This window comes from Pongo abelii, chromosome 15 (assembly GCF_028885655.2).
Source record: "Pongo abelii isolate AG06213 chromosome 15, NHGRI_mPonAbe1-v2.0_pri, whole genome shotgun sequence".
In the NCBI taxonomy this organism is placed as follows: Eukaryota; Metazoa; Chordata; class Mammalia; order Primates; family Hominidae; genus Pongo; species Pongo abelii.
In genome coordinates this window covers 34,021,262-34,165,440 of record NC_072000.2, presented here as the reverse complement: position 1 = coordinate 34,165,440, position 144,179 = coordinate 34,021,262, and the positions used below count along the sequence as shown (strand labels likewise).

Genomic DNA, 144,179 nt, shown 5'->3' with positions numbered 1-144,179 from the left:
TCCATGCCCAGTATCCTTAGGCTTGAGAGCCACTGAAAGTCACAAAGGAACTCTCTTTCCAGGTGGATCTTAGCCTCATATTCCTTTTCTCTGCCCTTTGGAACCTATGATACATCCCTTAGTGACCTGCTGTCTACTTTCCACTTTGGTAGTGATTTGAGTTAACCCATGTTTATAGAAAGAGCTAATAAACTAGCTCTAATAGGTCATATTTGTAGCTGAAATAGTGAGAATTTCAGGGCAGTTTGATGTAATGTTTGCTATTTAATCTCTGTACATTTTTTAAAATTGTTTGGGTTTGCAAGTCTAGTATTTCCAAGTTGACTCACTTCTTAGGTATTGTACAGTAATAGATATTAAACTTTAGCCTTCCCACAGTGGTCATAATGGGGCAATGAGTCTTCCTGTAGGTGAGGTTAACTAATAAAAGGTATATGATTGGAAAAAAATAAAGGGAACTAACATTTGTTTAATACTTTCTACATTCAAAACACGGTGCTAAAACTAAATGTTGATTTACTTAATCTTGACAAAGTAGGTGATGAAACTAGGGCTTAATAAGATCAAATAATTTGTCCGAGGCCACAGTAGGCAGAACAGGTATTTTAACTATAGCTTGTTTGGTTGGACACAAAGCTTGTTCTTTTTCCATTACAATATTTCAATTCACACACCCAGAAGAGATGGGAGCAGTGATAAGAAACCTAATATTAATCTAAAACAATTAGCTAATAGCAAAGTTTTTTTTTTGTGAGAAATTTGCTTGTTCATCTATAGAACTGTAGGACGTTAGTTTGATAAAGAACCTCAGATATCACCCAGTTTTAGGTAGAGGCTTTGTTAATATTAGTACAGAAACGACTTTTTAGTACTAGACTGAAGGATGAATTAGATCAACAATTTTCAAAATGTGGTTCGTGAGGTCAAACTATTTTCAAAATAATACTAAGACCATTTGCTTTTTCACTTGTATTCTCTCACAACTGTACAATAGAGTTTTCCAGAGGCTGCATGGGGTGTGATATTGCAACAGAATGAATGCAGAAACTGATATGAAAATCCAGTGATTTTCTTTTTTTCTTCTTCTTCTCTTTTTTTTTGAGATGCAGTCTTGCTCTGCCACCCAGGCTGGAGTGCAGCGGCATGATCTGAGCTCACTGCAACCTCTACCTCCTGGGTTTGAGTGATTCTCCTGCTTCAGCCTCCCTAGTAGTTGGGACTACAGGCACCCACCACCACAACCCACTAATGTTTTTGTATTTTTAGTAGAGATGGGGTTTCACCGTGTTAGCCAGTTTGGTCTCGATCTCCTGACCTCATGATCTGCCTGCCTTGGCCTCTCAAAGTGCTGGGATTACAGGCATGAGCCACCGTGCCCAGCCAATCCAGTGATTTTATATTAAATTATCCATCAGAGAGATTTATATAAAGGTAAAACAATGCCATTCTTCTCACTAAATTATTTTTGTTTTAGAAAACACAAATATATACGTTAGCATGTAGTTTCATAATGTTATTTTAAATAACAATCCCACCCTTCAGCCCAGTGGTGGGCAGCTGTGAATATGTTTCTGAAGCAGCTTGCACACAGCTTGCAGGAACCAGAATAAGCAAAAAGGACCATGTCCTACAAAAATTGGGGATCTGTGCTGTGATCATTGATTGCTGCACCTGATCACAGAGGTATAGGAAAAGAGGCGGTGGTCATTACGGTTGCACTAACCCCCATTGCTGCAAACCCTCCCACTCCTCTGGCTAAAGTAATATCCAGGAGATTTAAAGAGGCAGAGCCTTTTCTCTCCTGTTATTTTTCTCTGTCTCCCCTTATAGAAGCCAGACATTGAAGACTAGGACATTCAAAAGCAACTGCATATGTAAGGAAAATTAGAAAGTCACCACACATGCCCAGGTGAAGGTGCAGGCTCAGCAAAGACCAGAGAAGGCCTTAAGTTTAAACCTCAGGCTGATCCTCAGCACAGACAAAACCTATAACAATAATGGCAACACAAATAATAATAAAACCCAAAACACCAGCAAAACCTAGGGAAGGGAGAGAATCTGATTTCCAAAGGTATGACATTATTAGATACAAATATACAGTTTTCAACAACAACAACAAAAATCACAAAGCATACAAAGAAACAGGAAAGTATGGTCTTTTCAAAGGGAAAAAAACAATAAACTATCTTTGAAAAAGACTGGATGGCAGATCTACTAGACAGACAAAGACTTTAAAACAACTGTCTTAAAGATGCTCAAAGAACTAAAGGAAGAAATGACAGTCAACAAAATGATGTCTGAACAAAATGGAAAAATCATTAAAGAAATAAAAAGCCTAAAAAGAAAAAAAATCGTGGAGCTGAAAATTATAGTAACTGAAATGAAAAAATTCACTAGAAGTATTCAAAGGCAGATTTGGGCAGGCAGGAGAAAGAATCAGTGAACTTGAAAATAGAATGATGAAAATTACTGAGTTCGAGAAACAGAAAGAAAAAGATTGAAGAAAACGGAACTGAGCCCAAGAGACCTATGTGACACCATAAAGCTAAACAACACAGGCATTATGGTATTCCTAGAAAAAGAAGAGAAAGAAAAAGAAAGAGAGAATATCTGAAAAAGTAGTGGCTAAAAACTTCCCAAATTTGATGGACGATATGAATATAAACATCCAAGAAGCTCAACAAGCTCAATGTATGATGAACTCAGAGACCCACACCAAGATATTATCATCAAAATGTTGGAAGACAAACACAAAGAGAATTTTGAAAGCTGCAAGAGAGAAGTGACTTGTCACAAGCGGTCATAATGAGAGGTGACAACGTGCTGGTGGCCCTCGCTCGCTCTCAGCGCCTCCTTGGACTCCGCCTCTGCTCTGGCCACACTTGAGGAACCCTTTAGCCTGCCGCTGCGCTGTGGGAGTCCCTCTCTGGGCTGGCCGAGGCTGGAGCCGGCTCCCTCTGCTTGCAGGGAGGTGTGGAGGGAGAGGTGTGGGCAGGAACCCAGGCTGCGCGCGGTGCTCGCGGACCAGTGCGAGTTCCGGGTGGGCGTGGGCTCGGCAGGCCCCACACTCAGAGCCACCGGCCGGCCGGCACTGCCCGCCCTGGGCAGTGAGGGGCTTAGCACCCAGGCCAGCAGCTGCAGACGGGGTGCCAGGTACCCCAGCACTGCTGGCCCACCCGTGCTGCACTCGAATTCTTGCTGGGTCTCAGCTGCCTCCCCGCAGGGCAGGGCTCAGACCTGCAGCCCACCATGCCTGAGCCCCCCCTACCCACACCCCACGGTGGGCTCCTGCGGAGCCCAAGCCTCCCAGACGGGCGCCATCCCTTGCTCCGCCGCACCTGGTCCCATTGACCGCCCAAGGGCTGAGGAGTGCAGGTGCGCAGTGCGGGACTGGCAGGAAGTTCTGCCTGCAGCCCTGGGGCAGGATCCACTAGGCAAGCCAGCTGGGCTCCTGAGTCCCGTGGGGACTTGGAGAACTTTTATGTCTAGCTGGAGGATTGTATATGCACCAATGGGCACTCTGTGTCTAGCACGAGGTTCGTGGATGCACCAATCAGCACTCTGTATCTAGCTAATCTGGTAGGGACTTGGAGAACCTATGTCTAGCTAAAGGATTGTAAATACACCAATCAGCACTCTGTGTCTAGCTCAAGGTTTGTAAACACACCAATCAGCACCCTGTCTCTCGCTCAATGTTTGTAAACGCACCAATCAGTGCTCTGTGTCTAGCTAGTCTAGTGGGGACTTGGAGAACCTTTATGTCTAGCTAAAGGATTGTAAATACACCAATCAGCACTCTGTGTCTAGTTCAAGGTTTGTAAATACACCAATCAGCACTCTGTGTCTAGCTCAAGGTTTGTAAACACACCAATCAGCACCCTGTGTCTAGCTCAAGGTTGTAAACTCACCAATCAGTGCTCTGTGTCAAGTTAATCTGGTGAGGACTTGGAGAACTTTTATGTCTAGTTAGAGGATTGTAAATGCACCAATCAGCACTCTGTTTCTAGCTCAGGGATTGTAAATGCACCAATCAGCACCCTGTCAAAACGGAACAATCAGCCCTCTGTAAAATGAACTAATCAGCCGTCTGTAAAATGGACCAATCAGCTCTCTGTAAAATGGACCAATCAGCAGGATGTGAGTGGGGCCAGAGAAGGGAATAAAAGCAGGCTGCCCGAGCCAGCAGCGGCACCCAGCTTGGGTGCCCTTCCACACTGTGGAAGGTTTGTTCTTTCACTCTTTGGAATAAATCTTTCTGCTGCTCACTCTTTGGGTCCACACTGCCTTTATGAGCTGTAACATTTACTGAGAAGGTCTGCAACTTCACTCCTGAGACCAGCAAGATCACGAAGACACTGGCAGGAATGAATAATTCTGGATGGGAGGAACGAACAACTCTGGATGGGAGGAACGAACGACTCCAGATGCGCCACCTTAAGAGCTGTAACACTCACTGGGAAGGTCTGCAGTATCACTCCTGAAGCCAGCGAGACCATGAACCCACCAGAAGGAAGAAACTCCGAACACGTCCGAACATCAGAAGGAACAAACTCCGGACACACCATCTGTAAGAACTGTAACCCTCACTGCGAATGTCCATGGCTTCATTCTTGAAGTCAGTGAGACCAAGAACCCACCAATTCTGGACACAATAAGATTAACAGCAGATTTATCATCAGATGCTTTGGAGGCCAGAAGACAATGCATTTATGTTTTTTAAGTACTAAAAGAAAAAAATTGTCAAATCAAAATTGCATTATAAAACCTAGTATTATAAAAATAATGTATAACTTCGTTTTTTCTAAATGATTTAAAAGACTGATACATTTAAAAATAAACAATTATTAGTCTAAAAGCTGTTATGATAATCATGGTTTGCAACTCCATGCTTTATTCTCTATGTAATTTAAGACACTAATGTGTTCAAAAGTTATTAGCTTATATTTTTGGACAGTGTATAAAAATATAATTTTATGACATTGACAATCAAAAGGGTTGGGGATAGAGCTGTTAAAGAAGCAGTGTATGTTATTGAAGTTAATCTGCTATAAATTCAAATTAGAGTGTTATAACTTTAGGGTGTTATGTAATCCCATGGTAACCACAAGAAAATAACTGAAGAATGTATACAAAATGATATGAGAAAGAAATTTAAACATTTCACTACAGAATATCAACTCAACACAAAAGACAGTAATGCAGGAAATGGACAAAAAAGCTATAAGGCATATAGAAAACAAATAGCAAAATAAAGGAATAAGTCCTTCCTTATCAATGATTATTCTAAATGTAAGTGGATTAAATTCTCCAATCAAAAGACAGAGATAGGCAGAATGGACCAAAAAAAAAAAAAAAAAAAGATCCAACTATATACTGTCTCTAAAAGACTCACTTTAGATTCAAAGACACAAATAGATTAACAGTGAAAGGATGGAAGGGGTTGTTCCATGCAAATAGTAACAAAAGGAGAATGGTAGTATCTAAACTAGTATTAGAATGACTAAAATTAAACAGACTGATGATATCAAGTGTTAGCAAGGATATAGAGGAGCTGGAATTCTCATACATTGTGTGGGAATGTAAAGTGATATGAACACTTTTGAAAACAGTTCACTAGTTTCTTAAAATGTTAAATACACATTTACCTTATAATCCTGTCATTCCAACAAAGACTTGCATACATATGTTCATAGCAACTTTGTAAATAACCAAAAATGGGAAATGTCTAACAACTGATAAATGTATAAACAATACAATACATATTATAATAAATTAAATTAACTATTGATACATAATATTATTTCAAGAATGAATCTTAAAATAATTATGCTTAGTGAAAGTCAGAAAAAATACATACTGTATAGTTTCACTTATGTAAGATTCTAGAAAATACAAACTAATTTATAATGATAGAAAGTAGATATGTGGTTGCCTGGGGATTGGGTGGGGAATGGGGAGAAATTACAAAGGAGAACAAGGAAATTTGGGGGAGTAATGTATATATTCAGTGTCTTGATTAAACTTGGTAATGGTGTCATAGGTATTTACATATGTCAAAACTTATCAAATTGTACTATTAAATATATATGACTTATTTTAAGTCAATTATACAATAACATTGCTAGAAAAAATAGAGTAGAAGATTTTTAGGTAACTAGCTACATTTGTCTCTTATTAGTTACAAACTTGATAGCTTATAACACCACACATTTATTTTCTTAGTCTGGAGGCTAGAAGGCAATCAATTTCTTTGTTTCTTTTTTTTGTTTGTTTGAGACGGAGTCTCAGTCTGTTGCCCAGGTTGGAGTGTAGGGGGCACGATCTCAGCTCACTGCAACCTACACCTCCCAGGTTCAAGTGGTTCTCCTGCCTCAGCCTCCCAAGTAGCTGGGACTACAGGCGGGTGCCATCACGCCCAGCTAATTTTTGTATTTTTAGTAGAGACAGGGTTTCACCATGTTGGCCAGGCTGGTCTCCAAATCCTGACCTCAGGTGATCCACCCACCTCGGCTTCCCAAAGTGCTGAGATTACAGGCATGAACCACCAGGCCCGGCCAGCCCCAGTCAGTTTCCCTAGGCTCAAGTCAAAGTATTGGCAGGGCTTGTTCCTCCTGGAAGCTTTAAGGGAGAATCAGTTTCCTTGCCTTCTCCAGCTTCTAGAGTTGCATTCCTTGGTTTATGGTCCTTTCTTTCATCTTTAAAGCCAGCAGCATTATCACCTTCGAAATTCTGTTTCCATTATCACATGGAATTTTCCTCTTCTGTTTCAATTCTTCCTCTGTCTTCCTCTTAAGAAAGATATTTTTGAATGTTAATTCTTTTTGGAATTAAGCCTTCCTCAAACCAGTAAAAAAAAAAAAAAAAAAAAAGCAGACCATTGGGTCTTTGGGATTCTGTTTCATTTTTGCCCTTAAATCACCTCTCAACTGAATAATTTTGTTCATGTCAAATTGCATCAAATGGCCACCCTAATTCTAAATTATACTCGGTGAAATTATGCCATATAGATAATTTAGCACACAAATTTGTTATAGCATAAATATATGTAAAAACCAAGAGCCAACCCAGAGTTGTTGCAAATATAGGTTTAGACTGAGAAAAAGCCCTAAAGTTGAAAGTATTGCTTAAATATGTCGTGAATCATTTCCCCAGCCTAATGGCTATGCCATCTCTATCTGTAAATCTCACTAATTTGCAGCTTCTGTATAACAAGTTTTAATAAAAGCTCTCACCAAACCAGGCATCCACAGACAAAAGAGCAAAACAAAAGACTCAGGAAAATTTACATTAAGTTTTAAGTGACAGGAGGAAGAGTTTGTCTAAAGAATGCCTATACTTTTCAGTCCTCAGGTCCAGCTTGTGAAAACAGACATTTATTGGGGCCTGTACCCATTGTTTCCCTAGGAACATTCTCCTTAAGGGCATGTTACAAAGACATATTTGACAAGGACAGACAAAGACAAGTAATGTTATTAGTACAAAGGCAGATTTCCACCAAGATAAAAGTTACTTTAACAGATAATGAAAAGATTCCTAACTACTAGGAGGCAAAAATAAAGCTGAGATTTGGGAGTTCAACAAAAAGTATTCAGAGCTTGGCCCAATGCAATATTTACCTCCCTGTTGTGGTCAGAGATACCCTTTGCCCACCAAATGGGAGGCTTAAACGATTTCTGAAGAGTGTACTGTCCAGAGCCTTGGGGCCATCGTGAAGAGCCTTGGAGCCCTTCATTGGTTCTTGGTAAAACCTATAAATTCATTGAATTCGGTCTCCCTGAAAAGTTCACCAAAACAATCTGTTAGTAAGACAAGGCTGAGTTTATTCTTACTGTGGTGAGGGAGAGCACTACCTTGATAGATATTTTTAGTAACACCTGATAGTGGAGAGGACAAATTTAGGATATTTATAAAGTTTTGGAGGATGTTTTAAGGTACTTCTTTTAATATAAAGGCTTGATTAAGATTGGATAAAAATTATGATACAATAGCTTAGGAATTGTGAACCCAGAAAGGCAAAGATTTTGAAGCAAATCTTTGAAGTCTTTGGGAGTAAATAGTCATTTGATGCTATTTATTAAATAGGTGAAGAGTTTGACATTCATTTAAATGAGTTTTTCAGGGAATTCTTGAGAATAATAATTTTTTTTGTGTGTAGCATAAGAATAGACATATAGATAGTAGAATCAAACTGAGAGTCCAGAAATGCCCTTATATTTATGATCAATAGATTTTTTAAAATTGTATTGAGGTAAATTTCACATAACATAAAAGTCAACCACTTCAAAGTGTACAATTTAATGGAACTTAGTACATTCACAATGTTGTGCAACAATTACCTCTATCTATTTCCAATATATTTTCATTAGCCCCAAAGCAAACCCCATAACCATCAAGCATTTACTTCCACCCACTCATCCTTATCCACTGAAAACCACCAGTCAGCTTCTTGTCTTTATAGATTTACCTATTCTGGATGTTTCATAAAAATGGAGTCATATAGTCTGTGATCTTTTGTGCCTGACTTCTTTTACTTCACATAATGTTTTGGAGGCTCATCTGCATTGTAGCATGGATCAGTACTTTATTCCTTTTTATTGCTGAATAATGTTCTATTTTTTGAGATGGGATCTTACTATGTTGCCAAGGCTGGTCTTGAACTCCTAGGCTCAAGTGATCCTTCTGAGATGGGGAAGTAAATAGAAGAGGAAAAACCCTAATCTGGGAATTTCATATTATGCTGCTGCCCAGGTATGCCAGTACCATGGTTGACCAAACAGATCAAACCTGACATAGAAACTAAAACTAAGAAAACTACGGACAGGCATTCTACCCAATATCCAGCAGCCTTCTTCACGGAATATGTGCCTTCCACAGAGGAAATCAATAGGATGCTCATAGACTGGGAAAAGCAAATTGAAGCATAAGACAAATATAGCCCAAGATGTCCCTATAATAATGATGCAGATATTGACTACATTAATGAAAAGGATGCTAAATTCAGCAAAAAGGTAGAAGGATTCTATGGAAAATATATAAAGCTGAAAAATGTATAAAGCTGAAATTAAACAAAATCTAGAAAGAGGAACAGCCATCTTAATCTCCTTCAGGAACTGTTTTGATTGCCAAATTGTACCAGTAAACCAGGACTCTGTCTGTACCTCTCCTTTAATAAGTTGTAGAGAGATGTTCTACGAATGTCCATGTATTTTCATGCTTACGTATTCTTATTATTCACTTATTTTAGCAAAGATTATCTTCTATTTCTGTGTTTAAAGTATGTGTTTAATGTGTGAAACCTGCTGGGCTTAAAATTCTTAGCTACGGATATATGAGTCATTGTTGTCCTGAAATTTGTCATATATCTGGTTTGAGCTGGAGTTGAACTTGGCAGCTTCAGGGGTATGATGCTAAACTGATACTAATTTTTTCCTGCAAGCTATGGTAGATGGTGAAAGGAGGGTAACAATGGCTATTGGAAATTCACCCTAGGCCCTCCTCTTCTACAGAAATAGTCACGATTACAGGTGCTTGCCTGTTCCATGCTCTACCCCCACAGCCCATGTGCATTTAAGTGGGCAAACATAGGGAATAGGAGGCTGATCCTCTAATAGCCTTCGGTAAAATGTCACCTGTCAAAAAGCAAATATCCTTGGAAGAAAGTAAGTTAAAACATTTGGTAGAAGTAGTATTTAAAATATATATAATACAATTTGGCAAGGAAAAAACCCTAATTGGAGTTTAAACCTTATTTCAACTGTAACTAAAAAATTAGAACATGAGGCGTGTGTGGTAATTATGGGAAATGTAGGACAGAAAACCTGAAGTTAGGACTACGCCATAAAAGTGAAGGAGATTTTCTATTTGCGTCATTTTTTTTAAATTTGCAATCTCGGAAAGGCTTTATTTCTACTTCATCATGATTTCATATAGACTCAGAGGCGCCATTGTGTGTTTCTATTTGGTATCCTCTCGACTTTTCGCAGTGCTTTTCCTTAAAGAAGAAAATTTTGAGTAAACTCTGTACATTGCAAGTTAATTTTTTGACAATAATTAAAAATGTTGTTGCTGTTGTATCATCAACGCAAGGAGACCAACAATAAAAGTACAGGACAAGGAAATTCACAAGATAATTACAGTAGAACAGACTGAGTCACAAGTAGGTGATGGCGAGGACACAGTAGCAGTATATACATGCACCCAAAGATGTGCAAATTGAGTAGAATAATGTATGGGTTACACAGTAAATTTTCTAAGCCCATCTGAGGACTTTGTACCTTCTCAAAAATGTCCTGTATCCCCTCCAGTTTACAGAATATCTTTCGTGTCTACTGTGTGCCCTATTACATAATAAAAGCATGACTGGGATGAATGAGATGAAAAAGTCAGGCACACTAGAAGGAAGCTCTGATTTAGTGAATAATGGACTGTTAAGTAAAGATGGTAATAGAAATGCATATTAATAAAGGTATATATATTCAAAGTATTATTAATAGAGAAATTATAACATTATGATACATTCATACAATTATAGAATAAGGCAGATCTATACTGACATGAAAAGATGCTTATAATATGTCTATATAAAAAGAGGTTTGTAACTGGGCATGGTAGCACACACCTGTAGTCCTAGCTACTCTGAGGGCTAAGGCAGGAGGATTGCTTGAGCCAAGGAGTTGGAGGCTGCAGTGAGCTATGGTGGCACCACAGCATTCTAGTCTGGGCAACAGAGTGAGACCCCATCTCTAAAGAAAGATTTTAAAAATTAAAAAAAATCACTCAAGGGTACCCATTTTACTTCATTTAATAATGTAAAAAGGACTGCATTAATATGGTTAAATTTCCAGGATCCTCTGTTCTTTAGGGATGGACTAAATGGCTAGTATCATTGCTTGCAAATGTGTCTCAAACTTGACGGATCATATGTTAAGAAATAAAGTTTACTATCTTTAAATCTTCCCCCGCTCCAAAAAAAAAAAAAAAAAGAATGATCCTTTCTCCTCAGCGTCTTGAGTAGCTGGGATTACAGGCATGTGCCACCGCACCCAGCTTTGAATAATGTTCTATCATATGGACATATCACATTTTGTTTATCCATTCTTCAGTTGATAGACACTTGGGTGGTTTCTACCTTTTGGCAATTGTTAATAGTGTTTCTGTGAACATTTGTGTACAAGTATTTGTTTGAATACCTGTTTTTAATTCTTTTGGATATATACCTAGGAGTGGAATGGCTTGATCATATGGTAATGATATGTTACCTTATTAAGGAATCACCAAACTGTTTTTCACAGTGGCTGACCCATTTTACATTCTCACCAGCAATGCGTGAGGGCTCTGATATTCTCTGCATCCTTACTAACACTTGTTTTTGTTTGTTTTTCTTTTTTAAAAAAACTATAGCTATCCTAATTGTGTGAAGCAGTACTTCATTATGGTTTTGATTTGCATTTCCCTAATTAACTAATCATGTTTAGCATCTTTTCATGTGTTTATTGGCCATTTGTGTATCTTTAGAAAAATGTCTATTAAAGTCCTTTGCTCATTTTTATTTTTCTTCTGTTGAGTTGTAAGAATTCTTTATGTATTCTGCATACTCGTAGACTCATATCAAATATATGATTTGCAACTGTTTTCTCCCATTCATTATTTTTCTCTTTATCATGTGCTTTGATGCATAAAACTTTAAAATTTTGAAGTCCAATTTATTTTGTCTTTTGTTGCTTGCGCTTTTGATGTAATTTCTCAGAATCCATTGCCAAATTCAAGGTGATAAGGATTTATCCCTATTTCTTTTTCATAACAGTTTTATAATTTTAGCTCCTACATTTAAGTCTTGAGTTTATTCATTTTGAGTAAATTTTCGTAGATGGTACAAGGTGGGGATCCAACTTCATTCTTTTGCATGTGACTATTTAATTGTCCTGATATCTTTGTTGGAGAGACTATTCTTTCTTTATTGAGTGGTTTTGTAACTCTTGTCAAATATCAATTAGCTACATATATATGGGTTTATTTCTAGACTCTCAGTTCTATTCCATTGATCTATATGTCTATCCTTATGCCAGCACTATAACTGTTCAATTATTATAGCTTCGTGATAAGTTTAGATGTGAGGAAGTATGAGTCTTCCAACTTAATTTTTGTTTAACAAGATTGTGTTAGCTGTTATGGGCAACTGACTTTTGACAAAGGTGCAAAGACAATTAATTGGAGGAAAAAAGAGTCATTTAAATAATTGGTGCTAGAACAATTGGCTATCCACTTGCCAAAATGATTTGGGTGCCTACCATACACTACACACAAAAATTTGGACTCGTATCATATACCACACACAAAAGTTAACTCAAAATGGATCATAGACCTAAATACAGGAGCTAAAATTTTAATGCTCTTAGAAGTAAACATAGGAGTAAATTGTGACCCAGGGTGAGGTAATGATTTCTTAGATTCAATACTAAATCATAGTGACAAAAGAAACATTTGGTAAATTTGACTTCATTAATATTAAAAACATTCATGCTTCAAATGACATGATCAGGAAAGGTAAAAGACAAACCTAGAGGCTGGAAGAAAATATTTCCAAATCATATAATTTGATAAGGGACTTGTATCCAGAATATATTGAGAACTTACAATTTTAGGGGAAGAAAGTCTTTTTCCCTCTGCCCTTCTATGGTGGTGCCCTGTAAATTAAATGGACAAAAGAGATTAACAAGAGAGAAACAAACAGGAGTTTATTAGTATGTGCATTGCACATACACGTGGGAGCACTTAAAGATGAGTAACTCAAAGGGGTGGTTAGAACTTGGGCTTACATAGCATCTTAATGAAAGAACCATACATTTTTAGAGAAGTGACAAGACAAAGCGAAAGGACTTTCAGCTTCTGGGGTGGCAAGTTGTGGGAAGGCAAATATATGGGGAAACTAATGGTAGATAAGGGCTAGTTTTAGCAAGGTTTGTTATGCAGATTCCATTGGTGACATCCCTAAGCAGATAAAGGTCTAGAGTTGGTTCTAGCAATTAACTTCTGTATTTCTTGGCAGAGGAAATTACAAATTTATGTCCTGCTTTTCGGTAACTAGGGGAAGAGCAGAGAGCTTTCCTTGTATCTGTTTCTTCTCAATTGCCTTTGGCTCAAAATAATCCTTATGACAAAATGGTGTAATTTGGGGTGGCAAATTTTGCTATCCTTCACAACTCAACAAGAAAAAGACAAATGATTCAATTTAAAAATAGACAAGGGGTTTACATGGGCATTTATCCAAAGAAGATACACAGATTGTCAGTCAGCACATGAAAGGATGCTCAATGTCATTAGGCAGTAGGAAAATGCAAATCAGAACCACAAGAGATACCATAAGACATATAACCAATAGATGTATATTTTTAAATCCAGAAAATAGCAAATGTTGATGAAGATGTGGAGAGATGAGGACCCTCATGTATCAACTACTGGGAATGTAAAAATGGTTCAGACTTGTTGGGAAACAGTGTGGTAGTTTCTTCAAGTGTTAAACATAAGAGTTACCACATGACCCAACCATCCAAGGAATCTACCCAAGAGACATGAGAGTGTGTCTTCACACAGAGACTTATGCATAAATGTTCATAGCAGCATTAGTCATAATAATCTCAAAGTGAAAACAACCCAAATGTTCATCGACTGATGAATGGATAAACAAAATTTAGTATATCTATAAAGTGGAATACTATTTAACAATGAAAAGGCATGAAGTGCCGATACATGCTTCAACGTGGATGAACCTCTAAAACAGTATATTCAGTGAAAGAAGGCACAAAAGATCACATATTGTCTGATTCTGCATATATGACATTTCTAGAATAGGCTAATCTATGGAGACCAAAAGAGACTGATGGTTGCCTCACACTATTAGAGAGAGATGGGAATTGACTGCAAATGGGCACAAAATTTTTTTGTGGGGTGATCAAAATGTTCTAAAATTATACTGTGGCAATTTTTGCACAAATATTTAATTGTAATAACTATTATTGCCTTCTATATCCAACATGGGTGAGTTTTATGGTATGTTAATTACATCTCAATAAAACTTCTTTTGAAAAATTGTTTGCATCTTTTGTCCATTTGGGTAAGAGTTTCCTGGAAAAGTAAATCATGTTGATGAAAATGGAGGAATAATAAAGTCTTGTTAATAGAGACAGCAGAATAGTGAAGTCATATTTACATAGACAGTAACTTATTTTGTTATATATGGTTTCAATTTTTAATCACACACATCAGATCATGATAACTGCAATGCAAGTATTAAAATATGGTATGTTACAGGGAGTAAATGGGTGGCTATTCTAGATTAAGCATTCAGAAAAGACTTTAATGAAAAGATGATATTGAACCTGAGTTATGACTGACAGAGAGAAGCTAGCCTTGTTAATATGGGGGTGGGAGTGGGTGGAGGAATGGGAAGAGCATTCCCACAAAGAAAATAGCTGGTACAAGTGGGAACTCTTTGTTAGGCAGCAACAAAGATTCTTATTTAACTCTTCAATACCCATTCATTTCTCTAGACATAAAAACAACACATTTCTGTACTTTGCCAGTGCTCAGCAAACTTCAATTTATCATGTTCTATGTTTGTTTCTTGTTTTAACTTTTTTTTTTTTTTGAGACAGAGTTTTTTCTCTTGTTGCCCAGGCTGGAGTGCAGTGGCGCAGTCTAGGCTCATTGCAAACTCCACCTCCCAGGTTCAAGTGATTCTCCTGCCTCAGTCTCCTGAGTAGCTGGGATTACAGGTGCCCACCATCATGCCCATCTATGTCTTTTTTTTTTTTTTGTATTTTTAGTAGAGACAGGGTTTCACCATGTTGTCCATGCTGGTCTCGAGCTCCAGGTGATCCACCTACCTCGGCCTCCCAAAGTGCTAGGATTACAGGTGTGAGCTACCGCACCCAGTTGTTTAACTTTTAGAAAACATCTTTGAGCTATAATTTACATACTGTAAAACTCACCTGTTAGGTGTGCAATACAACGGTAGTTAGTATATTTACAGACTTGTGCAAAAAAGACCAGGATATAATTTTAGAACATTTTGATTACTTTAAAAAGAAACCTTGCAAATTACGCGACTCCTCTTTTTGTTGCTCTCCTTTTATTTCTCTCTCTCTCTCACTAATCAATGGTTAAGTGAAAATTTTTTCACTTTTCTGTGTTGGCCCACTGACCAGTAATTGGGAACAACTACTCAAGAGCATCTTCCAACACTAACTTATTCATTTTTTTCTTTGTGGTTTTCTTTCTTTCCTGAACTTCCTAACTTGTTCTTTAGTTGACAGTGTCATCTCCATTATCCTGGGGAAAACTAAAATTGTTATAGCAAAAATCAATGCAAATTTTACCATTTTTAAACTTCAGGTAAGTCTCTTAAGAATAAAACAGGCTGGGTGAGGTGGCTCATGCCTATAATCCCAGCACTTCGGGAGGCCAAGGCGTGAGGATCTCTTGAGCCTAGAAGTTTGAGACCAGCCTGGGCAACACAGTGAGACTCCATTTCTGCAAAAACAAAAAAATATCAGCCAGGCATGGTGGCATATGCTTGTAGTCCCAGCTACGTGGGAGGCTGAATTGGGAGGATTGCTTGAGCCTAGGAGTTTGAGGTTGCAGTTAGCTATGATTGTACCACCGCACCCCAGCCTGGGTTACAGAGTGAGATCCTATCTCTGGAAAAAAAAAAAAAAGAATAATAAAATGTTAAGGTCCTGAAAAGAAAGAAGAACATAATTAGTACTAAAACAAAGATAAGAAACTAAAATAGATGCAGATATACCTGATCCCTTCCAAGGCCCCTACCTACCTCCTCAGGATACCTACTCTGTCCAAGACTTTGTTGAGCATTCAATTTAATGCAAATGTGAACACTTTCCTCTTATTAACAGAACACTAGTAAGGTCCTTCTCCTGTAGGAAAATGGGGTCTTCCTAGGGAGGCTGCTCCTTTAGGGACCTCCTAGACTACCCCCAGCGATGGCAATATCAAAGGGAAAGCCCTGATGGTATCAGAGAGAGTCAGCATGGTGGGGAGAACTCTTCTGATTATAATTCATTCACTAAACATTTATACCAGGCACTCCAGACTCTGACTGTGCTGTGACTTTATGACAGTAAAATTTAAGTGAACAATGCACTGTAAAGAGTTATAATTTGGTAGATTTTGCAATAAATATTTATAAAACTTATTGTTTATAATATTCCTGAATAGAAGTTTCACTATGTTTTCATCTATTCACATAAATTAATGTCAATAGCTCTTGTCAATGTTTTTACACTGAAACTAAGCTCTTTAAAAACTATTAAACATTCCACTAAATAACTTCCATACTTCTTCATTTGCTTTTTGAAAATAGTAAAGTCAGCAGGAGGGGATTCCTTGCCAGCATTTATTCAAGTTCCCTCCTGTTATCCTTCTCTTGCTTCCAATCAACTCTTGCTAACTCTTGCTAACATTTTGTTTGCAGAGAGAAGATGTAAATAAAAATTTTCATTATAGAAGAAATAATAGGCTTATTTCAATAAAATTCTGGTTAGAAGCCAAATACTACACATGGTGTTTCTCCAGTCTCTGAATTTTAAATGAAAATTTTTTTAGCAGATTCTTCTTGACAGCTAATATATTGGCTGTTCATTAATAATTGTTTCTTTTCTAGACATAGGGTTTTGCTTTGTTGCCTAGGCTGGAGTGCAGTGGTTCATAGGCATGATCACAGTGCACTGCAGCCCAAACTCCTGGCCTCAAGCGATCCTCCTGCCTCAGCCTCCTGAGTAGCTGTGACTACAAGCATGTGCCATCACACCTAGTTCTATAATAATTTATAATTAAATATATTCTAGAAATACACTTCCTTTATTTTTACCCTACTGTACTCCTTATATTAATTGTTTTCAAAACATTTATTTATTTATTTATTTTTAACATCTGCATTTTTTAAAATTATACTTTAAGTTTTAGGGTACATGTGCACAATGTGCAGGTTAGTTACATATGTATACATGTGCCATGCTGGTGTGCTGCACCCATTAACTCACCATTTAGCATTAGGTATATCTCCTAATGCTATCCCTCCCCCCTCCCCCCCACCCCATAACAGTCCCCAGAGTGTGATGTTCCCCTTCCTGTGTCCATGTGTTCTCATTGTTCAATTCCCATTTGTGAGTGAGAACATGCGGTGTTTGGTTTTTTGTCCTTGCGATAGTTTACTGAGAATGATGATTTCCAATTTCATCCATGTCCCTACAAAGGACATGAACTCATCATTTTTTATGGCTGCATAGTATTCCATGGTGTATATGTGCCACATTTTCTTAATCCAGTCTATCATTGTTGGACATTTGGGTTGGTTCCAAGTCTTTGCTATTGTGAATAACGCCACAATCAACATACGTGTTCATGTGTCTTTATAGCAGCATGATTTATAATCCTTTGGGTATATACCCAGTAATGGGATGGCTGGGTCAAATGGTATTTCTAGTTCTAGATCCCTGAGGAATCACCACACTGACTTCCACAATGGTTGAACTAGTTTACAGTCCCACCAACAGTGTAAAAGTGTTCCTATTTCTCCACATCCTCTCCAGCACCTGTTGTTTCTGACTTTTTAAACAGCTACACTAGCTAAATATTAGAGGGATATAAAGATACATAAATGATGGCACAGCCTAGAGAGAATGCCAGACTCCTCTTCTCCCTCATCTAACTTCCTGACTCTACCTAGGTGTCTCTTTCTTGAGGTCTAGTTTCTTATGGGATTTTCTCTCTCTTCACCATGGGGCAGGTGGGATAAGAACTGTGTAGAATGTGCCTTAGAATTATCTGCTGAATAGACAAGGTGGGAGTATTCATTCTCAAATTCCTGTGCTGTCTTAGTCTGTTTTGTGCTGATATAACAGAATATCTGAGACTAGGTGATTTAAAGTGAACCAAAATTTATTCACTTACAGCTCTGGAGGCTGAGAATCTCAAGAGTGAGGGGCCAGCATCTGATAAGGGCCTTCCTGCTGCATCATCTCACGGCTGTAGGGCAAAGAGTGGGCGAGAGAAAGAGAAAGAGAGAGTGAGTGCACGCAACAGGAAAGTGGGCCAGATTCACTCTTCTATCAGGAAGCCACTCCTGGATAACTAACTCACTCCAGTGATAATGGCATTAATCCATTCATAAGGGCAGACCCCTCATGACCTAATCATTTCTTAAAGGTCCCATCTCTCAACACTACTGCAATAGATTGTTTCCAACACATGGACTTTGTGGGCACAAAAAGCATAGCACCTCCCATTTATCAGTGGTTTGTTTCAGTACACCAGAATGGATCAGACAGCTTCTAAAGCCATCCCACATGGTGACAGAAGTCTAACAGAAAACAAGAGAGTCTTACTACAGCTAAAACGGGGTGCTCCCAGGCTGCATCTTCCTACAGTTTGTTGTAACAACAGTTCTGGGACCAAGAAGAAGACTTGAGTTTGGAGAAAAACCCTCATGGTAACAAAGAGTATACATTTACCTGGCCTTGTCCTTTATGCATATAAATCCCTGGGAGCATCTGACAAGAAGGTGTAGCTATGGCATAATGGGATTAGAGTGTGACTCTCGCCATGGCTCGATCTATCTAATAGGCACAACTGAAATACACCATGACCCTTGACCTCAAACAGTTTTATAAGTCTTTCTGGCATATTGCCAACTGAAATGTTTTATGATTTGGGACTAACTGTTAAATAAAATATATTATAACCTTCTACTTGACAAATATACTTTCATTTAAAAAATGTGTAAAGCTATAATTTTTGTATGACTGAAAGGAATATATCAATGATGAAAATTTAATTATTGTCATAACTGAGTTTGCTGTTCATGAGCTGGCAATGTAATAAAAATACATATATTATATACATTCTATAATAAAGAGTAAGCATTTATATTTATATATTTATTTGACAAAATTACCTCCATTTCAGAAATTCATCTTCAGTCACTTAAAACCCTTCAAAAGAATCTTTTTTAAAATAATCTCCAAGCTATTGTCTCTCTTGTTAAATCTATTTTTAGCAGATTTACTTAGGTATAATTGACATACAATAAACTACCCATATTATAAATACACCTGTAAAACCATCACCACAATCAAGACACGAACTAGCATGAACACATCTCTCATCCCCAAAAGTTTCCTCTTACATCCTTTTGTAATCCTTCCTTCCTATTTTTCTGTCTCAAGACAACCACAGATCTGCTGCCTGCCACTATAGATTTGTTTACATTTTCCGGAATTTTATAAGAATGGAATCAGTTGGTATGGCTTCTTTCACACAGCATAATTATTTGGAGATGCATCATCCATATTGTTCTGTGTATTCCATTGTATGAATATACAATTTGTTTATTTATTAATAGGCATTTGTGATGTTTCCAGTTTTGGGCTATTACAAATAAAGCTGCTATAACATTTAAGTGCAAGTAACAAGTATAACTATATGATTTGATTTCTTTTGGGTAAATACTTAAAAGTGGAATGGCTGGATTACCTTGTAGGAGCATGTACTACTCAAAGGCTTTCCAAAATGGTACAACCATTTTACATTCCATTAGCAATGTATGAGGGTCCCTGTTCTTCCATATCCTTGCCAATACTTAGTACGATCAGCCTTTTAAATATTAGCTATTATAAATATATGTGTAGTAGGATGATGGTTCGAGTTACTCCAGTTTTAAATAATTCAGCCATTCTAGTAGGTATGTAGTGGCATCTAACGGTGGTTTTAAATTGCAATTGCCTAATAATTAATGACGTTGGGCCTCTTCCATGTGCATGAAATATGTGTTCAAATCTTTCATTCATTTTTATTGAGTTGTTAATTTTCCTATTGCTTAGTTTCGAGAGATCTTCACATAGTCTTTATCAGAAATGTAATTTTCACTTTTCTCAAACACTCTAACACTTTAATGTTTTTGTTAGGTTTTCGCATCAGGGTTATACTGGCCTCTTCGAGAGTGATTTTGGAATATTCCTTTCTCATTGATTATATGTAAGAGTTTCTCTAGAATTGGCATTAATTCTTCTATAAATGTTTTATAGACCTCATCAATGATAACAGGGCTTTGAGTAGACCCCAAACTGCTAAGACATTAAGGTTGTCAACATAAAGACCCAGAGATCAAGAAAGTTCAGGGATGAAGAAAGAAGTTTAAAGTCATCGGTATATAGGTAGTAGCTATGAAAATGGAAGCTGTCATTCAGAGAAAAGATATTTAGTAAGAATAAACGAGGTCTGAAAAAAGCATCCAAGGAAACACTGCCAGTAGAAATCAAGGAGACAGCTAAGAAGACTTAGATTAGAGAAGAAGGGGCGATCAGGAACAAAAGGTCTCATAAACATAAAAGGGGAGAATAAATTCCAAGTAAGGGACTGATTTAAAGTTGCAAATGTCTCACAAAAGTTAAATAATGTAAGAACTGAAAATTAGTCATTAGACACTTTAGAAACAATGTTATCTGACATGTATGAGAAAGTTCCGAATGCTGTATATATACTGACTATGTACCAGGCAAGTTCCAAATACTGAATATGCACTGACTCATTTCACTCCCATAGTAATCCCAGCAAGCATGTATAATTATGATCTCCACTTTACCGATGAGGAGACCGAGTACATGGAGGTTAACAGCATTGTGCAAAGCATTACAGGTATAAGCTGGCTGCACCGTGATTCCAACCCAGGTAGTCCTAACCACTATGCTCTCAATATAGTGATGAAGGTAGAAGCTGAACTTCTAAGTACAAGCCCTGTAGCAGCAACATTGCAAAAAGTATTCAAACCTGTAGTTCTAACACAAAAAAAATGCCATGAGTCAGCCTAAAGCACCCTTAAACCCCAAGCCTTCAGCATTTAAGGAAGGGCATCCCCTGATTCCCAATGGGGCATGATACATAAATGGGTCTAGCCAAGGTGCTACTGCTGCTTAAACTGCTATTGCAGTCCAACCTAGTACCAACACCATGTGGTTTGAAGCCAGGTGTAAACAAAGTAGCCAATAGGCTAAACTTAAAGCAGTGTAAATAGTAATCACCAAAAAAAAAAAAAAAAAAACCACCTATATTAATCTGTACCAACAGCTGGGGAGTCTATCAAGGCCTAACCTTATGGTTAACTACTTTAAAAATACAAAATTGGCTAGTCAGCCACCAAGCCAATTTGGGCCAAGCCATGTGGCAAAACCTCTGAAAAATGGGTCATCAAAAAAAAGTACCTATTTATCATTTGTCAAGCCATGTGCTTTTGGCCACTCCTGGCAATAATAAGGCAGATGCCTTGACCAAGGTCCAATGGCTGAAGTCGGCATCTACACGAAATGTGGCCTTGTGGCTACACCAAAAACTGCAACATGCGGGGGGTAAACTAACACCACAAGTCAATAAGCGTTGGGGTCTGTCCCTGCCCAGGCGAAATATTTGGGAGGCTTGCCAAAAATGCCCGGCATGTGCTCAGGCATACCCTAAATGGAGGCAGCTGCCCAGTGTTACACAAGTAACAATAGAGCAAGTGCCCTTAACCAGGTGGCAAGTAAACTACATCGGGCTACTGCCAAAGTCTCAAAGGTATAAGCATGCGCTAACAGCGGTAAACACGTCCACAGGCCTGTTGTTCACCTACCTTTGTAGGGTGGCTGACCAACAGCACACCATCCCAGCCCTTCAACACTTATGTGCCCTGTATGGTTCCCCCTGGCTGTTAAAAGTAATAGGAAAACACATTTTACTAAACAACAGGTACAATACTGGGCACAACAAATAAACATAAAGTGGGAATTCTATGTGCCATACAACCCGCAAACTGTGGGTATAATTAAAAAACATAGAGAGCTCTTAAAAAATAAGTTACACTTGCATGTCACACCCCCTTCTTTGAAGGGCTAAAGTTCCAGGCTAAACCTGGTGCTCCAAACCTTAAATAAATGGCCACGGAAAGGCAGCTCGCCCCTGTAAAGGCATTGTTACACCAAGCAACCACCCCCATTCAGTTGCAAATACACATTAAAAATAACCTTCTCCAACCAGGTATAAAAACAAACAGTAATCTGTTGTTGCTTGCCGCAGCACCCCCAAAGGCAGGGAAACAACCTGGCTGCGGCCCCCAACTACGGGTGGTTGGCCACTGAAGCTCCCTTTGGGGAGGGCCTACAGCATAACTTGCATGTCACTCCTTAAGTGTTCAGTACATGGCCTCTGCGGTCAACTGTTTGTAGAAAAACAGACAGGAAACAACTCTTCTCCAGTAAACATATGTACTATCTGTGTGGCCTATTATAAGCTCCCTCGTAACTTTGGGACGAATACAAAACCCAAAGAAACCATGGGGAGCTAAAAAGGTGTAGGACCATCACCCAGGGCAGAAGCCCTTGGAAGCTGCATTTTTATCCAGGAATAAAAAGTTAGCCTGTATTTTGCCTAAAAAATGTAATTTACCTCTGTTAGTACCTGTGCCTGCTCTGTCATTTCAACCATAGGTTACCATGCTCCAATTGCCTTGTAAACTAGGCCCACACTTATTGATTATGCTAACATAATCAACGTTTCCAACTCTTAAATCTGCACTGCCCTTCCAGCAGCAGCTGCAAATGGCTTGCCTTGGCACATACATTCAGTGTCTGCCAAAAACTAAACATGGCTAAAAACTTGGGGTCCCATGGCTAACACCTGGAACACAACACAGCAAGCTTTAAACAAAGAAAGCTGCAAAACCCACAGCATGCCTAACCCCTAACTGGCCCACAGCGTTTATAATAGGTGGGGCTGGCTAGTCGGGGAACATACAGTACCCCTGGCCCTGGTGCCGAAGTGCACAAAGCAACATTACGGTAACACCACTGTGGAATGGGTACCCGTCATGGCCTGTGCAAACATAACACGTGTCACTACACCAAAGTTTTGGTGAGACAAGTGGCCCCACCAAGGTCAGGCCCCACTAAACTTTGTGCCCCCTGGGAGTTTACGGGTTTGTAAAAACACAGGATAGCCTTACCTACAGCAAACTGAACTAAACGTTGTACCTGGGGGTGGCGTTATGTAACTGCTACTGTTCTCCCCACATTGCCCAAACACCCGCATAACTGAAAAGCACTACGCTCTTGGTTTTTGCAAAGGCAACAAGCCCCTGGTGGTTCTACTCCTTGGCATTAATCGTTCCTAAAGCGGGTGTCGTAAGCGTAAAACCACAAGTTACCTCTCTTGCAAAGCACACTGATCAGGCTCTAAATTACATGCAAGTGGCCTTCGTCCTGTTAACAAAGTTAAATCAAAAGGTGGTGTTACCTTTTGGAACCAAATGGCCTTAAACATAGTAACTGCTGCCCAAGAAGTCACCTGTGCCCTCTTAAAAACACAATGTTGTACTTTTATACCTAACAATCAGCAAAATATAACAGCAGCCCTGCAAGGGGTCCCATGAAAAATTAAGGTGGTCAAAAGCCTTACTACAAACCCCCCGCAAAAATGGTAAACATCCCTGGACTCTAGCCTATGCTGGGCCCTAATAGTCATAAGTAGCATAGCTAAAATCCTAGGAGTAAGCTGTTGCTCTCTGTATTGTTGTTGTAGGTTATAAATTCAGGACTCTGCTCTATGAGCATGTGTCATTACCCAAAAAATGCCCTTGGCCTAAGTGGTGGAGTGTAAGGGAGACGGCAGCACTTTAGTCAGGATTAGGCTGAGGTGGCCTTCTGGTGAAGAATAACTCAGCGGGTTTGGAGCGCAGGTGCGCAACCCCACACATCATGTAACCTCTCCATGTAAGGCATATTAGGTAACCACTCACGTAGCTCGTGCTTAGCTTGGAGCCACGATTGTTTGTAAAAGATATAGCTAATGTTGTATATATGACTACCGCCCCACCAAAAATAAAGTCATGTTGCAACTGCCTACAATTCCTCAAGTGTTTTTCCAGCTACCTGCCACCTGTCCACCAACTCCCCTCAAATCTAGCTTGGGCTAAAACCTAACAACATACAAAATATGCTTTCCAATAATGGAAGTTGTGCCTCTAAATAGGAACAAATGGAGGCACTATATTCCTGTATTAACATTCAACACAATTGATAGTTTGATAATACATATAAATGAAACAAAAACAAAAGCAACAATTATAGACAAGTTTTTCATAAAATAAGGTAAAATTTCTTGGTTTTACATTTTAGTTCATCACAACTGGATGCAAAGACCCATGTACTCTAATTTTTGTCAAAAAAAAAAACCAACATGGGATGATAATAAGCAATAAAGAGTAATATTAGTAAATATTTCAATGCTTCAAAATGTTTGGAAAATATACCCCCTAGGAATATATTATGCTCTTCAAATGGTATTTTAAAAATCATTTCATAAAACTTATTTTCTTTTAAAAATGAGTTATAATTTTATATTTGCAGAAATTTTGACACTGATGGCTCTAAAAAACCTAATACCCTTGAGACTGGTGTAACTAATTAATAAAATGCTCTTTGCAAATAAAATAACTACAGAAGAATTCATGCCACAATTATAACATTGAGATAAACATTTGCATCAGAGCAATCTGATTTCAGATGTTGCATCAAATAACAAGCTGAACCCATCACGCTCTATTTATAGACCTTCTAAGAGATGAAATTATGCATAATTTATTGTAACTTTGAGATTGCCACTCATTATGTAGTGTTAGCAGCAAATACTTACTGTGGGACACATATAAGTATCAAAATAAAATTAGAGAAGTTGGGAGACTGTGTCTTTTAAGGCCGAGAACTTCATCAGCTCTTTTAGTATTTTCTACCATTCAAGAATTAAAGCACAATCCATTAAGTTATCAAGTAATGGTAATAAAAATACTCTTATGATAATTCCTTCTACAGTTTTTCACTGCAAAGATTGTTGTTTCTCCATGTGAACTTAACAAATACTCTAGCAAGCTTGAAAGCATGAGGCTTTTTCTTGTTTTTCTCTCCCATTTTTTGGGTCTGCTTTCTCCAGATACCTCTGTTATGGACTTCAGGTGAAAGCAGCAATGCAGGTCCGGGTTGTATTATGAGCACATGCATAGCCTTAGATCCCTTGAGCCACACCACCAATAGCAGACCAGTTCACTGGCCTGGGTCATTCCTTCCAGCTGAAGCAATGTGGGAACAAGGCCTCTCTGACAGCCCTAGGCTATCCACAACCAGGAATACCACTAGGGATGAAGAAACAGAGAGAGTGCATGAGATTACGGCTCTGCAAATTGCCTGATATTAATGTGGTTTTCCTTGCTTATAAGAAGGCATGGGCCAGGTGTGGTGGCTCACGGCTGTAATGCCAGCACTTTGGGAGGCCGACACAGGCAGATCACCTGAGGTCAGGAGTTTGAGACCAGCCTGGCCAAACAACATAGTGAAACCCTGTCTCTACTAAAAATACAAAATTTAGGCATGGGAGCTGTTTCGCTGTTTCTCAGAGGGAACTCTCGGTCACTTCAGACTTTGGTGCCAGGAATGCAGAGACCAAAGAAAGGTAGAGAACACTTGAGGTTTTAAATATATGGGATAGATGTGAGGTGGAGAATGGGGTTTCAGGAAAGAATTTCTAGTGGAGGTGCCAGAAATACAATTTCTAAAATCCCAAAGAAAACAGGAGTGTTTCAAGTACTCTCGGAGAAAGGCAGTGTGGATAAGCGTTGGAGTCCCCATCTGCTCCCCCGTCCCCTCAGATTTGAAATTCTAGGTCACAGTTAACTTCCTTACATGCTCTATCTTCCAAGTGAAATTTACGTTCACAGGTGGGGTACTCGTGACAGCTGGCATAGATCGGCGAGCACCCCAGTGAAGCTGAAACCAGGATTTTTTCTTTTTCTCTTTGATTTTTTTTGTTATAGTTTATGGCTAGTAAGAATATATGGGTCTGGATATTGGTATTTCCTGATTGGATTACATTGGGTTTGTTTGGGAAATCGTATTTAACAAGTAATTGAGGCTTACATTGTAAAGTGCTGAAGCAGTGATCACATTTAATTAGTGTTTTATAATTTTTCGTGAGTGTGAGGCTTGTACTCATATTCTTATGCCTCATGCTGGATGTCTGGCATTTAGGGCAGATGAACACATGAAATATTTGGGGGTCAGAGAAAGTCAATTTTGTAAGTGCTGAAGGCTTTCCTGCAATGGAACACTGGAGGAGGCCTGTTTTTAGCATTGTATCCTATTGTGATAGCCACTGTTTCCCAGACATGGGACATTATTCTGCTCCCTATTAGGAGTTTTAAGATAAGAAAATTCTTGGTCAAACAAACTTGAAAAAAGCAGTCTTGAGCAGATTTACCCATCTTTCTCTTCCTGTGAGGCTTCTCAGTTTTTAATCTGTGAATGTTCATATTTAAACCCCAAGAGGGAACTATGCAGTGCAGTACTTCCCTGATGTTTTTGGTTATGGAATACTTTAATTTTGCATACTGGTAGAGTTTAGGACATGCTACCCCAACATATGACACCTTGGCATTTGAGAAAATAGCATGAGCAGAAAGGCCATTCTCATCTTCCTCTTGTCCTTCTCCCCTGAAGCAGATCATACCTTCCCTGTATCTGGAGAAAAGGAACATCCTTAGCCTTGAAAATACAGAGATACCGAGAAGAATCTCAACAGGCAGGCCTTGCTAAGTTCCCCTGAGTTTATTATCATTACATCTTACCCTATTTGTCCAATCATACTTCTACACAATTGTCTACTCTTCATGAAACGTAACCATGGAAACATGCAAGTTTTCTGTTTCTTTGGGTCTTTATTTTTGAAGGCTCCCTATGTCACATGAATTTAAATTTGTAAACTTTTCTCTTGTTAATCTGTGTTTTGTTATGGGGGCCTCAGCCATGAGCCTTGCAATGGGTGAGGAAAAGATACTACTTTTTCTCTGCTACAATACCAGTTAACACCTTTCAGATAGTTTATTAGGAAAGCAGTCTGGGGACTACCAAGCTATGAAAAGGGCCTTGGCCTCTGATTCCTGATTAGTTCAGACACCGGGACTTTGGACAAAAGCATCATAGTAAAAAAGTACATTTACCTGGCTTTGGGCCCTGTGCTTGTATCCCTTGGGCATTTTTGTTATGGAAAGGGGCTAGGGAGGATAAAGGTAGGTTGGATGGAGGAAAGGGAAAGGAAGGAAAGGTAAGGCAATGGTAGGACAAGATACAGGCATTCAGAAATCTTGCATCCTGACCAAATACTTTTTTAGTTCCACCTTTGACACAGCTTATTGAATCAAAGACATCTAGGTTGAAATCAAAGATGTACTAGCTATGAGAAAGGTGATGATGTGAATGTTGCCTAACTCCTAAACTTCAGGTTCCTCATGTACAAAGCCAGGGGACTATAACTAATATTGGATATATTGGGAATATAACTCATTAGATTATTATAAGATTTATGACCTACCTGGCACACAAAAAGCACTCAGTGAGTATTTGTTGAACACATATACTTAATTTTGTGCCTAGCATATAGTCTTCAACAAATGGAAACTTTTATGATGACTGCTATCATTAAAGGCCTGAATCCCAAATATAAATATAAGTGCAGACAGAAAGCACCTCAGTGTTGAGAAAAATACACGGTACTCACCAAATCTAAATTTTATGCATGCTTATGGCTATTTTTTGATGAGATCATGTATATGGATCTATAGATTATCATAGAATTAGTTAAAGACTTAAAATATTTTATAAAGAAATACTGAGTGCCCAGAGAGGGGAGAAGTAAAGTACCAAGTAACCAGGGCAGCATATTGTGCTGGGGGGATGGATCAGCCTAAATATGAAGAATAAGTTATCTGCCCATATCAAACTATCCTACACATCAATGTCAGATGAATCTTTCCAAAACTCAATATGTCAGTTTGCTGTTCAAATCCTGTTAACAGAGCAATGATCCCCATTGAGAATCTGATGACAATTATGGACATTCTTTCTAGAGAAATTCATATGTGCACATGTAAAGATATTTTTCTCTACTATTTCAAGAAATTATTGGACACATCAAAGCCCATTATAAACCACGTATGGTCCATCGATGCCACCATTAGAACTTCTGAGGTTCATTCTAATAATATATAGTCCAGCATTTTTGTCTTGACATTCAAGACCCTCTACAAAATCTCTGTATTATATCTATAATAGCTATAATGACTTTACTTTCTATTCCACTCTCACTCCTCTTGACCAAATACATAGACCCATTTTTGCAGAACACAACTTACCCATTGTCTTCCAAAGATTTCAGAATCGGAGGCATCTATCTTGTCTCTTGTAACAGTTTGTAACTGTTCCTTTTGTCTGAAATGCCTTTCTTAGTCTTCCCTGGTTATGTAATTCCTTCTATCTCTTTAATAAAGGCCATTTCAGTTCCATATATTCTGCCAAATCTTTTTCAAGCAATGATGACCATCAAAAGTCGTGATCTATTGGTAATAAACTGGGGTGGAGAGGGGGAAGTTGGGAGGAAACTTAGCAAGTCCTGCTTGTTCAGATTCTTTTTAGCATCTCTGTGTAACATTTCTTCCCTCCAGGACACCTGTCACATGAAGGCCTTCAAGAAAGAAGGTCAGAGAGACCTTTCTGCTTTGTGGTTTTCTCAATTTCCTTCAGCTTAAAATACTCAGTACGCCAAGATGCCATGTTTTAGAGCATTGCGTTCTGAGCCCTGACATTGCCTTTATCACCCAGTTGAGAATTCATGTGTGTTCTTTTTAGTTTATCCTTTCATACATATATGTCAAGTCTCCCTAACTCAATTGTAAGCCCTACGATGGTAAGGGCTATGTTTTATGCATTTTGGCTCAGAGATAAAATATTGCAGATAGTAATGCCACGTTTATTCAGACTGTAGTAAAATCTTTAAGAAAACTAACACAATTTAGCCTAATTTCCCACATAAATACAATTATCTGACCCAAGCATAGGTATAAAAACAAAACGACATTTTAAAAAAGTTGAAAAGTGTTCTAGAATTCGGTAGCATTACAATCAGTCACCACTAGATGGAGGAAGTGATTTTCTTAGCTGGAGTGAATTTGAAGCTTTTCATTTGAAGAATCACAAATGCTTGCTTAGGCCTCAGATGGTTATTGTTGGCAATTTATCAGATTATCAATATTTTCAAGAAGAATAGTCTTCTTTATAATTTTATAAAAAGTATTCTCTATCTTCCTTTCTCAAATCCCACCCCTAAAAAAGGCGAAACAAAAATAAAGCAACAGACATAACTAGTATGAAATAAAACATATTAAACTAGTGATTTTAAATATACCTTGAATTTCATATGATTTCATCACACATTAGCATAATTAATGCCTTTTTATAATAAAATAAATATGATGTTTGTAGACCTTTATAGACTTCATTGTCTTTTTGAGTATCATGCTGTTTGACTGTATTTATTGCTATTGTTACATGTTTACAACATGCCTACATCAAGTACAAAAACTTTTGCTTCAATTGACTTTTGTTTTGAAAAGCCCTGTTTTGTGTTCCTTCCAAAAGGCAAATTTGAAACTCAGAAAAAAAATTAAATTTATATAACTGCGAAAATCACTTTTCACTAAGGGCAAAATTGATATCATTGCAGTTGATTAGAAAGTGAAACCCTTCACCTTTCTTTCTTTCTTTTCTTTCTTTTTTTGGTAAATGTTGTTACTTTTCTATAACTGTAGCAGAAATGTTAGAATTATCATAAATGAGCTTTTGCGCATGCTGCTATTTCATCTTCTGTAAAAAAATTTCAATCATATTCTTAATGTTTCTGTTTCCAAGCCAACTGTTTAATGCTCAAGGCTTTATTTCAGACTGCAGTTCAGACTATTCATTTATGCTAACAGTAGAGCTTGAACAATACTGTAAATTAAAGAAAATGTAATTTTGGGATTTGTCTTATAATTTACCATTTTCAAAAAGCACTCTCTGGAGAAATTAATAGCTTAAATATTACTGGAATAATGAGGATCAAGTTTGAGGAAAATATAGCTTGAAAGTCTATTACTGAAAATGATGGAAATAGGCATTTTTGTATTGCTATCCAAGCAAATATAATACCATACCATTTATCTCTAATTATCCCTAAGAAAAAGAACAAGAAGCACTGAAAAAACAAAGAGTAAAGATTTAAATGGATCTGTTATTCTCCTGCTTTCCCTCACCTACTATTTCTGTTATTATAAATATTAACAAAAATCAGCAAATAGAACTAGAGAGTAAAAACAGAAGGCTGATATATTCTTTGGGTCAACAAAGAACTTCTGTGCAGCACATCAAAAAATCTTGGGTCTATTATTCTGGGAAAATATCCTCGCATATAATCCAAATGTTCATTTTCAAATCCATTCATGTTCAACGAAGTGTGTGATTTTTCTATTCAAGTTAAAGAAAGCCAGATTGAGAATTTATCTAAATTCAGTTAATTATATTTGGTCAAGCATTGTCCTTGGCACAAATATTCTCCAGATCTAAAATTTTTGTACTTTTAATCAGCTATGGCTACAGAGGTCATCGGCTGCAAAAATAGAAATTTTAATTACCTCAGCATACCATGCTATAACTAGACCTTTATATTTTGTGTTGTTTCTTCCTGTCCAAATAAATGGTTGGGTTTATGCAACAAATGTATCCTACAGAGGTAAAACAGGGACAAACAACATGGAACAGTTCAGTGAAATTAATTTGTATCTTAATGGAGCTTTGTGAAAGTTTAGAGCTTCATTTCTGAATGGTAAGTAGCTGCTGTCAGCCATTTGCATTGTATCTCTTATGGCACAGTCATCATTTGGGCTGGGTAGCTTCACCACCACCCAATTAATTTTTAAAATTATACCACAAGGAATTGACACATTGTCTTGATGCATTTATATCCGTGATCTTGGAGCTTTGATGCCTCACTTACCACCACCCCCCCCAACTTGTGAGAAAGACTTCTCTCCTTTGTAAAGGCAGGGATGTGAGACAGAAAAGAAGCAGGCAGAATTTTTACACCTCCTCTTGTCAGTCTGGATGATTCACTAAGCTTGGTAGGCTGTATGCCCTGTATCAATACAATTACATAATCATTACCTGTAAGTTAAATTACTTCACACACCCACTGGCAAAAATGTAACAATAAAGCTATTTTTATGATTTTTCCCCTTCAAAGTAATTATATATAGTTGAGAAACTAAACTACATTCAAACTAATGTAACTTCAAACATTACCTTTCCCCTTATAAAACTTTTTGCTCTTCTTACCTTGTACTGTACTGAGTTTAAAAACAGAAAAAGAAAAAGAAAAACTAGTTATAGTGGAGAGAAAAATTGTTCAGCTATTCAGCAGATACATTCAGAAAAAAAATAATGGAAACTGGTAGCATTTTCACACTGCCTAATAGGTAGTAGGTGCTCAAAAAGCACCCATTTAAATAATGTTAAATACATACGTTTCTTTCAAAGTGACTTGAAAAATGCCCAGATTTCCAAGAATAAAAGTGTACATAGAGGATCATTTTTTGACAATAAATGCAAGCATCAGAAAAATTTCCATGAATTAAGGGAAATAAAGATGACTTTATGATTTTATAATTAGCTAGTTTTGAAAATTAGTGTGCCTAACTTCTGGGCATTTAAAAGATTTAGTGATAGAAGAGGAAACCATGTAACCTCAAAGGGCACGGGTTTGAATCCAACACAGGTTGTCACAGAAAGTTGATACCACTTGACAACTGCTTTGTGAAATGAGCTGGTCTCAGTCCAGTGGACAGATGTCCATATTACAAAATGCTCTAATTGGCAGTCTTTGCAGAGGAGCCAAGAATTGAATGGGCCTGGAATCTGAACCCTCTTCTCACTCTCTAGAGGGGCAGACAGAGGTACACTCATAAAGGAAGCTTAGAATTGCTGGTGGCAGTCATATATATGTTTTATGGATAAACAGAGGACTTTGTGTTTCAAAGCTGTCAGTCTAATTTTTCAATATATTGAAGAACTTTTAATAAGGCCGTCTTAAGCAGATGAAAGTGTTTATTTTTGCTGTAAATTTATTATTGCAAGCTTGCATATTGTTAAAGAAAAAAGAGTTAGACAGTAAAGTGGTAAGAACAGATTTTATTTGGGAATGATTGCAGTAGGAGAAAAGAGACCTCAGTATAGAACTGGACTCAATTCTGAACACAGCACGGACAAGTGGGGACTTACAGTTGGATAGGGCTCAGTGGATGGAAAATTACTAAGAGGAAGCATCAGAGGTAAGGGGGGATTCTGGCTAAACCAACGTGACCTGAAGGCAGGCCAGAGTGATCTGATATCACTTGGGGGACGGTTTGGGTATGAGGAATTTGCTCAGATATCTAGGTGATCAGATATCGAGGGCAGAGATTCTCACTAAACTGACTTGGCAGCATTTTTGCTAACCTGGGTGATACAAAGATGGACACAGAAGTGAAAAGGTTGAGGCCTAGCAGAGGAGAGGATTCAAAGGCGTCTGATTCAAGTTTGATCAAGGAGACAGTTTTTGTCAATATCCTGCATTTTTCATATAAAATGTGTACTGTTGTTGGATTTAAAGACTATCACTAGTCAGCTAAAAATATCACACATGCCATGAAAACTGGCAAGTAAAATTTGGTAAATACTTGAACTTAGAATATTTTGCCTGTGGCTCAAAATGAGCCCAATCTGCTATAGCTTGTGTGCCACATTGAAGCAGACATTCCCAAAACCTGAGAAATCAGAGGGACTGAATTACTGGACATATCTTTTTTAGAATTAATGATATAGCAATAGGCTTGATAAGGGCCTTTATGCTGGATGGTAACAAATAGCTGCCTACCTGATATGATTTTAGCAGCTATGAGAATGCCTACTGTCCCCACAAGCTTGAAATTCCAGGCCTGAAGCCTTATTGCTTAACTTCGGTTTTGATTTCCTCAGGAGAGGTTGTTTTCCAAACCATGATTCACAGAACACTACTAGTTTTATAGGTGTTCTGCTAAAAACAAAAACAAAATCCCCAAATCACTAAAAAACCCCACATATTAGAAATGTATATGTGTCTATGTGTGTTTGAGGTGGGAATTCCATGCTTACATAAATTTGGGAAACATTTGGTTAAGTAATGTTAAGTAGATTTATTTATGCAGAATTCGAAGAGCCTTTAGTGTTCAAATGTGTCTGTTGACTCTCAAAGAAGGGCGAATATGCAGCATTTTATATAACACATATTAACATTGTAGGAAACTAGCATTCCCAGGAACACAGATTGAGAAATGCTCTTCTTAGTCATGTAGAGTTGAGTGTTCGCTAATTGCTAATTATTACCTGATAGCAGGATTTTCAAAGGAAAGGGGGAATGTAGGTAGAATCTGTTACCAATAGTTATTGGAGACTAATGGTTTTTCCACAATTTTGCTGCCATCACAACACTGTTAAAAAATAAAATCTTCCTCAGAATGGAAAATAGTTTGCTCTTTGAGAAGATGGGTGGATTCTCAGTAGTGTGTGTTGCTCCTGGTAAACTATTCTCAGTAAATCCTGGGGGCAGTACAATTTCTTGCCACATTCAAATCCTTTGGCGCCCTTTCTCTTTAAACCTGTTGTGTTCTTTTTCTGCTTGAGATTGTCATGGCGGGCCAGAGAGTAAAAAATATTTGGAGCTATACAATTGTACAAGAGAAATGTCACCCCAAGGGTCAGTTAAAGTAAAACTGGATGCTGGGTCGTCTGAAGTCTCCCAGGGGGTTTTCCGTGCAGCAAAGATTGAGGATACATGCTTTTGTGTTGATAGTTCTCATATGCCTTTAACTGGCTACAGATCTGTTATTTAAAATTAGATCAGGAGATTCAAGAATGATCTCATTTGTGTTGGAGTCACTTGAAGAGTCTAACTACTGCATCCTTTGGCACCCATGCCATGTTCTACTTCCCACCTGATGCACAATTGCAGCAAGTAACATGAGCACGAATAAAAGGAAAGCTTTTTGATAAGAGTCTCCGTGATTTTTGTCATTTTCAAAAGGGAAAATATCCTAAACATGTTATTTGATATTCAAAATATACCCTAGACTAGAACCACCAGGAAATTACCCAATGTATCAAGGCAAACATCCTAATTTAGAAGCCAGTGCATTTTTATTTGTAAGAGTGCCTGAGAATTCATTGAGCTTAGGGTAAGGAGATTCATTTATGTGGTCTGCAACCACTCCAGGTATAGTTACATTTCTAGCCATTCTGGTATAGGGATGGCTGTCAGGAATACTTCTACTACCTACTGTGCCAACTCACTCCATGTTAGAGTGTAATGTTTCAGGGCTAGAGTCTTATCATGATATCAATATATCTTATGAAACTGCCACCGGTAATATGTGGGTAGCGGAGGAGAAAAACACTTTAGAAATGCATTAAACCAGAGCTAGCCTGTGGAAAATGTTTCCAATCATTATACATGGAAAATTGTAGGATTTCATTCTCACTGACTCCAGTTAAAGTAGAATTTCTATCCTGTCAGGCATATACTTGATAATAGAGCAGAGTTGATTATCAATGCACCACTAAGTTTTTTCTTTATTGATAGGAATTGCATGAGATAGGACTCATCTCATGTTCCTGTTTGTCAGGGACAAACTTGTAGCAGTACTGTTATTCTTTCTGTGGAGAATATTGCAAAATCATTGCCATAGGAGGGATTCAAACAACAGCCAAAAAGCATGAGAAAAAAATAATAGAAGTGTATCAGACAGTTAATTCACAAAATAGTAATTTTTGTGGTATTAAGATATTTATAGCATTTATCAGCTTTAAGAATTTTTCAATTTGCTTTGTTTTGATTGCACTCATTACAAACAGATACTTGCTTTCATACTTAAGTGTTTGCTATTTTAATTAAAGACAGTACCTCTAGATTATATAAGATTTAGGTACCACAAAACCTGTATCTACTTTTGATATACTGCTCATAAAATGAATTAAAGTAGTATTCTTTTGTATAGTTCCTGTTATATTGATCTAGCATGCTTCAGGTAAAAACAGAAAACAATGATTCTCTCTGTAAAGGGAAACCTCTGGTTGATGAGAGTTAAAATAATTGTGGTGGGTCTTCAAAAAGGCATGTATTTGGATGAAGAATAGGAGCTAAAAATAAGAAAAGTCTAGAAATCAGAAAGACAAGGGAAAGACTAAAAGAGGGATAGTGAAATTTGAAAAGGAAAAGAAAGATAAGGCAGTACGGAAACAAAAATAAAGGAATGAACAGAAAACAGAAAAAAGAAAGGCAAGAGAAGAAGAATACCAGGTGGCTTTGTAATGGTTACTGACAACTAATTTCCCTTTTGGCTCCTTACTGAAGCTGATCGACAGGTGGGAATATCTACCTTTTCTTTAGAAATGACCCAGCAAAACTAAAGAGTGTTCTGCTAGCTGCTTGACCACTACGAATCCGAAGTAGGTGTTAAACATAGTAACTCAGGTAAAGAATGTGGCCCTTCAGATTTCTGAAGGCAGATCACTAACATTATACAAGATTACATGGGATTTAGATAGATACATGTTTATGTTATAATCTCTTGGAAAAGTTTAGAGATTGTCTCAATCTTCATTCCATATAACAATTATTCTTAAGAACAATATTCTGAAAAATAATGTATTCAACATTTGCATGAACAGGTTCAAAGACTGTAGGCTTGTTTCTATATAAGACACCCATTTCATTTTGGGACAGTTCTACTTGTTAGAAAAATATCTTCCTTGTTGAGCCTGAAATCCACTTTCCTGTAACTTCAAATCCCTGGACTTGGTATTGTTTTTTGTTTTTGTTTCTTTGTTTGGGTTTTTGAATCAGAGTCTCATCCTGTCACCCAGGCTGGAGTGCAGTGGCGTGATCTCAGCTTACTGGAACCTCCGCCTCCCGGGTTCAAGAGATTCTCATGCCTCAGCCTCCCGAGTAACTGGGACTACAGGTGTGCAGCACTATGCCTGGCTAATTTGTGTATTTTTTGGTAGAGACAGGGTTTCACCATGTTAGCCTGGCCTCAGGTGATCTGCCCACCTTGGCCTCCCAAAGTACTGGGATTACAGGCATAAGCCACCGTGCCTGGCTGGACTCAGTATTGTTATTTGTAACAACACTCTATTTTCATTAAACAGATCTTAAAATATTTAAAGACCTCACCTCCACTTGGTATGACATCGTTTACCCTCATGATTTCCCATCTCTGGGCATAATCTTGGTGATATATTTTGGCTGTGTCCCTACCCAAATCTCATCTTGAATTCCCACCTGTTGTGGGAAGGACCCAGTGTGAGGTAATTAAATCATGGAGGCAAGTCTTTCCCGTGCTGTTCTCATGATAATAAATAAGTCTCACAAGATCTGATCGTTTTAAAAAGAGGAGTTCCCTTTTACAACTCTCTCTTTTTCCTGCTCTCATCCATGTAAGATGTGACTTGCTCCTCCTTGCCTTCCACCATGATTGTGAGGCCTCCCCAGCCACGTGGAACTGTAAGTCCCCTTAAACCTCTTTCTTTTGTAAATTGCCCAGTCTCAGGTAGCGTGAAAATGGACTAATACACTTGGATAGCTCTTTCTCAAAGCATTACAGTCAGAGATGAACATGATTCTCTGCATAGAGATGGACCTACATAGGCACTATTTCACACTGTACTCCCATTTAGTAGGCTATGTTTGAATTAAATGTAGCCACTTTGGCACACTGTTGGCCGAGGGTAAGCTTATGATTATCTAACAGCACCACCTCATTTCTACCCGCTAGGATTTTTAAATTTGAACTTCTAACAGGGTAGGTTTTCCCTTGAATGTTATACTTGAGCAATTGTATTTTGAACTTTGAATCTAAGTGCAAGGGTTTATAGTTACTGTTAGTAAATTTAAGCTTTTCAGTGTATGACTACCATTCTCACCTGTTGTGATCTTTCTGAATTTTGACATTTAAATTCATCTTATTAGTTATTTCTTCCAGGATTACCAATAACTACTTTCCTGACTAGCTGGTAACAATGTGGATGAGGAAATTTGGGCATAGCTTTAGAACAGTGTTTCAGTAGGATTTTCCGTGATGATGGAAATGTTACATCTATGCTGTATAATATGGTGACCATTAATGATATGTAGCTATTGAGTATTGAAATGTGGCCGAAGGACAGGTCTGGTAACTTCTTTTAGAGAGGTTGACATTGTTACATTAAGTAACACACTTACTTTTTTTATTGATACATAATAGGCATACATATTTTTGAGGTGCATGTAATAATTTAATACATTCATATAGTTTGCATAATTGGGATATCTGTCAAAGCAACACACTTTCAATATTGTTTTCCAACTTTGAATTTCCCTATACTCTGCTGCCACTGGTTCAGTCTATCCATCTTATTCTTAAAGATAACATGAGATATTTTGCCAAATATCTTAGGGAAATATCTGATGCTACTTTAACAGCAGCTAAAAGTAACATATGAGGTGTATGCTATCTGCATGGCAACATGGATGAATCTTACAGATATACTGTGTAATGAAGAAAGTTACGGAGTTTTATATATATGTGTGTGCATGTGTGTGCATAATTATGTGCAAACAAATATCCATTTGGAAATAACACAGACACAAAAGATATATACTCAAATAATTAAAATAGGTGCTATGGGGTTGAGGAGATTGGGAGAGAGGTATGGGGATGAGAGAAAAAAAAAAACAACAATAAACAAGACACAAAGCTTAACCATTGATGGTAAGATGCTAGGAATGGAGGAGTGTGGTTAATTCAATCTTTTATGTCTGTGGCCGAAAATAGATACACTCAGTTTACAGCACTTTTTTGATTTTTCCAGGCCAGTAATTATATAGCTGGGGGCGGGGCAGAGTGAGAAAATTAAAAATCAGATTAGTTTCATGTAATTCCTTATTCAGTCATTTCCTAGCAGCGTAATTTCTCAAAGAACTCATACTAGTTCTTAGTAATCAGTGCACAGTTTGTTTTTTTGTTTTTTTCCCCCTAGGTGTAGTTAATAAAAGGCAAGGCAAATCTTTTTTGAACATTATTTACTTAGCACCTGGCAAGCCAAAACAATGTTTAGTTTCCAATTTTGTCTCTTTTATATATATAATTAGGGTCACAAATTCAAATTTGAAACTAGTTGGTTGGGAAGTATAAGGGCAGTGGTTCCTGAGTTTCTTTTTAGTTTAAGTTTTATGTTTTTAGCTGCTTTGGTCTTACTGCTTGGTCTTTTGTATATGGGAGCAGACTGCTTTTATATTTTTTATAATAACTTGAAACAGGATATAGACAGGAAAAATTTTAGTATGGTGCTGTGGTCTGAATGTTCATATTTCCTCCCCCTCCCCAAATCATATGTTGAAATCCTAACCCAAAGGAGGTAGTATTAGGAGGTGGAGGCTTTGGGAGGTGAATAAATCATGAGTGCTCTTCACCCATGAATGGGATTAGTGCTCTTATAAAGGATACTCCAGAGAGCTGCCTAGTTCTTTCCACCTTGTGAGGATGAGTGAGAAGGCACCACTTATGAACCAGGAAATGGGCCCATTTCAGAGACACTGAATCTGCCAGCACCTTGATTTTGGACTTCCCAGCCTCCAGAACTGCAGGAAATAAGTTTCTGTTGTATATAAGCCACCCAGCCTCTGGTATTTTGTTGTAGCAGCTAAAACAGACTAAGACATTAGCTGATGACATTAGTAATAATAGAATTTCCTTGAGGATCTAATTTGTCTTGGAGCCCCCAAAACAATAAAAATGCTTCACATAACTGGCATAGAATAGAAAACAGGGGAAATAAAATCCTACCTTTTAATAGAAGTATAGTGAATCCACACCTGGAAGGCTGTGTGCATAGCTGGTTGTTGCAACTCAAGAAAGACATAGTGGAACAATTATAAATCTAGAGAATAGTAACTATAGAGACAGGGGGACTAATGTAAGATTTGGAAAGAAAAAAAGCAAAACTATCCTATCTGAGAAAATGAACACCTAGAGAAGATGGCAATAAACTGCAGAATACTAAGGTATATGAACTAAAATGAACCTGAATTTAATAAAGTACAGCTACTGTAACTAAGCTACATAGACTGATGATTTTCTGGGGCTTTCTTTCTTTCTGAGTTTCATCCTCTCTGTTTTTATACTATAAACACCCCCTCTCACAGGATCTAATAGTTATTCATACTAAAATGTTGGAGATCAAGTGTGTTAAATAGGAATTTAGGAATTACCACATTGGGTTGCATTTATGGTCCACTGGCTCAGCATTGTATTTAAATGGGGCTTCCAGGATGTGGAAGAAAGTGCTTTTACACTGGGTGTAGTAGGTTTGAAGCAGCTAGAAGTAGTCTTTATTTCAAAAATCCTCAAGGAAAAAGCTAAACCAAGGGAATCTGAAATTTTCTGTTCCTCAGGGGAAACTAAATAATATGAGACTTGTGAGTTAGTTCATTGCAGCTTACGTGAGCAAATTCAGTTTTCTATAACAAACATATTCTTCGGATTAAGTGGACAAAAACAATTTTCTATTGAAAATATGTTCATTATATAGTGATTAAAATATTTAATGTATTGTAATAATGCAATTAACAAACCTGTAATTAGTGACCTGGTCAGGTCTTTGGATCACCGATCTCTTGATCCTCTTTTTTTTTTCACTCTTATTGATCATAATCTGATTGCTCCAGTCCCCCAAACTTGGCGTCCTCTTAAATTTCTTTCTTTAAAACATTTTTATTATTTTATTTTGTTTTTATTATTAAAAATGTTTATGGATACATAGTATGTGTATATATTTATGGGGTATATAAGATGTTTTGATACAGGTATGCAACCTGAAATAAGCACATCTTGGGGAATGGGGTATCCATGACCTTCAAGCATTTATTCTTTGAGTTGCAAACAATCATATTACACTCTTTATTTTAAAATGTACAACTAAGTTATTATTCACTATAGTCACCCTATTGCACTATCAAATAATAGGTTTTATTCATTCTTTCTAGTTTTTTTTGGTACCCATTAACTGCCCCTGAGGCCTCCACTACCTTTCCCAGCCTCTAATAACCACCTTTCTACTCTCTACGTCCATGAGTTCAATCATTTTGATTTTTAGATCCCACAAATAAGTGAGAACATGCAATGTTTGTCTTTCTGTGCCTGGCTTATTTCACTTAACATAATGATCTCCAGTTCCATCATATTGCTGCAAATGTCTGGATCTCATTCTTTTTTATGGTTGAATTGTGCTCCATTGTGTATATGTATCATATTTTCTTTATCTATTCATCTGTTGATGAACACTTAGGTTGCTTCCAAATCCTACCTATTGTAAACACTGCTGCAACAAACATAGGAGTGCAGATATTTCTTCAATATATTGATTTCTTTTCTTTTGGGTGTATACCCAGCAGAGGGATTGCTGAATCATATGATAGCTCAATTTTTAGTTTCTTAAGGAATCTCCAAACTGTTCTCTGTAGTGGCTGTATTAATTTAAGTTCCCTGCAACAGTGTTCAGTGTTCCCTTTTCTCTACATATTCACCAGCATTTGTTATTGCCTATCTTTTGGACATAAGCCATTTTATCTGGGGTGAGATGATATCTCATTGTAGTTTTGATTTGCATTTCTCTAATGATCAATGTTCTTGAGCACCTTTTTGTATGCCTGCTTGCCATTTGTATGTCTTCTTTGGAGAAATATCTATTCAATTTTTTTGGCCATTTTTTGATCAGATTATTAGACTTTTTCCTATAGAGTTGTTTGAGCTCCTTATACATTCTGGTTATTAATCCCTTGTCAGATGAAGAGTTTGCAAATATTTTCTCCCATTCTGTGGGTTATCTCTTCACTTTGTGGATTGTATCCTTTGCTGCACAAAAGCTTTTTAACCTTATGTGATCCCATTTGTCCATTTTTCCTTTGTTGCCTATGCTTGTGGAGTATTGTTTAAGAAGGTCCTTCTAAATTTCCTCCCCAAGTAGCCACAAAATCCAATTGGTCACCAAGTCTTCCTTAATGTTTCTAGAATTTTCTCCTCCGCACGTTCATTTTCACTGCTCTGATTCAAACTCTCATTATAACTCACTTGGACTATAGCAATAGCTTTCTAGCTAATCTTGTTGCTTTGGGAGGAATCATCTATTCCAGGGGTTGGCAAAAAATATGGCTTATGGGCCAAATCCCGTCTGTATCAGTCTTTGTTGTAATCCATTCTCCACTCTGCAGTCAGAGTAATATTTCAAAAACTCAAATCTCATTATGTTAATCCTACTTAAAATCTTGCAATAACTTCTTATCATCCACAGAATAAAATTCAGATACTTCTATACCAAATATAATTCACAGGGCCATTATTCATTTGTCCCCTGCCTGCTTTTCTAGTCTCATATTGTGCCATTTCTCCGCTTGCTTACTATATCCTATTATGACAAAGTACTTGCAGTGTACCAGATGTATGGTATTTTTCCTCAAGTTCTTGCTTCTGGCAAACACAGTCATTTTTCAAGATTATGCACAACTGTTGACACTTAAGTAGACTCTCTAGATCTCTCCAAGCAGAAGGAAACACTTCCTTCCTGTGAATTTTTTCATTTCTTCTTCTTATCCTTATCACTGATAGTACTTATTTAAATTTATTGTTATTTTAAATGACTTCTCTGTTTTTCCTTAGAGATTATAAGCCTTTGGAGGCTCTGAATGGTGTCTTATTTATTCTAATATCCCTTGTACCTCCCATACTGTCTAGTATGCAATAAACCCTTATGAAACATCTGCTGAATAAATTAATAAAGAAACTTTAGCTGAGTCTTTCTTAAATAAACTTTCATGTGATCTGTAGAAAAGTAAACTTTTTGCCATGATAACTCCAAAACGCTACTAATTACTCTTATGCTAAAATTTGCTGAGAAAAATAAAAGAGAAAAACACAACACTTCCCCATAAAGTTATATAATGGAAGAACAAAAATCAACTTTTTAAAATCAGAGAAATGAAATATTTTTTACAATGAGAAAAGCAAGGAAATGGTTTTGTTGACTATAATTAGAAATATACTATTATGTGGATCAAATTATATTATTAAAAGTTGAATTGATTAAAATACTCAATTTGGCTTCATAACGTAAAATGACTGGTGTTTCATTTTCTAACTGCTTTGCCAGGTTTTACAGACTGAACTGACTGTACAAAATAATGTTAGGACTTCACATAGGAAATGTGAAGGTAGAATTAAAGGCTCTGAATCCAGATGAACAACAGATGTAATGAATACAGCTAATCAGAGCACATAAAGCAACATCACACAGTAAATAACACACAAAAAGCCAGATGATATAATGTTAAGTGAAAAAAGTAGAAAGTGAAAATATGTATTTACTCAGACTTTTAGAAATGGCAGAGTTATTTAACCAGAATAACCTTCGCACAGATAACTATTATATATGATGTATTTACACCTATCTCTACCCCCAACCACCCATTTGAAAGTACTGGAGACCAACAAAACACTCAGATACCAGAGAGAGTCTACCTTTGAAAGACAGGAATTTCAACAGTGAGATTTGTGAGTATGCACCTTTTTGCCTGAGGGTACATCCTGTAGGGACCAACAGCTTGGTCCTCTGAAAGTTCACTGAAAAATCAACTTGGCAAAGGCAGATTAATTGGAGAAAAGGCATAGAGATGTGTTTAATGAGTATACACAGGAGCCTTCAGAATGAAGACCCAAAGATACAGAGGAAATTGTCCATTTCAATGCTTAGGTTCAACGAATTATAAACAGCCATGTAGAAATATGGTTGGACAAAAATTTAATAGTAATAGACTGAGTGGGAAAGCCCAGCATGGCCTGTCTGTCTGGATTCGTGGCTTCTCTGAGCAGTATTCCTTCCTTTTGGGTGTGGGGCAGGACCCTTTTTGGAATGGGGGGGGTCTTATGACCTACAGGCAAACAGCGTAGGTCAGATTAATTTCTTTATGGCTAGTCCTTACACAGAATGTTTTTAGGCATTATGGTTTTATGGCTAGCTCTTACACAGAATATTTTAGGTGTTATGGTTGGCTTTGGGGTAAAGGGGTTCTTCTGGTTTCTATGACTGTCTTGGGGAATAGGGTTTCTAGTTTCTATGGCTGGCCTCCGGGAAGAATGGGACTGAGAGATACAAGGACAGGAGGGGTCAAAAAAACAAAACTTTTGCCTGTGAGTCTGCTTCTGTGGCCTTCATTTTGGAATGTTGTTATCTGAGCCCCCATAGTACCAAACTGCATGGGCTCTGGGTAACAGAAAGTTGCAGTTTTACTGGCTTGAGGTAAAAGAGGAGTGAGTTCTAGATTGGCAGAGAAGCTGGAAGGGTTAAGAGGGAAATTCCTGGAAGGGAGGAAGCTGCAGAGGGAGGAAACTTCAAAATTTGTGTATAAATTCCACCCAAACCCCCACTTGACCACTATATATGCCCAAGAGACTCCAGTGTCCTGGTGAAAATCAGCAGCTGGAATATGAAAGAATCGGGCAGAAATTTTAGCTGCTGCCCACTACAAGAGAGACAGAGTTCGGATTGTGAGATTAGCCAAGTTAACTACCTGCTAGGACAAAAATCAGCACTCTTAAGAAGAATATAGATTCCAGAGTCTCTATAATATAGCTTTTGTAATGTCTAGAATACGATAAAAAACTAGGTATGCAAACTTATGGGAAAATGTGATCTATAGGAGAAAATGCAATTATTAAGATCTAGACCCATAGGCATGGGCAAGGACTTCATGTCTAAAACACCAAAAGCAATGGCAACAGAAGCCAAAATTGACAAATGGGATCTAATTAAACTAAAGAGCTTCTGCACAGCAAAAGAAACTACCATCAGAATGAATAGGCAACCTACAGAATGGGAGAAAATTTTCACAACCTACTCATCTGACAAAGGGCTAATATCCAGAATCTACAATGAACTCAAACAAATTTACAAGAAAAAAACAACACCAGCAAAAAGTGGGTGAAGGATATGAACAGACACTTCTCAAAAGAAGACATTTATGCAGCCAAAAGACACATGAAAAAATGCTCATCATCACTGGCCATCAGAGAAATGCAAATCAAAACCACAATGAGATACCATCTCACACCAGTTAGAATGGCAATCATTAAAAAGTCAGGAAACAACAGGTGCTGGAGAGGATGTGGAGAAATAGGAACACTTTTACACTGTTGGTGGGACTGTAAACTAGTTCAACCATTGTGGAAGTCAGTGTGGCGATGCCTCAGGGATCTAGAACTAGAAATACCATTTGACCCAGCCATCCCATTACTGGGTATATACCCAAAGGACTATAAATCATGCTGCTATAAAGACACATGCACACGTATATTTATTGCGGCACTATTCACAATAGCAAAGACTTGGAACCAACCCAAATGTCCAACAATGATAGACTGGATTAAGAAAATGTGGCACATATACACCGTGGAATACTATGCAGCCATAAAAAATGATGAGTTCATGTCCTTTGTAGGGACATGGATGAAATTGGAAATCATCATTCTCAGTAAACTATCGCAAGGACAAAAAACCAAACACCGCATATTCTCACTCATAGGTGGGAATTGAAGAATGAGAACACATGGACACAGGAAGGGGAACATCACACTCTGGGGACTGTTGTGGGGTGGGGGAAGGGGGGAGGGATAGCTTTAGGAGATATACCTAATGCTAAATGATGATTTAATGGGTGCAGCACACCAGCATGGCACATGTATACATACGTAACTAACCTGCACATTGTGCACATGTACCCTAAAACTTAAAGTAAAATAATAATAATAAAAAAGAAGAAGAAACAGAAACAAACAAACAAACAAACTGAAAAAAAAACCCCATAAATCACAAGAATAGATGAGAAAAATGGAAAGCATAGCAAAATGAGGTATATCTAAATCCAAAGATATGATTATACCAAATATAGTTCGATTTAGGTATACCATTGAATATCATTATTATGCTGAATACTGTAAGAAGCAGAGATTGTCAGATGGTTTAAAATAAGTAAGACCCAATTGTATGCTGTCTGCAAGAGATACATTTTTTTGCTTTTCCTAAAAAGGATCCAATAAGTTGCAAGAAAAGGATGTAAAAAGTATATACCAGGCAAACAATAAGCACAAAATGTATAATAGATTAAAAGTGTCAGAAATAGTGTTGAATGAAACATTATACAGCAATGAAAATGAATAAATAACTATGCACAACAATAAGGATGCTCCTCACAAACAATACTGAATGAAAACCCAGTCACATATAAAAAATGCAATTGAATAATTTCATTTATATTAAGCTCAAAAAAGCAAAACTAATCTACGGTGTTTGTTGTCAGGATGGTGGTTTTCTTTGGGGAAGATTGGGCAGTAGGTGCTGGATAAGTATACAGGGGGACCTTCAAAGTGCTGAATAATGTTCTTATTTCTTGATGTGGGTACTGTTTACATCAGTGTGCTTACTTTGTTATTAATTGAACTGGACACTTAAGATTTGTGTACTTTATCCATGTCTTACTTCAATAAGAATGTTTGTTTTAAAAGATGGACTGAATTAGGCTATGTAAAATCTAGAGAAATACCACACAATTAATAAATTGTCTCACCCATAAAATCATAGTGCAAAGAAAGAGTATATTTTGAGGGAAATACATAAAAGAAATACTCATCTATAAAAATTTTAAGTTTTTGAAAACCTCCATAGTTTGGAGCTATGGATAGTGCATCATAATTAATGATAACTCTTTAGAATACTTTGTAAATGCTTTTGAAGTTTATTTAAAAAAATAAGCATAGCACCATAAATAAGGAGATACCCACATCACTTTATATATCTTGAATTTGCAATAATGTTTTTATTACCATTCTCATGCTTCAAGGTCTCCTTCCTTCTACATTCTTTTACAAAATAATTTTAAATTTTTTTGCTATATTGCAGATAATTTCTGTGCTTAATACCTTTGTGACAGGACTTGGAACTGAACTGTTGACTCCAACTCCTAGGGTGGTGTTTTTGGTGTCAGACATCTGTCGCTATTTGGACGTTCGAGGTGGAAAAATCTTGGGCAATCATTATTTAATTAACTCAGCTTAGTTAAACATATGAGATTATCTGATATTTGGCTTGATGATATCTTGCCAAAGCTCCTGCCTTTAGCTCCTTCTTCACCCTCAGTTCCCTTGAGAGCTAACAAATACAGGAATACAATTCAAACTTCGGAATTTATTTTCTTCCAGCTTTAGCTATCTTAAAACTTCATTGCCAAATCCTTTATTAATTCTTAACCAGTTTCTTTACTTTTCCTTCTGAATTCCAAGTTCTTTTTTTTCTGATATGCCCATTAGGAATGGCTTCAGTTTGAGCATATATTGAAATTTCTATGGTTTCTAGAAAGATACACTGAAATCCAGATTTATTAGAATTCCACATAAGTGTTATTTGTGGTAGGCAGTAGTACCGTGTCCCACATTAACAATGACATCATTGGCATTTCTAGCTTTTAGAATTCTAGGTATTGTTTTCTACTTCATTTTACTTTTAATTATTTCCAATTTTCTATGCCAATTACCTTTATAATCAGAAAAAATTCCTAAAATATAGCAATCAGTTATGGTGTCTTGGAACTGGCTCTTATTGGTTCAGGAGAGCAGATGATGTGCATCTTTTCCCAACTTCCTGTTCAGTGACCTCATGTTGGTATTATGACATCAGCAAAGGTGGGAACATTTACACCATGGAAACTGGCAACACTAAAATTCAGGGTTTTGATTTTAGAGAATCTGCTTACCAGCACTTTACAGGCAAGCAGCATCTCTACATAACCTGAAAGAGTAGTCAGTTGATTCTATAAACAGCAACTATAAACACATAAATACAGAAGGTGGGGCGTGGCTGCCTTCATACATCACTAATTTTGGCAAAACCCAGCCTTTGAGAGCTTGGTGAATGGCTTATGGAAAATGAAAACATTAAATTGCTGGCTGGTCGGAAGCGAATTCTGGGATGGGAAGAACAATTGCAGCTCTCAATTCTTTGGCTTGCAGTAAACAAGGCCACAAAGGGCCTGAGAATTATTTTATTCCTTACATAGGAAGACATCTTACTAGCCTTACTGAGGGCTAACCAACAAATGGTAAGTTTATGTTTTAGCTGCACTTGAAAGTTGGGTTACATATAAGTGTTGTGAATCACTGGAATGTGTGACAAAGTTAGTCACCTAAAGTCTTCTTCTTTGGTGACTTTTCAGAGACCAGAATTTTTTTGAAGGGGGGGGTTGGGGGTGGGGAGTTGGTTTTATTTTTCCTGAAGGCAGAAGGAAAATTACATGGTATTTTCATAATTTCTTTTAAATTTCTTGTAAGAGTTACACTCACCTAAAAATAGTGGGGGAAGTGTTATTTTCAATCAGAGTTACTGGGTCTTACTATAGTGCTTTTCTCACCATGATAGTGTCAGGGAATGAGACTACTGCTGAGGATGCATTATTACTATTCACAGCAATATTTAAAGACACAAAAATAGAAATGTTGATATTCTGTTTTAATGCACAAATCAAAGCAATTGGAAATTGCTTCAGTGGGCCAGTTTTAAATTTTTAAAATGCAAAAGACTTCTAACCAATACCAACCAAGAAATGTGCTAGAAACTAATTGGAATATTGTGCTCAAAAGTGATTTTAGTTGGGGTTCAGTTGGGCTCAATTAAACAGACATTTGTGATGCATTTTAAAAAAATATGGTGGCCACTGCTTTGTAAATTAGAGAATATTAGGAAGACACACAGTATTGGCTCTCAGTGTTGACCTCAAAGTGGTCAAAGCATAGTTGGAAGGGCTGTCACATAAACAGAAAAACCATCATTGTTAGACCGACCCAAATCCCGACAACATTAGATCCATGTGATTTTATAAAGTATGCCTGGTTGCCTCAGCTCTCAGAACCCTAAAATAGCCCCTTGCCTTGTTGTCTGCTATAGTCATGTGATAATTAATACACTGAAAACTATTTTTACATGACAAAATATCCAGTCAATTGAGGAAAAACAATCCAGTTATATCATACAATAAAAAGAAAAATTACTTAAATTGGTTGTTTTGTAAAATTCAAAGAGAACAATGAATTATTTTAATAAAATGTTTGTGAGAATTCGTTACAGTGTTTGCATAATTGCTTTTTTGATTTTGTACCGGCTGTTTGATGTAATGAATAGAATGAACCTCAGAGTCCTGAAAATACTGCCACTATGAAATTATGAAAAAGGAGACAGCAAAATAGACTTGTCATCCTATGCAGGTAAAAGAAAATAGTGGCTTATGGGTGTGATGAGTACAACTAATTTGAAATTATCTAGACAGGAGGAGTCATGGCTAGGCTTTGCTTCCACATTATTTTAGTTTTAGGAAGATGAGACTACAGCATTGAGGACATTATTGGCATAATGAGAAGAATTCCACTTCTGTACACCTAAATTGTTATCTGGAAGAAAATGCTAGTTTAGAAAATATGAATTTATTTTTTGACATATTTATGAAAAAGGCCTTTTAGTTGTTTGCTTTAGATAGGTTGTTATATTCAAAATATTCTTTTCAAATTCTATTGAGTTTTATGTGATCAGTATAGTAATTAATAGAACCTTAGTCTCTTAAGTAGGCAACAGAGTAAAGAAACCACTTTAAAAAGGAACCAGAGACACAAAAGTATAAATAATTTTCAAAAGAAAGCAAAATATCATCTAAAGAGTAAATTGTGATCTGTCTTGCACAGATTCTTCAATGGCCTGCATTGTGAGGTTCTTGAATGTCCAAGAACTCCTTCTGATGGCTTCCTGATCTACACAGAAGCCACCTGAGATGGACAATTTTAAAAGATGATAAGGTTCTATACAATAAGCCAGTTTCGTTCCTTTTGAAAAATGGTATATGAATAAACCAGATCAACAGAGACTCTCAAATCTCGCTTTAGATACTACTTCTACTTCGCTCCTTTTCTTCTACCCTGGTACCTTTAAGTAAAGTGTGTGGGAAAAACCACCCCCTAAAAGTTTCAGGCTTTCTCTCCCAGTTCTTTCTGATCTGTTCTTGATTGTAAGAATTAACAAGGAGCAAAATGAACAAAAGCTGGGTCCCAAAGAAGAAGGCAAGAGCCAGAACAATCAACAAACCTATGAGTCTTACCCTAAAAATGAGAGACTTGTCTTCAACAGTTGAGGGAATAAACAAAGTCTTAAGCCTGTAGCAGCGTAGTTCACCCCATGGCAGAACATCAGCAATGCCTAGGTCTGAAACAAAATGACCTACTCATGACAACAAAGTGTTTTTGATACAATACCCACGAAGGCTTTAGGGGTAGAATAGTATTTTAAATTGAAGAAGGTATCAGTTTCAATATCTCTTTCAGAAAGTCTTTCGGTGGCGTATTGTGTAGGTGTGCTATGGATGTAAAGATATAAATTAAGTTCCTTCTGAGTTCAATTAATTAGTTTTATAGGGAGAACTTAGAGTTATTTAAAAAGAAGGCCTTGGATTTTTTTTTTTTTGGTGTTCGGTGCAGGTGATATTTATTAACAAGTAGGCTGTGTATAAAGAATATGTTTGTATGCATGCAAAGTGGTATTTTATTGAAGAATGCAAGGTAGGTTGTCATGGAGATTAAAAGCCTTGAAGTGCTATTCACTGGTGTTAGTTATGGTTGCTGGGCACTAGGATATTAGGTTCTGGCACCCTGAATGTTTCATTGTTGTAATAATAATTACACTTTTATCTTCACTGTAAGGGCTATTCAAGTAGGATAAATAAATACAGACACATGAACAAATCTAACTTAAAGGTAAATATAGCAACCCTATGACCCATCCCGGTGCAAAATTATGTAGCTGTAGTTACTACACCATCAAAATGCTTGATTTTCATTGAGGGTCACTGAAGCTGTTTATAAGATGAATTTACAAAATGCACAAAATCTACACTTACATTAAAAAGCAGCAGAAGAATGAAAGCTATTGACCATTAGTGTAGTCACTGGTAAATATAAAGGTTTCCTTTAGAAGCAGAGGAAACAAATGAAGAGCTTGTAATATGTTTTGCTAGCATTTTCTTGAAATACTGTATTTATATGAGATTTCAAACCTGACTTTGAGCTCTATGTAAAGCATAAAGTGATTTTTTTCTGGTGTTCTTTTCTCTTCCATGATTAGATGAAAAGATCTTGACAAGTTTACCTTAGTGAGAAACTATGTATTTTCTATATAAAGAGACTAGTTATGCTTGGCAGAATCAGTATGGACATTTTCTTAACCAATAAATTAATAGACAGAGTTGCAATATAGAAAACTATACAACATACATAATATAACATTGAAATTTGCAGCAGTAAGTAATGTGGTTTTCAAAACTGCCTTAAGTGATGATTAACTAGAATTATATATATTTATATTTAAACTGATACCACAGAATTCTTTGAAGTCTTGACAGATATGTGGAATATTTAAATGTAGTAATTGCAGTTGCTAAACCTCCTGGGATTAACCTGCTGGAGAGATAGTGACATCTTATACAGAGAAAAATGATTTGTACTGTGGGGGAAAAGCTGAAAATGAAGCAATTCCATGTGTGTCTTATGTTCTTATATAACTCTTTGGAAAAGAAGTTTATTGTAACTAATGAATTGGTAATATTCTGTAATAATCCACCATGTGAACAATTATATAATTTGTATAAATGTAGGCATATAATTTAGTTTTTTCAACACTGATTTTAGGTTTCATAATATAGCACAGTTCACAAAAAGTAAAACACACTGAGAAGTAGATCAGCACTGGATTAATGTTAATGGTAGGAATCTTGGATTTTTGCTTGAAGGTAGGTTCCATATTACTTTATCTTCTAGAAATAGGGAATGTTGTAACGGTACTTCTCAGTTCATTTTAGGAAATATTTGTTAAATGCCTTTATGCTTCAAGCACGTTTTGTTGAATTTAATTGAAGTCAAGGGGTAAAAACATTAACAAAGAGAGAGAGTGGTGGTATATTTTTATCAAATAAAATTATTTTAAAATAAGTCACATTGTTACCATATTATCTGTAGGTAGAAGACAGATTAATTATAGGGATTGTCTGTTGCCTTTGATGTTCAGAACTTCTGATGAAGTACTTTGAGTTGCATCCATATAAAATAATCAAATAGCCATAACTTGAGCTTCAGAATCAATTTCAACCAACTTGGCAAGATACAAATCTCTGTGTGTAAGAGTAGAGCGAGAAGATTTCAGCGAGTCTCTGGGTATACGCTTTCCAAGTCTAGACTTCTCTGGGCTTCTAAATAACACATTGTATCTTAAAAGTACCTGAGATAGTGGGACAATCTGTTTTCGCAGTGGGGTAAATTGAGGTAGATATTTAGTAGACGTGTGCATTGTATAATAGTTGTACACCAGGGAGAGGATATTGAACTGAGAAACACACATTTTAATTACAACTATGCTACTAGACAATCGAGTGATTTAAAATCATTTGTTCATTCCACTGGGGGAACAATGGTGACCCACCATACAATGGGAATTTCTTTAGCATGGCTGCTAATACTGCCAGTGGAGAAAAGGAGTAAGTCTTCACTTAACAGCCTAAGACTTGGCTTTCCATACCACCCTGTTCCCAGACTCCCTACACTGTAGTGGCTTCCTTCCTAAGGATAGAGCAATACCGTCCTCATGAAACTTACAGTTGAGCGAGAGAAGACAGGCATTGAATAAGTCATTATAAGTGTGAGAAATCCTATAAAAGGAAGTCCAGGATTCACTAATTGTGTGTTTACTTGAAAGTCACTGAGGATGGAATATTTGGCACTACTAAGATGACTCCAAAATAGCTTTATCTCTCATCTCAGCCTCTTTTCGGAGGTATAGACCTATATCCCCAAATACATGCTTGCATTTTTAACCCAAATGGAACTGGCTCCTATAACTCAACTTATCCAAATCCAAATTCATCATCTCCTTATCAAAACAGCATCTCTTTCTAACTCTTCCACTTATTTTAGTGGCCCTGTCCTTTTCCCAGTCACAGCAGACCTGAGATCCATCTTTCATTCATTCCTTTGTTTTCCACATATTAAAGATTCTATTTTGATAATGTCTCTTCTGTCTGATCATTTTTTTTCAGTTCCTGCGCTCACCAGGCATTGGTCTTTCAAGAAAATTAAACATGGTCATTCACTTCTTTACTCAACAAATGTTTCATTGCCTATTATAGACTATGTCCTGTGCTGTGGATATAGTAGTAAGTAAAATGGCCATTATCCTGCTTTCACAGAGTTTATGGGGTCATAGGTGAGGCAGATATTAAATGAATAACTGTATTCATTTAATAAATGAATATACATGCTATGAAGGGAAAGTATAGGTGCTATAGAGTGCCAAGCAGAAAGATAATATAGATACCTGATATATTTTGGGGATGAAGGTGGGGCAGTCTTGTCTGAGGCCTATGGAATAAGTAGGAGTTAGAGGAGGAGTAGGAAGAAAATATTCCAAGTAGAGGGAAGAAGTCTCACAAAGTTTCCATTTCTAGAGAGAGTGTGGAGACTTTGAAGCTGGAGAGGAAGGCAGAAGTCGGATTGTGTAAGGCATCATCAGCCTTTTTAAGGAGTTCAGATTTTATTTCAAATGGGATGGGAAGCCATTGATGGGTTTTCAGCAAGGGAATGGAGCTAAGATGTATTTGAGATACATATAGAAAGTAGAATGAGCAGAACTTGTTGAAAGAATGTATATGAAGAAATAGAGGAGGTGCTAGATTTCTGACAAGAGCAACCAGGTAGATAGATGGGCCATTTGGTGAGACAGAGAACACAGGTTTGGAAGGCAGGATAATGAGTTCAGTTTGGGACATGTTTGAGGAAAGTATGATAGCCAAGTGATTGTTCAGAAGGTAACTGGTTATATATAAACATGTTCCTGCTGTCAAGGAGAGAGCCACCCGCCTAACAGATGTTAAGATATTTACAATAACTACACAACAAGATAGATTACAGTTAATGCCACACTAAATTGATGACCCAGGAAAAACCTCATGGAGAAGGTGACATTTGAGAGGGCCTTGAGACAATGATAGAATTTTGACAAATGCTCCTTGGTTTTCTACATGTAAGAATGATGCACTAAAATGCTGATAGGATGCTCTAACTTTTGAAGTTGGTGTTTACTGACTGGTGTAGGATTGTAGGGGATGAACTGGCCTTTTTGTGAGGGTGTCTTAAATTCCAGCAACTATAGATTTTTCTTTTGGGCTTGTCTTCCTTCCAATTTCTTCCCTTGAGGGAAGGTATAAACTTGGCTGCCAGTGTTTTTGGAGTCATACGAGAGAAGAGAGCTCTGGCCTTTACCATCCAATATGTGGATTTTTAGTCATTTTTTGTTTTAATTATAGCACCTCTGCCCTTAGCTGTATCTGATGACCCAAGACCAGAGTTCTTTAGATTTAATCTCATTAGAGAATAATTTCTGCCAGGGTGGGAAAAATGAACTCACTTGCTGGTTGGAAGAGGGGGTCTGGGACTCTCATTGCTATTTATAATTTCTTTCAACAAATTCTTGCCCTCTACCATTCCAAGGTGCTTCTAATTCCCAGGCTTGAGAGGATATGAACTGGCTTGCCTCCTATTGGCTTCATTCTCCAGACTCAAGCTTATTCTTTCTCTGGCCTGCCAAATTAGTACCATCATCCATCTATATATGCTTTTCAGCTTCCAGATTTGTATCTAGTGATGTGTTCTGTTCTGTTTGTCTTTCAGGCTTTCTTCACTGTCATTCAGGAGGGAGTAGAAATAAACTTGTGTTTAATCTGTCATGTATAATAGTAATGCAATTTCTAAAAAGTGCCTGACTGTAATGATTTTAAGTACTGGAAGATAATAGCTTAATAAAGTACATAATCTAATTTCCTCCTATAATTTCGTAATTCTTATTGTAAAGAAATACTCCATAAACTCTGACAGTATTCTGAGCTTCAATTATTTTACAATTGTTTTAGTGCTATTAGTGCCTTACGTTTCTTCAGGCATCCTTTTTCTAAGTCCATTTGCATCAGATAATTGCTAAATTAATAAAAATATATTTACATAAAACTTTTTGGAGAATGGGCTTACCATGTTAAAAAGAAAAGCTAAAGCTATTAGAAACAAAAGGCACAAGGACAAAAATGGCTATATTTAATTAATATTAAAGTTGTGAAATCAACTGGCAAAAAGTAATGAAACTGAGAATTTATGTTGGTACTATGGATTTAAGTATAACCTGAGCCTGAGGACTTAAAATGATGGCATCGGGTGATATAGCTGATGGGATAGTCCAAGAATGACTTCTCAAAATCTCAAGTTAATGATAGCTTTCAGGAAATAATGGAAGATTCTGGGTCTTTTTTTTTCTTCTCTCCATTGCTGCTTCTATATTACTAAATCTACAGATCATTTCTTCATACCTTTGTAATTAAATTTTATGAAAAACAGAGCAAACTAAGACTTTCATAAAATTTACCTTTTTAAAAAATATTTTATAGTCACAAACTCCCATTAGTAAAGATAGGCTATTCATTTGTCCATTCGTTCAAGAAATATTTTTTAAGCACTATTCTTTTTTTTTTTTTTTTTTGGAACAGAGTCTTGCTCTGTTGCCCAGGCTGGAGTGCAGTGGCACAATCTCAGCTCACTGCAACATCCGCCTTCCGGGTTCAAGTGATTCTCCTTGCTTCAGCCTCCTGAGTAGCTGAGATTATAGACACCTGCCATCATGCCTGGCTAATTTTTGTATTTTTGTAGAGAGGGGGTTTCACCAAGGTGGCCAGACTGTTCTTGAACTCCTGACCTCAGGTAATCCACCCGCCTTGGCCTTCCAAAGTGCTGGGATTACAGATGTGAGCCACTGTGCCCGGCCTTGAGCACTATTCTATTTGGCTCATTAGGAGGTTCCCGCAGATACAATGGTGAGCAAAGGGAAATATGGTCCAGGTTGTCAGGTAGCTTTTAGTCAAGGGGAAGAGACAGACATTAATTTTCTAAGCCTACTAATCAAATAAATTGAGATAAATGTCCTCCTGGATAGACACAAGTTTTATTGGCAGGTGTGTAATGAAAGAGTCTTACCTGCACTGGAGGGATGGGGAAAAAGACATGACAGTTGAGTTCTTAATGCCAGTTTAACTAAGCTGAAGGGATGCCAGCTTAACAGTGGGATGGTGGAAACAGTATGTACTCATGTAGTAGGAAGGAGTACTAAATATTCAAGGAACAGTGTTGAGACAAGGTCAGTGTGGGCAGGAATTAAGGAGGACCATGACCGGGCTGGAGAAGTAAAAATAATCAGATCGCAGAATAATGGGAAGCCTGCAATACTGGGAGTGGGAATTTCGCTTAAATGTGAGTGAAAATTTTTTTTCCAAACAGTAGTACTTGCATGAGAAATATTAAAACTGACTGCTGTGTTTCATCACAGATGATTCCACCAGGTGAAGCTAATAAAGGACCATGAATTTGAGTGACTGGGGGGCCCATAGGATACCAGATCCTTATTGAATCTAACTGAAGACTCTTTCATGTCCAATGAACAATGGAACTCACTTGTTTTAACCAACTATGTAAAGAACAATGGAATCTTTAGCCAATGCAGTGCTAGTTTTCAATGCTTAATTAACACAAACACCATAACTCTCCCTTTCTGACACTTACACATTTCTGAGTTTCCCCTGCTCAGTGAACTACCTGTGAATTTTTCACTTGCAGGTGTTTCCTTGCTTGGCAAGAAATATTTACCTCTTAATGTGTTTAGCTTAAATGTTTGCATTTTTTTTGATAGCAAAGTATGGGGATATAGATCATATCACATTTGAATCAAGAAAGTCCTGTCTGGCTGTAGTTTGGAGAATGGCTTGAAGAATGAATCAGTGGATTCCAGGAGACAAGTTAGGTTACTGCAGTAGTCCAGGTCAGCGTGATAATGGCTTACTCCAGAATGATGGTGGTGGAGACAGACAGTGATGGACAGATTTGAGAGATATCCAGGAGATGAATTCACAGTACTTGGTAGTGGATTGGATATGGGGGTTGAGAGGTAGTATCACAAATGACTTGTGGGCTTGAAGTGATGTTGATGTCAGTCAACAAAGTAGGGAATCCTAAAAGAGGTCCAGACAGAGAGTGGGGAAAGGGAAGATTAGGAGTTCAATGTTGCTTTGCTTATTGCCTTCCAAATTGTTTGTATGGGAATCAGAAGCTTTAAAAAGAAGAATTGTAAACAGAAATAGTTTTTATGTGTATCATATTTCAGAGTCATTAGAGCTACAGTTTTTCTTATATATAAATACTCTTGGTTTATTTGTTATGTATCTCACTAGATTTTCTTTGGGCAATCCCATTGGCATTTTCCATTTATAACAATTGCAGTCATTTCAAATTGCATTTTAAAGGAAGTTATGTATAAAGGTGTTGTGCAGTTTGCTATAGATCATTTATGCAGAGTGGAGCATAGTGAGTTCAATTAAAAAATAAGGCCAGAAAGCAAAGTCTTCTTTACACTGGTGCATTGCAATGTGTGAATTTGGTATGGATGAACGTAACTGTTGAAATCAAATACAGGCGTGGGGAAATATCACCTGTTGCTCACTTAGCATTGATTTTTAGTAGCAGCAGGTTTAGCTAAAAATCTGTGATCAATGGACTGTTACATCTCTTTCATTACAAGTCTCTTTCATTTCCAAGGGAGGAGAAGAAACCCTGAATGTTTTCTGGAAATAGTTTTCTTTTATTATTAAAGCAATATGCTTTCAATATAGAAAAACATAGAAAACAACATTTTTGATTCTGGAATATCTCTGTATTTTTTTCAGATACATGCCAGCAAGACTTTTTGTTTGCTTGCTTTTTTTTTTTTTTTTTTTAAAGATATACAGGGAATAGGAAACAAAAAAAATTTAAACAGAATCTCTAGTCCTAGCTGTGACCCACAATTTCAGTTGTTTTTAAAAAATTATTTCTCAACTAGATTATCTACACCACCAGAATATAACTAGATTAAGAGTAAAATAAAATAACATGCTTAAATATGTTATATCCCTCCCTCAATATATCACTGATTTTTTAGAGATATGATCTTGCTCTGTTGCCCAGGCTCGAGTGTAGTGGTGTGATCATAGCTCTCTGCAACCTTGAACTCTTTGGCTCAAGTTATCCCCACTGCCTCAGCCCCACAAGTAGCTAGGACTACAGGGGCATGCCACCATACCCAGTTGATTTTTTTTTTCTTTTTTAAGTTTTTTGTAGAGACAAGGTCTCACTATATTACCAAGGCTGGTCTTGAACTCCTGGCTTCAAGTGATCCTCCTGCCTCAGCCTCCCAAAGCACTGGGATTACAGGTGTGAACCACTGTGTCTGGCCCCTGCCACTGATTTTTAAGTAGCTAAAGATGGTCAGATATTTTTTTAAACCTCTAATGTATTCTTTTGTGAGATTGGCCCCACTCTTTAAAAAAAAACTTCTTGTTCCTATTTTGTATCATTTGTCACCTTATCTGTTCAGGTATTATTTATTCTGTTTATTTTATATTCTTGTCATGTCTACTTCAATATTTTCACTTCAATTGGTGTGTGTCATTCATGTTGTTGACTTTTATTATAATAGGTGATCTCCTTAGGTGTCTAGATAGTCTGGCCTTTGAGTTCTGGTTCTTTTTTTTTTTTTTTTTTTTTGAGTTGGAGTCACGTTCTGTCACCCAGGCTGGAGTGCAGTGGCATGATCTTGGCTCACTGCAACCTCTGCCAGGTTCAAGCAATTCTCCTGCCTCAGCCTCCCAAGTAGCTGGGACTACAGGTGCGTGCCACCACACCCGGCTAATTTTTGTATTTTTAGTAGAGACAGGGTTTCACCATGCTGGCCAGGCTGGTCTCAAACTCCTGACCTCAGGTGATCCACCTGCCTTGGCCTCCCAAAGTGCTGGGATTACAGGCGTGAGCCACTTTTTTTTTCTTTTTTTTTCTCTTTGAGACAGTCTTGCTCTGTTGCCCAGGCTGGAATGCTGTGGTGTGATCTCGGCTCACTGCAACCTCTGCCTCCTGGATTCCAGCAATTCTCCTGCCTCAGCCTCCAGAGAAGCTGGAATTACAGGCATGCACCATGATGCTGGGCTATTTTTTTGTATTTGTAGTAGAGATGGGGTTTCATGATGTTGGCCAGGCTGGTCTTGAACTCCTGACCTCAAGTGATCTGCCTGCCTCGGCCTCCCAAAATGCTGGGATTACAGGTGTGAGTCACTGCGCCTGGCCTTGAACTCATGTTCTTTTGAGGGAGAATGAGCTACCTTGTCTGTGGAAGGACCAGAGGTCATTCTGTGATGTTTCAGCAGAGTTTGGGGAGAGAAGTGTTGAGCCCTGTAGTGGAAAGCCCTGGGAACTACAGGCCTCTTGTTGACCACACCCCTGCATTCCAGCCTGGGCGACAGAGCAAGACTCTGTCTCAAAAAAAAAAAAAAAAAAAAGGCACATGCCTGTAATCTTAAATTACCTTATACAGTTGGCACTCCGTATCTGCAGGTTTCACATCTGTGGATATGACCAATTGTGGATCAAAAATATTTGGAAAAATAAACAATAAAAATAACACAATAAAAATAATATAAAATTTAAAAACAATAAGTAAAAACAACTATTTGCTTAGCATTTCCATTGTATTAGGTATTGTAAGTAACCTAGAGATGATTTATAAAGTATATGAGAGGATGTGTATAGGTCATATAAAAATAGTATGAATTTTAATGTGAAGCACTTGAGCATTTGAGGATTTTGGTGTCCATGGGGTTTCTGGAACCAATTCCCTAGAATATAGAGTATGACTGTAATCCCTTTTTCCTGAGAGGGGGAAACTGATGGCTCGAAATGACCCTGGAACTATCCCGAAGTCAGGCATTAGTTTATTGAAGTAACTAGGCCCTGTCCAATTTGCAACTAGTAGTCAATTGACTTTTATGCAGCAAATCCAATATCAGTTGTTGGGGGCCACAGTTAATATGTTTTTTGCCCTAAACACCCATATGGTGCTTTAAATAATATTGTAACATTTTGGGGCCACTTGTCAAGAGTGGTCTGGTGCCAGGCAATAAATATGTGTATCAAAACCATTAGGCCTATCTAAAGCAAAATAATTTGTGGTGCAGTCTGTAGTGTGTCTTGAGAGTAAAAGTGAGATTACTTTAAAAGTGAGATTACTTCCAAATACACAGCTTTAGTTTCCTAGTTTTCTTTAACGTTTTACATCTGTGCAATTTGGTTATAAAATGTAGCTATCACAATAGGTCCTCAAGTATTTGGTGGAGACAGGAACCTCCCTTTCCTAATACAATGTAATAGGGCACTTTAGATTTCTGGGTTTTCTGGTCTGTTGTGGTATTTGCCATCTAAAGTTCCTTAATTATCAGTTGAGTTCAATTACCCACTAAACCAATGCTTTATTACAAAGAACTGGTACCAAGGGAAGCTGGGTGGCTTCCAAAGGAAAATGTCTACAAATCCAATAGAGTGGTTTTGGCTTAGCCAGTTCATACATAAATTGGAACTGAGTGACTAGAAATGTAAAAAATGTCATTGAATAAAACTTTGTAGGTAACATAAAGATAGACTTAAGACCAGCAAAAGAAGAAATTACTAGGAAAATAGAGCGAAAGAATGTGTATTAAAGTGGGCAGTCGCTGGTCTTGTTCAATGGCTTTTGGGTGGAGGCTATTGACATATCAGGTAGACATTTATTTGGTTCAAAGATTTTGGGCAAAGCCATTGCTTGAAGACTGTCTACTTTTGTAGGGTTTCTGAGAATCTTTAGCTTGAGATTTCTGGTTGGGAGAGTCTTTTAGTGATTCAAGGATGATTATTCCCTTTTTCATCGAGAGACATGAATCTAAGAATCAGTCCTTTGAAGTTTTACTGCTATGTTAGAACATGATGGAGTCTTTACTTTGGAGTTTAAGGGCTGTCTTTCCCTCATGTTTCTTCTAGGAATTAGGTCTCTAAGTTTTATGTTATGCAAAGATTGTCTAGGAAAATATTGAAGAAGGGTTGCTCACAAATGTTGATGATAAGACTGAGTATATTGCATAAATCTCTTTCAGTATTTAGTTATGCCTGTTTGCAATAGTGTGTAGAGTTAGAGATGATAGTCTTAGATTCATGGGACAATATATCAATAATTTGTAAGGAGAGAGTCAGTGAATCCAAGGAGTTGATTTCATTGTCATTAAAGCCAATAAAAATACTTTAGATCATGAAAGTTCAAATGTCTTAAGAACTATCCTAATTTGAACTGCAGAATTCCATTTATTCTTTCTGCTTTTCTGAAAGATTGGGAGCAATATGGACTGTGAAGTTTATAAGTAAGTAACAGAGCTTTGCAAAATTATTTAATATGAGTCCTAGTAAAATGGGCTGTCCTGTCACTTGAGATAAATGTTAGCATCCCCCAAGTTGGGAACACAAAATCAAGTAATTTTTTGCTACTCTAAGAGCCACAACTCTCTGGTAAGGATTATTTCAATCCATCCCTAATATGTAAAGAATGACCAGAAGATATTCAAAACCCATTTCAGGAAGTTGTATGAAAATCATTTGGAGATGTCCATAGAGAATAGGGGTTTGGGCTCTTGCATGTTCTATTTTTTTAGAACTATACCAGGATTGTGATAGTGACAAATAACTTATGCATCACTGGCATACTCAGAATGTTATTGACATTTCCCCCACTACTGTTAATTGAGTATAGCAGGCAATTTTGTCCTAATCATGCTGGGCAATTTAATATAAAAATTTTATAAAGTTTAGTTTTAGAACTTCTGGTGCCACCAGGGAATCATCCTGAGAGTTATCCTTGAACTCTTCAATGGATTCATCGTTTTTTTTTTGTTTACAGGGTTGAATTAGAGTCCAACATGTTTATTTTTTAATTTTATTTTTAAAGAGCAGTTTTAGGTTCACAGTAAAATTGAGAGGAAGTACAGCAATTTTCCATACACTCTTGCCTGCACATATACATAGCCTCCCCCATTATCAACATCCATCACCAAAGAGTACATTTGTTGCAATTGATGAACCTACATTGTCACATCATAATCATTCGAAATCCACATTTTACCTTAGAGTTCACATTCTATGGGTTTGGACAAATGTATAGTGACATATAGTCATCATTAAAGTATCATACAGACTATTTTCACTGCCCTAAAAAGACTCATCCCTTCGCCCTAGCCCTGGCAGCAACTGATCATTTTACTGTTGCCATAGTTTTGCCTTTTCCAGAATGTCATCTAATTGGAGTCATGCAGTATGTAGTCTTTTCAGATTGACTTCTTTCACTTAGTAATATGCATGTCTTTTGTAAGAAGCTTCCTGCATATCTTTTGAAGTTTGATACCTCATTTATTTTTATTGTTGAATAGTATTTTATCTTCTGAATGTACCATAGTTTGTTTACCCATTTACCTACTTGAAAGACATCTTGATTGCTTCCAAGTTTTGACAATTATGAGTACATCTGCCATAAAGATCCATGTGTAAGTTTTTGTATGAACATAAATTTTCATCTCCTTTGGACAAATATCAAGGAGTGCAATTGCTGCATGGTATGGTAAGAGTATGTTTAGTTTTATAAGAAACTGCCAAACAGTCTTCCAAAGTAGGCTGTACCATTTTGCATTCCTACTGGCAATGGATGAGCATTCCTGTTGCTCCATATCCCCACTAGCATTTGGTGGTGTCAGTATCCTAGATATTGGCCATTCTAATAGGTATGTAGTGGTATCTCATTGTTGCTTTAATTTGCATTTCCCTAATGAAATATGATGTGGAGCCTCTTTTCATATGCTTATTTGACATTTATACATCTTTTTTATTCTTTTTTTTTTTTGAGATGGAGTCTCACTCTGTCTCCCAGGCTGGAGTGCAGTGGTGGGATATCGGCTCACTGCAACCTCCGACTCCCTGGTTCAAGCTATTCTCCTGCCTCAGCCTCCCGAGTAGCTGGGATTACAGGCACGCACCACAATGCCCAGCTAATTTTTTGTGTGTTTTTAGTAGAGACGGGGTTTCACCATGTTGGCCAGGATGGTCTCCATCTCCTGACGTCATGATCCGCCCGCCTCAGCCTCCCAAAGTGTTGGGATTACAGGCGTGAGCCACCACGCCCAGCTTGATATCTATACCTCTTTTTTGGTGATATGTCTGTTTGGGTATTTGGTTGATTTTTAAATTGGGTTATTTATTTTCTTATTGTTGAGTTTTAAGAGTTATTTTTACATTTCAGATAACAATTCTTTATCATATGTGTCTCTTGCAAATATTTTCTCCTAGCTTGTGGCTTGTCTTTTCACTCTCTTGACCTTGTCTTTTGCAGAATAGAAGTTTTTAATTTTAGTGAATTAACGTATCAATGCTTTCTTTTATGGATCTCTCCTTTGGTGTTGTATCTAAAAAGTCATCACTATACCCAAGGTCATCTAGCTGTTCTAGACATTCATTTTTTTTGCATGTGGATGTCCAGCTGTTTCAGCATCATTGGTTGGAAAATTGTCTTTTCTCTATTTTGTTACTATTGCTCCTTTGTCAAAACTCAGTAGACTATATTTATGTGGGTCTGTTTCTGGGCTCTCTATTATATATCACTGTGTGTCTATATCCACAACATAAATTGCTGGGATTTTGATTGGGATTGCCTTGAATCTATAGATCAAGTTGGGAAGAACTAGCATCTTGACAATATTGAGTTTTCCTACCCATGAACATGGACTATCTCTCAGTTTATTTAGTTCTTTGATTTTGTTCATCAGAGTTTTATAGTTTTCCTCATATAGATCTGTACTTTTTTTAGGTTTATACCTAATTGTTTTATTTTTGGGGGATGTTAATGTAAATAGTATTGTGTTTTTATTTCAAATTCCATTTATTCATTGCTGGTATACAAGGGTATACCAAAGTTGTTGGATAGCAAAGTTGCTGGATACTTCTGTATAGTACCCTTTCAGGAACTGGAGGCTTGAGTCAAATGTATTTTTACATGAAATGCTTCTGGGTGAGGCTCCAAAAAAACCTTCTCCAACATCTACTGCTTTTATCAACAACTTGGGTTACCTATGAAATTTAGGGTCCTTAAATTACTCTTAGGGTCTTCCCATTTTATTTTTTGCATAATTTTTTTTGCATATAAGGTTCTCACAAAATGTGAACCAATTGCTGTAGATTTGGGAACTCTGGAGTTTATGTTCCTAAAATCATACTAAATTCTTCTATAAATTTCTATCTGTATTAGTTCATTTTCACACTGCTATAAAGATACTGCCTGAGATGGGGTAATTTATAAACAAAAGAGGTTTAATTGACTCACAGTTCTGCATGGCTGGAGAGGCCTCAGGAAACTTACAATCACGGCGGAAGGCAAAAGGGAAGCAAGGCACATCTTATATGGTGGCAGACGAAAGAGAAGAGCAAAGTGGGAACTAACAAACACTTTTAAAACCATCAGCTCTCATGAGAACTCACTCAGTAACCCAAGAACAGCATGGAGGAAACCATCCCCATGATCCAATTGCCTCCCACCTGGTCCCTCCCTCCACACCTGGGGATTACAATTCGAGTAGAGATTTGGGTGGGGACACAGAGCCAAACCATATCACTCCCTATCTTATCTAGACTCTGGGAATTCTTTAACAGTGACTCTACACTTAAATGATACCAGAACTTGTATTCAACCATTAGGGGTTTTTCTGTTCTGCAGGATGTTTAATTTTAAGAGTTAATTTAACTTTGGGTGCTACTGGGTGACTAGAAAGGAAGGGAGGCAGATCAGGAGGAGTTATAGAAACAGAAGGAAATGTAGAAGCATAAGATGGATAAGAATAGTAAAGGTTATTCACTTCAAATCAAGATTTGGGGTATCTTGAAGAGAGCTAGTTTTAATTTTTTCAAGTTTTTATTTTCTCTTGGCCAAAGAATCTCTTAATAAAGCAATTTTTCCATCTGAATTTCTTTGGCATACTTCCTCATGTCAATAAAACCATGCAGACCACTGGTACTGTTTTTTTTTTGTTCTATGATACCCTTCAAATGAATAATTTTGTTCATATCTAAGCTCACCAATGTGGCTACTATAAATTCTATATTGTGAAATTATGTTACTTGGAAAGATAAGCAGAAGAATTTGAGATGTGGTGTAAATACACGTGAGAAGGAGGAGTCCAGCTCAGGGTAGGTAGGGACATAGATTTAGGTGGAGACTAAGCTATGGGTGTCTGGGAACAGTCTGCTCATGCACTTTGTGAATTGGATCTCCAGCCTAATTGTTGTGCCATCTCCAGCTGCAAACTCAACTTATTTGTAGTTCCCAGTGGATGAAAAGATTTAGAATGAAAATATTCTCTCAGAGCCAGAATCTCAGGGACAACTCAGGACAGGGGAAAGGTCTCATGATGTTTTGATAATTGACCCAGGACAGAGTTTGCCCAAAAGACTCCAGTCTGAGAAGAAACCTTTTGAAAATCTCCATTTCCAGAATGGCTCAATGGTCTTATTATGGGCCTATCATTGGGAAGTTCTCTTCCCAATGAACTTCCCCTCACAGATGCACAACAATGATAAAAAATAAGGGCAGATAGAATTAAATAGTAATATTGTTAGTAATTGTCAGGTTTTCACTAAGGATAAAAGTTTTGTAAATCTTATCAGATAATAAAATATTTCCTAGAAAAGAATTTTGTATTTTAGGAGTCAAAATAAACTCATCATGTGGGGAGGTTAAAAAATAAAATACAATAAAATAAATTGAAGCTCAAACCTGAAGTAGACTTACCTCACTACTGTTGTCATGGAGATATCTGAGGGAGAGTTCCAAGTGGCCTTTGAGGAACACTCTGTTCTTTGTGGAGAGCCTTAAGCCACTGCAGTGAGCAGATCATGGTCATATACTGGTAGAAACTCCAAGACTGCTGAATGCTAGCTTCCTGAAAATACCATCAAAATACCCTGCTGATAAAACAAAGCCAAGCTTACTGTTTACCGCAGTATGAGAGATCTCTACCTTGACATTCTTAGTGACATCTCTGAGAAGGAAGAGTAACAGTAGCATATTTATGAAGTTTTGAGAATTTGAGTTAAAATTCATCTTATAATGCTTAAGATTAGGCAGAATTCACGATATGTTAGTTTCGAATGTGAGGGTTTCAAATCAAATCTTAAAGAGTAAACTGTCATTTGAGGAGCTTAATTAAGCTATCGATTATCTTGAGAAATGGGTATTTAATAATGGTAAATTGAGTAGTCTAGTGGTCAGATAACTGAAATTTTGGGAAGTTCCTGAAACAAGAAATGGTTATTGCAATTTTAATCTTTCTTGGCAAGAACTTCCTACAATAGTAAATTTATGTTAATGCAGACAGTTGAATAGTAACATCATGTTGTAGACAGTAAGTTGTGGAGATGGTTTCAGTTGTCAATACTTCCCCCCAACATACACACATTTTATTTCCTGTTGAAACTTTGGAAATTTAGGTTCAGGAGCCATATGAAACGTTGCATCAGTTTGCAAAGTTCTTTCTGTTTGCGGTGACACTTTTTCGCTTAGTTGACTTAGAATTTGCTTTATTCTGTTGTCAGTTGGGATTTATTTTGTAAAATGAAATTAAAATGCCAACAGAGAATTTAAAGTGCATAATGGCCTCTAAAAACGAGAACATTTAGCCACAATCAACATAACTTTTTCCATTTTAAGTCATGGTCAAAATTGGAAAGAAAAATTTACAAGTATGATTTCTTTTTTTTTCCTCCCAGCAGGCATTATTAAATATAGAAAGCTTAAAATTTCAGAAACAGTCTATGTTAACATGATTTAAATAAAATCTTCTGTTAAGATCATTTAAAAAAATAGAAATCTGGGGTAATCTTAGTGCTATATTTTCATTGTACACTTTTAAAAAATATTCTTTTGCCACATTCAAAATCAGTTAAAAAATTGCAGAGCATACTTATTTTTTGCTTCCAGATGATTTGTTGAAAATAACATCTTTTGATTTTAAAAGCAAAGAAATTCTTATTATAACATTTTAGAAAATTTAGAAAAGTACAAATAAGAAAGGAAAATTTGTACAAATTACTACTTTCTAGAGACAGTCACTGTATTCATTTTCTAGGCTGTGTGATAAATCAACACAAACTTAGCAGCTTAAAACAACAGCACACGTTGATTATTTCACAGTTTCTGTAGGTCAGAATTCCTGGGACAGTATAACTGAATAATTCTGTGCTTCTAGATCTCACCAGGCTGCAGTCAAAGTGTTGACTGTGTTGTGTTCTTATCTGGAGGCTTGTCTAGGAAAAAATATGCTTCCAAACTCATTCAGGTTGTTGGCAGAATTCACTTCTCTGCAGCTGTGTGACTGAGGGCTCTGTTTTCTTACTGACCACTGGCGGGGAAGGCCACAGTTCCTTGCCACATGACAGCTTGAATTTTCAAGCCAGTATGTTAATCTCTCTCTCCAGTCTGCATCCACCACCTTGCCATATTCTATTGGTTAGAAGCAAGTCATCAGTTCTGTCTTCACGCAAGGGTAGGGGATTATACAAGGGCCTGACTCGTCGAAGTTCAGTTTCTGGTGTTCACCACAGCCACTTTGTTTTTCATGGGGAGGTGTACCCTTCCATGCTTTTTCCATGATTGCATAAATACAGTATATTATAAATATAGTATAATTTTTTTATTTTGTCCACATTCTTTAAAAATGTGTTTTTAAACTTAATATATGTATATATAGTGCATATATATAGCACACGCATATATACTGTAATTATAATAGTGCTATAATTTGTAATAAAATGTATACTAATTTATAGTAGGAAAATTTATAATAGAAAAACTGTATCAAATCTGAATGCCCAATAAGAGGAGACTGCTTATGTAACTTTTAATTTTAAATTTCCTCTTACTGTAGATTAAGATTATTTTTAGTTTTTAACTATTATATATAATTCTTCATAAAAATTTGCCTATAAATCCTTGTGTATTTTTTTTTAAAAAAAAGCCTTTAGGATAAAAACCTGTAGTAACAAAATTACTAGGTCAAATGGCAAGACGTCTTAAAGGTTTTGAACTTATAGTCCCGACTTAACTACTGGAATGGCGGTACCAATTTAAATTCCTCCCACTCTTCAACATTTTATCAGTTTGATTAGAGGAGAAATAGTATCTCGTTTTAATTTTTCTTTCTTTCCCTATAAATGAGCAAGACATTTTCCATATGATTTCGTCCTTATTTATATTTATTCTTTAAAGATTACTGTTCATTCGCTAATTTTTCTACTGGTATGTAGTAATTTTTTAATGAAGAAAATAAGAGATATGAGAAGCATTTAAGTTTTGTGTGTTGCAAGTGACAAATCCTTCAAAATCAGCGTTAAAATATATAGATAATATCAGTGAATACTAGCACCGTATAACATTGCCCACTGAAACACTAAAAAGTACAAAAGTTCACAACATATTGTAAGGGAAATTCATCAAGAATCTGCTCTGTTATCTTGGAGGCACCAGACATACCATATGCTGTGTCTAGGAGTTGCTATGGTAACTACTTTTAAAATTTAAGAACAGAGTAAATTGTTGCCTAAAATCTCCATAACTTAGTGAGTCAATTAAGATCTTGTCAGAGCACTGCATTCCTTTCACTACCTGGTAATGCTTTATTTCTTGCAGTTCTATAGCATGTAATGTCTGTGAGTCAGAGAAGAATGTGTTTATTCCTAGCTATTTAAGATCCTGGAGAGGATGCTGTTCATTTAGTATTTTTATGATTAGTTAATGGATCATTGTTAAGGGAGATCTCAAGAAATAGACACACAGAAGATGGGTAGATTTGAGCATGAAAGTGTAAAGTTGAGAGAAATTTTTAGAGCCATGACCTCACATAAAGACATGGAAGTAGAGAGACATGGCCAGTCTTTTGGAGTTAGAAGGACTGGGATGAGAAGCTACATTTCTTGCCTCCCATTGTATCACCACACTGTAGTATTTTCACAGTTTTGTCACTTTTTAGAAAATTAAGTTATATTTTTATCCAGGTGATACATTAACCCATCAATGCCCCCAAAGTGAACTCAAAGTTTTATAACAAAATGATCAGTTTCTGACCCTTTCTCACCTCCTGCCAACCTTAATTTATCAAATTTTGACATGTACCATTTTATCATAATGGTAATGTAACCACACAACGGGTTCTCCTTGCCTGCCGCCTAGACTGACAGGGGAATTGCAATACAGAAAGAGTTTAATTCACGCAAGCTGGCAGTATGGGAGACTGGAGTTTTATTATTACTCAAATCAGTCTTCCTGAAAACTTGGGATGGGGGTTTTTGAGGATAATTTTGTGGGTAGGGGCCAGTGAGTTGGGATTGGTGCTTGGTTGGATCAGAGATGAAATCATAGGGAGTCAAAGCTGTCCTCTTGTATTGAGTCGGTTCCTGGGTGGGGACCATAAGACCAGATGAGCCAGTTTATTGATCTGGGTGGTGCCAGCTGATCCATCAAGTGCAGGGGCTGCAAAATATCTCAAGCACTGATCTTAGGTTTTACAATAGTGATGTTATCCCCCAGGAACATTTTGGGATGTCAGAGTCTTGCAGCCTTTGGCTGCATGACTTCTAAGCTATAATTTCTAATCTTGTGGCTCATTTGTTAGTTCTACAAAGGCAGTCTAGTCCCCAGGTAGGAAGGGAGTTTGTTTTGGGAAAGGGTTGTTAATCGTTTTTGTTTCAAAGTTAAACTATAAGCTAAGTTCCTCCCCAAATTAGTTCGGCCTATGCCCAGCAATGAACAAGGGCAGCTTAGAGGTTAGAAGCAAGATAAAGTTGGTTAGGTCAGATCTCTTTCACTGTAATATTTTTCTCAGTTATAATTATGCAACAGTGATTTCAGTAATAGAGGTTTTAAATATTTTATACTCTGCCCTCTTCTCTCTCATATTCTGAAAAAATATATATATATTAGTGTTTAATTCAATAATCAAATTTGTGAAATCATGATCTTGTAAAATATTATTGACTGCAGAAGCATGTAGATTCCTTTCTCATGCAACTTTTTGTTTTCCCTGGAGTTAATACTTGTCTCTTTTAAAATTTTCTAATTTCTATGTACTCTTCACTATATTTTTTGGTCATATAGTATCAATTTTTTAAAAAAAATAGTCAAACACAATTTTAAGCACTACCTTTTAAGCTCTTACCCTGACATTTTAAGCTCTCACCCTGAGACATTCCTTCTGAAGCCATTGTTCTTCCTCTTGCTTCCAGTTGGACTAGTTGCTTTCCCAGCTGCTACATAGCTGTCAATCTGGATTTCCCTCCATTGTCCTCATGTGTCGAAGTTCCTGCTTTTTGAAGTCCATGTCTTGCTCTTTCTCCCTCATGTTGCTGAAGTACATCCTCCAGTAGCTTCCTAGAAAACAGCATATGAGAGACCAAAACATCTGTAAATTCTTGCATATTTGAATGGATTTAATCTTACATTTGACTGATAGTTTGAATAAGTATACAATTATAAGTTAAAAATAATTTTCCCTCAGAATTTTGAAGGCCTTGCTGCACTATTTCCTAGTATTCATATGCTACTGAAGAGCATTCTCTTTACCCTGGTGTTCTGAAATTTCATGACGATACCTTAGTGTGGCTCTTCTTCATTCATTATGGGGGTCCTCTTCTCTAGATATTTATGTTTTTCAGTTCTGAGAACATTTCTTGTGTTATATCTTTGAGAATTTCCTCCCCTTGGTTTTCTTTGTTCCCCCTGTAATACTTTATTGAAGATTTACCCAAATTGATTTTCCTACCCTACAATTAAAAATTAAAAATTTGGCTTAATTCCTAAGAAATCCTTCTCTGAATATTCTCTGACTTCCCTCTTTTCATACCCTTCTATTCTTCTATTCTTTTTTCATGGATATACAACCTTCTTTTATTTTTAAAAGATATTCTTGTAAGTTTTTAAAGGAGTTCTTTTTTCTTTGGCTATATGTTATATGCATTGTCTCTCTTTGCCTCAAATTCTTTTTTTATCATTAGAAACTTCAAATATACTTCTCAAAGATAAAAAATATACAATTATGAGATTTAAGTTCATCTATTCTACCGTGTTTAATATTACGACAGACAAATTCTAAGCTACTGAAATATGTTCAAGAAACTTCTTTATAAAGTTACTAAATGGCAGTGACTATGCATTTTGCTTTTTTATTTCCCACAATACATACATGTAAATAAAACTTTTAGAGTGCTTATAAATGTAGAAAAACTATTGTATCAGAAATTGCTTAGTCAATTTTCTAGTAACTTGTACTCTCCGTGTATCATCTAGTTTTTTAAATCTTTCTTCTCTAGGTCTCTTACTAAAGCTTCCTGTTCAAACTCTGGCTGAGAATTTTTGCTGCTTCTTTCCCTACCTCCTCATTTCCGAAGGTAATTCCCTGGTCAATCTCTCTTTCTAATAAATTATATATATATAATATCTAATGAAAAGGTCAAGGCAAGCCAGGTAACAAATCTTCATATAATTGAATATGAAAAGGAATATTTCTTATAGGAGTCATTGTAATAAAACCTTGCTAGGGTACTTTTAAATATAGAAATACATGTCTTCAGTAAGTCTCGGGAATGAACAGATTGATTGTGGCTTATATCACACAAAACGGGAAAACTTATAGTGCAAATTTTATTTTTTTATTTTTGGTGCAGTGAAATTCTAATAAAAAACCAAAGTATTGTAAAATAATATGTTCCTACACTGGTAATCAAAGAAAGAATAGTTTATAGTAGTGGCCATCACTTCTGATTTGTTTTTCTAGCACTTGAAATTAACAATTTGAATCTTATCTTTAACGGGATTAAATTTAACAACAAATATTTTGAAACTGGTTAGTTAGTCCTTTGATTGTTATTTTAAAACTTTCTAGAGGCGGGGTGGCTCATGCCTGTAATCCCAGGACTTTGGGAGGCCGAGGCAGGCAGATCACGAGGTCAGGGGATCGAGACCATCCTGGCTGACACGGTGAAACCCCGTCTCTACTAAAAATACAAAAAATTAGCTGGGCATGGTGGCGGGCGCCTTTAGTCCCAGCTACACGGGAGGCTGAGGCGGGAGAATGGCATGAACCCAGGAGGCGGAGCTTGCAGTGAGCCGAGATTGTGCCACTGTACTCCAGCCTGGGCGACAGTGTGAGACTCTGTCTCAAAAAAAAAAAAAAAAGCAGAGACCAATTTCCCTTTTCTGTCATTAGTGGTTTTGGTATGTTTACAACTGACTCCTTTGTAAATGTGTGATGTCAAGGGTTTTATTTTGAACTCTATTTAAAAATTGAACTGCATTAGTCTTTACCACTTTTTTTTGGTTTGAGCAATGCAAAAGCTGCACCTTTCCCGATTGTAGCTGATCTCTGTCATTCATTGCTTCTCCTTACCTTTCCAAAGAGGTACCTTTCTGGCTTCTCTGTTGAACATTCCCTAAATAAAGTGCGGATGAAAAGCAATAGAGGAGGGAATTATAGAAAATTATAAGGCTGAAATAGAAACTGGCCACAGCAGAGATTAAAGGTAGGTAAGCATGTATTCAGTATATATCCATATACTCAGATACACTGTGGCCCTTCCGGATCTTGGAAAATCTTGAGCAGAGCATATTTATAACAGGATCCAAGTATATTTGCTTTTCTAAGCAAGTAATCTTAGGCTATGGACTATTCATAGTGTAGTTAGTTGGGTTATTTTAAGCAAATGTTTTCACCTTCTCCATGCACTCTGCACTTGTCATTTGTCAAATGGGGGTAATGTCTACCTTAGCACACTGTTTTGAAGATTGCAATTAGCTAATGGATTTGAAAGTACTGTAGCAAGTTAAAAATGTTCTACAAAGACAAGGCATTTAACATATTCTTCAAAGGCTCTGTGCTGTTCTAATGGGTGGAAGGGGAGTTTCTTGGGCACCCTGCAAGGCCAAGATCAGTGGCAGTTTCCCACAGAGATCACTGGGTGTGGTTGTCTAGGTAAAGTGAAATTGCATATGCCTTTACCCAGGATCTGGGACCCCTAAGGCTATAGGCAAGTATATTATTTCTTTGTCTTGTTTTTTTTGTGATTTCAGAGATGTACTGATATGGTTCTCAAAATGTGGGGAAAAGAGGATACTATATGATTAAGTGTAAGAGTCATCCTTCATTCCTGAACCCACCACTTACTATTCCTCTTCCCTTTTACCATCTTCTTTTGAAATGATATTTCTTCTATGTGATCAAACCTATGAAAATGCTTTTAGTCTTGGATGGAATGCCCGGGTTCAACAATCACAGAAAAGCATTGTGTTAAGATACTTTCTGCAGCAAGTTATAAAAACAAAACAAAACAAAACAAAAACCCCAAACAAACAAACAAAAAAACTTTGACTCATTGTATGATCAGCAGCTCACAATGATCATTGAGGACCCAGGTCCCTTTTTCTTCCTGCTCTGCTGTCCTCAAACATGGTTTCTTACAGAGGCTGATGTCAAAGAAAACCAGAGATGGACAGTTAAGTAGTTAAAGAAGTAAAGGCAGATTTTACTCAGAAATTATTGTAATAAGGGAAAGAGTCCTCAGAATAGAAATGGGCTCAATTCTGAATTCAACAAGGAAAGGTGGGGATTTATAGCTAAGGAACAGGGCTGAGGTGGATGGAAAATTATTTAGAGAAGAGAGGCCAATTCTTTGCTAAACTGGCCTAATAGGATTGTTGCTGAAGGCAGGCCAGGGTGTTCAGATATTACCTGAGGGAAGTTGGGTGATGAATAATTTGGTTGGATATTGAGGATGATCAGATATTGGGGGTTGGGGGAGGATTCTGGCTAAACTGACTTCTCAGGACTCCTACTAAAACTGGACTCTCCAAGGACAGAGACAGAAGCCCAAGGTTGTACCTAGTAGAGGGTTCAAAGGAGGCTGACTAAAGTTTGGTCAAGGAGAGAATCTTTGTCATTGGCTTCATATTTACAAGATATACAGTATATATAGCTGCAATAGTTCCAAGTTTCCTATCCAGACCCAATAACTTCCAGGGGAACGTGAGCTACTGTCTCTTCCTTGAGACTATTTTATTTTTAAAGGAAAAAGGGCTTTTCCAGAAGCTCCCACTTGACTTCTCTCATATTTAATGGCTGTACTGAGTCATGTGCCAATTTTAAACCACGAATTGAAACAAGAAGTGGGTTACCATGATTAACTTAGACATATCGTCTTGCTAAGTCAACCACAATGACCAGCACTAGAAGAATACTTTTTGTTTAACTTTGAATTAGACGTCTTATAACTTTTCTGTACTGGATTCAAAATTCTCTTTTGATTGCTAGATCTAGTAAAACTCTACAATTACACTCACAATGATAATGTGCATTCAGATGTAACACAATAGGCAATTGACTCCCATTCTCCTTATACCCCTCATTCACAAATTGGGTGGGCTAAATTCTTGTCTTTTGAGCATGGAGGAAGAATGTAAGGTGTGAGAAGGAACAATATTGGGTGGAGATACCCAGGCAGCTCTTGGGAATTGGAGGCAAAAACAGACCCCTACATTCTCAGTATTCTTTCTACTTAACCTCTTTAGATCAGGTTGATAAACTGTATACCAACAAATCGGGTGTTCCTGGAACCACTGCCACTCTTTTGTCATTCTAGCTAGCTACAGGGCTTCAAATTTTCTCCACTTAAATTTAAGGTAGAGTAGAAAACCACAACAATTTGATGACAAAATACTGCTAGAACCAAGTGGGCTTGGAATGCATAGCCAGATTCATAGGAATTTCTGTTTGGCTTGGTAGGCAGTAGCCACTCCTGGTCTATTTATTGATTTCACAATAATGCATGTGCATTTTACATGATTATATTTTCAGATTGTATTTATTGAGTCTTATTAGAATTTTACTGCATTTGTTCTCTGGTCTTCATACAGGCAGTGTGGCACAGTGGGGAGAAACCATGCTGAAGCATAGTTGTTTCCCTAACTTGAGGATATTACTGATTTCTTCTATTTGTCTCAGAAATTCTGAACCAGGTGAGAGAAGAGGAGGTAGTAGGACAGAAGAAAGAGAACAAATAGCAAGACAGAAATGCACAGAAGTTATGGGACATTGTTCTCGGGAGATTTTCACAGAGAGAAAAAGACTTTCTTTTAAATATTCTTTCCAAATAATCACAGTTAGTAATAAAGAAACGATAACTGACCATAGCTAAAATATTGAGAGTAAGAAAACTTTTACCAAGTGATGAAATACAGTTTATGTATCATATTAGTCAGAACCAATAAGACATATATAGATATATAGGAAGAGATTTACTATGAGGGACTGGCTCACACAATTATGGAGGCTAAGGCCTACAATCTGTTGCCTGGAAGCTGGAGAACCAGAAAAGCTGGTGGTGTCATTGTTAACTCCAGCCCAAAGGCCTAAGAACCAGAAGAATCAATGGTATGAGTCTCAGTCTGCATCTGAAGGCCTGAGAACCAGGAGCGCCGATGTCTGAGGGCAGGAGAAGGTGGGTGTCCCATCTCAAGAAGAGAGAGCAAAATCATTCTTCCTCTGCCTTTTTGTTCTATTCAGGCCCTTCCTGGGTTAGCTGATGCTCACCTTCATTGATGAGGACAATCCTTGTTTAGTTTGCTGATTCAATTGCTCATCTCTTCTGGAAACACCTTCACGGACTCACCAGAAATAATGTTTTACCAGCCGTCTGGGCATCTGTTTGCCCAGTCAAGTTGACACTTAAAATTAACCACCACAGGTATGATATGAATAAACTAGCTGGCATAAGCAATTAAACAGAAAAGTAACTGAGTAACAATGGCATTAATTAAAGTGCCGTCATGGGTTAACATAACAAAATGTTCTTAATTTTCTTCATACTTGTTTTCAACCTTAGCGAAATATGTGGTTTTTACACTGCTGCAGAACAAATAGAACAGAACTTATGGTACATAATTTATGTAAGTGATTTTATGTGTTTTTTTAAGAGTTTTAAAATAATTCTTTAAAAATAGCTCCATTGAGACATAATTTATATACCATGAAATTCACCCATTGTAAGTGTACAATTCAATGATTTTTTAGCAACTTTATAGAGTTTTGGGTAAATTTCACTGTGATTCAATTTTAGAACATTTTTCTCACCCCAAGAAGTTTTCTTATGCTCATTTGCAGTCAGTACCCACCCCCCGCACCCAGCTCCAGGCAGCCGTTTATCTGCTCCCAGTCTCTATAAATTTGCCTTTCCTGGAAATTTCATATAAATGGAACGGTACAATTTGTAGTTTTTTATTTTTGACTTCTTTCACTTAGCATACTGTTTTAGGGGTTCAACCAAGTTGTAGCGTGTATCAAAAGCTCATTCCTTTTCATTGCGCAATAGCATTTCATTGTATGGATATGCTTATCACTTTGGTTTTTTCCATTCATGTCAATGGACATTTGTATTGCTTCCAATTTTTGCCTATTATAAATAATGCTATGGACATTTCTGTACAAGTTTTGTGTCAATGTATGTTTTCATTTCTTTTTGGTATATGCCCAGGAGTGGCATTGCTAGGTCATCTGGTAGCTCTAGGTTTAACTTTTTAAAAACTGCCAAACTGTTTTTCAAATGGCTGTAACATTTCACATTCTTTCCAGCAATGTGTGAGGGTTCCAATTTCTTCATATTATCATCAATATCTAGTACTGTCACTCTTTTTGATTGGTCATTTTAATGTGTGGGTATGTCATTTTGCTGTGATTTTAATTTGTATTTCCCTAATGACTAATAACATTGAGAATGTTGTCATTTGCCTATTATCCATTTTTTTCAGACACATGATTGGCATATACTTTCTCCTAGTCTGTAATTTGTCTTTTTATTTTTCTTATTGGTAACTTTTGAAAGTAAAATGTTTTAATTTTGCTGAAGCCCAATTTGTCATTTTTTTTTCTTTTCTGGATCATGGTTTTAGTGTCATATCTAAGAATTTTCCTCTTATATCCAGGAGTTTCTCCTATGGTTTCTTTTAGAAGTTTTATAACTTTTGCTCTTACAATTAGGTATTTGATCTGTTTCAAGGTAATTTTTCTGTAAGGTGTAAGGTAAGGGTCTAAATTCATTTTGTTGCATGTGGCATCTATTTGCCCTAGTAATACTTCTTGAAAAAAATCATAGTACTCATAATGACTCAATTGACCATAAATGTCAGGATTTATTTCTAGACTCTGAATTCTTTTCCACTGATTTATATATCTGCCTTTATACCTATCACACTGTTGTCATTATTGTAGTTTTATATTAAGTTTTGAAGTTGAGTAGTATACGTTCTCTAAATTTGTTCTTTTTAAAAATTATTTTGGCTACTCTGGGTCCTTTGAATTTTTATATGAATTTTAGGATCAGCTTGTCAATTTCTACAAAAAATGACTGTTGGGATCTTGACTGGGATTGCACTGAATCCAAAGAACAATTTGGGATATATTGCTATGTTAACAATATTGAGGCTTCCAGTTTATGAACATGGAATGTAACTTTATTTATCTTTAATTTCTTTCAGTCTGTTTTACAATTTTCAGAGTATAAGTTTTCCACTTCTTTTGTTAAACTTATTCCTAAATATTTTATTTTTATTGATTTTATTGGGAATGAAATCATTTCTTAATTTTACTTTTGGTGTTTGCTGCTATTACATAGAGCTAAAATAGTTGATTTTTGCATATTGATCTCATATCCTGTGGCCTTTTAAATTTATTTATTAGTTTTAGTAGACATTTATGTGGACAACAAACATATGAAAAAATCTCAACGTAACTGATCATTAGAGAAATGCGGATCAAAACCACAATGAGATACAATCTCACACCAGTCAGAATGATAATTATTAAAAAATCAAGAAACAACAGATGCTGGCGAGGCTGTAGAGAAATAGGAACGCTTTTACATTATTGGTGGGAACGTAAATTAGTTCAACCATTGTGGAAGACAGTGTGGTGATACCTCAAAGAGCTAGAACCAGAAATACCATTTGACCCAGCAATCCCATTACTGGGTATATACTCAAAGGAATACAAATCATTGTTATAAATATACGTGTATGTGTATGTTCATTGCAGCACTATTCACAAGTTCAAAGACATGGAATCAATCCAAATGCTCATCAATGATAAAGTGGATAGAGAAAACGTGGTATCTATACACCATGGAATACTATGCAGCCATGAAAAGGAATGAGATCGTGTCCTTTGCAGGGACATGGATAGAGCTGGAAGCCATTATCCCCAGCAAACTAATGCAGGAACAGAAAACCAAACACTGCATGTTCTCACTTGTAAGTGGGAGCTGAAAAATGAGAACACATGGACACAGGGAGGGGAACAACACACATTGGGGCCTGTTGGGGGTGGGGGGTGGGGAGAGGCATAGCATCAGGAAAAATATGCTTAGAAGCTTAATATCTAGGCGCTGGCTTGAGAGGTACAGCAAACCACCATGGCACACATTTACCTATGTAACAAACCTGCACATGTATCTCGGAAGGTAAAAAAAAAAAAAAAAAAAAAAAAAGATCCCTTAGGGTCATATAATTCGTGTGTAAAAACAGTTTTACTTCTTTCTTTTCAATCTGTGTTTTATTTCTTGCTTTTTAAAATCAAATCTATATTATTTACTTGCTTTTTCTCGCCTGACTGCACTGGCTAGAACCTACTGTATCATGTTGCATAAGAGTGGGAAGAGTAGCTATCTCATCTATTTCCTGATCTTGGGGGGAAAACATTCAGTTTTTACCATTAAGTATGATGTTTGTAGGTTTCTCATAGATGTCTTTTTTTTGTTAAGATAAGGAAGTTCCTTTCTATTTCTAGCTTGTTGAGTGTTTTACATTCAGATGTCAAAATGAGGAGTTTGGCTTTTATTTGACCATAAAGGGTCAAATGTTTCTATCAAGGAAGTGGCATGATCAGAGTTACTCTTTAGAAAGGTAATTCTTAGAGTGGCATGGGAAAGAAGAGACTGGAGACAGGAAGGCCAAATAAAAGTCATCTGCAATACTCTAGGTTCTCAAATTTTAGTGCATATCAGAGTTATCGGAGTCTAGTTAAAACACAGATTGCTGGTCTCACCCCCAGAGTTTCAGACTAAGTGGGTATGAGGCGGGGTTTGAGGATTTGTATTTCTTACAAGTTTCCAGGTAATTCTGATGCTGTTGGTTCACTTTGCTGACCACTGGTCCAGGCAAAGAAAAGGAACACTTGAACTAGAATGGTGGCAATAGGATAGAAAGATACCAGAGTGGAAGAGTCCATGTCTCAGGAACTTATAGGATATGGAGAATGAAGTTGGGAGTTCGTGATGACACGAATCAGACTTATATGATTGGTGGTCATGTTAATAGAGATAGTTGTGGAAGGTTACTTGAAGAGGTAGATTGATAATGCATTTATTTATGCAGTAATGCCTACTGGATTTGAGATGCAAGAAAGATACTTAGGTGGAGATTCTCAGCAAACACTTGGGACTTCTTATCTACGAGAGGTTGGGGTCAGAAATGGAAGTTTTGAAGCAATCAAGCCATCATCACTCGTTTCCACCCACTATATGGAAATATAGTGAGACTGAAAGGCCTGAGCCAAAAACAACAGTGGAGATTCTTACCTTCTCAAAGTGGGATAAGTAGGAAACAGGAGTGGTCAGGAGAGTACAGTGTTTCAGTGCCAAAAGGAAGAGAAAGGTTCAACAAAGAACCAAGAGGGTCCAATCTTGCAGAAAAAGATGAGTGGCCTCCAGTGTCATTAGATTCTGTGATGAGGAAGTAATGGGTGACCTCTAAGAGAGAAATTTCTGCAAAGTAGAAGAGCAGAGAAAAGATTATAAAAGCTTAAGGAGTAAGTAAATTGTTACAAAGTGAAGACAACCAGGGCAACCAAATATTAAGTTGAAACTGTATCAGAAAATGATACTTTGAACTGAGTGCTTTGAGCTAAGGGAGACTGGAAGGCCTCAGAAACATCCCCAGAAGCATAGCCTCTCTCTGCCCTTCTACTGCCGTCCTGCCTCCTGCCCCTCCTTCTCCCCTGAAGCGAGTCGTAGAGACCAGAATTCCATTTCCCTAATGCGGGTCATAGAAACCAGCATCCTTCTCCCCCAAAGCAAGCCATCAAACCTAGAAAAGCTACTCTTTCCCTTTTCCATTCTCTCTTGAAGGCCTTCATTCCATAAGGATCCTGGCCCAAATCTGGGAGGAAGAATGTTGCACAGAGAGGCCAAGAAGAATCTGAACAGGCAGGCTTTGCTGGATCTCCCCCCTCAGTCTGTTACCATTAGATCATACCCTTTTGTCTAATCACATTTCTACACAGCTCTCTATTCTTCACTGAACCTAAGTATAAAAACAAATTATTTTCCCTGGGTTTTTAGGTTTTCATTTCTGAAGCCTCCTATGTCATGTAAAAGTTTGATGAAATAAATTTGTTATTTTTTTTTCTTGTTAACCTGGTTTTTGTTATAGGAGTGTTGGCTGTCATCATTATGATGGGTGAGGAAATATATCACACCTTTCAGCCCTTACAAAACTAAATGGGAATTCAGAAAACAATATTAAAAAAAATATAGGAAAACTCACTGGGGAGTTTCAACATGCCACTCTTGGACAGAGAGAATGACCTCCATGTTTTTAGAGATTTGAAAAGCTAGTGTCTGAGAGTTTGGTGAAACCAGGAAGGAATTGATTAGCAGCAAGATGAGGATCAATGAACATCAAGCAAGAAAAGGAGTGGTGGCTTAGTAAATGGAAACACCACTGAGGCACAGGAAGCAGAGAGATGTGGATAGAAAAATAGAAAAGGGACCAAAAAAAAGCAAAAGGGACCAAAATGTGTCCATGAGAATGTAAAGGAGAAAAGATTTCTTCTTTTCACGCATTGCTAGGTTCATAACTGAGACCCTTATAACAAAAGATAGATTAACAAGAGAAAAGCATAACAAATTTATTTAATATAGGTTATAGGTGACATGGAATCTTTAGAAATGGAGGCCCAAAGAAAGAGAGAAAATTGTGTATTTTTATGCTAAGTTTGGCAAAGAAGTTGTGGGGAAATATGATTAGACAAAAGGGGGTATAATCTAATGGTAATAAACTGGGGGGAACTTAGCAAGAATCTGTTTGCTCAAATTCTTCTCTGTGTCCCTCCCTGTGTGATATTCCTTTCTTCTGTGTATAGGGCATATGACGGTCTTATGACCCACTTTTAAATTTTTTTATTTTTAAAAATGGAGACGGGGTGTCATTATGTTGCTCAGGCTGGTCTCAAACTCCAAAGCTCAAGCAATTTTCTTGCCTCAACTTCCTGAAGTGTTGGAATCACAGGTGTGAGCTACCGCATCTGGCCTTATGACCTACTTTAGAGGAAGGTCAGAGCGTTTGTGGTGTACTTCAGACAAGGGTAGGGGAAAATCAGAGAGAATTTTTTTTCTTTGAGATGGAGTCTGGCTCTGTTGCCCAGACTGGAGCGCAGCGGTGTGATCTCAGCTCGTTGCAACCTCTGCCTCCCAGGTTCAAGCGATCCTTGTGCCTCAGGCTCCCAAGTAACTGGGACTACAGATGCCCACCACCATGCCCAGCTAATTTTTTAATTTTTAGCAGAGACAGGGTTTCACCATGTTGGCCAGGCTGGTCTTGGGCTCCCAATCTCAGGTGATCCTCCTGCCTTGGCCTCAGAGAGACTTTTGCTTCTGCTGTTTCCTCAAATGCCAAGGTGCCATATTTTGGGAGAGCATATATCCATCAAGGGATATATTTAGGAATGTTCTAGCATGGACAGCATTATCTTACTTGGTTACTCAATCCTCTAATGACACAAAGGAATGTTCATGTTGCCTGAATTTACTCTTACGTACACCTGTTTCTTTCTTAACACCAAAAATTAATGGCAATCTCTCTCACCTTCAAGTGCAGTCCATAGAAATCTAAAGTGTGCAGCAAGATAATTATTACTGAGATAATCTGTATTTTCCCAGTGCCACAGTATGGTAATGTGATAGGACTTTACAGGTGTCCCTGAAAGGCCTGTGGGGTTGGGACTGATGAGAACTGAGAGAAACACTCACATAACCCAATGAAACAGGAGTCCAAATGCAGTTCTTATACAACTAAACAATACAGAAAAGTACTTTTGTCATCATGTGTACCCCTTCCCCCTCTTTTAGGTCATTTGAAACAATAGTTAGAAACATATGTGATTCCACACCAGAACTTGTACCTTGTGATTTTAGTTTTTTCAGGCACAGAGGAGAAATTTCTTTAGCTGAACTGCTTGCTCAGTGTACATTAAAGAACTGGTGTTCACAGTATAGCCTATAGCTAGTGGAAATGAAATAATCTGTATTGACACATTTGGAAGTTTCACATCTTTTTCCACTTCACATGCTAACGTGATAATTGCTAGACTGATGATTTCTCCAGTGACAAATCTCCCTTTGTCAATATTTAGACCTGTGTATAGAAAGCTTATCTAACACACCTGGCTAATTTTCACTTCATTTAAAAATAAATGGAAGATGTTTAGCTTGCCGGGTTAAAACAAAAAAAAAAGAGGTTTCATAAATAATTTTCTCAAAACACCTTTTGATAATAAGATAATTGCTATAAAAAGTAATTTTCTTCATTAAATGTATTTGATTAGATTTAAAATCTTGGCAGAAGTGTGTATGAAGATCATCTTAAGGATTTTGAGGCTTTTCTTCTTGAGGAAAATTCTTTGGAAACTCAAAAAATCACTTGGAATATTCAGGGGAAACTGATTTGGATTTTGCAGCTTTGAAAGCCTATCCCAGAGTTTGATTTACTTGTTATTGTTTTGAGATGCTCCACTTGTAATCAATCCCCGGCACATCATGACTTCCACAAACTCAGAAGAATCTTGATCTTAATTTAGTGTCTTGGAAGATTAAAACTTATTCTAGAGAAACTCTCCTAGATAAGCTCAAGGTGACCCATTCTCTCTAAGACTCCTGGGGAGTCACTTAAGAAGAGAAGGCTACAAAAGAGCCTTTACTCACTTCATTGGTTCCTCACTGGGTGGACGACCCTTGTTTTACTCCATTTTGGGAAGCAGGAATTTCTGTTTCATATATGAATCGCTTTGGCAGCCACTGGTGCTACCCACCCTGCCCCACCACCCTCCAGGTCCTTGCAAGACTGATAGAGTGCCAAGAACTAGAAATGCTCATTCAGAACGCTGAGATGAATGGAGATCTTAAGTGTTTTCTGATTGTTTTGTCATCATCATGTTTTTTTGGGTTTTGATGTTCCTCTCACTCCTTCTTCTTCCCTTTTCATGAAATGTAATTGCTGTTTAAAATGTTAATCTGGCTTTCTTTCGAAAGTAGAACCACTCTGACAGTAACTGGGTTAACTGTATTGTTAAGTTTTTCTGGTTTCCAAAGGACGCTTCAAAAGTGTGGAAATAAAACTCTTTTTCTTTTCTTCTTTTTTTTTTTTTTTTTTTATGGCTAACAACTTCCCAGCCTTCTAATTTGCTGTCCTGTTGCATTGGCGTTCATTATCTTTGTATTACAATTTAGTCATTCTGTTTGAGTTTCTATCCTTTCTCTTCCGAGTTCTTGCTGAAAACGGCAATAAAAGTAACACAGCTGAAGCTAGCAGGCAAACCAAAGACATAATGAGAACAGAGCTTTCATAGGAATTCCACTCTACATCACAGATTTCATTTGAAAATATTCAGAATGAAAAGCATACTTAAAGTATATTGAGTTCTTTCTCTCTCTTCTCTTTCCATCTAGAATCAATTATAAAATAAAGCACATCATTTTTATCTTCACTTGCCTGTAGAGGGAATCAGGTCATTTAGCCTCTGAAGATTTGGAGTAAAGGCCTAAGAAAACATTAAATATTATCATTTTTGTAGAGCCAAAGAGCAAGGTATTGCAACACCAATGTTTTAAGTTGTAGAATAAAGTAAGTTAAAGCTGAGTGGCTAGACTTTGCTAGTTATTCTGGAAAGTCAACTAAAAAAAATTGACCATTAATTGTAAACTCCCAAGCAGATGCAATAATTAACTAAGGGCAGCCCACAGAATGTAGACCATGTAGAAAACTTTCACTTAATGATGAGGACACATTCCAAGAAATGCATCATTAGGCAGTTTTGTCACTGTGGGAACATCATAGCATGCACATACACAAACATAGATGATATAGCCTACTACATACCTAGACTATATGGGATAGCCTGTTGCTCCTAGGCTTGCATATTACTCTACTGAATACTGCAGGCCATTGTAACATAATGATAAGTACTTGTCTATCTAAGCATAGAAAATGTACAGTAAAAATACAGCATTATAATCTTATGGGACCACCAGGGTATGTGTGATCTGTGTTTGGATGAAACTTTGTTATGCGGTGCATGACTATATCAAAGAAATACTCTTAAAAGAGTGCCTATATTTTTTTCTTTCACCCCATCACTATGATACCAAATAATTAAAAATAATGTCCACTTTAAAGCAATAATTCTAACAACTCAGTGAACTTCATGGGCTTGCATTCTTTAATAGAAATAGAAATCTCAGCGTTTATAATTAACAGGACTTGGTTTTCTATTCACTTTTTTGGCAAAACAAGATTCACAATAAAGCTATATGCAAGTACTTCCTAGAATTTAGTTTTGATTGGAACATAATGCGTCAGACAATTAAAAGAGAATGAAAATGAAATAAATATAAGCATTTCTAGAAATGGATAGTGAGTTAAAAGAATAGCATGATTTGAATGAATTCAATTATGTGTAAAATATAGGGTTTTTCATGCTCTTATCGGATATCCCAGAGTATTTTTTCTTTAGAAACTATCAATCTCTACCTATAGACAGAACTATGTGGGAAAACTAAATTATTATTACAAAGTTGCTTGGAGGACAAGGAATCAAATAAATGGGATGAGGTTTTATTTAATATTTAATGGAAGCAGGGAGATAGCCTGAGCTATCCTTCCTAGGGAAGAATTGGTTTTATAAATGGAACCAGAATACTGGAGGTCCTCTGAGCATTGCTCCCTCTGTCCTGGAAGAAGCTTAGAAAAGTTATGTTTGGCTGCTTGATCCTTCTGTCTAGTTTTTTTGTTTTGTTTTGTTTTGCTTTCACCCATCCCACATATTCTTTGTTTAGGATGAGCTGCATAATTTAATCAAGTGTAATGGCCATTTTGTTCCTTCAGTTCACTAGTTCATTTTACATGCTTATATTTTGGTCCAGTTCATGCTCATCTTATAGTTTAACCCTCTGGTCCTTTAACTATGTATTTCAGTATTATCTTGGGACCTTTAAATGAAGATTCCTGGGCCCCCAAGAGTTATACCTTTTTAGTGGATCAGGAGTGACTCCCAGGAGATGACTTAGTTGCAGGAGACCCTGGGATAGATAACACTTTGAAAAACACTGCTAGAGAGTATTTTATTTTATTTATTTTATTTTTTGAGACAGAGTCTCGCTCTGTCACCCAGGCTGGAGTGCAGTGGCGTGATATTGGCTCACTGCAAACTCTGCCTCCCGAGTTCAAGCAATTCTTCTGCCTCAGCATCCCGAGTAGCTGGGATTACAGGAGCCCATTACCACACCTGGCTAATTTTTGAATTTTAGTACAGACAGGGGTTTCACCATGTTGGCGAGGCTGGTCTTGAACTCCTGACCTCAAGTGATCCACCTGCCTCGGCCTCCCAGAGTGCTGGGATTACAGGAGCGAGCCACCGTGCCCGGCCCTAGAGAGTATTTTAAATTAAATTTTTGACTATATAATATGTGGTTCAAAAATAATAATGCTATTCTCAAAGTTGCCTCATCTCTCACCCCTGTGGTACACTGAGATGCAGCCACCAAAGTGGGATTAGATGTGTATGTCTGTAACCTGTGGAAGGAGAGAGAAGGAAATAGGATTGGATAGAAGTGTCAGACTGCAGCCTAGTTCCAAGAAAGCTCAGCTGGGCTAATAATGGGGAGTCTCTTGTAAGAGAAGCTTCCTGGCTTGCCAGAATGGGTTTGTCTTAGTGCCCTAATCTTAGTGCTCCTACTTAGTCATTGTGTAGGAGCAGCCTGTGGGACGTTGGCCTTGGCACAAATACAGTGGTAGAGATCCAGAGGGATGGTGGCTGGGGCCATAAGCCAATGATGCTCCCTGTAGTAGCATATCTGAATGACACAGTTCATGGCCATTATGCATTGTTAATAGTTTCTCTTGAATCCCTTCAAAGTATCTTTTTGGGCTGGTCGTGTGGCTCACGCCCGTAATCCCAGCACTTTGGGAGGCCGAGGTGGGCAGATCATGAGGTCAGGAGATCGAGACCATCCTGGCTAACACAGTGAAACCCCGTCTCTACTAAAAATACGAAGTATCTTTTTGTATATAAAAACAAATACAAGGAAATTCTCTGTTTTTCTTCTTTTTTCACAAAATTAGGAACATTCCACTTGCCTTTTTCATCCAAATCTCAGAGACCTTTCTATATTAATACACACAAAACTTCCTCATTATTTTACAGTTCACTAGTGTTCTATTGTTTGGCTATATCATGATCTTTATTTTTTTGAACAGTCTTTACTGACGAGCATTTAAGTTGTTTCTATTCTAAAAATGCTGTTGTTTCAAAACTTTTCCAGACACTATTTTGCATATATGTAAATATATCTGTAGGATAGATTGATAGATTCCAGAAAAGAACTGCTGGGTCAAAGATACATACAGGTAATTGTGACAGGTGTTGTCAGATTACTCTCCATAGAACATGAAACCTATACAAAGGGGTTATACCTAGTTACATTCCTGATGTATAAAAGTGCCTTTTGTTCACAGACAATTGACTGTTATCAAATGTCTGGATTTTTGCCAATATAATAAGTGAAAAGTGATATTCAGCCTAGTTTTGTTTTGCATTTATCTTTTTATAAAGAGTAGATTTGAATATAGATATTCAAGGCATTTTATTTTTCTTTTCTGTGAACTGGCTGTTATACTATGCTTATTTTTCTGTTGAGTTGTTTTTTTCTTGTTGATTTATGGGGGTTTAAAAAATATGAGGCAGATTACACATTTATCTATGATAATGAGGTGAAACTTGCAAGTTTCTTGCTTGTCTTTCTACCTGTGCATGGTATTTGACATGTGGAGGAATACACACACACACACACACACACACACACACACAGAGTATGCATACACTTTAAAAACACTTCATGTACTTAAATTTGCCAAGTATTTTGGGGAGGAGCTTCTGAATTTTGAGTCATATTTATCAAAGCCTTTGCTATTCCAAGGACATAAAGGGATTCTCCTAGGTTTTCTTCTGGTATATTGATATGGTTTGATTGTGTCTCCACCCAAATCTCATCTTGAATTATAGTTTCCATAATCCCCAAGTGTTGTGGGGGAACCGGTGGGAGGTAATTGAATCATGGGAGCGGTTGCCCTCATGCCGTTCTCGTGATAGTGAGTGAGTTCTCACGAGCTCTGATGGTTTTATAAGAGGCCTTTTCCCCTTTTGCTCAGCACTTTTCTCTTGTGCTGCCATGTGAAGAAGGATGTGTTTGCCTCCACTTCTGCCATGATTGTAAGTTCCATGAGGTCTCCCCAGCCCTGCAGAACTGTGAGTCAATTGAACCTCTTGCCTTTATAAATTACCCAGTCTCAGGTATTTCTTCACAGCAGTGTGAGAATGGACTAATACATATATACATATATGATTTAATCTTTTACAGTGAAATCTTGAATCTATTTGGTTTAAAGTGTAAGGTAAGAATCCAGCATAATTTTTCCCCAAGAATTTACTCCAGCTCCATTCATTCAATGGGCCATCTTTTACCCACAGTCTTGAGGTGCCACTTCTGCTAAATTCCCTTATGTATCTGGATCTATTTCTATTAGTCCCATTGGCATATCTGTTCATGTGTTGGTATCATATCTTCTAATTTGAGGCTTTTAAATATGTTTTAATATTTGGTAAGACTAATCCTCCCTCAGCTCTTCTCTTTCATTGGTTTCCTGACTATTATTCTTTATTTTTTCCAAATACACTTTAGAATTGTTTCAAAAATCAAACAAACAAAAATAAAAAAATTGATTGGGGCTTTATTAGGATTCTGATAAATTTATGAACTAACTTATAAAGAATGATGACTTTAGCACATTGAGTCTTTGTGTTAATGAACACGACATAGTCGAGTTTTATGTTCTGAGAATCTTCTTTCATTTTTAAAATATTGAGATAGTTCCCAAGTACTAAAAATATTAACTGCTCATTGACTATGTTAAAATATAATTTTCAAAGAGGGTAAATCACGACTCTTATGAATATGTAGAATAAACAGATGTCAAAGATTTTATTTATCTCATAAGTAATGAGGGAACCAGTAAGATGTTATTTTAGTCCAAAGAGCTTTGAGAAGATAGATGCCTATAAGAAATTTAATGGATTGCTGGTTTGGATACAGAATTAGTTAATGTCCAACAGCACTGTAAGTCTTTGTGGTCATTTGTTCTACTGGACAGAAATGATTTGAATACTTATTAAACAAAACACTATACCTTAACCTTTGCCCCTACAGAATTGGAAAATAATTCAGGCAATAACATTAAGCACAACCTTGCACTGAAATAATACCCATTTCTTTTTCCAGTTTCCAAGTTTCAGAAATTATTTTTTTCTAGCAAGCATATCATTAAATAAAATCGTTATTATTTTCAAATTTAAAACTTTATGTGATTGGATTTCTTCTTATTATGTACTATTATTATTTTGTGGTGACCATAGGTGGTTCCTTCTCTTTGATGATTTGTTTTTCTTATAATGAAACCCTAGTGATATTTCTTGGACAAAGAAATCTCTAAGAAGGCATTGCATTAATTTAACAAATACTTACTGTGTGTTGAGCACTGTTCTAGGTTCTTAGGATACAGCAGTGAACAAAACAGAGAAAGCTCTCTGTCTTCATGGACCTTGCAGTCTGCCTGGGTGAGCTGGACAATAAACAATAAATATAATAATAAAGTGTATAATGGGTAGGAGGTGATAAAAGAGAAAACAGAGGAGTAAAGAACAGCAGGAATGTAAGAAGAGGTGTTGTGAGTTGCAATTTCAAGCAGGGTGGTTAGGGTAGGCCTCGCTGAGACAGTGACTCTTGAGCAAAGGCTTGCAGGAGATGAGGGAGTCAGCCACATAGGGATCTAAGGTGAGAGAATTTTTGGCAAAAGTCACAGCAGGGCCAATGCCCTAATGAAGGAACTTGCCAGGCCTGATTAAAGAACAGCAAAGAGACCAATATGACCGGAATGGAGTGAGGCAGAGAGGAGGTTCAAAGTCTTATCATGCAGAGTCTTGAAGACCATAACGGAATTTTGTATTTTATTCAGAGTGAGATGAGAAGCGGATGAGTGATATGACATATTTCAAAGGATTCCTTTGGCTGTTGTGGTGAAAATAGAAAGGGTGGTCAAAACTGGAAACAGGAAAGGCTATTGAAATAATTCAAGAAAGGGATTTTCGTGGCTTGGACCAGGGCAGTAGTAGTAGAGAAGGGAAGAAAAGGTTGGATTCTGCATATCTTGTGAAGGTAAAACCAATATGATTTGCTAGCAGATTGGATGTGGTAGGTGAAAAAAGGAGTAAAAACACACAGATTTTTGGTTTGAGCCACTGGGAGGATGGAACTACCATTGACTGGGATGGGGAATGCTATGGGTAGGACAGATTTGATGGAATAAAATCAGGAAGCTCAGTTTTGAAGCTGTCGACCTTGAGATAACTAATAGATGTTCAAGTGGGGATATCAAGCAGACAATTGGATACATGAGTCCTAAGTTCAGGATTGAAGGCTGTGTTGAAGATGTAAATTTGACAGTCATTGAATCACAGCTGGGATTTAAAGCCAAGACTGGATGAAAACCTGTAGATATAGTCATTGAGCCTTGGGACCCTCTAACATTAAAGAGGTCATTTCTTGATATGACCAAGCAACCTGTGTTGGATTAGTATCAAGTGAGTTTTGATCCATATCAACAGCAAAACATAGCAGAGATTTTTGTACCATTCATTATTGACTAAAGGTTAAGCCAAGTATATGTTCAGTGAAATCCTTCTGTAATTTCAATAAGTAAAATTGCAAGTAAATGATAAAAATTCTTTGAAAATAGTATTTGATAATAGCTAAAGAAAAGAACATCTCATATAGAAACACATGTTCTGTGCTTAGCTTCATTTCACATCATACTAAACATTTTAGGTTCATCAGAGAAATATATTAGATGTGTATTATATACCTTGACCTTTAGAACTCTTTGTCCAAATGTTACACAGGTTCATAGATGCAATTACAGCATTATACTGTCTCTGATATTTGATAGGTTTTGCAAAAAGAGCTGGTAGCTAACAAAATCTTAATTACTTGTACCACATAATTATACTGAAGGCATGGACTGTCTTTTTTGGGGGGAGCAGGAGGGAAGTGTGTGTGATCTATATACAGCTCCCTGATTTGGTCATGTTGAGCATGTTTGAAGGAGATCCCAGCATATTCTGGAGAAAGCAGGCAGGCCTTGAAAACAGCTTAACAATTAAACTTTTTCTTCTTCTAAAAGTTCTGTGAAGCCCATCAATACTTGGCATAGCAGCTTCGAAGACCCCTCTGCTCTCCTATGGATTGGTTTAGGGTTTCCACACCATGGTTTTACTCATTCCTTCTGCTTAGGAACGTTCATTTAAAGATTTAAAATGAGCTGCTTCTACTATCAACTGAAGACTTTATATACAAGTAACTTTATCATGTAGATCATAGCAATGTGAGAAAGGCAAAACATAGAGATAGAAATGGAGGGGAAGGCATTTTCATTCATAAAATTCCTTTGGAGTCATGATTAAAAATTTTATCCTATTAAAATTCAGACCAAAGACAGTAGTCAACTACTGCCCAGCCACATGTGTTCCAAGCAGATACTGAATAAACGTTAGAGCTAAATTCCTCATTGGTTTGAAGATTATACGCTTAATTTCTGTGGTTACTTTTGCCTTTACCCTGTCTTATGAACTGAATTGTGTCATCCCCAGATTCATATAAGGAAACCCTAACCCACAGTGTGACTGTATTTAGAGATAGGGCCTAGAAGGAAGTAATAAGGGTTGAATGAGGTCACAAAGGTGGGGGGCTACTTCAATAGCATTAGTGTAATTAGAAGAAGAATAGACACCAGAGAGGTCGCTCTCTTTACAGAGAAAAGGTCATGCAATGACACAGTGAGCAGGCAGCCACCTACAAGCCAGGAAGAGAGGCCTCACCAGAAACCAACTCTGGTGGCACCTTGATCTTGGACTTCTAGCTTCTAGAACTGTGAGAAAAAGAAAAACAAAACAAAAAAAACAAAAAACAAAAAAACTCTGTTGCTTAAACCACGCAGTCTATATTATCTTATTACGGTGGCCCAACCAGGCAAATACACCTGCTTTATTTTTCTTTGCAACATTTACTACCACACGACCTGTGAGTTTATACATATGTATGCCATGTAAGTTGGGACTTTTTGGTTTGTTGCTGTGCTATTGCCTCGCAGGCAGTAGGCATGCAATGAATATTTGTTGAATAAACAGATTATAGGGCTTGCCTAGGGAGAGAGATAATAAACAAAGAAAACACCACATTTCTTGGGGTGTGGTGTCTCTGACCCACATAATTACATTTACCATACAATTGATGTAGCTATTTCATCTCCTCTCCTGTCCTTTTCTAATCTCATCTTCCTCATCAGATTTTGCGGTCTTTGAGGGATAATACCTATCTTTATTTGGGGTCTCCCAGAAGTAGATCCTGAGACAAAGATTCCAGATGCAGGGAGTATCTGTAGAGGAATAGGGAGGTGATCAAAGGAAGGAAAGGGAGCCAATAAAAATTGCGGTAATAAGCCAGCTACCGCCATGGGCAACTGGAGCTTAATCCTGTGGTGACACTCTGGGAAAGGATAAAAGTCAAATGTGGAAATGATCTTTCCTAATGGGTGAGGGAGCTGGGGCAGTCATTCACTGACTCCTGAGAGAGTCATTGTCCTGTTACTATAGGCAACAGGGCCTGCCACAGCTCCAGAAAGTTGCCAGGTACAGAGATACTGACCCTGGCAGCTGGAAACCTGCTGCTAAAATGCAAGCATCCCAGGAACATGGGTGGGGCTTAAGGTCTCGGCTGTAGCACTCATCCATCTGTCTGCATAACTTAGCAGCACCCAAAAGTTTATTGACACAATATGAAGTATCGGGTCTTTCCTGCTGGTGGGGCTCAGAAAACAATACCCCAAACTAAGGGTCTCAGAAGCAGTTTCAGAGGCAGTTTTTCTTGGACCTTCTCCTGCTCCTGCCTGCCTGTCTCTCAGTCCTATTCTTCCCCAAGGCTAGCTATAGAAACTGGAATCCCTCTTCCCCAATGCAGGCATAGAAACCAGAACCCCTTTTTCCAAAAGCCAGCCATAAAACCTGAAAATATTACTCTAACTTTTCCTCTGCCTTTCTGTGTAAATACTGGCCATAAATAAATTATCTGACCTACCTTGTTTGACTGTAGGTGATAAGACCCTCACTCTAGAGAGGGTCCTGCCCCACACCCAGAAGGAAGGAATGCTGCTCAGAGAGGCCAAGACGAATCTGAACGGACAGGCTTTGTTGCGTTTTCCTTCTTGGTCTATTAGCTTTAGACCATACCCCTTTTGTCCAATCATATTTCTACATGGCTGTCTATATTTTGTTGAACTTAACTGTAAAAATGGATGATTTCCCCTGTATCTTTGGGTCTTCATTCTGAAGTTTCCTGTGTATACACATTAAGTAAATCTGTATGCCTTTTTTTCCAATTAATTTGTCTTTTCTTTTGAGATGGAGTCTCGCTCTGTCACCCAGGCTGGAGTGCAGAGGCATGATCTGGGCTCACTGCAACCGCCGCCTCCTGGGTTCAAGCGATTCTCTTGCCTCAGCCTCCTGAGTATCTGGGATTACAGGTACGTGGCACCATGCTTGGCTGATTTTTTGTAGTTTTAGTAGAGATGGGGTTTCACCACATTAGGCAGGATGGTCTCGATCTCCTGACCTTGTGGTCCGCCTGCCTCGGCCTCCCAAAGTGCTAGGATTACAGGCATGAGCCACCGCGCCCAGACTAATTTGTCTTTTTGAGTTGATTTTTCAGCGATGCTTCAGAGGGCAAAGGGGCAATTTTCCCTTGGCCTCTACACTGGAGCTTTAGTATTAAAAAGCAATGAAAACAGACTTAAGAAATTCACAAAACCACTTCATCTTATATTTTTATCCACACATGGAAAATGTATTCCAGTTATCCACAAATATCCATGAGATAGATGGGGTGTGCTGATGTCCAAGTTAATGGTGATGGGATCAAACTTCTGGGCCGTGTGGCCTTGGTTTGACCTCACGTTTAGGTATCGATGTTTTCTCTTAAGCTCAGTTCTGGTGTTGTTTCAACCCTGGATGTTATTCAATATGAGGTTTTACAAAAAACTCCACCTCCTTTTATTTATTTTTTCTTGGCTGAAGCTTTTAAAAAATGTTAATTTATACATCCTCCTCCACAATTACATTTGCCAGAGGAGTAGGAGCCAAACAATTAAATTCCCCATAGGTGCTGGGTGTAATAATTCCTCATGAATCAGAAGATTAAGCATGGCAACAACAAATGGAACAAGATGGTCTAAGCTCTGTTTTTCCTACAGAACAGCAAATAGTTGCAAATCAAAAGGCAGTTCTCCTTAATTACCACCGTATGAGGCAGTAGGCTAAAAGCAGGCTCATTTGGTAATGTTTTCTGTGTGGCTACGGTATGTACACACAGTGCAGGCCTTTATGCACTGTCTAATAGACAATATTATATACTAGGGCATTGCCGACATTCATTTTATGTGGAGATACAACTGGTATGCCCAGGACACTGGCCTCCAAGCTGCGTGTGCACTGAACTAAAGGAACAGTTTTGCTTGCTCAAGCCGGGCAAAGCTATTTATACTTAAACACATTCTTCACTGCTTATAACATGCTGTACTAGGTGACAGTCCGTGAGCAGGACAGGCTGCAATCATGGGCTGTGATCTCAGGGAGTCCTGCAAGCTGCAGCTTGTGGCGAGCTTCACCAAGTTGACACATTTTCTCTCTCTCTTTACCCTAGAATCAGCTACCCTGCTGATCTGGAGGCCTTTGGGGACATGAACTCTTGTAGCAGGAATCAAAGAACTGGTGTAAGAAAACGAATAGCAGAGCCATAGTGTTTTATCCCCTCTCTGCACTCCCCAAATTAGACTGCTTGTTTATTGAAATTGGTCAAACAGTTTAATTAGCATTCCATGTTTGTTATTTCTTTAATCAAGGTTTCAAACAGAACAAGACAACAAGCCAGGCCAGTAATGAGTCTCCTCCACCTACTCTTAAGTTAAATACTTGCTGAGATTCCCATTGGTTTCCCAGAGACATCTCATCACTGATGTACTTTCACTTATCATCAGGGTTATTGAGCACTGTTCATAAATGCGTGCTAATTGGCAGTAGGCGATGTATATATTTATGTAAATTTACAGTTATATATAGGTAACCATAAAACATGCATTTTTTTAAGTGAGAGAAATTGAGTATTTTTCTATGTAAATTTACAGTTATATATAGGTACCCATAAAACATGCGTTTTTTTTAAGTGAGAGAAATTGAGTATTTTTCTGATGGAATTTGAGAGATTATGAGGGCCATCTATGAGGAAAAATGATTCAAAAGATATACTGACTCATGTTTGAAAACCCATAAATTAACCTTCGTCCTTTTGTAAAGTTCACATGAGACGTAAGAAATTTTTTTAATTAATAAAAATTCTCTGAAAAAGGGCTTAAGTGTTTAATTACTTGGGTTCATATAAGAAGTTGAGGTATTTTTAAAAGAAATGTCAAAGGTCAGGCAAATGGCTTTCACCATTTTGTTTCATCCAAAATACTGCCCTGCTTTTAGCTGCAAATGTAGATGACTTAGGCAGTGTTAAAGAAATTATGCAAATCCTAATTGCAAACAGTTTTCCTTTTAGCTTTTTTCCATTTAGACTAACTGTAGTAATTATTTGAAAACCTTTTCAAATCTTACACTTAATAAAAGGAAATTTTATGCAAACAATGAAAGAGAATTTCGAAGCAGTAAGTGAGGGTGATGCTGGGTTGCCTTCAGGGGCTAGTCAAGCTAGAGGAGTTTATTTCTGATCTCCATACTTTCAGTATCATGATCTACCAAGGTCTTGGCAGCTCTACAGAGAATAGCAAAGGGAGTGAAGACTAGTTCCTACTAACATATTTGAGGTACAGGTGTGAAGGAGGGTGGGTCACATTTCACTGAGTGGCTTATGTGGTCATTTCTCCAGCTTTGTAGGTGTACTAGGCAAAATAGAATAGTGGCTAAGAAGGATTACAGAAACTGGAGTCAGACTTCTTGCATCCAGATCCCAGGTCTGCACTTTGCTGCTGTGTGACCTCACCTCTCTAAACCTCAGTTTCCCTATCTGTACAAAGTGGGTAATATTAATACCTGCCTCATATGATTGGAGGATTTAGTGTGTTAATACATATGAAGGGAAGCCCTTATAACAGTCCCTGGCATAAAGCAAGGGCTATGCACCCATTATTATTACAAGGGCTATTACTTTTAAAATGTGAACTAGGCCAAGTGCAGTGGCTCCCACCTGTAAGCCAACATTCGGGAGGCTTTGGGAAATAGAAGCAGGAGGATTGCTTGAGGCCAGGCCAGGAGTTCAAGACCAGTGTGGGCAGCATAGCAAGACCCTGTCTCTACAAATACATTTTAAAAAGTTAGAGGGGCAGTAATGTGTGGCTTCAGAGCCAGGTTGTTCTGGGTACAGTGACAGGCTCCCCATCATGGGCTGTGTGACTTTGGGACAAGTTACTTAAACTCTGTAAGCCTCTATTGTCTTCATCTGTAAAATGAAGATAATAATAAAATTCACTTCACAACTTCTTATGAGGCCTCAATCATCCTGTGAGGATTAAATGAGATTAAGCATGTGGAAAGTATTTGGCATTAGCATCTGACACACAGTACCTGGTAACGGAGAATAGGGTCTCTCAACCTTATCACTGGGAACATTTTGGGTCAGATAATTCATTGTTTGGGGGCTATTGTAGTCCTGTGCACTATAGGATGTTTAATAACATCCCTGTCCTCATCCACTAGATGCCAGTAGCATCCCTTCTCCTCCCCACCACCACCCTAGCTGTCACAACCAAACATATCTCCAGGCATTGCCAAGTGTCTCCTAGGAGTAGGGGAAATTTGCCCTTGGTTGAGAATGAACACTGTAGTAAGGGTAAGGCTGAGGGAGAGGAAGTTTACTGGGAAACAGGACCAGCCACGTGTGATTTTCCTCTTTGATGAAGCTGGCCTGTTGTCAATGGGAAAATGAAAGGGAAGGGATAAAGTCAGAGGAAGTAACTATTGTGTCCAGTTCCTCCTAAATCCTGGGGGGGTGGGGGGGGCTCTTTAGAGGTCTGTAGTTACAGAGTCTAGGGATTCTTCAGGTGCTTCAGAGCTCTATGTCTTTCACTAGATTTCCTCCCAATTCATGGGAGCCTCCTGAGCCCCGCTACCTTGGTTTCAGAGCGCATACCTTGTTAGAGGAAGGCCTGTGAAATAAGACCTGTATCTTTTGTTTCAGTTAACAAAGCGCATTGCAGGAGTGAAACTGCTAGCCTCAGTCTTAAATCTTGGAAGCAGGTAAGGAAATCAGGGCTATGTCTTACATTTCAGCCTGTTTTTATTTGGTCTTGCTTCCTCTTATTAGTGGGCCTTTCTGGTTATTCCAACTGAAATGAAGATAAAATGATTTAAGGATTAGAATGGCAGGAAACAGAGTAAAATGGTTTTGCCATATATTTAACAAATATTAATCAGGAGTTTATCATAGGCCAGGCACTCTTCAGAAGGTTTGGGATACATCTGGGGACAAAACAGGTAAAACTACCCCCCTCCTTCATAAAAATTAGCTAATCAAATGTTTGGAGTAGTACTAGCCCTATTGAACAAGGATGTGCGTATGGGCTAAGATTGATCTCAAACCCTATTGACTCCAATTTCCTCTTTCACATCCATTCTGCTACCAATTTTCCTTCTCCTCCAGACTTCCTGCCCTTAATTTGCTGTACTATGGAACAGAAATGCAATAGGTGAGCTGAATATAGCTTTTTGAATGTTACTCTTAATCTTCTTTCTGTCAGTTGTAGGCTTGAAAGATGAAAAAGAGCCATCCTATCTTGATCAAAAGAGATGTTTGCTCCCAGGTTAAAAGCCTGGTCTTTATGCCATAGGCTCCAGGGTGCTTGAAATCTCTATGATTCTCACAATCACAGTTTTGGGGATGACAAATACTAGTGAACCTTCCCCCTTTCCCACCTTTGTTGCACAGCACATATAGGTGAGCCACCCCTTGGACTGTTTTCTGCCCAAACTTTCTCTGCTTCAGTGTTTCTGTGGCCACATAAAAAAGTTTTGACAGAACAAAATTCAACTCCAGTTAACAGGCCAAACTCTGAGGCTAGGATTCTAGATATGTTGGCACATTAGTCTCCAAGGAATAGCACATATTCTTGTGGAGAATGCTCCATTATTTTGGATCAAAAGGTTGTCTACTTCTCTGTGAGCTAAGTATTGAATATAAGTGGGAGCTAGATTGAAAAAGAAAAAGATGATTATGAAACAGAACTTAGTGCCATCACTAGATCTCCTGTTTGTAGGAACAGTTCCTGGGGATTCATCGTCAGTGTGCCAAGCAGTTATGGGTTGCATTTCAAAAGAAACTTAAGGCAGGAGACATACTTGGACCCCAAGTTTAGGAGTGGAAAGAAATGAGAGACTAACAGGTGTTTGATTTTGTGTTGCTTTCCAGCTTCTTGGCTTTTTACTTTGGCATTTATTTTATGACAATATTTACCTACCATAATGTGTAACCTACTATAGAGAGAAGTTTTCCTTTTTAAACTCATATAGAACACTGAATTAAAAGGTATTAATGAAATTTATCATTCCATATTGCCCCTGACATATAAAGCACAGTTTCTACCATCAAAAGGGTTATTAGCTGGCTTGGAAAGATTTGAAAATCATACTGAGACATAGATTTATAGTTCTGTAAGTCAGTTTAAAAATATTATGTGGTCTTTGCATGTTCTCACTCATAGGTGGGAATTGAACAATAAGAACACTTGGACACAGGGTGGGGAACATCACACACTGGGGCCTGTCATGGGGTGGGGGGAGGGGGGAGGGATAGCATTAGGAGATATACCTAATGTAAATGATGAGTTAATGGGTGCAGCAAACCAACATAGCACATGTATACATATGTAACAAACCTGCACGTTGTGCACATGTACCCTAGAACTTAAAGTATAAAAAAAATTCATCATCTAAAAAAAAATTACGTGGTCTTGCAGTCTTAGCATCTAGTAATTAACCACATATGGCCATTCAAGCAGTCATTGAACTTGGTCCACAAATGTGCAATACTTGGGATTATTTCCTGCAAACTTAATTAAGGGAAAGCAAGTTTAGACAGTCTGTAGAGGAGGAAAATGTGTATCTTCTGAGCCTTTTTTGTTCTGTGACTCATCTAATATTTCTTCTCCTGAATCTTTAAGAAGTCAAGCTTTACTTAGCTCTTTGCAGCAAAGCCAAGTGGTCTAGGTAAAGCTTATACAAGATGATAGGCCGTGGTGAGTAGAGAGGGTATAAAGGGTTGTGCTCCCTGTGGGGAAGGGGCAAGTCACATTTTCAAGCGAAACAGAAATTTGCTGCAGTAATTACCCTTTATCATTAATGACAGGCAATTGCCATAGCAACTGGCTGCCACCTGTCTCTCACATACCAGCTCTGCATGCTCTGAAACAAAATAGGAGCACGCTGCCTAGTCAGTTGTGGAGCCACAAGTCTGAAGAAGGGATGGAACTCTGTATCGATTTTAAGATTCAGCTAGTGCCATGCATGGTTCTTTGTGTTCGTGGAATAGTAAATAACAACACAATGTAAGAAAAATGATTTTTTAAAAGAAAACAAATGAACAGTGACCCAGGATAGTGTAATGGTTAAAAGTACAGCTCTGGGTCAGAAGAAAGCAGAGTTTGAACCCTAGCTTCTCCGCTTACTGGCTGAGTGACCCTGGACAAATTGCTTAACCTCCCTAAGCATCATGAGGTCAAACTCATAGGCTGTTGAAAGGATTAAGCTGGATAATGTTTGTTAAGCACTTAGCCCAAAATGAGCACTCCATCAGTGGTAGCCGAAAATGTTTGCTGCCTGGCAGCAAGGTGCACTGGGCACATGGCAAGGGCATGATACATAGTTCTTGTTGACTTAGTGAATTAGATCACTAGTAACCATTACTCAGGGAATTCAGGTCTCCAAGTTACATGCTGTACAAGCTCTCTCTCTACTTCACTTTTTATGTATGTAGGTGCACAGAGGCATATAGAGACAGCCTTTGAGTGATGTAATTTTGATTTTCTCCACATTTTAGAAATGTGTTCTCAATACCAAAGACTTCAGCAGGTCATTTACTCTTTCTAATGACACTCTGTGTAGACAAATCTCAGTGACAGCTGAAATTAGTTTTTCTTTTGAATCTTCTTGATTATGTCTCCAAACTCTTTAGCACTCTTCTTACCCCCTGAGTCTTGGCACTGTGCTAAGGCCAATTAGAGACGTTAACCACTCGGTGCCTACAGTAGAGGCATTTTTTGTTTTTTTTTTTGGTCTTCAGGGTGGTGAGAACATGCCAGATTTTCTTTTTCTTTGACCTCTATGCCAAAGAAAATGCTTAGTAACTAGGACTGGTGTTATAAGTTGTTCACACCCCTTTCCCTAATATTTATCATATGATGGGAAAATAAATTAGGATTTTTCCAATCCTAAACTGTATTGCAGCACATAATCTAAAAATCATAAACATTTAGCTAATAATTGTCTGAATGCTATTCTAGACATCAATCCCCTATACCAGAACTACGGTCATCTTTGGTACCTCCTCCATCATCTAGCATATTTGAATTGTGCAATTGTCCCCTCTTAAACAGCCTTCTGCTCTCTGGTCTTCTGTTTGAATTCACTGCTTTTTCTCAGTCCAGGCCTTACTGTCTCCCCCCCTGAATTGCTACAACAGCCCACTAGCTGGTCTTTTCCTCTGCTGTTCATTTTCCACACTTCAGTCAGCATGATTTTATAAAATGCTAATGTAATCATGTTACTAAAAAAGAAGTTTTAGTGGGTTTTCATAACCTCCATGATAAAGATCTTCAGCCATCTGCTTCTGCTCACCTTTCTAGTCACATCTTCTGAAGTGATGACTTTTCTCCAGGGATACCAGCCTACACCAGGCCATTCCATGCTTCTTGTTTTCATCTAGGCTTTCTTCTATGTGAAACACCCTTCATTCTTACTCACTTTTCCAAGTCCTACACAGGCATTATCTTCTGTTTGAAGATTTTCCATTTACCTATTCTCTAAATACCTCCCTCCTTTGTTACAGTTCACAGGTTGATCATAATTCCATTGTCTTAAACAATATTTAATTCTTCCCTATTAGACTACTTGTGTCTTACGGTAAGGTCTGGGTCTCACTCATTTACGATACCCTTAGTGTCTGATAACATAGTAAGTCCTTAAAATTTTGTTGACGTGAAACACATTTTTAACATTTCTATAAATAACATGGTCTTTTTATGTATTGTGCTAATAGAGGAACTTTATTGGAGCCATGTTTTTCTATCATTCATGGATTGCCATACAGGATTCACAGAATTGTTGGCTTGCTGCATCCTACTTTGAAAAATAAGTGATGACAGAATTCTCTGCCTCTCATAACTAAGATTATTTTTAATACCTGATAAATACAAAAACTGCTCACATAATGTTAAAAAAATTAGAATATAAAATTATATATTTATAATAACCAAACTTAGTTAAAAAAAAAACACCAACAAGAATATATTATGAAGCTTAGAAGAAAAGACATACAATGTCACTGGTGTTTACTTGTGGGTGGAAGGATTATGGATAATTTTTATTTTCTTGTACGTTTTTGCATATTCCAAATTCTTTACAAAGACCGTGAATTTTATAATTAGAACGAATTTGTTCACAGTAATTGGGGTGGATTTTATTTTTCTTCAGAAGGCTTAGCTAAATTCGCTCACTCTTGTTACTTAGCAAAGAAGGTAGGGAATTGATTATTTAGCCATCTTCTAAACACTTTCCCTTTGCTATAGGATTTAAAGTTAACTCAGGAAGGTAGGCTGAAGTCACTATTTCCACTAGATGTCACCAAACTACTGGCAATAGTAGCTCAAATGTTCTGTGCATATTCAGCTTTTAGAAACATTTAAACCCCATTATTCAGTATTCCTCGTTATCACACAAAGCATTTAAAATTTGAAGAATTAGTAAGAACATGCATATTACATAAGGTTCTGGCCCTTTATATAACAAGTGAAGGCTTATATGGATTCTTTGACTTTATGTAATCCATATTTTATTAGCTTCTTAATATAAATGTGAGGAGAAAATTAATATCAGGGGCCCTGTTTAAAATGTTTAAAAATTATTTCCAGATGATTTTCAGCTCTCCTTTTATATAATACGTGGAGCAAAAAAAGGACAGAATCCTGCAACTCCTTTCTGAACAATATTTTTTAGCCTAATATAGCTTTCATCATTGAATGTCTTTTAGTCATGGTTAATGAATAAAAATCTCTTATAGTATTGGGATGATTTTCAGGACATTTTAATTTATTACAGTAAAGCTGTTTATAGTTCATTTTATATGTCAGAAAGCAAAGCAAATAACTTTTCCTTGAGGATGAAATAGGTTTCTTTTCTCTAATCTAACAAAGGGCAGCTAAGAGAGCCATGTTTCTTTAAATGTATGAACCTGTTTACCGTGTAGATTAAAAATCGGTCTTTTTTTTATGATTGGCTCAGTTAATAACTAGAGTGAGGGGTTAGAGGAAGCTTCTTTCCAATCATTTTGGCATACCAATGAAAACGATTGGCCAGTCAAAAGACATTTAAATTAGGCAGTGGGCTCTTGGAAATAAATCTTTGTACTATATTCTACATTATTGCTCTCTACTGTGGTGTTTGGTTTTTTAAGATGTGTGGTACTATTTTTCTTAAACTTCACACGGGACAAGACATAACAACAGTTTGTAAACAAAAATCTGACTAAATTTTTTAGATTGTTTCTTTTTCTAAAATTTTTTTTTCAATTGCTACCCTTTCAAAATAGCAGATGCTATTAAATAATTCGTGTTCACAGGATTTATGATTAAAATGCCTAATTTTAAATTTCTTCTGTCCTTTTAGATGGCTGTTATAACATATTCTCAGTATAAAAACTCAAAAATAATAGAGAGCATTACAGATGATAACCATGGGTTTACTTATGAGAAAATAGTCACTCTTCGTTCAGAAACAATGAAGACCAAACCAAATCAGCAAGCTCCCATCAGCATCCACATATCTTAGGTAATTTCTGCAACATTTTTAAACAGAGGAAGATAAATGACATTGATCATCACATTTCAAATGTTATCAACCCAAAACAAATCAATCTGCATTTCATCAGGTATCTTAACTTCCATGAACTAGAGAATGTTGGGGTTGCCATTATAAATCTCATCTTACTTTGCTTGGTGGAAAAACCATGAATTATAAGCACTATATAGATACCATGGAAGGCAGAATAACTTCAGTATTATGGGATTCTAGCTGCTGCAAGTATTCATCAGTTACAACCGGAAATTTCTGTGGTTTGTGTCCTAAACACTGTTTTGCTTGTACAATTCCATCATATAAAGAAATCAGATCTGTGTTAGATCCTCTTGCAATATTTTAGTATGTAATTGCAATTGAGTTCTGCTGCCCCAAGCATCTCTTTCAAATTTCTTTACCTGAATCTTTCATATGAAATATTCATCTGAGTCACTCTGATATGGTGACAAGCCTCAGTTGTGAAGTGGAAAAGCCATTTTTGGATGTTCCTTTCCAGATATCCGGATTTGCTTCTTCATAGTACTTGAAAGATGAATAGCCTCCATCAGCTACATACAAGGCCTGATCAGCTCACCCCCTTGACACGTTTTAAAGTGTTATTATTCAATGCCTTCCTTTTCTGTGGCCACGAAAACTCCTCTATTTTAACTCCAAAGCATAGTGCATTTATTCCAATTACGTTACTTTTGTATTCACCATCTCTTTGCTGCAAATGATTATTGCAACTGTAGGTGGAGACAGGATTTTTACTAGTCGGCTCTCATCCATGAAATTACTTAGGCCCCTCAGAGTCTAAAACTGCAACTTCACATCTTTTGAAATAAAAGTTCATTTTAAGGTGGTTTAATGTCTTTAAAGTTATCTGTGGTAATTTGCTGCAGTTGTTTAACTTCCTGTGTTTTAATGAATGCTCCAGGGCAAACTTGATGTGAGGGGTTAGTTTTTAGAAATAAAAGATATTATTATCCACTCAATTTGGTAAAAAAAGAAGTCCGGCACTAAATTTTATATTATGGTTTGCTTTGGGAATTAGCCATGAAAATTTGCTCAGCTCATTGCTAAAGGATATTGAAACACATTTCTCGCCGACATGGTGTCATCTGTAGTGTGGACACAGCCTTCACGCTGACAAATACTGCATGAATGCCTGTTGGAGCCAGTAGGCACTCCTGATGATTAACTATAAAAATGCTTTTGACTCTGGTTGCTGACAGGAATGACAATGCTTTGGCCAGACTGGCCTCCTTCTGGACACCAAAGGATGTTCCAGTCTTGGTTTTACCATCTGGTTTCAATACAAGCCAGGAGCAATGAATAGATGTCTTTTAAAGAGGCAGCAATATACTAATTATTCTGGCTGTATAATCTTTCTTTGATAAGTGAAAAAAGTATACTTAGGCCTGGAGAACAACACAATGGCTTCTGAAATTCTAATTTTTAGGATAGATAAAGGTGTTTTGAGCATCTCATAAGGCAAGGGGATCTGATGGTGTGAGTCCCAAATAAACCTTATATGGAAACGACAGTTAAATGCATGAGCTTGTATTATGGCATTGGTTTAGTGTCTGAAGGAAGACCAAGCATGCATTTTATAGGAAACATGTCCTTCTAAGCAAATCTAAATCTATCTAGTCAGTGGGTACAAGAATTCTTAGCCTTGTAAATCATAGTGAAAGCAGCAACAATGATATTTATTGATGCTTTATAATTTCCAAAAGGCATTTAACTGGATTGTTTCCTTTGATCTTCACAAAAATCTTGAACAATAGGATAAATAGATATTTTTATACCTTCAATTTACATACAAGGAATAAGTCAGAGAGATGAAATAACTTATTCAAGGTCACACAGCAAGTGTCAGGGAACAGGGGTTGGGTGGGGGGAGTGAAGGAACGCTAACTCTGGGAACTTGTCGCCAAAGCCAGTGTACTTTCTACTACCTCACACTGCTGCATTTCCTTCCAGCAGCATTCTCGTGGTACAAGGACAGTTAGAGTGATTCCATGACTACAAATTCAAGAATATAATATTGCCTTATTCTTCATGTTACTTGCCATCATTTTATATAGAATGGTTTTTATATCTGAGTCTCAAATACCATGGACTATTTGTTTTACCAATACGATGATGAGAACTTGAATTGTGTAGGTATATGGATGGCATAGACTAGAATTGATTTGGGTGTGAAAGTGTGGAGAATGCCTGGTGCACTGGGGTCTTGAAAGGGCTTATTTGTAGAGTAGTGTTGCCTGAACAATGCTTGGGACAAATCTCAACATTTCTCTGTCCCAGAGTTGCCTCTTTTCTTATTCCTGTCTGTTATATCTTACATCTTTAATGTAAACTGAATGGTACTTTCATAAAAAGGAGAGAGTAATGACAAAGGCAAAGCTATCTGAGCAAAAATGTTTTCTTTGATGAGACATTTGGCTAATATCTGGGTTAAATGATTTCCTGATTATTACTATAAAAATAAAGCAGGGGCATAATGAAAACACTGGAATCCCAGCCAACAGTGAACTAAAACTGACCTATACTGCCCTAATTTGTTGAACCATAATTAGATCTCTCTAGAATATTCTTTTAAAACTTAGCTATGGTAGGGGATAAAAATAATATCTTTTTCCTCACCCACCACAAGGCTTATGGCTGAGAGGCCTCTATAACCAAAGATGGGTTAATGAGAGAAAAGCATACACATTTATTTAATATAAGCTTCATGTGATACAAGCGCCTTCAGAAACGAAGACCCAAAGAAACAGGAAACGCGGTGCATTTTTATGGATAGTCATGCAAAAGTGTGATTGGAGGATGAAGGATAAGACCTAATAATAATAAACTGGGGGGAATTATCAAGGCCTGTTCAGATTCTTTTATGTGTCTCTGTGTCTTCAGGCATTTATTTCCTCTTGGTATAGGGAGGACCCCTTTGGAATGGGGGTCTCATGACCTACTTCAGGAGAAGATCAGCTAGGTTTTATGGCTTGCACTGGGGGAGAAGAGAGGAGGGGGAGTCCAGTTTCTATGCTCCATTTCAGGGGAGGGCGGACAGGAGGTCAGAGAGACTGTCCTGCTTCTGCTGTTTTCCTAAATGCCAAGGTGCTAGATTTTGGAGTACCCTATCCTGAACCCTGTGACTACACAGAGAATCAAAGTTTCTCAAAGCCTGTTTGAATGTTGTCAAGTATAGATTTACATGTATACATCATAATATAATATACACACAGATATACATACATATTTACTCACATTTATATGTTTTTAGATTGCAAAGCAAAGCAAATCTGAGGTAAGCATTAAAGTGTTTTTTGAGCAAGTTGAATCAAAATATAATTTTCTTTTAACTCAAGTCTCTGCTGTTTTAAATGGGCATTTTTATTTGCCAATTTTAAGATGTTGCATCTGAAGAAAGCCTCATTCCCTCTGGAGGTCACAGGCAATAACTGGCACCCTGTGATTTGGAGGAGTTTAGCCTCTCAAGCAATTGCCTTTATAGTCAAAAACAAGTTGAGTGTCCGAAATAAAAAGGGTCATTTTAAAGAGATTCTTCTAAACTTGTTGGGAAGTCTTGATACAGAGCAACATTTACTCCTCTCTTGGGGAGCAGAGAGGGAGGATGGGGACCTGTCTCACAGCCGAATCACCTGGACAGAGCCAGGAGACCTGTCTGGTGACAGACACCAAAGCCTGGTCTCTCTCACATCTGCATTTCTCTAACCAGATCAGGGAACTCACTGAATCTCTTCTTGTGGCTGACAGTCTGTAAAACCTGATCTCTTCATCTGTTGTGGCACTAGGTTAACAGTTGGGCTCCTTGGGCCTCCCTCTCACTATGAAATCTCACCTTTCGCCACCTTCACCACCACATGGTTTCCTGACTATGCCAGTCATTCCTGATCTGATCATCAGTTCCGATCACTTGGTAATACTGTTCTGCTGTCTTGTAACACTCACTGCATTTTCTCTTTATGCAAATCCTTCCCATCTTTTAGAGAACAGGTTTTGCTGTCAACCAGACCTTGGATGGAGTCCCACTTATTTTGCTTACCAGCTATGACCTTGGGAAAAATACCCTGTGTCAGTAAATGAGAATAATAATACATAACTATTGGGTTGTTTTGAAGATTGAATAAAATAATTCTTGTAAAGTATTTAGTACAATTAACACATAGTAAATAATCAGTGAATGTTTTTATTTCAGAACTGAGGTTAAACCATGACCACTCCTCGAGGCCTTCCCTGGAGATTCGGGCTCATAGATTCCTCTTTCTCTGAATTCTAAAGTACTTATGGAAGATTCAGCAGATAATTTTTAATGAATTAAATTTTAATACATCAAATTACTTCATAATAAAATTTACTAAATGATAATAAAATTTAATAAAATTTACTAAATGATAATAAAATTTAATAAAATTTACTAAATAATACTAAAATTTAATAAAATTTACTAAAATTTAATAAAATTTTCAGTGTTCTCCAGAGTTGTTACACATGTGTTAGTTTTCTTTCCCTGATTATACATGTGTGTTAGTTTTCTTTCCCTGATTACACTATAAATTCATTGAGATTATGAATCATTGTTTATTTATTTTTTGGAGACAGAGTCTTGCTCTATCACCCAGGCTGGAGTGTAGTGGCGTGATCATGACTTACTGCAGCTTTGACCTCTCAGGCTCAAGCCATTTTCCTGCCTCAATCTCCAGAGTAGCTGGGACTACAGGTGTGTGCAATCATACCTGGCTAATTTTTTAAATTTTTGGTAGAGATGAGGTCTCCCTATGTTGCCCAGGCTGGTCTCAAACTCTCAGGCTCAACGAATCCTCCCACCTCAGCCTCCCAAAGTGCTGGGATTACAGGCGTGAGCCACTACACCCAGGTGAATCATGATTTATATTTTCACTATATACTCTGTAACAAATATGCTGGTATATAATCATGTCTTCAACAAATTATTGTTTACTATTTAAAAAGACATAGGAATGTGCCACAGGAATTTGTCATAGGAATATGTGAGCTAGCAGGCCAATTCAGATGCACAGAGATAGAGACTGGGGGGTAAAGATGCGGTGAGGGTAGAGAGGGAAAGAGAAGGGAAATGATTTACCACCTGTATTTTGTAACAGGCACTCTGCTAAGTCATCTAATATATTACTCCCAACAACTATACCCTATTTTATATAAGACAAAAGTGATGCGATAGCATCTCTGTTTTCTCATCTGAGGCTCAGGGTAGTTGGGTAATTGGAAACCATTCTGAGAAAAGCTGGATATAGAACTATATCCAGAACTAACTACATGAACTGGCAGTCAAGCTTAAGAGTTTCTCTTTACTAGCATCATTTGTCTTTTAGCTCTGCATGCTCCTTTCTTAGGCTTGGCTTCTGGGTCTCAGTTGCAAAATGAGCAGATGGTTCTTGAATTTTCCCTGCTGACCTTGAAGAACTTTCTGAGGGCTGCCTTCTTCAAACCTTCACCTGAGTCTTTTAGTTTTGGAATGTCCCTTAAAGGACAGCAGGTGACAGGGAAGCTGATTATTTGTGCCTTCATGGTCTTTGATGCTGGTGGCCTCTATGGAGGCCACTCCCAGCTCTTGTCTTTGGAAAATCTGGATCAAACAAAATGAGACTCATGGTAGCATAGTTTCTATTTTCTGTGAAAATCAAGCAGATCAACTCATTTGTTATCATACCATGAACAAGTACCAGGATGAAATTTGGCTGTGTGTGGACAGGTATCAGGATGAACTCTTCATCCTTATTTTATCTGTTTTCTCCCCATATCAACAGAAAGCTTATCTAGTTTAGCAACAATGTACCTTCTACTAATAGGTAAATATTATGTATAAATTACAAGCATTCTGAGTTTATTCTGATTAGTCATGTTTTTAGAAAATGCATTATACATTCACAGGGCTGGAAAGAACTCAGAATTCTGGTATTTTGAGGCAAAGATTCCAGAGACAGTGCCTATAAAAATTGAATACATACACTACCTATATCAGGAGTGGTGGTGGTTGGAAGTTAATAATTAAATATTCAGATACTTGGGACCCTATTGAGACCTTCTCAATCAGAATCTCTGCAAGTAGAACATGAGAATTTGCATTTCAAAATAAGCACCTTAGGTGAGAACTGCTGCTATTGACTATGTCACCCACCTGATTCTGTTTACCAACAGTGGCCTCCAGAATGAATGAGAAGCAGGGCCTTTGCCCTCTTCTGAAAAGGTGGTGCTGTTTGAAAAATGAATGTGCTGGCTGGGGACGGTGGCTCATGTCTGTAATCCCAGCACTTTAGGAGGCCAAGGCAGGCAGATCACCTGAGGTCAAGAGTTTGAGACCAGCCTGGCCAACATGGTGAAACCCCGTATCTACTAAAAATACAAAAATTAGCCAGACGTAGTGGTGGGCACCTGTAATCCCAGCTACTTGGGAGGCTGAGGTAGGAGAATTGCTTGAACCTGGGAGCCGGAGGTTGCAGCGAGCTGAGACTACACCACTGCACTCCAGCATGGGCAAGGGCAACAAGAGCAAAACTCCGTATCCAAAAAAAAAAAAAAAAAAGGATGTGCTTATTTATGTTAGAAGGGAAAATATAGATATTTGCTAAACAAACACTGATTGGGCATCTGTTGTATATCTGTCCCTGTGGTAGGCAGAGGACAGAGATGAAGTAAGACCTAGAACTTCTTTTAAGTACTTCTCAGATTAGTTCTAGGTACAAGCCAATTCACAAATAATTACTATACAATTGGATATTACTATTGGGAATTGTGTATATTTGGACAATTAGACAACAAGCATCAGGAGTTTTAAAAATGTACATGGGTAAAGTAATTTCACTTCTATGAATTTATCCTAAGGAAATAAATACAGTCGACTAGGTGTTTAAGAGAAAACTGAAAATTATTTACTATAATTTTACATGTACTTTCTCACTGGAGTCTCACAAGACCCCGAAGAATTAGGAGCAATTATATTCCTTTTACAGATGAAGGAACTAAAGCTTTGAGATGATAAGTGGTTTGCCCATGAAAACACCATTAGAAAGTGACAGAGTTAATGTTTGAACTTCAGTCTGCTGCGTACCCATGATTATACTCTTAACTCCTGAGCTTTATCCTCTAAAGAATACAGCTGCGTGGATAGTTGTTGCAGAGCTACTATTTTAATGTAAAAATGGGAAACACGAGAAATGGCCAGCACTGGGAGATTGGTTAAACACATTATGCCACAGCCATATATGGGGTAATATATTCAAATGTCAAAAATTATACTAGAGATGAGTAGTGTGTCCCAGCCAGGAATTTAAGCCAAGATAGAATATCTTTTCAAGTGGTCCATTGTATTTTATGTGAGGCTGTTTCCATGCGGTTGTATTAAGATAGAATTCCAAGGTTGGAAAGCTGAGTATTTGTTTCAGGGTTGCACCAGATCCTTCCAGTTCTCTGAAACATAGGACTTCTAGATCACTGGATTCCAGCTGTGTTCGTTGAAGGCCCTGAAATCCCATGGTTATCTCTGGTGGTACAGAGGTAACCATAAATAAAGAGTTGTGTTCCCATCAATCTAACCTAACTGTGGATGCCCGGTATCCACCAAGGAGCTCAGCAGGATGGCTCTGACTTTGAACCACTATTTAACTGAATAAAGAATGATGGGCCTGGCGCAGTGGCTCACGCCTGTAATCCCAGCACTTTGGAAGGCGGAGGCGAGCGGATCACGAGGTCAGGAGATCGAGATATCCTGGCTAGCATGGTGAAACCCCGTCTCTACTAAAAATACAAAAACAAAATTAGCCGGGCGTGGTGGCGGGCGCCTGTAGTCCCAGCTACTCGGGAGGCTGAGGCAGGAGAATGGCGTGAACCCGGGAAGCGGAGCTTGCAGTGAGCCGAGGTCGAGCCACTGCACTCCAGCCTGGGCGACAGAGCGAGACTCCGTCTCAAAAAAAAAAAAAAAAAAAAAAAAAAAAAGATGGAGTGCAGCTCCAAAGCTCAGGACCTTGTTGGTGGTGACTTTGACCACCAGAGTGCAAGCTGTTTCTGCAGACATGAGCTGATGGGGTGATGGGTTGTCAGGTCAGCATACATCTTGCCTTGCTGTTTTAATTTGTATCTGATTTTGACATAAATGGTAAAACACCTTGAGTTCTCAGTGGACCAGGAAGAAGACATTCACATTAAAAAACACAAAATGCTGCACTTGTAAAACGTAAGATTAAGTGAACAGCTGCGTATTTACAGTATATTCTCAATTTGCTGGAGTTTAACTACTTAGAGTCCTCTATTAACTGATTTGGATGTTATGCCCATGGGCATTCTCACCAATATTATGAGAAAGAAGTGATTTACAATCAGCAGACTTGTTTCAGGACTATAATTTTTCTTTTAATAGCAAGACTAAGATATTAACATATACTAAGTTCAATTAGTCTTCACTGAGGATGGAAGTTATTGTATACATTTAATTGAATTGCTCATATTTTTAATTTCATGGCCTAAAACAGGACGTATATATTGGTTAATGCTGAATTGATCAGACTAGTGAGTCAGCTAGAAGATTTCAATTCTGTAAACATTCTAAATCATTGAACTTGTATTATCCTAGCCAAATTTATTGCCCTATCAACAATCTGTTTTTGAGAAATAAAAGATGAATATTAGGGATTTATGTCTCAGGTATGATCAGTGCCCACTAATTCTACCAGACAATGCCTCAGTGTTTTATTTTCCTTTGCCTGTGAAGAATGTGTGTGTGTATGTGTGTAAACACAAACATGTATCTCCTTGTTTTCAAGATACAAACATAAATAAAGACAGAAGGTTTTCTTTCTAATTGTTAACTGTAACAGCACTGAACTTTCTGTGACTTAAGATGAAGCACTTCATTATCCAAGTCACATTATCATCTGTGTTTAAACTGTACTTAACTGTATCTAAAATGAAATACAACATATTTACATTTCTCCCCTAGTTTATTATAAAGTTTACACTTTAGAATTTTTAAATAGAAAACGTTTCCCAGAACTAGGATTTGTATGTGTTCCTTTGACTGAGCTGCAAGAATCAATCAGATCATGTTAAGGTGCACAATAAGGCTTTTTTGAAGCCTGTTATTAAATATACATAAGAATAGACTTTTTTTATGTGTTCAGAAATAAAGAGAAAGAAAGTGTTCTGTGTTTTTGAAGATTGAAATCCTTCAAAGCTTTTTTCATTTGCAAGAAAACAAAGGGCTATTGTAAATTGAAGTGCTGAAACAGCGACAGCAGTGAAGTAATTAATTGCTCATTCATGAAAGAAAAAGTATAAGTGAGAGGCAAAAGTTAACCCCTCAAAATAAAGTGTGTGGCTAACTGAACATCTATCAGCTCCTCTGTGTTTAAACACAATGGTCCTCTTTGTGCTGCAGGTTGTTTTGTTTTGAGGCCTGGTCGCAATTGCTGATGTCACTATATGTATTTTGGAAAAAAGACACAGGCATGCATCTACAGATATTACTTTTTTCTCAGACGAAGAACTTACTGGCTATGGTACTATATTGTGAAAGCCAAGGTAAGGAATATTCTATAACTAGTGTCTGACACTTTTAACACATTATATTTATGATCATCTCTGTGATTAGATGATCTAATTAAAATATATGTGCAGATGTACACACATCTATGGTGGAAGTGATTAAGCTTCCAAGGGGCGTGCACAAGTGCCAGAAATGGAAGACTACATAGGATGTTCTCTAAAACAGTCAAATTAAGTGATCAATCCTATTTAGAAAGGTTTTTCAATATATTTTATGCCCCAGGGAATCTTGCTCCAACCAGGAGCTGTGGCTGGTAGCTACCACGTCTGCATTTACAACAGCTTGAGTTATGTCACCTCACAGGGTTCAGGGAAATTGCTGCCAGCATAAAGCAAATAATTCCCTCCCTCCGATCCTCAAGAATTGCAGAAAACTGTAATTTCTCATTATTAAAACTTCTGCTCTGTCCCATCCTGCTGTACCTTTGAACTGAGTCTTAGAATCACCTTTCCATCTTAAGCATAGGTGTATATGTATTTTGATGTGACAAAATCACACCTCGTCGTCAGCAGTATAACATCTTCCTAAGGCGATGGGAGAAATCTGAAGCAGATTGAAGAGTGGCTAAAAAGTTCTCATCATTTTAATATTAAAACCTTGACTGACTTTACCTACAAAGGTTCACAAAATCGAGTTAGTTGGAAAATCAAATATTCATTTGTGTTTCATCCAAAATATTTGTTCACTTTACCTGAAAGAGTCTGAGACACAGTCTCCTGAATTTCAACTCTAAAAGTTAACTTAATTGGGGAGGTCTTTCTTGGATTGCATTGATTTAATCTCTTGAGCTACCAATAGCAACAAAACATAGACAGGAATTTAGAATCAAGTATAATAATAATACAGATAATAATAATTCTATGCCAGGGTAAACACAGTTCCCAATATATGAAAATTTTTTGTGCAATTAATTTCATTTGTAAATTTACATTTAAAACTCAGAAGCCGTTTTTTTTCCATAAAAACACTGTGATAAATGGTTATTGAGTTTCTTGGCCAGTAGGTGAAATGTATTTGAAATGCAGAAGGCAATTATTATTTTAAATATTATTAAACAATATTAATATACTACCAATTAATGTTAATATTAAATAATTATTAAACAATAATATTTAAATAGTATAATATAGGAACATGTATTCTGAACGCCGTTGAATATCAGGGTAGGTCATTTTCCCCATCCCCAAGTGGAATGGGAGAACTCCGTCTCCCATCTGTGGGCAATAGGACATGGAGTGCTGTGGATCAAAGGCACTGCTGGTGGCTCTTGTGATGGAGAGGAATTTTTGGCAGAGAGAGGTTGAAGGAGGATGGCCTGAAGAATTAAAATGGGAGCCAGATAAGTGAGATGTGCAGGGTGAAGGGAAGGAAGGGGATGGTTGGGGAGAGATAAGGATCACCAGGGGTCTAAAGTTCTGACCTTATCCTGACCAATGGCCTGTCTATTGCCTTAAAGGGAGAGGAACTTTTTCCCTCTAGAGGGAAAAGAACATTGTGATAATGGTAATGGTAATGGTAATAGCTTAGAGGGAAGGAGACTTTCTATCTTAGTCTAGATAAGGAGCTAGTTGCATGAGATATAAGTAAGTTGGGGGCCTGTGATGATTATTTTCTTTTTTTGAATATTTAAAATTCTAGCAGCAATGCTTAAGAGAGAAATCCTTATAAAACAAATGAGGACCACGTTAATATTTCACATTCAACAGATAGCTATTGAGGGCTTCTTGTATATAAGGTGCTAGCTAGTTTAAATTCCTTTAGGAACTAGTTGAGTAAAAAGTGATGCAGTAGAAATTTTAAATTGGAAAATATACTCTAGTGATTATGTTTCTTGACTCCAGGTTTCCAGTAGTAGGGAAGATAGTTTTCATTGCCTTATTTTGTGGGAACAGTGAGGCTGAGAAGGCCTTTTGGTATGTTCCTGTGGGCAGGTGTAGCCAGCAATAGAAAATGAGCAACTGGAGCAGTGGTGAGATGCTGGGGCAAAGAGTTTCAAGACCTCCAGAAATCATGAGTTAGATAAAATCACCCAGGGTTCCAGCAGATAAAAAAGGTACAGAGGGCTGGGTGCGGGGGCTCATGCCTGTAATCCCAGTACTTTAGGAGGCCCAGGTGGGCAGATCACTTGTGGCCAGGAGTTTGAGACCATCCTGGGCAACACGGTGAAACCCCGTTTCTACAAAAAACACAAAAGAGCCTGGCTTGGTGGTGCATGCCTGTAGTCCCAGCTATTCTGGAGGCTGAGGTGGGAGCATCGCTGGAGCCTTGGAGGTCGAGGCTGCAGTGAGCCAAGATCGTGCCACTGCACTCCATCTTGGACCACAGAGTGAGACCCTGTCTCAAAAAATTGAAAAAAGGTCAAGAATACATCTTTGTGGGGATATCTATCACTTAGGCATCAGGAGGAGGAAAAAAGGTGTTCAGAGGTGAGGAGCAGAAAATTACAAGAAAAAGATAGTCATCATGATCGCCACATGAAAAGTTTTATTTACTTGGGCACAAACAAACAAACATCCACCCACTAGATCAGTATCAAGGAAATTTTGAGTAACTTTTGAGAGAAGCATTTTAGTGTAATAAAGCTGGGTGCTAGATGGCAAGGAGCATGTGGCTGGTCAAAAAGGGGGCTTGGAGAGAAGAAAGGAGACAAAGGTCGTTGAGGGAGTGATGGGATCTTAGATAAGAGGAACTTAAGCAGGACGAGAGGCCCGCATTTCCCAATGTGTGATTTCTGTGGAACACTGTGTTCTTGAGAGATAAGCAGATGCTCCACGGTCAAGTGAGTCTGAGAAAATACTCTTTGAACAAAGTTAAATAGGTTTCTTTATTGCAGGACTGCTTATGGCCATTATTGCATTAATATGAATAAGAAATGTTTGAGAGATATACAGTTTATCAGCTTTTTGACTAGGGAGAGCTTTTTTGCTAGAGCATTTCATAGCATTAAACTATTCTAGGCACACATTGTGAGACATGCTATTACAGGCCAAGGGATAAGTTAAGGTAAAGAAATGCATTAAGGCCGGGCACAGTGGCTCACACTTGTAATCCCAGCACTTTGGGAGGAAGAGGTGGGTGGATCGCCTGAGGTCAGGAGTTTGAGACCAGCCTGGCCAATGTGGTGAAACCCCACCTCTACTAAGAATACAAAAATTAGCTGGGCTTGGTGGCACACGCCTGTAATCCCAGCTGCTTGGGTGGCTGAGGCAGGAGAATAGCTTGAACCTGGGAGACAGGTTGCAGTGAGCTGAGATCATGCCACTGCACTTCAGCTTGGGCAACAGAGCAAGACCCCGTTTGAAAAAAAAAAGAGATGCATGAAAATGCAAAGGTGAACGCTCCACTCTGCTACCCAAAAATCTTCAGTAGCTATGTAGGGCCTAAAAGATATATTAATAGTTCATCTTTCTTTCTTTAATTGTATATTTTTTTCTTACTGAGATATAATTTATATAGCATAAAATTCATTATTTTAAAGTGTATGATTCCATGGTTTTTAGTATATTCACAGAGTTGTGCAACCATTATTACTATCTAATTCCAGAACATTTCTTTTTCTCTTTTTTTTTTTCTTTTTGAGACAGTGTCTCAGTCTGTCACCCAGGCTGGAATACGGTGGTACAATCATAGCTCACTGTTACCTTAAATTCCTGGGCTCAAGTGATCCTCCCACTTCAGCCTCCCGAGTAGCTGTTGGCCAGGGTGGTCTCAAACTCCTGACATGAGGTGATTCACCCGCCTCGGCCTCCCAAGTGCTGGGATTACAGACGTGAGCCACTGAGCCCGGCCTCATTCTTTTTTATGGACAACTAATATTCCATGGTGTAGATACACCACATTTTCTTTATTTACTGTTCACTTGGTGGACATTTGGGTTGTTTCTGCCTTTTGGCTATTAAGAATAATGCTTCTATGAACACTTGTATGCAAGTTGTTGTGTGTGAACATTTGTTTTTATTTTTCTTGGGCATATACCTAGGTATGGAATTACTGAGTCATCTGGTAACATTAATGTAAGTTTATGAGGCCCTTTTATTTTGAGTTTTTGAGGACTGCCAAAATGTTTTCCAGACTGGAATATCATTTTGCATTTTATGCAATGTATGATGGTTCTGATTTCTCCACATCTTTGCCAACACTTGTTATTATCTGCCTTTTTCATCATAGCCATCCTAGTAGGTATAAAGTTTCAATGTGGCTTTGTTTTGCATTTCCCTGATGACTAATGATACTGCATATCTTTTCATGTGCTTATTGGTCCTTTGTATTTATTATTTGGGGAAATGTCTTTTCAAATACTTCTTCCTCCCAATTTAATTGGGCTATTTCCCTTATTAGTGATTTTTCAGTGTTCTCTCTATATTCTTGACATTAGACTCTTATCAGATATATGATTTGCAAATGCTTTCTTCCATTCTGTGGGTTTGCTTTTCACCTTCTGGGTAGTATCCTTGGAAGTTCACATTTCTTGGCCATCTAAGGTCCTCCAGGTCTGCTCTCAATCTGTCTTCTAGTATGATCTTTCTGGGTAGTATCCTTGGAAGTTCACATTTCTTGGCCATCTAAGGTCCTCCAGGTCTGCTCTCAGTCTGTCTTCTAGTATGATCTTTCGTGACTGCTTATGCTGTCAATTCTAACTAGATACATTTGCCTTTTATTTTTTACAACCATCTCAGTATGCTCACTACGACATCGCTCTTCCCATTGAAAAATGCCTCCCAGTTCCGCTACAGTTTTCTAAATCCTACCTGTCCTGAAGACCCACCTCAAATTCTGCCTCCTTCTTGAAAAATTTGTGGATAATCTTAGCCCAGGATGATCTCTTCTTCTTTAAAACTCTTGTAATCTACACTTTTTAACTGTTGCTCCCAAACATTTGGCAACTAACATAGGATATCTCTTATTCTCAATACTTTTTCAGCATACATTTTAACCCAGATGAAGGTGGATCCCTTGGTTTGCATATTTATGTTTAAATATTTGTCTATGAGCTACAAAGAGAGAGAGAGAGGTAGGTTTTTACTTTATTTAAATTTGTTTTGGATAAAGCTCTCTAGTTTACCTTTAAAACAGTGATATATGATTGGCACTAAATCAATTCGCTCTCTCACAAATTCATATTTATTCCTGATATTGAATATGTTTAGCAAGCTACCTTTCTTCAACAAAAATAAACATTTGCAGTTTGTAAGTTCTGAATGTGATTCTCCTAGAAGAATATTAGCAGGAAAACTGATTCAACTAATTTTAATACCCAAAATGGATGCACTGCAGTTTCTTCTTTTTTATAATTATATTTATTATTATATGTAAGACAATTAGAGAACCGTCTGAAAACATAGTTATTTCCAGTATTATGATGAGGCTGTCTTTTTGAAAGGAATGTTATAGAAACCAACTGCAATGTAGAGATTGCAAAAGCTATCTGAATATGTGATAGCTCCCAGCAGGATTACTGAGAAAGGAGTGAAGATTAAAACTAGGCTATAGTTCTGGAGAAACAGGTTACCTATGGTTACAGTCATGACTGACATTGTCTAAAACAAAGGGGATATATCACTAATAAATGACACTTAACCCATGGACAAGTAGAGAGAAGAGAAGAGAGAACCTGAAGATTCTGACAGGATCAAGAATCATGTCAGAGAAAGATCAGAGAAAATAGCCTGCCTTTCATATTTTTATATTTTAACTAGAAAGAAAAACTTTTATGTTGTATTTTGACACTGGTGATGGATGAATCAAGCGAGAAGTTGTACAGTTGCTTGATTTGCTGGAGAAGGAATAGAGACAAATTACAGCTGGGGAGGCCACATTGAAGCCAAATTAACTCAAGACCAAACCACTGTATAAATGATGGATATGAAAAATATTTATGAAGCCAGGCTCTGTGCTTCACCACTCACCCATACTCCCATGACAAAGGGGGAAAATAAAGGCTTTCTTTGGGCTGGGAGCTAGAAAGAAAACCAGAGCCCTAAGTCACTGAGAAGGGACTCCGCACCATGCCACCTCCTCAGGCAGAGTCCCAGACTGGGGAATCAAAGGCAGAGTCCCAGGCCAGGGAATCAAACCCTGAGAAATAGTTGGCAATCTGAGTGTTGGGGATGCATATTTTATCTTCTGGCAGTGAAACATTACTTTTTGAGGGATTGTGGGCCTGCCATCGGTTGCCAGTTTATGATATTCTAGCCTTTTGACTGGATCCCATTAGGGAAGAGACACCAGCTATGTCCCAGAAGTTCCTTCTTTGCTGAATAGCCATGTGACTCTTCATGCATTTAATAGTGTGTTTCAAAAGTTTCCAAGAGCTCAAATGGGCTGCCATAACCCTTCAGCTTTTTACGATAACAAGATATTTAGCTAACAATAAGGTTCCTTAAAGAGTGAGTCTCTCCATCCATGGTAAGGTTTTTCCATTGACACACTGGAAATGGGAAAGCTAGGAACAGAAGATGCCAAGTTATGTAATGAAAGTGAGTGGTGAATTTTATACACACTCTCTAAAAAGCAGCATTATTTCCCTGCCATATTTCACAGTATTAATGGGAATAAAAGACTAATATGTGATAATAAAAGAGTAATAAAAGATGATTGTATATTTATCAGGAAATTAGTTGGGATGATTCATTTATTTTCCTGGCTCTGATATTAAAAATACATCCAGTATTACTTACAAGAGTACCATAAAAGCTGAATGAATTAAATTTCTCTAGGCAATTTTCAGCACTGAGAAAAGAGATGTCTTTTCAAACTAATGACTATTTCATGGATGCAATGGAGAGATATTCAGCATCTGTAATTCTCTTTGGCCCAAGAGTGAAGAGATAAGTAGTAATCATGCCTTCAAGGTAGAATTCATAATCAAATCCTTAATTAAACTCAATATGGAAAGTCTGATAAATATCAAAATCTGACTATCAGATTTTCTGGCAAATATTTAATGCTGTGTTTAGTATCTGCCATCTGAACATCACCGTGGAAAAACTAAGCCTTTCTTTTTATTTACTGGTTACATAGGACCATCAATGTCATAGTTAAATGGAGAAGAATCCTATATTTTAATAACACATCTTCATATTATTCTACTTTTCTTTACACATACTTAACAGTTTCTGGAGGAATTTCAATTCATTTTACTATTTTAAAATTTATATTCATTCTGTATTAAGTGAATACATGTGGCTGATTCTCTCTCCAAGGAGTTTTTAATCAATCCTCTTCTATTTGTTCAGACCAAAAATCTCATTGTCTTTCTTGACTCCACTTTTTCTTTCATATCCCACATCTGTCAGCAAATTCTATCAGTTCTATATTCAAAATAGAATTCCATCAATTCTTATCTTTCCTATTGCTACCACCTAGTCCAAGCTACCCCCATCTTTCACCTGAATCATTGTGCTAACCTCCTCCCTGGCCCCTTTTCTCCTCCTGCCCTGCTGCTGTCTGTTCTCAACATCGGTCAGAGGATCCTGCTCAAGCATAAGTCAGATCTTGCCACTCCTAGACTCAAAACCCGCTGGTAGATTCCCAGCCCACTCTTAAAAGCCAAACTCTTTATAATGGCCTAAAAGATTCTTCATGTTCTAGATCCCCCTCCCTATTTTCTCCCTTGCCTTTATGCCTTTATCTTCTGTTTCCATCCTTCTCGCCTTCATCTCCCTCCCCACCCCTGCCTCATTTTCTCTTCTCTGCCCACACTGACTTCCTGGTGTTTGTGGAACATGCCAGGCCCATTCCAAATGTAGGCTGTCCCTTCTGCCTTGAATGCTCCTCTCCTCCACAGCTTCATGGCCAGGCCCTCCCTCCTACAGGTCTCACTCAAAAGTTATGTTCTCTGCGATGCTCTCCCTGGATTTGGCATCTAAAGTTTCACTCCCTCTCTGGCATTGCATCTCTTTCTTCTTTGCTTTATATTCTTATTCGCATGTGTCATCACTTAACATACTGTATCATTGATATATTTATCTTGCTTATTATGTCTTCCCTACAAGAATGCCAGCTCCGTGAGGGTAGAGATTTTTGTCTTATCAGTGCCTAGAACAGTTTGGTAAATACTTGTTAAATGAATGACTGACTAACTGAGATATTTTATTCATGTGGATTAACCTTTATAAAACAAGTAAAATATTTAAATAGTACAAGATTACCTGCTGCATTTATATTGTTCTGAGAGCAAGGAGAACTAATAAGGGACAAGTATTTTTATCCTAGGAAGGCAGTTGTTGGAATTTCTTAGGAAAAAAATGTCACCTTCCACGTACCAAATATATGTAGGCTTCTAGAAAGAGATAGAGTTTCAGATACTGCTTGAAACATGGGAATAACCCATTATAACCATCTTCTTTGAGTTTGAGAACACTTTAATTTTGGCAAAAAGTTTACAAATTAGAGTAGACTGACTGGACAGGCAGTATAGTGCAGTGGCTAAGAGAGAAGCTCCAAAGTGAGAAAACCAGAATTTGTATTGGAGGTCTGGGGTGCTATGTCTACGAGAATTGGGGCAAGTTATTAAATACCTTGCCTCAATTTCCATGTATGCAAAATTGGCATATTAACAGTACTTGCTTGTAGGATTGTTGTGAAGATTAAATGAGTTAATTCATGTCGACCACTTACAGCAGTGTTTGAATGTAATGTAGTGCTGATTAACTTGGAATTAGTATTTCATCATATTGTTTTGACTGTAGGCACCGTGAAGGCATGGGCCATCAGGCATATCAAAGGAGATGGTGCCTTGGAAACTGAGGTCAGAGAGGATATGGAATTGGAAATGAATCACTGGTATTTAAGATGGAAACACAGAGTGGGGGCCAGGGTGGTGAGGGGTTGAAGAACATCCAAAGCCAGATTGGAGAGTCATGTTGGACTTTCTGGCAGTCAACATGGCCTGTAAGAGGAGGCTGCAGGAAGGGGGGGATCCCCAAAGCCCCTGTCTTGATTCTTCCTGCATTTCTGGTAACCCTGTAGAATAGTAAAGTGAAGGAGGGTGGGATCAGAGTAGGGGGAGCTGGCAGAAGAAGAGAAACAGTGTTTTATCTGTGACTGGATAATGCTATTCAGTAGGAGGAGTGTATAAAATATTCCCATTAAAAAAATAGAGAAGCTGAGACTCTAGGAAATAATTTGAAATAAAGCTGAAGATAGAGTTGAATATCCAGATGAAATGCCAAAATTCTATCAGCCATTTGATGTTTCTGAATATCTTGGTGTCTAGCATTGTGTAGGTAAAATATCCAGCTGCTTGTCTAAATTTTCCATTTTTCATCCAGATGTTTCAATTTCTTATTGTACATGGATATATTTAATAATATTTATAGTTTAATTAGGCACTTATGAAAGCAATTATGAAGTTTGATTGGATATTCATAGTTTTGAAACTATAAAGAATAGCATAAAATGTTTGTACTGCTATAATAAAATTCTATTTTTATTTTGCAAAGATGTACTTGATTTTTCAATAGAGGAAAGAACTTTAAAAATTCAGTGTAATAAAAAATTTGACACATCTGTTCTTCCTGTACAGAATCTTGAGACTTGTGGGGCTGACATGGGCCTTAGGTCGCAGAGTGCTTATAAAAGAGGGCCACTTCCATGAGACAAAGAGGTTGGGTAGGAGACGTCTAAGATTCATACTGAGCTGAAAGCTGCCTTCCGAAGGTTTTGTCAATGAAGACTTTCTCAGATTTTTGAGATTGTTGCTCAGAATCTATTTTCATCCCTCTCCATCCGACCAATGCTATAACTATTTAGAGACAACTCTCGTGTCTCTCCTGACTTCTCCCTTGCTCATGCAATGTATCTTCTTTTTCTTCCATCATTCTTCATATAATCTGGTGTTGAAACTCTTCTCTACCCTAATCTCAGACCCCTGTATATACAGTTCTGTATTTCAATTTCCTTTGTAAACAGTAACACTGGTAACTAAATCTGATACTCTCCCTGGAGTCTGACCAGGTCAGAAGACAATGAGACTATTACATTTCTTATTTTGGGCGCTATTGATATGCATGCAGCCCATGTATTCAACAGTGCTTTTGAAGTTACATTTCCCTGCTGATTTCTATTATTTGATGTTAACTGAAACAGCTAGATTTTTTTAAATGTGAGTGGCTCTCTTTTTATCTCCTCCATCCTGTTTGGAGGCTTTGACTTTGCAACACTACCGAAAACATGACATTAGTTTTCTCCCTATTGAGTTTTATCTTGTAAGCTTCTGTGTATCATTCTGGCTGTTCAGAAGTTTAAATCTGTGTCTAATGTGCTACCTATCCTTTCCATCTTTGAGTCAGTTGAAAACTCAGAAAGCCTGGTTTCAGTGTATTTTTTTAAGTATTTGATTAAAATTTGAATAAAACAGGGATAGACCTGTAGTATGTCCTTGAAGATATCTCTCCTGGCTGATGACAGTGAGAACCTTGGACCCATTCCTTGAATGCAACCCCTGGAAGAGATCTGTGTTTATTCAGAATCTGAGGCACATCTTTGAGAAGAAACAGGTTTTATTGTGGAGTTTACAATTTGAGCACCTTAAGGGTTTCATTTATTGCTGAGAATTAGCATCTAATTAATTTGTTAAAATGTTTCAACAGCAAACAAAGTAGGTAAAGAAAAAAAAGCAAAAAAGAAAAAAAATTGGTTGTTCCCACATGCAAGAAGTGAAGTTGAATTGTGCCCTGATTAATTGATTAAGGATGGTTCCTGTGGTGAATAATTATGTTCAATAACTGTCAATATAATTTGCAATCAATTATCACTTATAAAACCAGCCTATAGCAAACTCAGTTTTACATGCATCCTAATGCAACTGCCATATTAGGAAGCATGACTTTCCATTTCTTTCATAATGTCCTTTATTCAGCATATCATAATTGAAAGCTTTCACTTTATATCCAACAATGTATCTCCCTTCTACTTTCAGAATTTGCCTTAAAACTTGTTTTTTCTTTTTTCTAGAAAGTCCATTACGATTAGTGGCTGTGGTCAGAAGTTATCCAGCCTGTGACAGATTGAATTTCTCACTATTCTTCACTCTCCTGCAGGGAGATTATACATCTGTACCTTTGCCATGGCCTCATGGTGGGTGAAGAATACTTTCCTATCCTTTGACTTTGGGGTTTTGGCATGAGACTTGCTTTGGCCAATGAGATGTTAGCAGACATGCCTTAGCAGAGGACTGAAATGTGCTTAAGTAGATGGGCTTGCCCTGTTGGACATCACCATGAGAAGAGTTTCCCCAGGTACCCGCTACCCTTTCAGCCTGGATCTCAGAATGAACACACATGGAACAGACCTGAGCCCAATCTGCAGCAGAGTCATGCCCAGTCAGATCCTCAATCTGAAGCAAAGTTGCCTACAGAGCCTAGCTTAGATGAGTTGAATCCTAGCTGACTTGCAGATCTATGAGCATTGGAATAGATGTTTATTGTTGCATGCCACTGACTTTTGGGGCTGATTTTTTTTACACAGCCTTTTCCTATTAAGTACTATTTCTTAATTCAAGTGGGAAATTTGTTGTTTATACTATTGCTTAAGTTCAGTAATAATTCATCGAGTCAAAATTTAGCTGCCAGGAACCTTACTAACCTGTAGTGTAGCCAAGAATACAGAAGAGAGGACTATAGCTATAACGAGTGGCCCAAATAGATATGATGTTCACACACTAATGCTCTTATATTTATTCCTAGGAGAATTCTTCAGATACTCAGGTATACTTATTCTAATCCTTACATTCAATATAAAATCTTTGCTAGCTGCTTTCCTCACATAAAAATGTAAAAGTGAGATAAAGTCTGTTCCAGCAGGCATATGAAAGGAAATACAGACAGCCTATGACTTGATGGCAAGTGGGAAAACCTGCCAAGTATAACGGTCTGGGATTTTCAGTGTGGAGCCAGGAACTCGCCTACTTCTGGAGGTCCTGAGAGCAAACCCCAAAGCTGAGGTTCATAAAGATGCATACTCTTGGGGCATAAGGCAGCATGCTAGGGGTATAGAAAATGTGGGACTCATGTGAACACCTTTCTGAAATGTCTATTTTTTCCAGCTTTATTATAAACTGGAATAGCAGGTCCTGTTTTTTTCTTTCTTTTAAGTACTAGTAAACTAAAAAGGGAGGAACTCTTTTTTTTTTTTTTGTCAATTAAGGGCATCTGTCAACATCATTTGATAATGGAAAGCTTTTAAAAATATTAGCTAAATAAGAGGGATGTAAACCTCCTAAAAGAGGTCATTTGGCAAAGTTTCACTTTGAACCAATATTAGGGAACCATTGATTTAAATTATTGACTTCACTTTTCAACAAGCGAAGATCTAGTATTAAATACAAAATTTAGATAATATTTTAAGATAAAAGTGGGGCATTTCGTGACTCTTCTCTTGGAGACAGATGTTTACCCTTTTCTGCTGGTAGGAGAGGTTGTCTAGAAAAATTTGAGAGCTTTTGTTCTGTTATTAAATCAAGCTGATGTTAGCCTGTTTGAGAAAACAGGGAAATATATTACACATTTTAGAATGTAGCACACATTTCCTCAAATGGTTAAAATATAAAAGATGATGATACTTTAAATTTAGGAGTAAATTGTTGTTTACCTGGAAATGCAACTATGGAGTCTCATTTGTTACCCATGTATTCTAGATAGCTGAGTCTCTATTGTATATCAATCAAGCAAATCTTACCTCTTCCAGGGAACTTCTACTGAGACGTAGCAGTAAGTTAACTCCTAGTGATTCTTAGAGCCAAAAAATGTGAGCTTGTGTCCAGGTCTGATCTCTATGTGGAAAGAAGAGAACATAGCATGCATGGGGAATGCTGAAGGCCAACTTGTCTTTCCCCCAAGCATTCCTCCTGGCTTGCAATTTCCTCCATTGGTGTGGTTACTGTGACTTTTACAATGAAATACCATGCAAGGTAAGCCACACAGACCACCAACATTTTCTACCATGTGCTAGGAAGGATGAGAGATGCAAACATGGATTACTCCTGTCTTAAAGAGTTTGTAATGTAGTTGGAGAAAGAAGGCAGATAAGAGACACTAAAACAAAACAATAAAGATAAGGCAGTAGTTAATTAATAACTAAACTATGTGTTCTCATTTCCAAGAGTTGTAGAAAGTTTGGGGAGGAGAGGTCTTGCAGGCCTGGAGTAGGAGGAAGGTTTCAGTGTCTGAGGATTAGGCCTTGAGGGAGGGAATGATTTTAGGGAGTGGATAGAAGCAGAGAGATCAACCCAGGACCTTGTCACATTGGTAGTTGAAGACTTGAATGGCAGGAACCCAACAGAAGCGGTGGAAAATAACTTTGTATGGTTAGGATTGTGCCAGGATCTCAAGGGCATCAGAATTAGAATTTAAACAGGAGGAAATGGAAGGCTTTTGAGTAGGTAAGTGATCTGATGATGCGGAAGGTTGATCTGAAGATAGGAATGACAAGAGGGCAATAGTGAAATGTATACGTGAACCACTTTTTAACCCACAGGTTCTTCATTAATTTAGACAACTTAAGGGTACCCTGAGGAGATGAGATCAGGACCTTCAGATTACGAGACTTGCGCCCTGCCAGCTGCGCTAAGAGGGCTCCTGAGGAGATGAGATCAAACATAGGTAAGCTTTCCTGTGTGTATGTGTTGGGAAAAGGAGGTGGCGATTTGAGGTTGGGTAAATGTCCTAAGGATGATGGGACACTTGAGTGACCAATGCCACTTCACAATTTGACTTCAGGCACGTTGGGGGGTGCATTTTGTAAACAGTTTTAGGGGTCCTGAACAAGCCCTGGGCTCTTAGGAAAGCCAACCCCCTCCCTCCTCCAGAAAATTAGGAAGGGATAATGCTAGATATTTTGTCTTTTAAAAGAAAGAGAATCAGTCCATGGTGGTAAAAACAATGGCTGTTAGGGATTGTCTTACATCTTTTCTACCTGCAGCAAAGTTCTCCAACTCTAAGATCACTGTGGACAGCAGAAATGGACTTCTATGTAGCACTTTCTATGTTATTTCATTTAATCAAATACAAATGTCAACTCTGTGAGGTAAATATTGCTAGTTTCATTTAACACAACAGGAGGTGAATGTTCAGTAAAGGTCACATGGTGATAAAAGCAAAACCAGGACTGCCATGCTGGTCTTCTGACCACAGAAATCTTTGCCGTGCTCTGTTCTTTTTTTCTCATAATATGGAAAGGCGAGCAAGCATTTGAGAAGACCCAAACTGCTGGAGAGAGTGAAACTATGCATCAGGGAAAATAGCATTTTTGTTTAAGAACTCAAATGATGGAAAATAGAAGCAATCCATACTTGAATGTGTCCATTTATGCATTCCTCTTGGTCTCTATACAAGAAGTGCTGTTTGAGATGAAAGTTCTCTGTACTCAAATATAGAGAACCAAAACCAGAATGTTTCCAATCTCAATCAAGAACTTGCAGACATGAGGCAGGAGAATCACTTGAACCCGGGAGGTGGACGTTGCAGTGAGCCAAGATTGCGCCACTGCACTCCAGCCTGGGCAACAGAGTGAGACTGTTACAAAAAAAAAAAAAAAAAAAAAAAAGAACTTACAGACAATGGGACAGTGTTTTTCATATTGTGTTCAGAGGAGGCCAGGCAGCAGGGGAGGGAATGAGGTGGGACCATCATGGTATCTGGTACTCTTGACTTCTTCTCCCATCACATATGCTCTGCTTTTTAAGACAAGTATTTGTTTTCACATATGTGTAAGATTTCCTTTGATAAAGGGTTATACAATTTAAAAACAGAGGGACAGTTTCCAAGTCTAGTTTTTTTCTTTTCCCCCAAATGCCATCAGCTGAACAACTCAATTGGATTTGTTCTGAAATCAAACCTGGTTTTATGTTTGCTGCTACAAATGATACAAAGCAGAATATGTTACTCTATAAATGCAAGAAAATATGACCAAGATATTCAAATAATGACTAATATTCTTGCATAACCATTCAAGTGAGAGAAAAACTGACTCCAGCAGAAAAGCAGCCATGACAACCGCATAAATAATAGGCACTGCTTTGAGATCTTTTGGGTAAATGGAAGATGAACTTGCTCTCAGAAAACAAATGGCACATAGAAGTAAGTGTTACATGCAGCAAGGACTCAGAGAGCACCTGGAAACATCACCATTGAGATCCTTTCATTTTTTATTTTTCTCTCGTTATAGATAGGGTCTCAATCTGTTACCCAGGCTGGAGTGCAGTGGTGTGATCATAGCTCACTGTAGCTTCAAATTCCTGATCTCAAGTAATCCTCTCACCTCAGCCTACTGAGTAGCTGGGACTACAGGTGCGTGCCATCATGCTTGGCTAATTAAATTTTTTTTTTTTTTTTTGTAGAGACAAGGTCTCATTATGTTGACCAGGCTGGTCTAAAACTTCCGGCCTCAAGCAATCTTCTTGCCTCAGCCTTCCAAAATGCTGGGATTAGAGGCATGAGCCACTGCGTCTGGCATCATTGAGATCTTTGTGGGAGAGTTTTAGGGATAAAATTCAGTAGAAAGCATCTGAACATTTAAAAAGTCCTTGATGTAGGCTGGGCGCGGTGGCTCACGCCTGTAATCCCAGCACTTTGGGAGGCCGAGGCGGCCGAATCACGAAGTCAGGAGATTGAGACCATCCTGGCTAACACAGTGAAACCCCATCTCTACTAAAAATACAAAAAAATAGCCGGGCGTGGTGGCGGGTGCCTGTAGTCCCAGCTACTCGGGAGGCTGAGGCAGGAGAATGGCGTGAACCCGGGAGGCGGAGCTTGCAGTGAGTCCAGATCGCGCCATTGCACTCCAGCCTGGGCGACAGAGCAAGACTCCATCTCAAAAAAAAAAAAAAAAAAAAAAAAAAAAAAAGGCCTTGATATATATTCTTGGCGTGGCTCTCCAAACTAGTTATTTTTTTGGTCTACCAAAACTCATCAAAATGTTATGAAAATGCTAATTTCTCCATAACATCACTAGCTGGGTATTAAGATTTTAAAAATCTTTGCAGCCACAGGTGTTTAAAAAACCCCAGTTGGAGGAGGTACACCTCCTTTCATCAACTGGTGCCCTGAGTTGCTGGCCATCATTACAAGAGCATGAAATTGTACAGAGAGGGCCTAGGAAAATTGTCCTAATTTGTGCCATTTTGTGGAAGTCAACAGCTAATCCTTTGGAATCAGGCCTTTCCATAGAGGATAGGTTCATTTAAATAAGTGTTATAGTTAGCAATCTATGACTGTGGAACAATCTGTGATAATTTGAACTTTTGAATAACCAACCACAGTATAATGTTTGAAAAGCTGTAAAAAAGACTTCATCACAACTCACAATTGAAGATGGAGACTTTTATAATTCTGCCCTAAAGTGTTCCATTTTAAACATCCTATAGGTAAATAGAAGTAAATGGCATGTATTTAAATTAGATTTGTTCTCAAACCTGTTTCAACTTGAGCAATTGCTGCAATAAGATTTCCTTTAATATCTTCTTTTTTAACTGCCATTGGTTTAAAAAAACCCTAACTGAAGCTATTTCTGAAATTGAAGATTGAACATAATTGATATTAAGTACCATTAAGCTCATTATTGGTCTTGCAAAGATATTTCTATATTCTCTGGGACAGATATCATCTCAGGGAAAAGAAAGTTCATTTATTATATGTTTCCTCTATTCAATTCTATTCACCAAACTATGTCATGTAACGTGCTAGCCTCTGGGTACTGGAAAAATGAGGAATAAAGTTTCCTGAAGAAGCTAGGCCTAGAGGTGGATGGCATATGTACATGTTCACAAGTAAGAACGTGTTATGATAGTTGCTGTAATAGAAGCACACATAATAGAAGTGCTTGGAAACACAAATGCTAAGTTAATAATTTTGCAGTCACAGTAGGGGAAAAGGCGGAAAAAAGGTCAGGGAAAGTAATAAGAAATGGCATGTCAGCTGGGCCTTAATTGATAAATGGGAGTTTGTCAGGTTGATAAGGGGAAAAGGGGATTACAGACAGTGGGAAGTCTGTCCAAAGGACTGAAGGTCAGAAAAATCAGGTCATGGTAGGAAATCTGCTGTGCTTAGAGATATGACCACACACACTGGGGAGAGGCTGCACACGAGCCTGGAAATCTTAACCAGGCAGACTGCAAACTGCATCTTTATTTGTTCATTGTGAATATTGTGCTACAGTGTACATTTACTCAAAATCCTAGACTCATTAGACAGGCTCTCACTTCACTGCCTCTGAAAAGGATTGCATTTCATTTCTTCTAAGATGTACACAAAAGGAAAAGAAAGATTTTGAAAAGGAATTCCAATACATTTCTTTCCAACAACATTCATTTGTATTTGATTTTCTAAAAGAAACAGACATTCAGTGTATGGATCTGCAGAAATGTGTGTGATTTTACTAAAATATTTATTTCTACAGAACCATATCATTTCTATCAGCTCTTCCCTATTCTACAATAAAAAGTCCTTAAAATGAATGACAAGCCAATGGTATAGCATTATCTCCACTAGGGATTCTTAGATATTGTTTGTCAGTGTTTGAATAGTGCATTTTTGCATGGGAAAAAGCAAATTGTGGGCTCTTAACAAAAAGCATCTCAGAGAATTCTTTTGATGATGATGAATTTTATCTTTGTATATGAGGTTATGCTGGGTGGTTTCTAATGCATCTTTCTCTCTCTCTGACTCATTGTTTCCTCCCCCACCCCACCTCACTACCTCTCTGCTTGTGTACAGGGTAACAATAAAGTCTGGAAACATAATAACATTATTTTATATGTATTTTACTATTAACCAGTCATTTCTTAACCTATGTCCCCTGACTTAGTGGCTAGCCTGTAGTTCTAAACTGGCTGATGTTGAGATTAGTCAAATATATTTTGATAAAATGAGAAGCTTAAAAATGATTGGCTTTATGTAAGTGGGGTTTACTTTGGTGGATCCCCTTGTCACTTTTGGGGCCTATTTTAGATAAGCTGATGTTTTCTCTCAGAAAGCAGCTATATTTGGTGCTCTATCTGTATTGGTTGGTAAAGGGACCATTGAATTCAAATGAACAGTTCATGGTAGACCTGGCCAAAATGGATATAGAATGGGATGATAGAAGCTAAGGTGGAGGCCATCAAAGACTGATGTCTACATATGGAGACTGTGAGCTTGACTCTGCACAGAATCTTTCAGCTATATATCTAGGGATAGGACTTATATATCACTGTTGGCTACTCCATATTCTTCTGGCCATGAACTAGAATACTTTGGAAAGTGTATGTTGAGCCTCTCTTAGGGTCCTGAAGATGGCTAACTGTGTGTCCCAGTAAGGAGCTGCTAAGGGTGTTTCTCCTTTCTTACCCAATGTCCTCCAAGTCAGGCCACCAATAGCTTATACAAAACCTTTGTGAAAACCAGGAAAAAGGTTATCCCTCTGATATAGTTTGGCTCTGTGTCTCCACCCAAATCTCATCTTGTAGCTCCCAGAATTCTCATGTGTTGTGGGAGGGACCCAGTGGGAGGTAACTGAATCATGGGGGCAGGTCTTTCCCATGCTGTTCTCATGATAGCAGATGAGTCTCACAAGATCTGATGGTATTATAAGGGGGAGTTTCCCTATACAAGCTCTCTCTTTGCCTACTGCCATCCATGTAAGAAGTGACTTGCTCCTCCTTGCTTTCTGCCATGATTGTGAGGATTCCCCAGCCACGTGGAAATGCAAGTCCAATTAAACATCTTTTTTTTTTTAATTGCCGAGTCTCAGGTATGTCTATCAGCAGCATGAAAACGGACTAATATGCTGTCTTCTCCATGGTCCTGGGGGCATGGATTAGGGATGGAGCAGAAGAGGGATTTTAGGCACTTTGTGCTGAAAACAACCTATATAATTACATATGACGGTTCTGTCTCCATTGTCTAGTGCCAGGTATCTCTGGGGTATTAATACTTAAGGGAGAATCCCACTGTCCACTTTTGGTTGAACATCTATTACATACTTATATAGGTAATTAGCATACTTTCTATGAATACTGGATATATTTATAGTGTATATACTAAAACTTAATCTGGAGGTAGCATTTCAAGTTTTCTAGATTTTTCTAACTTCCTTTGTTTCACGTATGACAAACTTTAGTTATGATAACTTTAGTTATGAAGAAACTTCAGAAGATTTCACCCCATCTGTTTCTGATATTGATTATTCTAAACCAGAAAAGAGAGTGTGAACTCATAAAATATCTTGGTCAGTAAAGCAGATGGTCATGAGAGTCTATAGAAATTCACTTAGCATCCACAAGTCCAGAGGATGCAGTTACCATGCTGCTCAGTTGAGATGAGAGAGAGAAAATGTGTTCAGAAAGTCATATAACAACACCAATTCCAGGTTTACTTATGCTTTATATTTTTTTTACTCTTTGTGGCAGGAAGAAAAAGGGAGTCTCCAAGACGTCCATATTTGAATCTCTGGAACCTGTGAATATGTTACTTTATATGGCAAAAGGAACTTTGCAGGTGTGAGAAAGGTTGAGGACCTTGAGATGGGGAGATCATCCTGGATTATTTGAGTAAGCCCAACTTCATCAAATGAGTTCTTAAAAGAAACTTTCCTCTGAGATGAGAGTCAGAGGGAGATGTGGCTATGGAAGAATGGTCAGAGAGCAATGCAAAGTTGCTGGCTTTGAAGATGGAAGAAGGGGCCATGAGCCAAGAAATATGGTTAGTTTCTAGGAGTTGGAATAGGCAAGAAGACATATTATCCTCTAGACCCTCCAGAAGAAATGCAGCCTCACTGGCACCTTAATTTTAGCCCTGAAAGACCCATTTCAGAACTCCGACCTACAGAACTGGAAGACCATAAGTTTGTAGTGTTTTAAGCCACTAAATTTGTGGTAATTTATTATAGCAGTAACAGAAAATCAATACATGCTTTATGCAGGTAGTACTAAATTACATATTGCAGGTCTATGTTTGTTTGAGGGCATCTCTTTCTTTATTTTTAGAGATAGCACTTTGCTCTGTCACCAGGCTGGAGTGCAGCAGGGTGATGATAGCTCACTGGAACCTTGAATTCCTGGGCTTAATCCATCTTCCAACCTATGTCTCCCATGTAGCTAGGACTAGATGCATGTGCCAGCATACCTGGTTAATTTATTTTGGCTTTTTTTTTTCTTTTTTGTAGAGATGGGGTCTCACTATTATTCCCAAGCTGACCTCAAACTCCTGTGCTCAAGCAATCCTCCTGCGTTGGCCCTGCCAAAGTTCTCAGATTACAGCTATAAGCCACCACACCTGGCTGGACAGCTCTTTCAAGGACTTTCTGTTTTTAATTTAAAATCTAATTTTAATTTAAATTTAGTTTTTTAAATTAAAACAATATACTTTGAACATCTGTGCATCAAAAGACCCTACCAACAGAGTGAGGAGGTAATCGATGGCATGGGAGAAAATATTTGCAGATTATATATCTTATAAGGGATTAATATCCCAAATAAATAAAGAACTCCTACAAATAAACAACAAAAAACCAAGCAACTTGATTAAAAAATAGGCAAAGAATTGGAAAGAGATTTCTCTAAAGAAGATATACAAATGGCCAATATACACATAAAAAGATGCTCAAAGTCACTAATCATTAGGGAAAGGCAAATCAAAATCTCAAAGCAAATCAAAATCACTTCATATGCATTAGGATGGCTATTATTAAAAAAACAGAAACTAAAACTGTCAGTGAGAATGGGTATGAAATTACTTGAAGTTATTCCAACGCATTGTTAGTGGGAATGTAAAATCGTGCAGCTGCTGTGGAAAACAGTATGATGATTCAGCAAAAAATTAAACAGAATTACTTTATGATCTAGCAGTTTCACTTCTGGGTATATACCTAAGAGAACTGAAAGCAGAGGCACAAACTGATATTCGTACACTCATGTTTATAGCAGCATTATCACAATAGCCAAAGTTGGAAATGAACCAAATATCCATTGACAGATGAATGGTAAACAATATGTGCTCTATACATACAATGGAATATTATTCAGCCTTAAAAAGGAATGAAATTGTCCAGGCACGGTGGCTCACGCCTGTAATCCCAGCACTTTGGGAGGCCAAGGCAGGTGAATCACAAGGTCAGGAGTTCAAGACCAGTCTGGCCAAGATGGTGAAGCCTCATCTCTACTAAAAATAAAAAAATTAGCTGAGCATGGTGGCAGGCACCTGTAATCCCAGCTGCTCGGGAGGCTGAGGCAGAGAATTGCTTGAACTTGGGAGGTGGAGGTTGCAATGAGCCAAGATCGCACCACTGCACTCCAGCCTGGGTGACAGAGCAAGACTCTGTCTCAAAAAAAAAAAAAAAAAAAGAAAGAAAGAAAAGAAAAAGGAATGAAACTGGAAATCCCAGATCAAAGATGGCTGAGTAGGAACAGGTCCAGTCTGCAGCTCCTAGCAAGATCAATGGAGAAGGTGGGTGATTTCTGCATTTCCAACTGAGGTACACAGCTCACCTCATTGGCACTGGTTAGACAGTGGGTGCAGATCATGGAGGGCTAGCCAAAGCAGGGTGGGGCACCATCTCACCCAGGAAGTGCAAGGGGTCAGGGAACTCCCTCCCCTAGCCAAGGGAAGCTGTAAGGGACTGTGCCATGAGAGATGTAGCTGTCACACAGATACCATGCTTTTCCCATGGTCTTTGCAACCCACAGTCCAGGAGATTCCCTTGGGTGCCTACCCCACCACAGCTCTGGGTTTCAAGCACAAAACTGGGCAGCCGTTTGGGCAGACACTGAGCTAGCTGCAGGAGTTTTTTTTTTTCATACCCCAGTGGTGCCTGGAATGCCAGTGAGACAGATCTGTTCACTCCACTGGAAAGGGGGCTGAAGCCCATGGAGCCCAGCAAGATAAGATCTGCTGGCTTGAAATTCTCACTGCCAGCACAGTAGTCTGAAGTCGACCTGGGACACTCGAGCTTGGTTGGAGGAGGGGTGTCTGCCATTACTGAGGCTTGAGTAGGTGGTTTTCCCTTCACCATGTAGACAAAGCTGCCTGGAAGTTTGAACTGGGCAGAGCCCACCACAGCTTGGCAAAGCCACTGTAGCCAGACTGCCTCTCTAGATTCTTCCTCTCTGGGCAGGGCATCTCTGAAAGAAAGGCAGCAGCCCCAGTCAGGGGCTTATAGATAAAACTTTCATCTGCCTGGGATAGAGCACCTGGGGGAAGGGGTGGCTGTGGACACAGCTTTAGTAGACTTAAAAGTTCCTGCCTGGTGACTGAAGTGAGCAGCAGATCTCCCAGCACAGAGCTCGAGTTCTGCTAAGGGACAGACTGCCTCCTCAAGTGGGTCCCTGACCCCTGTGCCACCTGACTGGGAGACACTTCCCAGCCGGGGTCGACAGACACCTCATACAGGAGAGCTCCAGCTGGCATTTGGCAAATGCCCCTCTGGGACAAAACTTCCAGAGGAAGGAACAGGCAGCAGTCTGCTATTCTGCAGCCTCCACTGGTGATACCCCAGGCAAACAGGTTCTGGAGTGGACCTCTAGCAGACCTGCAGTAGAGGGGCCTGACTGTTAAAAGGAAAACTAACAAACAGAAAGGAATAGCATCAATGTCAACAAACAGGATGACCACAAAAACCCCATCCAAAAGTCACCAACATCAAAGACCAAAGATAGTTAAATCCACAAAGATGAGGAAAAACCAGTGCAAAAAGGCTGAAAACTCCAAAAACCAGAAGGCCTCTTCTTCTCCAAAGGATCACAACTCCTCACCAGCAAGGGATGGAAAATGAGTTTGATGAATTGACAGAAGTAGGCTTCAGAAGGTGGGTAATAACAAATTTCTCTGAGCTAAAGGAGCATGTTCTAACCCAACGCAAGGAAGCTAAGAACCTTGAAAAAATGTTAGAGGAATTGCTAACTAGAATAACCAGTTTAGAGAAGAACATAAATGGCCTGATGGAGCTGCAAATCACAGCATGAGAACTTTGTGAAGCACACACAAGTATCAGTAGCCAGATCAATCAAGCAGAAGAAAGGATGTCGGAGATTGAAGATCAACTTAATGAAATAAAGCGTGAAGACAATATTAGAGAAAAAAGAATGAAAAGGAACAGAGCCTCCAGGAAATATGAGACTATGTGAAAAACCAAACCTATGTTTGATTGGTGTACCTGAAAGTGACGGGGAGAATGGAACCAAGTTGGAAAACACTCTTCAGGATATTATCCAGGAGAACTTCCCCAACCTAGCAAGACAGGCCAACATTCAAATTCAGGAAATACAGAGAACACCACAAAGATACTTCTCGAGAAGAGCAACCCCAAGACACATAATCATCAGATTCACCGAGGCTGAAATGAAGGAAAAAATGTTAAGGGCACCCAGAGAGAAAGGTCGGGTTACCCACAAAGGGAAGCCTATCAGACTAACAGCAGATCTCTCTGCAGAAACCGTAAAAGCCAGAAGAGAGTGGGGGCCAATATTCAACATTCTTAAAAAAAAAGAATTTTCAACCCAGAATTTCACATCCAGCCAAACTAAGCTTTGTAAGCGAAGGAGAAATAAAGTCCTTTACAGACAAGCAAATGCTGAGAGATTTTTGTCTCACCACCAGGCCTGCCTTACAAGGGCTCCCAAAGGAAGCACTAAATATGGAAAGGAAAAACTGGTACCAGCCACTGCAAAAACATACCAAATAAAGACCATCAACACTATAAAGAAACTGCATCAGCTAACGGGCAAAATAACCAGCCAGCATCATAATGACAGGATCAAATTCACACATAACAATAATAACCTTAAATGTAAATGGGCTAAATGCCCCAATTAAAAGACACAGACTGGCAAATTGGATAAAGAGTCAAGACCCATCAGTGTGCTGTATTCAGGAGACCCGTCTCATGTGCAAAGACACACATAGGCTTGAAGTAAAGGGATGGAGAAATATTTACCAAGCAAATGGAAATCAAAAAATAAAAAAAATTAAAAAAAGGAGGAGTTGCAATCCTAGTCTTTGATAAAACAGACTTTAAACCAACAAAGATAAAAAAGACAAAGAAGGGCATTACATAATGGTAAAGGGAATAATGCAACAAAAAGAGCTAACTATCATAAATACATATGCACCCAATACAGGAGCACCCAGATTCATAAAGCAAGTTCTTAGAGACCTACATAGAGACTTAGACTCCCACACAATAATAGTGGGAGACTTTAACACCCTACCATCAATATTAGATCAATGAGACAGAAAATTAACAAGGATATTCAGGACTTGAACTCAGCTCTGGACCAAGCTGACCTAATAGTCATCTACAGAACTCTTCACCCCAAATCAAGAGAATATACATTCTTCTCAGCACTACATTGCACTCATTCTAAAATTGACCACATAATTGAAAGTAAAACACTCCTCAGCAAATGCAAAAGAATGGAAATCATAACAAACAGTTTCTCAGACCACAGTGCAATCAAATTAGAACTCAAGATTAAGAAACTCACTCAAAACCACACAACTACATGGAAACTGAACAACCTGCTCCTGAGTGACTACTGGATAAATAACGAAATTAAGACAGAAATAAATAAGTTATTTGCAACCAATGACAGCAAAGACACAACATACCAGAATCTCTGGGACACAGCTAGAGGGAAATTTATAGCACTAAATGCCCACAAGAGAAAGCAGGAAAGATCTAAAATCGACACCCTAACATCACAATTAAAAGAACTAGAGAAGCAAGATCAAACAAATGCAATAGCTAGCAGAAGACAAAAAAATAACTAGGATCAGAGCAGAAATGAAGGAGATAGAGACACAAAATCCCTTCAAAAAATCAATGAATCCAGGAGCTGGTTTTCTGAAAAGCTTAACAAAACAGATAGACCACTAGCCAGACTAATAAAGAAGAAAAGAGAGAAGAATCAAATAGACACAATAAAAAATGATAAAGGGGATATCACCACTGATCCACAGAAATACAAGCTACCATCAGATAATACTTTAAACACCTCCACGCAAATAAACTAGAAAATCTAGAAGAAATGGATAAATTCCTGGACACATACATGCTCCAAAGACTAAGCCAGGAAGAAGTCGAATCTCTGAATAGACCAATAACAAGTTCTGAAATTGAGGCAGTAATTAATGGCCTACCAACCAAAAAAAAGCCCAGGACCAGATTCACAGTCGAATTCTACCAGAGGTACAAAGAGGAGATGGTACCATTCCTTCTGAAACTATTCCAAACAATACAAAAAGAGGGCCTCCTCCCTAACTCATTTTATGAGGCCAGCATCGTCCTGATACCAAAACCTGGCAGAGACACAACAAAAAAAGAAAATTTCAGGCCAATATCTCTGATGAACATCTATGTGAAAATCCTCAAAAAAATACTGGCAAATTGAATCCAGCAGCACATCAAAAAGCTTACCCACCACGATCAGGTCGGCTTCAACCCTGGGATACAAGGCTGATTCAACATACACAAATCAATAAACACAATCAATCACATAAACAGAACCAAAAACAATAACCACATGATTATCTCAGTAGATGCAGAAAAGGCCTTTGATAAAATTCAACACCTCTTCATGCTAAAAATTCTCAATAAACTAGGTATTGATGGAACATATCTCAAAATAATAAGAGCTATTTATGACAAACCCACAGCCAATATCATACTGAATGGGCAAAAGCTGGAAGCATTCCCTTTGAAAACCAGCACAAAACAAGGATGCCTTCTCTCACCACCCCTATTCAACATAGTATTAGAACTTCTGGCCAGGGCAATCAGGCAAGAGAAAGAAATGAAGGGTATCCAAATAGGAAGAGAGGAAGTCCAATTGTCTCTGTTTGCAGATGACATAATTGTATATTTCAAAAATCCCATCATCTCGGCCCCAAATCTCCTTAAGCTGATAAGGACTTCAGCAAAATCTCAGGTTACAAAATCGATGTGCAAAAATCACAAGCATTCCTATACATCAATAATAGACAAACAGAGAGCCAAATCCTGAGTGAACTCTCATTCACAATTGCTACAAAGAGAATAAAATACCTAGGAATACAACTTACAAGGGATGTGAAGGACCTCTTCAAGGAGAACTACAAACCACTGCTCAAGAAAATAAGAGAGGACACAAACAAATGGAAAAACATTCCATGCTCATGGATGGGATGAATCAATATTGTGAAAATGGCCATACTTCCCAAAGTAATTTATAGATTCAATGCTATTCCCATCAAGCTACCATTGATGTTTTTCACAGAATTAGAAAAAACTACTTTAAATTTCATATGGAAAAAAAAAAGAATCCGTATAGCCAGGACAATCCTAAGCAAAAGAACAAAGCTGGAGGCATCATGCTACCTGACTTCAAACTATACTACAAATCTACAGTAACCAAAACAGCATGGTACTGGTACCAAAACAGACATATAAACCAATGGAACAGAACAGAGGCCTCAAAAATAATGCCACACATCTACAGCCATCTGATCTTTGACAAACCTGACAAAAACAAAAGCAATGAGGAAAGGATTCCCTATTTAATAAATGGTGTTGGGAAAACTGGCTAGCCATATGCAGAAAACTGAAATTGGACCCCTTCCTTACACCTTATACAAAAATTAACTCAAGATGGATTAAATACTTAAATGTAAGCCCGAAAACCATGAAAACCCTAGAAGAAAACCTAGGCAATACCATTCAGGACATAGGCATGGGCAAAGACTTCATGACTAAAACACCAAAAGCCAAAATTGACAAACGATATCTAATTAAACTAAAGAGCTTCTGCACAGCAAAAGTAACTACCATCAGAGTGAACAGGCTACCTACAGATTGGAGGAAAAGTTTTGCAATCTATCCATCTGACAAATGGCTAATATCCAGGATCTACAAAGAACTTAAACAAATTTACAAGAAAAAGGTGGGTGAAGGATATGAACAGACACTTCTCAAAAGAAGACATTTATGCAGCCAAAAAACATATGAAAAAAAGCTCATCATCACTGGTCATTAGAGAAATGCAAATCAAAACTGCAATGAGATACCATCTCACGCCAGTTAGAATGGAGATCATTAAAAAGTCAGGAAACAACAGGTGCTGGAGAGGATGTGGAGAAATAGAAACGCTTTTACACTGTTGGTGAGAGTATAAATTAGTTCAACCATTGGGGAAGACAGTGTGGTGATTCCTCAAGGATCTAGAACCAGAAATACCATTTGACCCAGCCATCTCATTACTGGGTATATACCCAAAGGATTATAAATCATTCTACTATAAAGACACATGCACACGTATGCTTATTGTAGCACTGTTCACAATAGCAAAGACTTGGAACCAACTCAAATGCCCATCAATGATAGACTGGATTAAGAAAATGTGGCACATATACACCATGGAATATTATGCAGCCATAAAAAAGGATGAGCTCATGTCATTTGCAGGGACATGGATGAAGCTGGAAACCATCATTCTCAGCAAACTAACACAGGAACAGAAAACCAAACACCATGCGTTCTCACTCATAAGTGGGAGTTGAACAACAAGAACACATGGACACAGGGAGGGAACATCACATACCGAGGCCTGTTGGGGTGTGGGGGGATAGGGGAGGGATAGCATTAGGAGAAATACTTAATGTAGATGACAGGTCGATGGGTGGAGCAAACCACCATGGATCGTGTATACCTATGCAACAAACCTGCATGTTCTGCCCATGTATCCCAGAACTTAAAATATAATAAAATATAAATAAATAACAAAAAAGAATGAAAGTTTGACACCTTTTGTAATACAGATAAGTCTTGCAGATATTATTCTAGGTGAAATAAAGCAGACATGAAAAGAACTATCCTGTGATGCTTATTTCTGAGAGATACCTAAAGTAGTCAAATTCACAGAGACAAAAAGTAGCATGGTGGTTGCCAGAGGCTGGAAGAAGGGGGAATGGGAGTTATTGTTTAATGAGTAAGGAGTTCAGTTTAGAAAGATCAAAAAGTTCTGGAGATAGAGTGGTGATGATTTCATAGCAATGTGAATGTACTTAATGCTGCTGAGCTGTACACTTAAAATGGTAAATTTTATGTTATGTATATTATGCCAAATTAAAAAAAGTAACATTCTTTGAGAAAAGGAACCTAAATGAGATCGATTCAGGCACATTTCAGAAATGATAAGGAAAGCATAGCAATAGAGATGGGTCTTTGCAGAGCAGTGATTCTCAGCTAGGTGGAGATTTTTATTTCCTAGAGGACATTGTGCAATATCTGGAAACTTATTTGGTTGTCACGGTTGAAGGTTGCTCCTGGCATCTAGTGGGTAGAGGTAAGGATGCTGCTAAACATCCCTGATGAGATGTACAGAACAGCCCCTCCACAACAAAGAATTATCTAGCCCCAAATTTCAATAGCACTGAGGGTAAGAAACTGTGTTGTAGAGATATTGGGTAATGTGGTTGAATAGAGTTAAAGGGACTGATGAGAAGAGTATCTTAAATGGTAAGCCAGGGAGTTTGTAGTGCATGCAATGGGTAATACATTCTTTAAGCTGGGGGAAGGAGGACTTAACAGCGATTGAGAAAGGTTCATCATAGGAGGATGGATGAGATGCAAACAAAAATTAAAAGCGGGAGACCAGATAGGTAGTTGCTGTGGTAATCTAGTACGGTGTAGAAAAATCTATGATGCTCCATGTCATTTCATATGGCAGACATTGCTCTAAGGGCTTCACATGTATTAACTTACATTGTTCTTATAATATTTCTGTGTTATAATCATCATTCTCATTTTAAAGAAGAGGAAAGGAACAGAGTAAGTGCCAAAGGTCATTAAAGGATGGTTGGAGCTAGGCTTTGAACCCAGGAAATCTATGCTGCCTTTTTTTTAATAGGTGGTACTTCTTTTTAATGCCTGGATACATCACCTTTTTTCTTGGTTGGAAAATTAGGTTTATGGTTAAGTAGGATGAGGGAATTATCTAAACTTTCCTACCTCCTTTCTACATTAGGCTGAGTTTGAGGAAGATGGAGACAGTTGAGAAGACAGCAACCAGCTTTTTGAAATTTAGAAAATTGCTTGCAGGGAAGATTAGATTGAGAGTGGGTGAATTAAACATATAGATTGGAGGAGGTGAATAATCAGGGAGAGATTGCAATTTCTCACCCACAAGCTCTCAAATTCTGACTCTCCAAAAGCTTCAGCAGGCTGTAGATGCCATTTCACTGACATGCATCAAACTTGAAAAACACAATCTAGGCCAGGATTGTCACTCCACCTCCTACTCCCCAGTAACACTCACTCATCTTGAGCACTTCCCACTCAATAATCCTTTCCCATGAAAAGGAAGATGGCCATGCCCTGCTGTGATGGTCTGTGAGCTTGTTTAGGGAATAAAGTGCTCTGTGCCACTGAGGAAGAAGAGAGGAGAGAAAAGTGATTCTTTATTTCATTGAAAGCACATCACACTTGACTCCTTGCCTGCTCTTTGTAATTAGCATTGCAGTTTGCCGTAGCTCTGAAGATCTAGGAAAGGCTGAAAAGCTTCTGGCCCAATTAGTGTTTGCTCCTAAAGAGATTTAAGACCAGAAAATCCGGTGTTTTAGTCTTAATTCTCTTACTAATACATTATTTAATCTTGGACCATATTACCATATTCATCATTATTGCACTGCCTGCTTTTCCATGCAACATATCTTGATATTCATATTAGGCTGCTGGAGAAGGCAAAGCAGATATTATTAGCAGTTTTTTTTCCAATAAGAAAAACTGAACTTCTGAAAGGGTACATGATCTACTTAGGGTCACCCTGCTAGGAGGTGGCAAGGCTGGACCATGAGTGTGATTTCACTCACTTCCAATTCATTTGTTCTGGTATCACTGCTTCTCTAACCCTAGGTTGCATAAGAGTCACCTAAAGAGTTTATTAACGTGCAGATTCCTGGTATCTATTCCTAGGCATAGCATCTGTATTATCGTGGAATGATACTATGGTATCTATTTCTATAGTATCTCTATTATTATAGTAATAACATAGCATGGAAATAGTATCTCTATACTAACTTAGTAGGCCTGGGGTGGGATCTGAGAATTTTCATATTAGTGGTGTTGGAGTGCAGTCCATTTTCAAAGTGACACTGCTTTATACTATATTGATGTACCTCTCTGTACCTCAGTTTCCTCATCTGTTAAAGACAAATGATAATAACCAGCTGTCTTCATTTTGGGGATTACTATTGGCACTGCGGTGAATTAAAGATGGCTACAAGTACTCTGCATCTCCTCCCAGCAGGAGGAAAAATACATCTCCTTGCCTTTTGAATCTGGGCTGGCCTGGTGACTTGTTCTAATGAATCGATGTGACATTTGAATTCCAAGCAAGACCTCAAGTAGCCTGGAAGCTTCCACTCTTGCCCTCGTAGAACCCTGAAATCACCAGGCAGAGAGCCCCAGGTAAGAGCCTGTGGTGACAGAGACCCAGCTAACCACCCCAGCATGTGAGTGAGACCTTCCGGGATCTTCCTACAGTTAACTGAGGCTGAATGAGTGAGACTGTGAGAAATAATAAATTGTTGTTGTGTTAAGCCACTAGATTTTGGAAGGGTTTGTTATGTAGCAGTAGACAGTTCAAATGAAGATAAAATGAATAATAATTATGAAAATATTTTGAAATTACAATAGCACAAATTCTCAAAGAATAAAGCTTTTTCATAATAATAAAATCAACTGTGCTAAAAATTAACAAAGCAGACCAAAGATTTAAAATCAATTTTAAGAATAGAATAAACATTGAATAAAAAAGAAATCTATGAATACATAGTGATAAAAATAGATAAATGAGTGAATGAATGGAAGATTAGAGGACTTTTCTGTCCCCTAAGTGTAGAGGGAGAAGTAGAGTTGGAAAATCAGCATTTTGCAACCATATAGTAAAGATTGGTTGGAGCAAGTCACCCACAGATGCTAAATCTATGGGGAAAGTATGAAGAAGATGATATTTGCTTGCTCTCAATGTATCTTCCTATGGATTGTTACTAATTACAAAAGAAAAATCCCTAATTACACAGAAGAAAGACCTTACAATACCATGACCGGGTAATCAAAATTAAAATCACCAATGAGGGTAGATGAATATTGTGTGCTTCTAGATGTGATACCATGAGAAGGATTAAAACATTACTGGGGATGTGTAACCTGAATCTACTCTTGAGGAAACAGATAAACTCAAATTGAGGATATTCTATGAAATAACTCACTTGCATTATTCAAAAATTAAAATATCATGAAAGATATAGAAAAGCTGAGAAATTCCTCCAGATGAAGGGAGACCAAAGAGACATGGCAACTAAATACAATACATGATCTTAACTGGATCCTGTACCCAAGGGGGAAAAATGACATAAGGGACATTATGAGAACATTTGAAAAGATTGGAATATAGACTGCAGATAAGGTAAAAATGTGGTATCAACATTAAATTCTCTGAGTTTGAAAACTGTTCTGTGGTATGTAAACCAAATATTCTTGGTCTTAGAAAATGCACATTCATTTATCAAGGAGCAAAGGGTCATGTTGTAGCAATCTACTCTCAAATAGTTTAGAAAAATAAATTACATGCACATACATGAGACAGAATGAGAGATGATAAAGCAAATGTGGCAAAATGTTAAAAATTAATGCATCTTGCTAAAGAATAGATGAATTATTCAAGCTATTCTTGCAACTTTTCTATGAGTTTAAAAATGTTTTGGAACAAAATGCTACAGAAAGTATATAGGTGGATATATTTTTGATCTTCAAGTGAAGATGAACTTTGCAAGCTTAGTAAAAGGAAGAAACAAATTATTGATAGATTCGATCACATTAAAAAGCAGTAAAATCATTAACAAAATTAAAAGACAAAATATAGGCTAGGAAAATATTTGCAATAAAAATAACACAAGAAGAATATAATTAAAGTCGTAAATATGAAGAGCTCATACAAATTGTAGTAGGTAAACAAAGAAAGATATTCAAAAAAATCAAAGAAAAAATACTAACCAGTGTTAGAAAATTTATTCTTACAAGTAACACAAAAATGCAAATGAAAAAGACACATGCCTTTTCACTCATGGAATTAGCAAAGATGGAAAATGATAATACTCAATGCTGTCAAAGATGTAGCATGGTGAGCACTTATAGTAGTAACTGTGAATCTCTACAATCTGGAAAGCAATTTGGCGGTACATATAAAGAATTTTAAATGTGTTTTTACTCTTGATCCAGTATTAAATTCTAGAAATTCATCTTATGGAAAGAATCAAAAATCCAAACAACAGTTTATACATAAAAATGTTCTTTGTAGCATTGTTTATGTTATTTCAAATTTTCATAGTCCAGGAGGAGGTTAAGTAAGTTAGTTTCACATGATGTTAGTAAAAAGTTTTCAATAACATGGGGGCTATGATGGTTAATATTGAGTGTCAACTTTGTGTCAATCATTGGATTGAGGGATGTAAAGTATTGTTCCTGGGTATGTCTGTGAGGGTGTTGCCAAAGGAGATAAACATTTGACTTAGTGGACTGGGAGTGGCAGACTCGCCCTCAGTCTGGGTGGGCACCATCTAATCAGCTGCCAGCCTGACTAGAATAAAGCAGGCAGAAGGTGGAAAGAGCAGACTTGCTGAGTCCTCTGGCTTTCATCTTTCTCCGATGCTGGATACTTCCTGCCCTCAAACATCGGACTCCAAGTTCTTCAGCTTTTGGACTCTTGGACTTACACCAGTGGTTTGCCAGGGGCTCTAGGGTCTTTGGCCACAGACTGAAGGCTGCAATGTTGGCTTCCCTGCTTTTGAGTTTTTGGGACTCAGACTGGCTTCCTTCC

The 144,179-nt window shown here is 37.8% G+C and overlaps 1 long non-coding RNA gene across 2 annotated transcripts; it reads left to right on the top strand.

Moving 5' to 3' along the window:
* The first annotated feature begins 46,822 nt into the window (after nucleotides 1-46,822).
* On the top strand, nucleotides 46,823-106,204 carry LOC129049739 (uncharacterized). 2 transcript variants are annotated; one of them, XR_008513029.2, is made up of 4 exons: nucleotides 46,823-47,202; nucleotides 70,499-70,576; nucleotides 74,743-74,923; nucleotides 105,980-106,204. It is a non-coding gene; the product is annotated as an uncharacterized LOC129049739 (long non-coding RNA). The 2 variants fall into 2 exon arrangements; XR_008513028.2 differs by lacking the exon at nucleotides 70,499-70,576 and having other exon boundaries at nucleotides 46,837-47,202; nucleotides 105,980-106,083.
* Nucleotides 106,205-144,179: the final 37,975 nt, after the last annotated feature.